The sequence below is a fragment of the Pelodiscus sinensis genome, chromosome 5 (genome assembly GCF_049634645.1).
Source record: "Pelodiscus sinensis isolate JC-2024 chromosome 5, ASM4963464v1, whole genome shotgun sequence".
NCBI classification, from domain to species: Eukaryota; Metazoa; Chordata; order Testudines; family Trionychidae; genus Pelodiscus; species Pelodiscus sinensis.
In genome coordinates, this window is record NC_134715.1 from 22,518,250 (window position 1) to 22,657,481 (window position 139,232).

At 45.2% G+C, this 139,232-nt stretch overlaps 1 protein-coding gene across 5 annotated transcripts; it reads right to left on the reverse strand.

The window, feature by feature from the left end:
• Positions 1 to 54,573: 54,573 nt before the first annotated feature.
• On the reverse strand, positions 54,574 to 106,836 carry EIF4E (eukaryotic translation initiation factor 4E). Of its 5 annotated transcripts, none has more exons than XM_075929648.1 (8): positions 102,851 to 103,004; positions 83,542 to 83,648; positions 81,185 to 81,280; positions 73,781 to 73,844; positions 62,738 to 62,851; positions 59,000 to 59,106; positions 58,717 to 58,856; positions 54,574 to 55,617 (listed from the first exon to the last, which is right to left on the reverse strand). In XM_075929648.1, the coding sequence occupies exons 1-7, from the start codon at positions 102,929 to 102,931 to the stop codon at positions 58,766 to 58,768; spliced, it is 660 nt and encodes a 219-aa protein (XP_075785763.1). In that variant the 5' UTR covers positions 102,932 to 103,004; the 3' UTR covers positions 54,574 to 55,617; positions 58,717 to 58,765. The 5 variants fall into 5 exon arrangements, with proteins under 5 accessions (XP_075785763.1, XP_025044016.1, XP_014432543.1 ...); XM_025188231.2 differs by lacking the exons at positions 59,000 to 59,106; positions 102,851 to 103,004 and adding exons at positions 106,282 to 106,354; positions 106,814 to 106,836 and having other exon boundaries at positions 54,872 to 55,617; XM_014577057.3 differs by lacking the exons at positions 59,000 to 59,106; positions 102,851 to 103,004 and adding exons at positions 101,402 to 101,449; positions 103,316 to 103,454 and having other exon boundaries at positions 54,872 to 55,617.
• Positions 106,837 to 139,232: the final 32,396 nt, after the last annotated feature.

The window sequence follows — 139,232 nt, forward strand, 5'->3', positions numbered from 1 at the left end:
TTCTTCACTTCCCTAATATGAATTTGATAATAGAAATTTAAACTTAAACTCCATATCAAGTAATAAATAGCACAGGGACCTGATTTTTCTCTAGAAATAGTGTGACATGCAAAGCCCATGTGGCCAAGTTGTCTAAAATTCCCTACTACTGCTTGTCTGCTGCCTCTCCCGGAAAGATTATTTATATCACAGAAGTAAATTGGTAAAAAACATCAGAACATGTTGGATGCTCACTTTTGAGTGTTTGTATGTGTGTCACTTGAAGGAATCTTATTAAGAAGTTAGGTGATAGGCATTTGTGAAAGAGTTGGTTAGATATTTTGGAGACAAAAATGTGACATGTTCATTGCACTTTTTGTTGTTAGTAAAACCCCAAAAAGTTAAAGGTGAATAATCTGGAAGTGTTTACATGTTAAATCAGTATATGGAAAGGCGTAAATCCAACTTGTTCATTTCAGAATCATACTGACACATCCAGATTAGATACACCCTCTCATTTCTTAGCTGGAGATCATTAAGAAGAGATTAAGAGAATATCCAAAGCAACAGAAGGAAGTGTCTAAATCTCTCAAACTGACTAACTCTCTTGGGTTCCACCTCCAGTAAGAAAATTCTGACCTGTTAATCACCCATGCAGCTCCATTAGTGGCAACAATGAAAACAAAATCTCATGTTTTTACCACCGTGTCATCTAACCCTGCTCAAATTAGAAGTTACCTAGTAAATTAATTATCCTGTTCTGACTCTTCTGGGAGCTATGACTTCCTAAATGGAAATTCTGCCAACCTGAAATTCATGTTCACAGATACAGATCAGGTTTCCTATGAAGTAGGATGAATATCTTTATGGGTGTGGATCCCTGAATATTATTGATATTTATTTTAAACAACGCTTCCTTCCTGTATTCAACCTCTACTATCAATTTGAAGGCATTTAAAGTACTGTAGTTAGGAATGACTCTTTTCCGTACAAGATAGTCATTGCCTCAGCCTCTTGTAATCCGGGCAGCAACCACCACCTTGTATGAGTTAAGAAAATTAGAACCCATAATTTTCCATCAGTGGTAGCAATGGTGAAGGCTGTAATCTATAGAAATTAAGCCTTTTCATCATGGTATCTTGTACCCTCCTCAGGGAGCGTGGAGTCTTCAGTAAAGAGGTCCTTTTCTCCAAAAACATTTGTAAGTCATTGAAGTTAAAGTAGGCAGTAGAGTGGAATCTCCATCCCTAGAGGTTTTTAAGTCTTGGCTTGACAAAGCCTTGGCTGGGTTGATTTAGTTGGGATTGGTCCTGCCGTGGGCAGGGGGCTGGACTTGATGATCTCCTGGGGTCTCTTCCAGCCCTATGATTCCATGATGAAACAAACAAAAAGAGTACTAAATGGCCTTTTTAAAAATCCCTTTCCACGTTCGCTGTTCAATTCTCTCTCTCGAACTCTTGTGTTGTCAGTCTCTCTAGCTATCTAGTTGCTACAGTGAAGGGTAGACAAAACCTGATTTTCTAATAAAAACAAGCAGAAAAATAAGTTAAAAACCAAAATTGCTAGCACCTTTTCTTATACATGATAAAAACCCAAAAAATGGATCCAGCCCAATTTAGTTATTCCTTTTCAGGTCATATTTAAAGGAAAGAAGTCATCCATATGTGCCTTATATCGTTGTAAAGTGTTTTTATGGGAGCAGTTGAACTTAGGAGAAAAGCACGGCTAAAAGTAAGGATGAATACACCCACAAATGTATTTCATCCAGCTTCAAAGGAAACCTGACCTACATCGGAGCATGGCATTTGGGTTGGTAGAGTTTCCAGATTGAGAAGCCAAAAGAATAGAGCTGTACCTGAGGCTTGCTGGAAGGAGCAGAGCAGCACAACTAGTTTACAAGATAATTTCTGTCTCATTTAATATTTTCTTCTGAGTTTGGTAAGAAAGGTAAAGCTGGTGAGCATTAATTTTTCAGAGCTCTATGCATGGCTTGCTCTTCTTTCATGGCTTGACTCACTTAACTTGTCTTGATGCCACCAGATCAATTCTCCCAATGTCAGAGCAAAAATGCCAGAGGAGAGGCAGAGACAATTGTTGGAGCAGGCCATACACAGGACTGATAGAGAAAGAGGTGGGGCAAACTGAAGCATTTGCACTAACTAAAAATTTCATTACACCTACAAAGTAATAAACCCCCTTCCAAACAAATAAAAAAGATCTGAAGCGAGGATCCAGTTTTTCACCTCTTTCTACAAAGTTCCATGTCAACACACTAGAACTGCAGTGCTTTGGGTGATCCTGCCCCTGCTGCATGATATTATCTCCTTTTTGTGGAGTCTAATATCATGGGAGGATGATGTTCTACAATACCTCATGCATGGGCACAGAACATCTATGGGTGACCCAGAAATAGAACACAGATGTCCTGAGTCCCAGTTCTGTACCTGATCCATGAGGGTCCTCTCCTTAATATTTCGTGTACTAAATATTGTTTTTCTAGAAATATGAGCGATGTAACAGCAGTAGCTGGTTATTTTTAAAAGAACTTTGTCCACTCAGTAGGCATTATAGAGACTTTTGGGGAAGGGGTGAAAGCGCAGGTTCATAATTCTCAGAAATGCCATTGTAGAATCTAAGGTTGTGAGACTGTAGACTATAGGCCGAGGGGGAGAAAATACCAGTCACGAGGGTCCACTGGCAGGGTATATTTAAATACATTGTATTAGCTTAGGTGGACTTCAGCCAATAGCATTTGTTAATAATTAGTGACATGACCAAAGTGATTTCATTTTGTCTTCCTACCACCATAGAATTATATGATCATCATGACAACCATGTCTTCAAGCTATGGCATGCCTCCCCTGGCTTGGATGTTTACTTTGACAATAAAAGAGAATAGGAACATTTTCCAGGTTGTAGATAATTATGTTTCTTTTGAGCTGTATTACACACCCCATGAGAACAAAGAAGAGAAGACTGTTTGCAGACAATTTTCAGAAAGGGCCCCTTTTCTTGGTAATGTATTTGTTCTTGGGGCACGCTGCAAAATCCACCTAGTTGAGTGAGATGGAGAGAGGATTTGTCTAATGGAGAAGTGTGATGGAGTTTTTAAATTGTGCTGGCCACATAGCTAGTGAGCAAATTATGTATGAGCAGGTGGGAAGAAAAAGTATTAGTTGGTTTTTACTTTGTATCTCCAATGTTCTTCTCATTTACAATCTACTGTGCAGACTCTGTCATACTGAAATCTAAATAATTAATATTGCCTTTTACTGTAGAATTTCATCCTGTAACTTTAAACTTCTTAAAAACATTTTAGCTACAATGAAAGTACCTATATGCAAATGGTGTCTAGAGGCCAGTAATAGTAAAATGTGCTCCCATGCTATTCTTTCTATTAGAATCTGTATATTTAGGTCAGGAAGTGCCTGGGAACTAGGTCCAGCTGTTAAGTCTTTTCAAAATATATCCAGAAGTGTTATGTGCACCTGGTAAAGTTCTCAAATACGCCTTAAACATGTGGTCCCAGGCACACTGCATGGAAATTTGGGCCAGATTTTCTCTCCTACATTTCAGAGCTGCTTAGCACATGGAAGGAAGGCTTTCTGATCCTAGCATCAGACAGTGCCAACCTAATTGCAGCTGCATTAGGGCTGCTCTAACTCCTGCCAGTTTCACTAGGTCTGTAATGGATGCAGTACCAGTAGGTAAGGGCTGCTTCCCCCGCTGCCACACCAGCATATATTTCTGGCTTCTGCCAGCTTGACACCAGCAAGGAATTCCCTTATTCAAGGGAAATTCCCTACTTTCTGCTAAAGGCCAGAATCCAGGTCTTTTGCCTTCCTTGAACAGCACAAAAAGTCTGGCTGTCAGGGGAGATCCAACCCATATTGTTTAATAAGGCTATAGCACTATTGAACAGCATGAGGGACTCCTCCTCAGCTGTGTTTTGATCAGCAGCCAAATGGATTAGGTGAGTTCTGACCACAGTAGGAAGACTGGGTAGAGGTTGAACAGCTTCACCGTATGGATGGTGCCTAGGAAAAGCTTAATAATAATTCCCAAGATGAAAGAAAAATATCAATCTACCATATGTCAGCAGAGAGGGGAGCGGGTACAGATGCAGTGTACTTAAGCCACTAGATGGAAATGGTTGATTGGCAGAAGACACCAATATTTTCAGTTCTAATACTGAAGTCTTACTATTGATATTTGCAATGAGAAAATTTGTGTTTTGCCGCTCTAGTGAGGCCTATTATGTACCCAAGAAGAAACTTGGCCTGATTTGTTTCAATTCTGTGCAACCATGGGTGGCAGATACACTAAGCAGGGGTAGGCACAGGTTTCCTATACTGCCATCCTGGCCCCACCTATATTCCACCCCAGAATGGTACTGGAGGCATACTAGGGACACAGTGTTTCTGCCCAAGTGCCCGCCCCCCCTATGCTCCAGGATCAGGGAGGCTGGGGCCACATACCGCTCCACCTCCCCATGATGCTGGGGCAGGAGTAGTTTGACTCCTGTGGGTGGTGGGGCCTAGTCAGAAGGTACAGGGCTGAGGACGGTGGCCTTCATCCACCGCCCATGTGCACAACACAATCATAAAAACCCTACTAGAATTCTTTCACTACAACTCCCACTAGGAAAGAGATCAGAGTAGGGGAAGGAACCAGTGGGACGTGTCTCTGGCTACTCTGCTGCCAAAGCAGAACGTGAGGGGCTTGACCACTCTCTGAGGGAGAAGAGCTTTACAGTTTGGGACTGGGACTTTTCAGTTTGGAAAAGAGGAGATATGAGGGGGGATATGATGGAGGTCTATAAAATCATGAGTGGTATGGAGAGGGTGAATAAAGAAAAGTTATTCATTAGTTCCCATAATATAAGGACTAGAGGACACCAAATGAAATTAATGGGTTTAAAACTAATAAGCGAAAATTCTTCTTCACACAGCACATAGTCAACCTGTAGAACTTCTTGCCAGAGGAGGCTGTGAAGGCTAGAACTATAACAGAGTTTAAAGAGAAGCTAGATAAATTCATGGAGGTTAGGTCCATAAAAGGCTATTAGCCAGGGGTAGGAATGGTGCCCCTGGCCTCTGTTTGTCAGAGGCTGGAGGTGGATGGCATGAGACAAATCGCTTGATCATTGACTTCGGTCCACCCCCTCCGGGGCACCTGGTGCTGGCCCCTGTCAGCAGACAGGCTACTGGGCTAGATGGACCTTTGGTCTGACCCAGTATGGCCGTTCTTATGTTTCTTGCCTTCCCTCCATCTCATCTGAGATCCCTGTGACAATCTCTGATGAGCAGATCATAATGCTAGGACTGCTGTGTAGCTTGTGACTGGCAATGGGAGACCAGATGGAGCACTGCCCCTGCTGTGTTCTGGCTCTGTGTTGGCGTTCCTCAGTACAGCAGGCTGCAGAAAGGGCATCCTTCTGTTGCACTACCTGATTCATGCACTGTTCATCTTAGACATGCAAGTCCTTTTCAGTTTCCCCTTAATGTTCAGTAACTGTGGGAAATCACATGATACATAAATTTCCTCTGACAAAGGAAGAGCTTAGACTGCTGATTATAAAAACCATCAACTGAGACTGCAGCGTGAGGAAAAAATGAGTGCTATGTTGAAAGGGGAGTAAGCAGATGTTATCTGAGCCAGTTCTATAATAAAAATCTTCTCCACTTTTGAATCTTCATCGTTCTTGGGTTCAGGGTCAGCATCTCCACCATACTCCGGGATACACTGTGGCGTGACTGTCTTTATCACCCCATTAACAATGGGTTCCTCATGAGGCATAATGTTAGGCTTATATGAGCTTTCATAGCTGTGCCCACAAAAGCTCATGATACCATCTACATGTTTTGTTAGTCTTTAAAGTGCTACCAGCCTGTTTGTTGTTTAAGTTTATCCTGTACAGACTAACTTGGCTACCCCTCTGAAGCTATTAGGTTTACAGTCTTTTTCTGAATGCCTTGCCACCAAATCATTCTATGAGTCAGACCCTAATGCCTTTACAAGGTCTAGAACAGTTACAGCACTGATATGCCTATGAACCATCTTGAAATTTTACTCCCCGTAAAGAACTACCTAGCAACCATAAATTAACTATCTACAGAGCCATGCTCTCTACCTGCAGAGACCAGACACATTGGGATTGCAGGGAAAGAGCTGTTTTCTGTGAGCTCTCTGTGGAGAAGTTGGTGCCAATGCAGGAGTTGGCATTAATGCATGTTTCATGCAGAATTCCCTTCTTGTGTAAGAGGACACTTCAGTGGTAGAATCATAGAATCCTAGAGCTAGAAGAGACCTCGGGTCTCTGGCAAATATCAACCAGCTGTTTCTCAGCCCCCACTTTGCTAAAGCAGTCACAAAAGCACAGCAAGTACTGTGACAGAAGTGCACAGTGCAAGCCTGGAGCAAGAGATTAGACAGTGCAAGATACTGCTATAAGTCTCTGATAGTTAGGGAGAGGCAACAGGAGGCAGAATTATATTTGAAATTGTGCTGCAAGTTAGGGATCATTTTACTTTCACTATTAACCTTTGGGTATGAATTAATAAATCATGGAGGAGATGTTCCGCCATTCAGGCTGTTTGCTTAGTGCTGAGTCACAGTTTCGTATTGCTTTGGCATGTTCCTGCCTGCTTCTGCAATAGCTGCTGCCTTTGTCACCCCTAGGCTTTGCTCAAGCCCGCACATAGTTTAAAAAAAAGAAAAAGAAAAAGAGAAGAAAAGAAAATGTGCCATTGTTTCATGACATGGTGATTTAAAGCAACTACTTTACTGCTCCCAATGTTACCTTCACAGAGAGTGAGACCAAAGTTGGGGTGGGGTATGAAAATGTTTGCAAAATTCCCTTAATGAAATCAAGAGAGAAACACCTCTTTCTTTAGATTAAAGGGAGCTATAAGAGATGGAAAGAAGGGTGATGCTGTGTGATTGAGATACATGATTTGGACACGGAAGACCTAGTGCAGGCATGTCCAAAGTCCGGCCCGCGGGCCAATTGCGGCCCGTGTTCCGGTTTAATATGGCCCCCCAGGTAATTTGGCAATATCTATCTTTTATGGCCCCCAACGAATCCATATGTATTGAGATGAATACATTGTAAAATCTCAGTTAATGTCAGTTGGTCTAAATCAGTTATAAATATATTTGGACACAACATGTATACTTGGTGTTATGTTCCTGTTCATATTTTTTGAACTTAAAAGTTGACAGACAACCTTTATTACCAATAATATGTAATGTACTTTACAATGTTCCTGACATATACTTCAGCTTCCTGGATTTTTTTTTTTCATCTGGCCTTCAGATATGAAAGGCAGAGTGATTTAACACCTGTTTAGATTTGTCATCCATGTGACGAAATGAAAAGTATGCCGTTTGCAATAAACTTTGCATAAAATAGTTAATTTGCATTTAATTTTAATGGTTCAAAGAATGTCAGGCAAAATGGTCGGCCCTCGCGCATGTTCACTTCATCAAATCTGGGCCTCTTTGAAAAAAGTTTGGACACCCCTGACCTAGTGAGTTCAGAATAATATTACTAGCAGACTCACCCAGCGTGGCCCGGGTCCTTTAGGGCAGGGAGCTGGTGGTGCAGGACCCAGGGCAGGGCTTTGGAAATGTGTGGGGGTGTGTGCAGGAGGCTGAGCATGAGGGGTGGGGTTTAGAAGGAGCTCAGATCGGGGGTCCCATCCCGCATGGGCCTTTTCTCCCCTGCTCCCCCAGATCCTCTATGGCTGATAGAGACCTTTTTCTCCCCCCTACCTTCTGGCACAGCAGCCAAGCAGGGAAAGAGGGAGAAAGGGTTTGAGGCAGGGTGTCTACTTATTTGGTGTCCTGGCAAGCAAGATGGTAGAGCCTCAGCCCTGCTGGCCACTCTCTTGGCAGTATGGCTGCCCCCAGTGGACACTCTCATTGTGTCCCTCAGAACAGCAGCCCTTCCCGTTGTATGTTATAGAAAACAGTCCTTTTCCCAGGACTGCTGGTTGTCCTGGCACAACCGAACCCTGACCTTGCTTTAAGTTAGAAGAGGAAGCTGCCTACCAAATGTGGTGGCCTTAGCTTTTACCATTTAGGAGAAGTTCTTGAATAAACGTACTTTCAGACAGACAGACTCAAATAGATATATAGATTTTTATACCTTGACCCTGCAAAAGATTTACCTGTGTGTGTAATTTCACTTAGTTAAGTCTTTGTAGAATCAGGGCCCACTGCTGTAAGGAACTTCATGCAGCCAATAACTCAAGCAACCAATAAGCACACAAGTAGCAATAAGTACTCACATTGGCTGCCAGAGCTTTTCAATCCTTCCTGACACATTAATTCTGCTGCAGACTTGGGGGCAAGAGGGGGACTGATCTTCCCCTCTGAACAGAAAAGGACTGGAGAACACTCCCTGTGGACACAGAACACAACCTAAGCCATAGTTAGGTTTCAACTACTTGTAATCTGGACCAGTGTTTCTTAAATTGTTCGCAGCACACTACTGTCGGAGGTGTGCCACGGAGAACAGACTTCAAATTGGCCATCCTTAAAGGGGCAGGCAACATTTTTTTGTCAATAACTTTTCCTCGGTCCCTCCCCCCACTTTTTTTTTGTGCAACAAAAATATCCTTGGTGTTCCTCAAAAAAAAAAAAAAAAAATTGTTTGGTGTTCCTCGGTCTTAAAAAGTTTAAGAAACACTGATCTAGACAGTGATGTTTTATTTCCTTCAAGAAAAACAAATTATAGTGGGGCCCTCAGTGTGAAGAAGCTGAAGGGATTTACTGTTATTACACAAAGTGGAAGAATTGACACCTGAAGTTTGTCCAAAATACATCTGTGCTGAGGTGAATGTGCACTTTGTTTTAATAAATCCTATCATACAAGTGAACTTAACCACAGTCTTGCAAGTATGGAAGAGGTAGGCGAGATCACAGGCTTGTTTTCACAGAATACGGTTAATAATGAATTTAACAGGTAATGTCCTACAAACCAGAAGGCACATGTTGGGCAAGATTCTAAAAACCTGACAAGGAATTGAGTACATTTACTAATGTACACAATACCTGAACAATAGGTAGGTGTTACCGTACAATACTAATACAGCTGAAGGGTTTTTATTTTTTGGTAGTAGCCAAAAAACCCTTACCTTTCAATCCTGAAAGCTTAATGTAAGAGGGCACAGCAGTGCACAGCATCCATAAGAGGAGCTTACAAAAATGACTTCAGCTCACAGCTGCAGCCAGATGATGTCTTAATCAGAGCAATCCCTCTGCTATCATCAGGGAATGAGTCACACGACACACTGCTGCAGAACAGCTGAACAAAAGTGAGCATAGTGCTACAACATTTCTATTCAAGAACATATGCAGACAAAACCCCCAAACGCCAATAAAACACCCTGTTCCTACTTCTTCTGCCAGATTCTCTCACTATTCACATATAAATGGCAAAGCATTTTAAATCTGCTGCCTAGAACATTTCCCAGTTTTAAAAAAAAAAGTCACTTGATATTATCTGATGTCTTAGTGCGTGCTGTGCTTTATAACAAGTTACTACTTCTTTTTTACAATTAAATCCCAGTAGGTACAATACATATCTAGTGGTCATCTGTAGGCTATAGAGGCGGGCATAAACCCCACACCCTGGCCAATTATATTACACCAATATCTTCCCAGCCCTGGGCAGTTAATATGCATGGGCTTAATAGGGGCCAAATTCTCTCAGTGAAGCCAATGTAGCCATATAGATTCCAGCTCTTTGAGGTCAAATCAGGTGGCACTTGGGCCATTGCCTTGTTTTTATGATTGTTTTGAACAATAACATCATGGCACAATTAACATTTCTCTTCCACAGAATGTGATATGACTCATTTTTTCCCAGCCAGCTGTGCAGCAAAATAAGAGGCTGACCCTGATTAACAAGCCAGCTGCAAATAGTGTGAACTGATCATATTTTTTGCAAGCACACCTGGTCCTTGTCTATAAGTGACTTCCTTTTGCCAAAGATTTCTCTATTGTTGTCACCGGTGCAACTTTGCCAGTGATAGCAATAGTTACAGCACTAGGGTAAAAATAGATCAGCAGCCACTGGCCTTTCATATGTTGTGTAGACCTTGTTCTCAGTAGGGCTAGATGGAGTGGTGGTAAGCATTGCCAGTCACATTTCACCTCAGATATTAGAATCTGCTTTATTTAGAGTATGTTGACCAGGGCATTGGGTGTCCCTTATTCTTTTGGAAAAGGGCCAGGAGATCTTTAAATATCAACAGGCCATCTCAGATTAGCAGAAGTGACCACAGAGGAAAAGAGAGCAGCTCAAATCCTTAAGGGTAATTAGAGCTCTAACCTCGAAACTTAGGTGCCAAAGTCCTGTTCTGTGACACTACAGAATCCCTGCTCTGCTGCTGCCTAACCTCGTAGGTGCCTAACCTCACTCAGCACCTACGTAGTTGCTGTAAAAGTTCCCTAGAAGCACAGACACTGACTTCTGAATTTGCCAGTGGATGCTTTTGAAAAGGTGTGCATTGAGAGAGGGAGGGGCTCTGTCAGGTATGTGGGAGTCTCTTTTCAGCATATTTATATACCTCTTTCATATACTAGGTATTGGATAGGGGCATATCGTATCATCATAACAATTTAATCATCATTATATTTTTACCAAATACACAATTACATAATGAGGAATTCCAGTATTAAAATCATTGCACTCACTTACAAGCTGAACTGGGACATTAGTGAAGACAAAGACATTGCATCTCATTGTAGCTTTCCAGATGAAAGCATCAGTAACACTGTGGCTTGGGGGTTTACAATGACAATACATGTAGAAGGGGCCTTGTCCCCTGAACTGTAGCTCTGTCCCCCAGATGCCCTAGCTGTGTTCCAGCCCAGGGCCCTAGTCCCCCATGGCCACTTCCTCCTCTCTGACCCCTCCCCCTGCGCAAATGGTGGGCAAAGCCTTAGGGTGGGGGTAATGTGAGGGGCGGGGCAATGCTCTGGGCCCAGAAAAGATTAATCCAGCCCTGTGGGTGCTAAGCACTCATTTTTTTTCAGCACCCACAGGATGCTTCCAAGTAGCACCACAGCACCTATTTCACTGCAGCACTTATGCAGTCAGCGCCTATGCCTAGAAGCCTATGTTTCTGCCTCTGGGCACATGCAGTACTGCTGCACTCTAAGCATGCAGGGCCTGAGGCAGGTCCCAGTCAAAATCTGGCTGGGAGAGGAGATGCGGTGCTCCCACCCACCTTATACAGGCCGTCCTCGCTATAAGTCCAAGATACGTTCCAAAAAACTTTTGGAACCCTGTAACTTTACGCCAAATGGTTAGAGCACTCTGAAGTGATGTGGCAGACCTATGTTCACTTCCCTCCCCGTGCCTGAAAGTGAGAGAGGATTTGAAAAGGGGGATCCTCCCACACCTCTCAAGTGAATGTGGTCATCACTGAGCTGTAAGTTGAAGAGAACACTTTCATTTTCTCCTGTTGAAGTTGTTCCAGTTTGGACTACACAATTAAAGTCATCTGGGGATTGGAGAGAGACACATTGTAGCTGGTGGCTAAGTGGGAAACATATCAGACATCCTGCCCTAATGGCGCTTTGATTATACATAGAGTGGAACAACTGTCGTCATAGAATCCTAGGGCTGGAAGAAACCTCAGGAGGTCATCAAGTCCAGCCCCTTGCCCAAGGCAGGACCAATCCCAACTAAATCATCCCAACCAGGGCTTTGTCAAGCCGAGACAAAATCCTCTAGGGATGGAGATTCCACCACATCCCTAGGTAACCCATTCCAGTGCTTCACCACCCTCCTAGTGAAATAGTTTTTCCTAATATCCAACCTAGATCTCCCCCACTGTAATGTGAGACCATTGCTCCTTGTTCTGCCATCTGTCACTACTGAGAACAGCCTCTCTCCATCCTCTTTGGAACGTCCCTTCAGGAAGTTGAAGGCTGCTATCAAATCCCCCCTCACTCTTCTCTTCTGCAGACTAAACAAACCCAAATCCCTCACCCTCTCCTCGTATGTCATATGCTCCAGCCCCCTAATAATTTTGGTTGCCCTCCGCTGGACCCTCTCCAATGCGCCTACATCCTTTCTGTAGTGTGGGGGGGAGGGGAGGCATAATGGGACGCAATACTCCAGATGTGACCTCACTAGTGCTGAATAAAGGGGAATAATCACTTCTCTAGATCTGCTGGCAATGCTCCCCCTAATATTCCAGTAGCCTTCTTGGCTACAAGGGTACACTATTGACTCATATCCAGCTTCTCATTCACTGTAATCCCCAGGTCCTTTTCTGCAGAACTGCCACCTAGCCAGTAACAATGCTTTGGATTCTTCTGTCCCAAGTGCAGGACTGTCCACTTGTCCTTGTTGAACCTCATCAGATTTCTTTTGGCCCAATCTTCAAATCTGTCTAGGTCCCTGCCCTCCAGCATATCTACCTCTCTCCCTAGGTAAGTGTCAGCCGCAAACTTGCTGAGGGTGCAATCCATCCCCTCATTCAGGTCATTAATGAAGATGCTGAATAAAACCATCCCTAGAACCAGTCTTTGGAGCACTGCACTTGAAACCAGCCACCAATCAGACATCGAGCCATTGGATCACTACCCAGTGGTCCCAACAATCTAGCCAGCTTTCTATCCACCTTACAGTCCATTTATCCAATCCATATTTCCTTAACTTGCTGGCAAGAATATTGTGGGAGGCCGTATCAAAAGCTTTGCTAAAGTCAAGGTATATCACATCCACTGACTTCCCCATGTCCACAGAGCCAGTTCCCTCATCATAGAAGCTAATCAGATTGGTCAGGCATGACATGCCTTTGGTGAACCCATGTTGATTATTCCTGATCACATTCCCCTCTTCCAAGTGCTTCAAAATGGATTCCTGTTGTACAACTGTGACGTAGTGGGGGTACCTGGCTGGTTTCTATGCTGCTGGCTCTGGGGTAACCCCCACTGGCTGCCGTGGGTACCAGGACCCAGCAAAACAGGATGAGTCACTATGCAAACCAGTATGGCCAGACACCCCCCATGTAGAGGAACAAAGGAAGGTGGAATGCTGCCCTGGCTGGGGGGCAGGGCTGGAAGAGAGTTAGTTAGTTGCTGTCTGAGAGCATGGAGGAGACAGCCTAGGGAAAGGGGCTGGAGTTTAGGGGCCCAGTCTCCCCCATCTCAGGGGGGCCTGAGGCATCCTGGCCCAGCTCTGTGACCGGATTGCGTCTGTGCTGTGCTGTGTCCTGGAGAGGCAATAAACTTCCTCTATTCCACCGGCTGGTGCAGTCTGTTTGTGCCATTTCGGGGTGCAGGAGACGGGGGACCCCCAACCCGCCGTCATAACGTAGGGAGAAGAAAAGGGCCAACAATGTTAACCCAGTCCAATCACAGAAAAAGTCTGGAGTTCGTCACAGAAACTTCAGCCTACTCAGTTCCAAAGCAAACACATTATAATTATTTTCACTTTTTATTAAAGATAAGAAGAAAAAACAAAGCATTTGAAATGGGAAGTATTAATTGAGATATTTGTTTTAATAAATGAACTCCAAGGAAAGGAAATAAGGGACAAGAGAGATTTTAGAAGGAAACCCCCTTTGCTGACTGTGTTAGATGGTATTAAAGACAGTAGTAACGGTCCTTTTCTAGCAAAGAGAAGATGATGGCAGGGATGAGCTGGAAATGCTGCTGTGGACTTCCAATCCTGTTCCATCTCAGGGGGTGGCTGGAATTTAGCTGGAGTGCTGAAAGGGTGATACCATCTGGATTCCTTCCTCTTGTGTGGTCTGGACATCCCTTAGGATCAGGAGGATGAAGGCCTAGAATACCTAAATACATGGGGATGCCAAGCTTGAGGGCACAGTAGCCTCTGTTCCTCTTTAAAGCTCCCCTCCCCTGGTTTCTTTAAGGATCACAAAGGGAATGGTGATTGGAATAACCTGTCCCCTCCATTAGGCCTAATATCCAACACACCAGTTTTAGTTAGTTAATTTCCGGTTCCACATCTTCGGTTGTTAAATCAAGCATGACTTCAACCTAGTCCTGGAATTACAGCAGTGTAGCTTTTTTGTTTGGTCTCTGCCTGGTTGTCTTGCACCTGTTTATAACCAATAGCACTTTAAAGACTAACAAAAGATGTAGATGGTACCATGAGCTTTCAGGGGCAAAACCCACTTCTTATGGTACCATCTACATATTTTGTAAGTCTTTGAAGTGCTACTAGACTATTTGTTGTTTTTAAAAGTTTTTCCTGTTACAGACTAACTCGGCTACCCCTCTGAAGCTGTTGATAACAGTTATTGAAAACAATGACCTATTTTCTCAAACATCTGTTATGATAGGTTATTATATTATCATTTATATTTTGCATACAGCAGAGGGAACTCGAGCAAGGTCTCCTCCCAGGTGAGTGCCCTAAGTATGGAACTAAAAAGTTAAGTGAACATCACCACCTTCCCCTTTTTGATTTATGTAAATGAGGCAGGTGCCTACCCCTCCTGAACTCCAGCAGTATACCACTAGAGGACACAGGCCCCTTCCTATAGCCAGTTTTAAGAACTTAACTCCATGAGCAGGGCTAGACTTAGTCCATTGAGATTGTGTCCTATCTTGTTGGCTACGTTAAGCTGCTTGCCCCATTTGTTTTATATGGAACCCAGCCCACTAACACTGTTCTTGCCATTTTCTAGGCATTACCCTGCTGAGTACTGCAATGCCTAAGTCTCTTTGCAGATCTAGGCCAACACTACTAATCATGCAGCATCCTCCTACACTTGTTTCACTGCAGTGTCAATACTGAATATATATGAATTCCTAACTTCCCAACCCATAGACAAGCGTTTTATCCAGTTAGTTACACTGATGAACTCTTCTGCCCTGAAGAGAAAAATGGAATAACGTAACTGCTCCAATGCAACATCTTCTACTGCTTTGGATTAATAACAAGGACAGGAAATTGCTCTAGTTCCTATCAAGAGCTACAGACACTGGCATCAATGGAGTGATACTAATTTCCATCAGCTGAGCGAATCTGGCCTTATGCTTTGTAGCTCCAAAGCAATAGTTTAAAATCTATTTGAAATCATTTTCTTGCTTTTGGTTTCATTATGGTTTGCCTGCCTTCACGTCTGGATTGGTGACTGGGGCTTTTGGTATAAAGAAAATATGCCTGAAAGATAAAAGAAATTCAGATAAACAATATTTTTTGCTACAGCATTTCATACCACACGCCATCTAACTAGACATCAAAAGTAATATACCCTGCAGTAAGCCCTAAGGGTTCATTTAGAAGTTTATTGGAATCTAGCCACTGCGAACTTGATAAATTGCAGGCACTAGTGACTCCTGTTGAAAACAAAGTGGAAAACATGAATTAACATCAAAGCAGCTAAAATCTGTGTTAGTACGCAAAGCAGACTGAAAACTACCTGGATTTAAATGAAGCTTAAAGTGCAGTAATGTCATTTAGTCCCAAAAAATGCAGGAGGGACTTAAATCATTGGTTAAATATTGTCCGGATTTAGTGCTTAAAGTGGTCTGAAAAAAAGCAGCAGGTCCATCATAATCTGGGATCAGCAGTTTTGGTAAAACAATACTTAGAGCAGCACAGCTCATTTTTTCCTGGGTCTGTGAACCACAGTGACATTACCCTCCCATAGGTTGTCAGGCATTTGGTTTTAATCAGAAATCCCAGTCTAAAAGGGACCCAGTTGGCTCTGTTTAGCATTTTGACCGGGGCATTAAAAGTCTGGTCAGGAGCAGAGTGGGGATATTGAAGGCTCCCTGCCTCTCCTGGCTCCCCAGAAGTGACCAGCAAATCCAGCTCCTAGGCACAGGGATAGCCAGGAGGCTCCGTGTGTTGCTTCTGCCCCAAACACTGGCTCTGCAGCTCCCATTGAACAGGAACCACAGCCAATGGGGCCTGCAGGCATGGGCAATGTACAGAGCCCCTAGCCGCTTTGCCTAGGAACCAGATGCTTCCCAGAGCCATCTGAGGTAAATGCTGTCCGAGGCCACACCACTGTCCCCTGCCCCTTCCTTCACCCCAAACGCCTCATTCCTGGCCCCAGCCCAAATTCCTCATTTCTGAATGCATTCTATAGCCTGCACTCCTAGCCAGATCTTTTGCCTCACCCCACACCCTAGTCTGGTAAAGATGAACAAGTGAGCAATGGTGGGAGACAGTGAGTGACAGAGACAAATGGGAGAGAGTGATGGGGGTGGGTGGGAAGAGAGAGCCTCCAAGAAGGGGTGGACCAGAGGGCAGTACAAGGGTATTCAGTTTTCCGCAATCAAACAGTTGGTAATCCCAATACACACATACAGACACAAACACCATCCCAACAGCAGATTAAAATTTCTTAAAATCCAGGGAAGGTCACAAACTACATGAGAGCCGTTAGGCTTCTCAAAGAGAGAACCATGTCAATTTACTTGGTGAAATGCAAATTGCTTTTGTGTTCAGTAATAGGAGGATAGTTGAATTGCAAATCAAGAGAGCTGAGTTCTAGCCTCAGTTCTGCCACAAACTACCGCTAAATGTAAAGTTTCCAGAATGGAGCCCATTGTCTTCTACAGGGAATGGCAATATGTTTTCTGAGCTAAAGCTTTCCATACTGATATGACACACTCAAATGAAGCAGATGCGCAGTAGAAGTAGATGCCCCAGGGACAGAATATTAAGCATTGTGTAGCCTGAATTCCTGGGGTTTATAACATTTGTGAGATTGTTATGTGATCTCTGCTGTTGTATTTATCTCCCTTTCTCCTTCCTCATGGGTGATAACGTTCCAACATTTATGTAGTGATGTATATGCTCCCTGAAGCTGCTTGTATATATGTTTGAGAGCAGGAATGCGTTCCTACGATGTTCTGTTGCTGTTTTTTTATTTTGTGGCATTTTAAACATTTACACTAAGTAGAGATTTAAATGCTATCACATTTTTACTGTATTTTATTTTGCTCAGGCTTATTAAAACAAGACAGCACTATATTTCACACCGGATCATTTGAATGTATTTAAATAGCACTTCCAAACAATAAATGCATTTAATACTTTTAATTAAGGCTGACTGAGGAATTCAGAAGCAATTTTAAATTTAAGAAGTGTTTTACAACTTTTCTCCTTTCTCTGCTGGGATGCTGGAGCAGCCCTCTGCCTGCGAGTTGTTCAGGCCTGCTGCAGGCAGGGACTGCTACAGCCCAGCCAGAGCAGCCCCTGTCCGTGGCAGTCCCTGTGTAGGGCTGGAGCAGCCCCCTTCCTGTGGCAGGCAGGTAACTGCTCCAGCCCCCACGGGTTAACCAGTTAAACATTCACATCCCTAGTCCAGGCAACATACTTAAGTTCTAGCTCTGAATTTTCCTAAAGTCCAGAGATGTTCATTGTGACAAACTGACTATCTTGAGCAAACTTTATTGAATTAAATTAAAAATAGCTTTAGGGCACATTGTATTAAAATCCAATTGTGTGTTATGCCATTGTGTGCACCTTCTTTAGTAGGGAACGGATGCTACCGTATTTTCTCTGTTATCAGCCCTTTGATGTCGACCCCAGAAGAGGTATGTAGGTATTAAAGTGAATTCTCCAAGGACCAACAGATAATTTTTTTTTAAAAGAAATAGCCTCATTTTAAATTCACTCAGGGCCTTCTACTGATCTGGTAAACAGACCTAGCCTCTAGTTTGTAGAAGGCCCAGCTCCTTTCTGAAGGGTCGGAACAAGTAGGCCTAGCGAGGCCTCATAAAATTGTGGTTGCTTTGAGATGAAGCTGTGATGAACTTGCTCCTGCTATAGTTGGGATGACATTAGGTAGGCTTATTAACCATGCATGTAGGGGTCTATTGCTAATTAATATATTTTTTCCAGTGCTTCTTACCTTAAGAATAAAATAAGCTTCCAGAGAAAGAATTCTGTGAAACTTAACTGTTGACAACCATCTGTTATCAGTCTCTAAAGAAAAAAGCAGGCATGCTTAAGCTCTTTGCGAGGAGTAACAGTGAGGCAGGGAACAGTGCAGCCTAGAACTACCATCAGCAGAAGGAAATGAAACATCTCCACCCAAGAAAGACAATGGTTGGGTAGCCAAAAGTCTAAGTGTCTTAGACCACCAACAGGAAATACAGGTGCCGTTGTCCTGTACTGTGACATTTAGCACCAGGATTTTGGATCAAGCCCTTGTAGAGAGAAACCTAACACTAATCTAGCTGCACCACTGTAATCTCTCTCGTGTAACCGCTCTAAACCAACAGGAGAGCCATAATAAATCCACCCCCAAAAAGCTGGGATAGCTATGTCAGTGTGTGAAGCTCATCAACAAGGTGCTGTCTACCCCAGCACTTCCACCCGTGTAACTTATGTCGCTCGGGGTGATTTATTCACACCCCTGAGCAACATAATTTGCAACTTAAACCCCTTCAATGCATTAACAACAATCTACAACCTGTTCTAGAAAATGACCTGTCACTCTCAGGCCTTGGGGGACAGGCCAATCCTCGCCTACAGACAAGCCCTGAACCTCAAATAAATTCTTTCCAGTAACCATACAGCACACCTCCATTATACTCATCCAGGAACCTGCCCCTGCAATCAACACCAATGCCAACTCTGTCCACACATCTATACCAGCGATATCATCACAGGACCTAATCACAAACCACTACCTCAGAAGCTCATATAACTGAGCATCCACTAATGTGATCTGTGCCATCAAATGCCAGGAATGTCCTTCTGCCTTGTATATTGGCCAAACTACACATTCTCTCTGAGAAAGAATAGACACAAATCAGATATCCAAAAAGACAATACACAGAAACCTGTTGGGGAACATTTTAACTTGCCCAGGCACTCAATGGATCTCAAAGTCACTGTATTGTTTCAGGCCAATTTCACAAGCCAACTCTACCAGGAGGCCTCAGAGCTCAACTTCATTTACAAGTCTGATTCCTTCAACAGCGGTATGAACAAAAACATTGGATGGATAGCTCGCTACATCCTAATGACAGAAAAAACCCAAACAATGGGTACTTAAGTACACTTAGTACTTTTGCTATCCACTTCATGTAGCATGGACACTCTAATTGACTATTCCTTTCCTTTTTTTCCTATCCTTTTTCCTTCTCTCTTCCCCTCCCCCAGCCATCCACTATTTACAGTAGACTTCCGATAATTTGGCAACTTTGGGATCTAGGTGGTGCCGGATTATCAGCTATGCCAGACTATCAGGAGGTACTACTTTATATACACACTTCAACACTAATACAGTCACTTAAACAAAACACAAACTTAAATCTATAATTTTGTTTATTTGCCATGCTGCACAACTACTCATCTGATGAAACCCGTGCTTCATCATCCGTGTTATCAAGATCTTCCTCTGCTTCCATGGGGGTGTCAACAACAATAGGCTCTGGTGGTGGTGGTGAAGGCAAAGGCCGAAATATCTTCCATGCCCTTGCAAACATATCCCTGAGATCGGCTTGCTTAGAGAACTGACTTCTTGGTATAAAAGTTATTCAGAATAATATGAAAGTTCATCACTTCAGTTGCATTATATTGGCTGAAACTCTGCAAATTCAAAGAACTTGGAAATAAAATCAGTTGCCTCTCGCCAGGTATATTTTGCTCTCTCCGTCACTTCCTCCTCTTCTTCTTGAGGTTTTTGTGGATTCACAATACTTTCAATGATAGCAACATCACTCAAAATTTCCACAGCTGGTTCGTCTTTGTCCATATCAAGCCATTGTTCAATCTTATTTTCTGTGAGCTTTGCAACAGCATTCTTCTCAGGGACATTTTCAATTGTTTCTTGTATGTCAGTAATGCATTTAGGCCTAACATTAAAGCCATAAAATTGCTCTTCATCGGAAGAATCATCACAAAACATGATGCTAGGCCAAAGTTTCCTCCAACATTTTCATACAGTAGCCTTCTTTACGTCTTTCCAAGCCAATGCAGCCACATACACAGGGTCCTTAAGGTTGAAATCGGATTGAAATTCAGAAACACTGCAGTCAGTATTTACCAGCTTTTGGACAAAAGACCCCCTGTAGAAACACTTAAAGTTCTGTATCACGCCTTGATACATAGGTTGGATCAAAGGCATCACATGCGCTGGCAAATACATAGCGAAAATATTTCCACTAACAAGCTCCAAAGTGGGCGGATGCGCTCGACAGTTATTGAGCAAAATAACAGCTTTACTATCCTCCTTAACTGCGGACACAAAATAATTAAAAAACCAGTCCTTAAAGATTTCTGCCATCATCCAAGCATTCCCCTGTGCCTCGTAAATCACTGGCAAACTCGTAAGATTTTTAAATGCCCTAGGCTTTTTGTACTTCCCTACAACAAAACGCTTAAGTTTGTGTGTGCCTGATGCATTTGCGCATACCAGAACTGTAATGCGGTCTTTGTTCATTTAGAAGTCATAAGCAGCTTTTTCGCCACCACCAACCAGAGTAGAGATCAGCAAACAACGCTATAAGAGCCCAGTTTCATCGGCATTGTATATTTGGGAAGGCGACAAACCGTGTTTCTCCACCAACTGCTCAAAAATAGCGCGATACTCCTCAGAGGCTACATGATTGGCAGACTTTTGCTCATGACCAGGTCTCGACAAATCCGTTTATTTACTCGCCTGTGGCAAGTAGATTTCAGCCGGTCGCCCCGTTCACCGGCGGTGCGCAGATGCGCAGTGTGGGTCTGGCGCATGTGTGGTACGGGGCTGGCAAGTGGATTTTGCCGCAGTTTGTCAAGCCCTGCTCATCACCGATATCTAACTTACAGATCCCATGCCGATACTTAAAATTATGCAACCAACCTTCTGAAAACACAATTCACTAATGTTCATTTCACTGTGAAACTATTTTGCTTTCTCTATGAGCACTGGCCCAGTAATGGGCCTACCGTCAGAATGCTTTGCACTAAACCACTTAAAGCCACATCCAACTGCGCCATCTTAGGTCTTTTCAGAGTTTGCCGTACCTCGATACGTTTAGTAGGCACTTCACTTTCAGCAACAAATACTCACAGCATATCTTCCTGTTTCTTTATGTCATAGATTGTCGAAGATCCAATGTTAAATTAACTCATGATAATGTGCTGATTTATGCCTCTTTCTAGCATCTTTATAATCTCTAATTTCTGGATCAATGTCAGTATTACATGCTTCCTTTTTACACTTTTCTTACCACTACCACTAACACCTTCATTCACCTTTGACTCCATTACTACTGTACACACAGATGGGCGAAAATATTCAAATGTCAAAACAGCACTGTCCAGCACCATACAATGCCAGTGGCAGACTGACTTAATCCCTTCTGGTTTCACTCAGTTCAGCTGCTGCCTTGTGACTTGTTTTTAGCAGAAGCTCACTCACTTGCCATTTTGATGCCAGACTATTGGGAGTGCCGTACTATTGGAGTTTTACTGTATTTAAGCTATGTCTACACTGCAAAGCTTTTCCGGGATACCAGAATGTGTCCGCTTTTTTGGAAGTTTCCGAAAAAGCAGATGCATTCTTTTGGCATCTCTGTATTCTACATTGTATGAGGAATAAGGGATGTTCCAAAAGAGGAGGTTTTTCCGAAATTTGGCACCATGTAGATGGGCCAAATTTCAGAAAAGCCTCTTCCAAAAAAAAAAGCAGAAAAAGATACGCAAATTGCGGATTGCAATTTGTGTATCTTTTCCCGATATAACCCTACAGTCTAGACATAGCCTTAGAAACTAGACTTTTAATAATTTCATTTATCTAAAGAAGTGGGTTATGCCCATGAAAACTCATGATACCATCTATGTTTTGTTAGTCTTGAAGGTGATGCTACACTATTCATTTTTTAAAAGTTTTATAGTGATGTATGGCTTACTAGTTCTTGCTACCATTTGTTTGCCAGGTATCTGTTTCAAGTTACAGAACAGCTAGGTACTATCATAATAGAAGACATTTTCTATAATCATGTCATTGCTTTTTCTTTTGTATGTTACTTAAGATTTTTAGTTGAGTGACCCATCTATAGAATTAACGTTTTATTGCAAGTTTCCCCTCACTTAGCCTTCTGCAAATGACAATCATTTATAGCTGTGCTGCTTTGCTAAAGCTTTTACAATGATGCCACTGCTGATGTTTACTTTCCTATTTTAAAATAATTTACTATGCATGGTCTCAATGAGTTGGCTTAGACTTAGGGCTGACTTTAGCAACTGCGGGGCCCGATTCCGGAGGCGGGGCAATGCATGTGCCCTGCGCCTGGGGCGGTACGTACCTGGGGCGGCACTGCGCGTGCGCCATGCATCCAGAGCCCCGCACATGCGTTGTGTCCCCCAGATGGCATTGCGCATGCTCCGCACGCCTGGGGCCCAGCGCATGTTCTAGTTAGACTACTTTTAGAGTCAAGTACTACTCAATGTGAGTAAAAGTGGCAGAATTTGGACTGTAATGATAAGCCAATTTGGGCACTACAGGTCAAATCTCTAAAATCAGGGACTCTCTGGCCTGGCAATATCCATGGTCCGGTAGGACCATGAGTATTATTGGACCAAAGCGCCCTGGTTGGCCAGGTTCAGAAGCACAGTCCGGGGTGCTCTGATAGTGGGGATCCCAGCCCCAGCAGGGCCAGCACAGTGGAGAGTATAGCCCTGACCAGGGCTGGAGTCAGCTGGGTGTGCAGCCCAGGCCGGTGCTGTGAAGGTGGGGGCGCAGCCCCAGCCAGGACTGGAGGCAACGGGGCCAGCTCCTAACTGGAGCTGGCACAGTGGGGGACACAGCCCCAGCCAAGCCTGGCACAATGGAGGGCTGGAGGCAGCAGCAGGGAGCGCAGCCGCACTCGGAAGCGGAGCCTACAGTCAGGTGAGGGAGCACTGCTCTCTCCTTGTCTGGCTAAGTCCATCGTTCAGGATAACTCATGACTCAGGTCCCAAGGGTGCCAGGTAAGGGAGGTCTGACTTGTACTAGCTTTTATACTACTATAGTAGCTATTATTATTAACTACTATAACTCTATTACTTCCTTCAGAATTTGGGGAGTTCTAATGGAGTTGAGACCTCGGAATTAGAATCTTGCACAGATGGTAACCTTACTAAATAAATATTTTCAGATTTAAATTTGATAAATAATTTTACAGTATTATTGAACTAACAGAGCTGCAGGATGGAAACAATAAGAAATATACAAGGGAATGAAACATGAGAGCAGTTTAAACCTTGGAGATTAGTTAGTTATCTTCATGTAGCTATGATAAGAACATTCAGTAAAACTGATGGTATCAAATGGTACTTATACAGCTTTAATCAGCAGCATCTGCCCTGTGCATCACCTTCCTGTTTGAACAATTCCTTTGCTTCAAAACCACTTACAGAATTTCTACTGCAGGAGCAAGTGCCAGATGGATGCAGTATTATTAGCAAAGCAGATTAGTGTGGGGGAGGGAAATCAACACTACAGATATGTATAGAAAGTGTTAAATGACATAGAAGCTATCCCATACATACAACAGCACTTAGTGTGCAGTCTTTTGAAATAAGATTTCATAAACAGCTACCTCATCCTATCAAGGTGGGTATTCAAACTGTATAATTAAATTAGTGAGCTGCAGACTACACCTAGCAAGGCAGAATTATGAAAAAATTTCAAAGGGAGGGTGAGATTTAAGGGTTTGCAATGTAAGGCTTCACTTTTGCAAACCCTCTACACATCAAGCTTACTAGGAGTTTGATGCAGGGAAGCTTGCAGAATAAGGGTTTATTAAAAGGCCATTCTTTCTGAACTACGTCCAAAATATTCCAATAGAATACTTTCCCATCTACTCTCCCTCTTCCCATCCCTGATTCCCCAATAAATTGTTAGCTAAAACCCATATCGAATTAAAAGTGAAAGGGGTAGAGAACAATGGGGGAATGAAAATATTGGTTCTAAAAAAAAGCTTTAACAACATTAAGCATGGGTGATAATGTGTCCTCAAAGGATTTTTGAAATTCCCCACTGTTTACTATCTGAATCATAAGTGCACTGAAAATGTGAATTATTGACTTTCTGGATGAACAATAATGGAATGTTACCAGCCAGCAAGAAACCAGATTTGATTACACTGGGGAAATTTTTCTAACATTTTTTCATTCAGGTTTAACTTTAATTTTGAAATGTGCAGCTACACAGCAGGGCTTAATTTGAAATACATTATGCAAATTGAGCTACGTCAATTGCATAGCTTATTTCAAAATAGCTTATTTTGAAATTGGGAGCATCTACACAGCACTTATTTTGAAATTGAGCGCTCTTCCTGTGACTTCCCTTAGTCCTTGTACAATGAGGGTTACAGGAATCAGAGTAAGAAGTCCTCCAGCTTGACAGTATTTCGACATTATGTAACTGCCGGCCATGTCGACACAGACTAAGTTATTTCAAAAGAGGAAGTCACTCACTTTGTGCAGTAACGATGGCTCTTCGAGGTGTGTCCCCGTGGGTGCTCCACGTCTGGTGTCAGGCTGGTCCCGGCGCCGCAAATCGGAGCTTGCCAGAGCTGTGTGTGTGTGTGTGTGTGTGTGTGTGTGTGTGTGTGTGTGTGTGTGGCCGGACTGCACGTGCGCGAACCGGTTTCGCGCCTTTCATCTGCTGCGCGCGGTCCGGCGCCCGCCAGTTTGTCTCACCGCCTATCTGAAAGACAGAAAAACAAGATTCCGAAGCGGGGAGGAGGGCAGGTCATGGAGCACCCACGGGGGGACACCTCGAAGAACCATCGTTACTGCAGGAAGTGAGTAACTTCCTCTTCTTCTTCAGGTAGTCCCCGTGGGTGCTCCACGTCTGGTGACTCCGAAGCAGTAATCTCAGTTAGACGTGGGCATCAGAATCGGGATTCTGAACACTAGGCAGCACTGCCAAGGCTACCGCTGAGTCAGAGGAGAAGTGCTGAACAATTGCATAATGCCTTGAAAAGGTGGAAGTAGAAGACCAAGTCGCCGCTCGGCAGATGTCCCACAGGGGGACTCCTTTCACGAAAGCTGCCGACGCAGCAACTGCTCGTGTCGAGTGGGCCCTAGGCTGCGACGTGAGCGGCTTCTTACAAGTGGTATAGCAAGTCATAATACAAGAGACAACCAGTTTAGAAATACGCTGGGCCGATAAAGACTTGCCCTTAGAAGGCCCTGATGTCGAAATGAAGAGACGATCCGTCTTACGCAGAGTACAGGTTCTATCTATATAGAATGCCAAGGCTCTACGAACATCAAGGGTATGCAAAAGGGCATCACGCTGAGCGGTATGAGGTTTTGGATAGAAACATGGCAAAACGATTGGCTCATTTATATGAAAATCTGTGCAGACTTTAGGTAGAAAGGCTGGATGAGTCCTCAGTATCACTGATTCCGCATTAAACACTGTATAGGGAGGTGTTGACATCAAAGCAGCTAATTCGCTCACCCTCCGTGCCGATGTAATGGCAAGAAGAGTACCTTCATTGTAAGTATTGACATGGGTACCGTGGCCGACGGTTCAAACGTTGGTCGTGTTAGGACATCAAGCACCAGGTCAAGACTCCATGCTGGTGGTGGAGGCCTACGTGGTGGGTTAAGGTTAGCCAGTCCTTTGAGAAATCTAGTCATCATGGGATGGGAAAAAAACCGACTTGCCTTCAACGGGATAGTGAAAAGCAGCTATCGCCGCCACATGAACTTTAAGTGATGAGATGGAGAGTCCAGTCCACTGTAGCTGGAGGACATAGTCCAGTAAAACATGTAGTTGTGAAACAAGAGGGTCTAGAAGCTTAGGAGCATACCAGCGCACGAACCTAGACCACTTGGACCGGTAAGTTTTCCTAGTGGAATCCTTCCTGCTGTGTAAGAGAACACGCTTCACCTGGTCCGAACAAAGGTTCTCGGACGCGCTGAACCATGTATCATCCACGCAGTCAGGTGCAGAGTATCCAGCTTCGGATGAAGCAGGGAGCCATTCTGTTGTATGAGCAAGTCCGGTAGGTAAGGCAATCGGTGCGGTACTCGTACGGAGAGCTGCAGAAGAGTTGAGTACCATGGCTGTCTGGGCCACGCTGGGGCTATGAGTATTACTCATGCCCTGTCCATCATGATCTTCTCGAGTACTCTGGGAATGAGTACAACAGGGGGGAATGCATACAAAAGTGATGTGCCCCAATGAAGGAGAAATGCATCTCTCAGAGAGTGGTTGCCCAGTCCTCCTCTGCAACAGTAAGCTCTGCATTTCGCATTGGCACGCGTGGCAAACAGATCTATCACCGGAAAGCCCCACGGATGGGAGAGAGGTAAGAGGACATCCGTGAGGATCACCCACTTGTGGTCTTGAGGGAAATGTCTGCTCAGCGCATCCGCAGTGGTATTGTTCGCACCCGGTAAGTATGACGTGACTATAAAAATGTTGTTTTGAATGCACCAGTTCCAGAGGCGGATCGCTTCTGTACAAAGTGAACGGGATTGGGCACCCCCCTGTCTGTTCACATAATACATTGCCACTACATTGTCTGAGAATTCTCACGACAGTGCCTCTTATGTGTAACTTGAAGTGTTTGCAGGCATGAAACACCGCTCGGAGTTCGAGAAAGTGGATATGGAGCATCATCTCCGCTGTGGACCAGCAGCCTTGAGCTGTTTTTGCGCTCATGTGGGCACCCCAGCCGATGAGAGAAGCATCTGTGGTTATCTCCACTGACGGCTGCGGTGCGTGGAAGGGGACTCCTGACAGCATGTTGTTGCGACCGGTCCACCATAAGAGGGAGTCTTTGACACGTGCAGGTAGCACCACGGTCTTGCGGATGCTGTGCCTGGTCGGATTGTATACCGTGCTTAGCCAGTGCTGTAGACACCTGATGTGTAGCCTTGCGTGGCGGACTATGATTGTAGTCGATGCCATATGACCCAGAAGCTGGAGGCATACACGTACTGGGAGCGTTGGAGCTTGCAAGACTGTTTTTATCAGGTCTTGCATAAGTTGAAAACGCTCGACTGGCAGATGAACTCTTTCTGAGTCGAGACGCGCTCCTATGAAGTTTAGAATTTGTGTAGGTTGCAGACGTGATTTTTGAATGTTCACAATAAGGCCGAGGGAGTTGAACAGATCCCGAGTTGCGACCACCGTGTGATGTGCCTCTGACTGGGTGTGTCCCTTGATGAGGCAGTCGTCGATGTAGGGGAAAATGGAGACTCCTGTTCTGCGTAGATGGGCAGCCACTACCGCCAGTGTTTTGGAGAACACCCTCGGGGCTGAGATGAGGCCGAAAGGTAGTACCCTGTACTGGAAATGGTCGTCGCCCACTACGAATCTCAGAAAACGTCTGTGCGCTATGTGTATTGTCACATGGAAGTATGCGTCCTGCAAATCTAGAACTGCGAACCAGTCTCCTTTGTTTAGTGCTGGCATAATCTTGGCCAGCGTGGTCATTTTGAAGCGCTGCTTTCGGATGAAACGATTTAGACTTCTCAGGTCGAGGATGGGTCTCCACCCCCCAGATTTCTTGGGTACTAGGAAATACCTGGAGTAAAACCCTTTCCCCCGGAATTCGGCGGGTACTCGCTCTATGGCTCCGATCTCGAGCAGGTGAAAAACTTCTTCTCGAAGAGCTGCCCCGTGATATTGGTCCCTGAGAAGGGAGGGGGTGGGAGGGGTAGTAGGGGGGACTGAGGCAAATGGGATTGTAAGGCCTGATGATATGACCTCTAGGACCCATCGGTCCGAGGTAATGCTGGCCCATTGATGAAGAAATGGCCTCAGGCGGTGGTGGAATAAAGTGGTGGCAGGCTTTAGTGTGTTGACCAGTGGAGATGTGTTCGAGTCCCCCGCACAGGAGTCAAACCTGTTGCTTCTGAGGAGGCCGAGCTGAAGAGCGATTCTGCTGCTAATGTTTGCGCTGAGGGCACTGTCTAAATCTAGGTTGGTCAGATCCACGCTGCTGTTGCTGCTTATAAGGGAAGTAATCATATCTCCTTTGAAAGGGGTAGTATCTCCTGCGTTTGCAAGGTGGCGTGTACATCCCTAGAGACCGAAGGGTAGTACGAGAATCCTTGCCAGAATGGAGAACCTCACCGGTAGTGGAGGCAAACAGATTTTGACGATCAAAGGGTAAATCTTCCACTTCGGACTGCAACTCCTTAGGGACTCCCGCCAACAATAACCAGGAAGCTCTTCGCATCACAATACCTGTTGCCATTGCTCGAGCGGCTGTGTCGGCAACGTCCCCGGTGATCTGAAGCGATGTTCTACATGCAGTGAACCCTTCTTGGACAACTGCTTTAAGGAGAGACCTCTTATTGTCAGGAAGATGTTGCCTAAGTTCTGGGAGCTTGAAGTAGTTGTCAAAGTTATGGTTTGACAAAAGAGCAGCATAATTGGCAACCCGCAGGAGCAAGGTTGAGGAGGAGTAAACTTTTTGGCCAAAATAGTCCAATTTCTTTGTATCCCTATCCGGTAGGGAAGTTTTAAATTGGGGCATCTTACTCTTATGGCAAACAGCATCCACTATCAGGGAATTTGGCTGTGGGTGATTAAAACAGAAAATCCAAACCTTTGGATGGGACAAACTACTTTTTATCCACTTTTTTATTGGTGGGAGGTATTGATGTTGGCATCTGCCAGATGTCCTGTGCTACTTCCATGATAGCATCATCTATCGGGAGGGCAATCTTTCGTTGTTGTTTAGGATGTAAATTCTTGAATAACTTATGCTGTTTAACCTGGGACTTAGTAAGTTGTACTTCTTGGGATTGCGTGACACGTTTAAAGAGGTCTTGGAATTCTTTAAGATCGTCCGGAGGTGACGTTTCGCCCAGAGACACCGGTTCATCCATGGAAGGCACAGATGAGCAGGCTTTAGGAGACATGTCCGGGTCAGTTTCTGAGAGTTGCCCTTCCTCTACATCTGACATTTGTGATCGGGGTACCAGAGAACGAGAAGGTATCGTACGTCGTAGCGGGGAGTGTTTGAGAATCTCTGAATGAACGGAATGTGGGCTAGTAGAACAACAGGGACATGGAGACCTGCGATGAGATCAAGAATGACTGCGATGAGATGATTCAATATAGTAAGGTCTATGATTGTGGGTATAACGTCGGTCAGACCCTGCAGGTGACGAACGTCTAGAAGACCTAGTACTGCTATACCTGACATAATAGGTACTTCGTGGTGAACGAATCGGTGAGCGAGAGCGTCTTGTAGGAGAACGAGATCTAGAGCATCCCTGGTGTGAGCAGCTATGCTCTCTATAATAATGGCCATGAGGGGAAAGACTTCGCTGATGATATTTCCTCTGATCTCTTGCATGGCGTGTAGAAACACAAGGGTCAGGAGATGGGTCCCGAGAAAACCCTGGAGAGGTACGCAGGGAGATTTCCTGGGTATTTGATTTTGATGCTGCAAGCTGTCCAGAGCCTGGGGACTGAAGGGTTAAAGGCTCAGAAGGAGGAATCTGGGCAGGAGTTTGCTGCGACAGGTGCCGGTGCTGGGGACAGCTCCGTGTGAGGAGCAGTGATTGAAGGCATTTCAGCACCCGGTGCGGACAGGTCCGGTGCCGCTGTAGCTGTCCCTTTAAGAAGCCCTTGTGCAGATTGCGGTGCTGGCGGCTGCCGCTATCGGGGAATGCCTGCCGGTTTCTTTGCAATAGGAGCACGGGTTACCCTCGAGCCCGAGGTACCCGGCTTATCACCTGCGCTCACCTGCGATTGTGGAGCAGCTGGCAGGGAATGAGCGGGGGAGGCTCTCTTCCTTTTTGGTGAAGGCACAGCCTCGGAAGGAGCACTCCGCTTTTCAGCTGTGGGGTCTGAGGCAGAGGATCCTGAAGCAGTAGAAGGCAGGAGAGCCTTATTGAACAGGATCTCTTTTAAACGATGCTCCCGCTCCTCGCGGGCTCTGGTCGTCAAGCTGGCACAGTGGGTGCACTTCTGGGGGATATGTGCCTCCCCAAGGCAACGGACACAAGCCGAGTGTCCGTCTGATACCGGCATTGGCTCAGTGCACCTGGCGCATTTTTTAAAACCAGGGGAGCCTGGCATTTTGCACTGTGAAAGGGCTGAATGTTCGCGCCTCCTAAATGCCGCCGCTTTTGTCACTGGCTTTCTTTCCGCTTGTACTTCTTTATCACAAAGGTTATTATTTCTCTTTTTTTTACACTGTTAGTTTAAAACATTAAGAGTAACAGGGAGAAACGGTGAATGAGGGAAACGTCTTTCTCGCAGTTTGTTCAGGGTTTTGTTTTTGTTTGTTTTCTTCTTTTAAACAACAAGTCCACAACCCGGGCTAAACAAGGAACGGTTTTATTCTTTTCAAATTTCCCCTCAGGTAGCTGCCTGAAGGAGAAGGAGAACCTCTGTTTGAGGAGAAAGGGGGAGCTCAGTCTGCGACCCAAGGCGGATGAGAAGAACTGGCGGGCGCCGGACCACGCGCAGCAGATGAAAGGTGCTTAACCAGCTCGCGCACGCACGGTCCGGCCACACACACACACACACACACACACACACACACACACACACACAGCTCTGGCAAGCTCCGATCTGCGGCGCTGGGACCAGCCTGACACCAGACGTGGAGCACCCACGGGGACTACCCGAAGAAGAATAACGAGTTATTTTGAAATAATGTTGCTGTGTAGACGTACTCTTAAGAAAAGGATAGAAATCTGGGTTTTCAGGTTTGATCATAAAACTAGACCCCTTAGCTTCAGAACTAGTTTCCTCCTCATAAAATACATAAGATTATTGCACTTATTGTGAAGGTTTATCTACTTTAATATTTTTTAAAGTATTCATTTACTCACCAGAGGGAAAACAATTACTTAGTAATGCAGTTGAAGAAAATCATGTCATTATGTTCACAGCAAGTGCAATATGATCTGAGCTCCTTATAAATATGTGAATATAAAGAGACTAGGATATCCTGCAAGAAATAATTATTCCAACAGAAGCAAGTGAATAACCAGCTCCCCATGGAACTTAACTGCTCTTGAGATAAGTCAGAAATTCATCCCTTCATCTGTTTTAAGTCAAACCTTTAAATGTAGCTGTCCTCTCTTTTCCAGGAAAAGGATCCAAAATATTACACACATGCGCGCGCGCACACACACACACACACACACACACACACACACACACTATTTGTCTTCTTTCCTCCCACTACCTTTCCCTTTCTATTAGATATCTAATGCCAGCTGCTTGAGTCCACCATCATCACTGCTTTAAGCCTGTGCAGTGAGACCTTAGTTCACCTCTATTTTGCATAATGCAAGTAAGCACAGTATCCTGGGTGCTCCGACACAAAGCAAATAAAGAAGCACAGTAGAAAAGGGGTCAGACAAGACGCAGTGGACTAAAAACAGTGTCATCTCTTTCTCTGCTCACTAAAATCTCCATTGTAAGGTCATAAAATAAACCCAACACATCCTCTGTGGGGGATAAACTAAAATAGACCATTTCCATAAGGGAAATGATGAGTCCTTCATTATACCCTACAGATGGGCTTCTGGTTTTGTGTGGCAAATGGGGGAAAGAAAATCTGAGTAGAGAGCTCTCCTCCAAGACCACTGTTCCCCAAACATTTAGAGTACTAGGCTCACATGCTGTAAAAGATCTCAACTAACATGGCTGTTCAGATTATCTGGTAGCCAGAACCCAAACCGCATAGGCCTTGATAGAGCAATTTTACTGATCTGAATAGAAGAAAGGGGTTTCAATCTTGTCAGCAAAGGCATAACGAGATCCAACTAGTCGACAGTGAAGTTAAGAAATTCGGCCTTAAAATGAAAATCAGTTTCTAGTAGCAATGACAATTAAACATTTAAATAATTTGTCAGGAGAGGTAGTAGACTCACCATCACTTGGGAGTCTTTAAAATGAGACTAGATAGTTTTCCATCCAGCTTCAAGGAGAAATGCTCCAGTCTGTGAAAGCAAAGGTCAGGCAGAATAGTCATGGTGGTGTCTTCCGGCCTTGGAATCTGTGAAGGAAGCAAGGGATTCATGGGGAGAACAGGTTTGCTTGGATTGCCCTCGACACAATAATAAATACTTACATCTCTGCACTGAAACATTTACTACAATCCTAGCGCGTGCGTCAGAGTTTTAGCTAGTTACCTGCAGGAGTCAAGAAGGAATCCACCTGCCTCCACCCTCCCACAGTGACAATTGACAAAATGTATTGTGGATTAAGTTGGGTTTTTTCACCTTCTTCTGAAGCATCAGATAGTGCCCACAGCTGGAGATGGGATACTGGACTGAGTGGATCGGAGAGGCACAGATCTTTCTGACTTGCTCAGCTAGGGTCAAACGGACAGCCAGATTTGGGGATTGGGAAGGAATTTTCTTTAAGCCACAGTGTTTTTTTTCTTCATCTTCCTCTGTAGTGTAAGGCATGAATTGCTTAAGACAGTCTGGACATATTTTACCTAATCAGTTCCCAGTTATTGCAGTGAACAATGGCACTTTGGTCTCTCCTATTCTCTGCCTATGGCCAACAGTGGTTTATCGTCTCCTAGGGGCTGAAGTGCTTTAACCACATCAGTCATTGGGCTTGCCAGAGGGATGACTGGATGACCTGCAGTAGTCTGTGAGATACAGGAAGACAGAATAAATGATCTAATGCTGTGGTGTCCAACAAGTTAGCCATGTGGCTATTTGGCCAGTTGAATGCAACTAGTGAGTTGGTTGGATGCCATGGATCTAATGGGTCCTTCCAGCCTTCAAGGCTATGAAACTGTGCATTGCACTTGTGCTCCATGCAGCTGGATTATTGTGACAGCGTGTTGGGGTTCTCCTGCCTCCTGCACCCCAGTAGTGGCATGAACAGACTCCACCAGCCAGTAGAATAGAGGGAGTTTATTGCTTTTCCAGGATACAGCACAGCATAGATATAATCTGGTTACAGGGATAGGCCTGTGATGCCTAAGTTCCCCTTGAGATGGGGGAGACTGGGTCCTTAAATCCCAGCCCCCTTGCTCAAGCTGTTTCCTCCATGATTCCAGACAGAAACTACCCAACTCTCTTCAGCCGTGCCCCCCAGACAGGTGTTGGTCTCCGCCCTCCTTTCTTTGTCTCCCTCCCTGGGAGGCTGAGCCTGGGTGTCTGGGTTAATACACATTTGGGAGAGTCAGTGAGAATCTCACATCACAGCACAGGGGGACCCCGGGTCACAGAGCATACAGCACCCCCACTACTCCACAATTATACACAAACTAATTTCCAAGTGGACTCAAAAAGGGTTACCCACTCCTGCCAGGCAAAGCTCATTTCAGGAACTCAATTTAGAGATGTCTCTTACATACCTCCACCCCTCTTGGGCAAGGTCAGATCTGAAGTGAGGTTGTAGTTGTCTGCTAGGGTCTTAAAAGGGGTGAAGGAAAGGCAGTGTTTTTAGTAACTAATATCACCTGAGAGTCCAGGAACAAGTCACAGCTTCAGAGGCCTTCCCCCACATGGCAGACGTCACTGCACTGGAGGCCATGTATCTGCTCTGCATCTCTCAGACACTTGGAATCTTTTGGAGTAACACAGTGGATGTTGCTTGTGATCTGGAAAAGTGCTACAAGTTGGACCTCCTTGGTCTGGCACCTTTGGGACCTAACTGGTCCCAGGTAAGGGATTTTGCCAGATCAGGGAAGGTAATTTCTGAGCGCTCTTTGCCACAGGCTCCCACCTCCCCCCAGCCATGGCCCAATTGCCAGTCTTCCAGCCAGCTTTCCCCCTGCCGCCAGCCCCTCCATGTGCAAGGTTCCTGGCCTCTCTGTGGTCAGACCCAGCCTTAGGACAAGGTGAGTGAGGCTGTTGCCTTCAGGGCCCCATGCTTCCCGGAGCCTGCCCATGCGCCTGCTCGCTTGCTGCTCTGGCTGGGAGCCACCTGGCCATGTGGCACAGCCAACCACAGCCTGACACTTTGGGCCCCACAAACTCTTTAGCTGGGTCTGACCATGGCAGCCCTGCCACTGTTCGCACAGCCCTACTCCTGGGCTCCCGGCCCCATGGGGCAGCTACCCCAGTAAGGTCCAGTTGCACCACTGAGCTTCAGCCTTGTTGGGGCATCTCTGCTGCCTCCCACTTCATTGGGAAGCTCCACTAGATAGCAGTGGGGCTGCTGGGCTCTTTGCTGCACCACCAGGCAGCCCTACTCCCAGCTTCCTGGCCCCGCCACCAGGCAGTCCCACAATTGGGTTTCTGGCCCTGCGGGGCAGCCCCGCTGCCTCCTAGTTGCACTAGGCAGCTGTGCCATTAGGGGGAGTGGGATTACCAGGCTCTTTGCCCCACTGATGGGCAATCCCACTGCCTCCTAGTCTTGCTGGGTGGTTTTGCCTCCGGGTGGCAACCTTACTGGGAAGGTCCCCCCGTTATCCCTGTAGTGTTGCGCCCTGGTGGCAGCCCTGCTGCTGGGCTACCAGTTTCACTGCTACAGGGCAATCCCACTAGGGGACCCCAGCCCCACTGTAGGGGTCCCAGCCACCAATCTTCCATGGGACTCTCTGGGCCTGAGCATCTCTGGTCCTTCCAGACCAGGGATGTTGCCAGACCAGAGTGTTCTGATTAAGAGAAGTTCAACCAGTATAATCCTTTGGGGGAAGCAAGGCACCTGTTGCCTCAAACAAGCAGTAACACCCAGCAAGCTATCCCAGCTACCTCTGTCAAGACTGTAAATCCCTTCCATCCTTCTGTGATGGATGCTTGGTCCCATCCACACAGAAGCTCGATACCAGCCACATATCTAACAAAAGGGAAGTTCCCCACTAAGATGTGTATGGTTTACAAAAATACTAGTGGCTGAACAGACTGGTTAAGATGGAAATCTAATAGCATCTTTGATAAAAACTTTGGGTGTGATCATAGGCAGACCTTGTCTTGGAAATATATTGTAAGTAGAAGGTGTGCCATCAATACTCTGATTTCTAATAGAGATAGCTATTAGAAAGGACATGTTCATAGGTTAGTGAAGCAAGGAGCAGATCACCATAGCTCCAGAAGGAAGTTCCATAAGGACCAGGTTGAAATGCCATGCAGCAGCAGGATTCTTTACCTCCAAGTTAAAATTCCCCGGACACTTAAAAAAAAAAATCTTGAAGGCATAAGGCGTACAAAACAGACAGCCCCTCGAATAGGGAATGAAAAGCTGACATCTCAAGATGAACCTTAACTTAATGAATAGCCCCCTTTTCTAAATATAATCCAGCAAATTATTAAAGATGACTGACAGCATAAAAGATTCAGGCACAAGGTACTGCTGATGACACCAGTGGTTGAACCTTTTCAGTTTCTGAAGGTAAGATATGAATAGACTCCTTAGTACTGTGTAAGAATATCTGTGCTCCTGTCAAGCAAGTGGATTCTAATTCTGTGAATGATCTAAGAACCATGATTAGAAATGGAGGTCTTCTAGGTTTGGGTGAGGAGCACTACTTGCATCCTAGGAGAGGAAATGAGGGATGGGTAGAAGCTTGCGCATTGGTTGGAAACAAAGGTAAAGTAGGTAAAAAACACAGTACACAGGTGAAGTAAACAGCTTACCTTGGCCAGGATGGTAGTACAAGGATAACCCTGGCTTTGCTGGTATGATCTTCTTCACTGCTCTTCAAATCTGTGGTGTTAGAGGGAGTGAATAAAACAGGCCCTTTGTCCAAGGGAGAAGACAGACATCTCCCACGAAAAGGTGACGTAGGCCTCCTCTTGAATAGAATCAGAGGCACTTCCTGTTGCTGGGTGTAGTGAATAGTTCTCTCTGTGAAAGTCCTCAGCTTTAGAATATCCCATGAAGGGTTTGAGATTCCAATTCTCATTCACTGTCCTGTGAGAAGTGCCTGCTGAGCGTATCGACTGTAACATTCTGGACCTGAGACAGAGGCAGAAATCTGAACGTGATAAGCTATATACCAGGTCTACAATTTTACAGCTTTGGCACACAGTGTGTGTGGGGGGAGTGGTGGTAGAATTCTTGCTCCTCTTTCTCTGTTGATATGGAACATGCAGACCACTTTGTCCATCATGATTCTGATTGATTTGCCCTTGATGAGGGGTAAGAACTGAAAGTAGGCCTTCCTGAGTGCCCTGAATGCCAACAAATTGATATGAAGACTGGTTTCCTAGCTAAACAGGAGTGGGAGATTTTTTGCTGCAGAATTTGTCTTTTTCTAGCAGGTTTAGTGGTTCAGTGATAGAGAACTGAACCAGATGAGATGTCTAGGTAGTCAGAGATTTGTTAAATCTCATGTTTGGAGGACTGTGTTATACCCAGAGACTCCAACATGGCCCTGGAATCATTCAGCATGTGCAAATTTGTTCAGAGCTCCAGAGAAAGAGGTCTTGACCTTCAAATGGGATGTCCTTACTTGTATTCTGAACATCACTCAGGGATCCTGACAACTGAAGACACAATGCTCTGAGGATAACTGTTATGGAGATTGATCTAGTAGTGGTGTTTGTGTCATCCAAAGATGCTTGGAAAGAGGTTCTGACTGATAATTGACCTTCAACAGTGGCTGGGAAGTGTTGTTTATGATCCCGTGGAAGATGTTCAATAAAATATGCCAATTTGTAAATCCTATGGTCATACTTGACCATGATCACCTGATAGTTTACAAATCTGAATTTGGGAGGGTCACAGATGAGAGGCCCTTTTTTCCTAAAAGGTCAAACCTTGTCCTAAGGAACAGACCTGTAGGAATGCTGTCTACCCTACTCCTTTGTGACATCTACCAACCGAGAATTAGGTTGGGTGATCAATTGTGTAACAGACAAAAAATTATTCATAACACTTGATATTTGTGGCCATTGTCACTTAAATTTAAAAACAAATAAAAAAATTGTATGCCAGCTCTTCCATCAAGAACTGTAAAACTACACACGTTTCCCAAATACCTTGGACTGCCATCTAAAACTGTGCTGTCTTTGAACCCTAATAAATGATCAAAGCAAACAATACTTTAGTCAGATCTGACTGGTTTTTAACTCCATGTAACATGGTGCAGGAACCCCATCCAGGACAGGGGTGTAAGTCATCTTCTAGCTCAATGTTTCTCAATATTATCTGGCCACAGAACCCTTTTAAGTGCAAAAGAATTTTGCGGAACCCCTAACAGTCTAATATATGGTACACCACAAATAAGGAAGGATAATAAACAAATGCTAAACAAGGTAATGAGAGCAACATTTAGTTTAATTGCACGTATTTAAAAACAAAAAAGTCACAATATTTTTTAAATCACAAAATGTTATTGTAATGGAATTTTCTCATGGAACCCTTATTTTCACTTCACAGAACCCCGGGGTTCCACGGAACACCATTTGGGAAACACTGTTCCAGCTCATGGTGGCAAGGCCAAATGTCTGGAGCCGATGTAATTGCCTTCACCTCTAGGATGATATGGTCTAATGGGGAGAATTGACATGGATACCCTCTCCCTCAGGGCTGGATGGCTCAACCAGAGGCAACAGAACTGTTCTGCTTTTTTGAGCCAGAAGAATTGCCCTATCCATAGGGAGGAAAGGTCTTGCAGCCAGAGCCAATGGGCTGTTATCTGGAGTGAGGGGTGGCAGCCAGGGTAGGGATCCCAAGCCCACCCTGCTCTATGGGGTCACATTCTGCCACTGAGTCAGTAGGCCTTCAACCAAAACAAGCAGACTACCAGCAGACTATAGCTAGTTCCCACAGGCCACTTCCTGCCACGTCTCTCGGAGCAGTAGTCAGAATGTTGTCTGGGTCTCTATGGGCTTCTTGGTGCAAGTGGTTCCGGTGATGCTAATCCTTCTTATGAGTCAGTAGGTATCCAAGTGTTCTGTCAGTCTTGGTGCCTTGAACTTCTGTGGTGAAATGTTCCAGCTGCTCCCAGGCTGGAGCCTGTGAGGTGCATCCTTCCTCCTTGGCAGACTGAAGAGTTAACTTTTCCTGTACATCACACTCCATCAATAAAAGTTCTCAAAGCTAGTTAATTACATCAGAAAATTGTTTAAGCTTTTTGACTCAAGGGAGAAAAAAAGTCTTCATTCTACAACTGACAGCAAATAAGCACAGTGCATAGACACCTTATCAGGCTGAGAAAAATAGGTAATATTTTATGGATAATGCTTGTCAGTGTACTTAAATTAATAACTCAAAGTTACACATTCAGATGATAGTAACGTAATAAAACTATGTCGTTTCTAAAACATTCAGGTGAACTACTGACAGCAAAGGGAGCGATTGAACAATATCCATAACTTTTCAAAATTGTTGCTTCTTTGTTTTTAAATTCCAAGTTCATGAAAATACCTGAAGATGAGACGTATATACAGTAAAACTCCAGTTGTCTGGCATCCAGTGGTCCAGCACTCCTGATAGTCCGGCACCACCTGGAACCTGGAAGTGCTCCAGGCAGCCGGACAATTGGAGCTGCTCTGCCCCAGGCTTCCCCAAGTCAGTCGCTGGTCAGTTTCAGCAGCGGCTGACTTGGGAATGCCTGGGGCAGAGCAGCTAGGGTGGTCCCGTAGCGCTGCCTCTCAGCGCTGTGGGATCAATCCGGCAGCACCCCAGCTGCTCTGCCCCAGACTTCCCCAAGTCAGCTGCTGCTGAAACTGGGTTGCTGCTGGGTTGGTCCCGCAGTGCTGAGAGGCGGCGCTACAGGACCAACCCAGCACCCCAGCTGCTCTGCCCCAGGTGCCCCAAGTCAGCCGCTGCTGAAACTGACCAGTGGCTGACTCGGAAGCCTGGAGCAGAGCAGCTGGGGTGCTGCCGGGTTGGTCCCATAGCACCACCCCATTCATCCCTGCCACCCCACCTCAAACCCCTCATAGCCCCCACTTCCGATAGTCCAGCATATTTGATAATCCAGCACCCCCTGTGTCCTAAAGGTGCCGGATTATTGGAAGTTTACTGTAACACTATTTCAAAACATATAATTGAGTTCTGCATCAGGATGCTATAGGCACATGCAAATCATGAGCTGGCAACCTGGAAGAAAGCCAGTATATTCAAAAGGTTAAAGTTCATTTTTAAAAAAAGGCTCAAACATATGCTGCACAATGCATCATACACTGTCCAACATGAAGATGCTGTTCTAGTCAACAACAGATGCAGCAGCCCACACTCAAGATTTTATCAAGCACCTTGTGTAATCTTTTTTCCTTAACTCCAGACAGAAAGTAAGATTAACCCATATTAAGTTCTATGTCCTATATTGGGTAGGTGGAATAGCCAGTCTGCTTTAAGATCAGGAACTACATTTAGGTAAGAGTCAGATGGGTTCAAGTGGCAGAAACTACCTACAACAGAAATCTCAGTAAAAAGACTCTTTGCTTATTTACAGGAGCATCTCAGGCCAGCTCTTAATTCAAATTATAGTAAAGTTAAACTGCTGATACTTTTCCCCTCTGATGGTATTGGGGATGCCACATTGTTTCCAAGTATGTTCTCGCTTGTCTTGCTGAACAAGTGGCAAGTACACTACAGAAAGTTTTTCCACATCCTTATTTTTTAGCAGAGGTTTCCAGATAGCACATTTTGGGCCTTTGAAAATCCTTCAGCTTTGAGAGACACTTTTTCCTGGCTAAATCAATCATGTACCTAGTAGCAGAGTTATGATTTTGTTGCTGGTGTACCATTCTATTTCCTTCAGTCCTTCAGGAAGGCATGAAAGATTCTTCAGAGGTTGTAGTACCTTATAGACTAACAGATATATTGGAGCATAAGCTTTCGAGGGCAAAGACCCACTTCGTCAGATGCAAAGTGGGTCTTTGCTCACAAAAGCTTATGCTCCAACACTTCTGTTAGTCTATAAGGTGCCACAGGACTCCTCGCCGTTTTTGCAGATCCAGACTAACACAGCTACCCCTCTAATACTTCAGAGGTCGTGTTATAGCCCAATATTAATGCATTAGTTTAGGAACAATAACTCTGTGGAAAGGAACGGAATCTCCTGTCCTGCTTTGTTCTAAATTTGAAGTTTCACTTTTCCATCATTGATCTCCACAGTCTTAATCAAAATCTTCAGAAGGGTACCTGAGTTAGTCTTTAAGGTGCTACTAGACTATTCATTGTGTTTTAAGTTTTTCTTGTTACAGGCTAACAAAACATGTATCATGAGCTTTCGTGGGCACAACCCACTTCTTCAGATTGTCAGATGGGCATCTGAAGAAGTGGGTTGTGCCCACGAAAGCTCATTATCATCTACATGTTTTGTTAAGTCTTTAAGGTGCTACTAGACTATTTATTGTTTTTTACATCTTAATCAAAGTCAACCTCAATAGTGATTCTGATCTGATGGGAAAAGTGCAAGTGAACTGTCAGACTAAGCAGGGTTTTCCCCATGCTAGTGTTGCCAATTATTATGATTTTCTATTCAAAATTGTTTTCTTCCATACTCATTCACAAAGCTGAATTTAAGAGTTTTTTATGCCATGTATACACTTTTGTTTTGAAGACTGTCAACAGTTTTAATACAAAAAGCCAATCAATATAGTCAAATACATTATACTGAGCTAAATGACAATCAACATGGCCACAGAATTAACATCTCTAGGAAAACAAACAGAGTTCCTGGACTAGAACATTGTATTTTGAATTCCCTTGTTTACAGGTTGGCCATATGATGGCAGGAGTTTGCCAGCAAGTCTTTGTGGGATCCAAAAACACATCATTAATAGGTAACATTACCCTGGTGGGCGTCACCAACTGCAAGATATTCAGGAGTTTGTGATGTGAATTTTTAACCTCCCCAAGTAGTAGTTGGAAAGCACCTGCCACCTTCTTCATAAGGTCCTGGAATTGACAAAAATCAGCAGCCATAAATAGTGGTAGAGACATGTTTGCCTCATTGAAGGCTAAAATGAAATAGGTGTTGCGAGGGTAGCCTCTTAGTCTACCTCATCCTCCAGTTCTTCAAAGGTCTCTGAGTTGGGTATTTTGGTGGAGGAGACCATGACACCCATTTCTTAGTGCAGTGAAATTGGAGGTCTAACAAAGTTGCTGACACTACATAAGGATCCCAGAATGGCCACTGGAAATACCCATACGCAACGGACTGGCACTGAGGACTGACCCTACCAACCCAGACGCAGGCAAGGATCTCTGTCAAAGTATGGTTTTGTGTAATATGAAGGAGAACTGATAAGGAGACCAAGGAGAAGGATGAAAGAGAATGCCCTTCAATGAAGCAGCCCCAGCAGAAAAGGGTGGAAGATCCTGTTGTACCAAAAAGCAATAGTAATCTGGAAACTATGGTCTCAAGTACTGAGAATTGTATGGTACCTATAAACAGTGGAGACTTTGGCTCATTAACACTGACAAGTAGCTGGAATAATGGAATTCCAGTGGTACAAAGGAGGATAGTATTAATGCAGCAAGTGATTTGTGTAGTACCACTGGGATAGGGGGCAGACACCAAGGCCAAACGTGTGTTCTTTGATTTTGTTAGTACTGGTGGAGTCAAGTGGGAAGGGACCGCTGGTTACTCTGAAGTAGATTGTGTCCATCTAGATGGACATAGTACTGCAGCCCTCCTGGCTCCTTGGTTCCCCACAGTGCTCCAAGATCTCCCCGCTCAGTACTGAAAGAAAAGTCTGTCATCTCAAAGCTATTGAGTGACTAGGTTGAAGTCTCAGACACTGTAGAACTAGCAGGAAATTAGCTTTGTGGTTGGAGACTGAGCTTCCCTTCAGAGCCTTTCCTTTCTTAGGTGAGACTTTACCCAAAGCTGAAGGGATGTGGGCTCTGCCTGGAGACAGATGTAGTGTCAGAGGGCATTTCTTGATATGACTTGGAAGTGAATCAAAGGGAGAACTCCATCATTAGCAGCTTCAGCTTAGTCTCCAGAATCTTCCAAGCTCCAAATTACAAAGCCAGGCAAAAGACACTTCTGGGAGACATGGGGCCCTTTCAAGTAAAGGATAAAACTTACACTAGCCATCACTCATCAGGATAGCTTCCTGACAAGGGTGTCAGCATTTGGAAACTGGCCAGCCAGACAACATGACCAGTCATGCCAAATGAGCTCTCCAGAAAACACAGGGCAGAAAACAGAGTAAAAACACCATTTCTCCCAACTATATAATTCTATATCAATATCTCAACACTAAAATGAACAACTACAAAACACACTGATGCATGCATGAGGTAGACATACTAGAGCCCCGTCCCAGGCTGAAGTAGTAGAGAAGAAACTGAGGGGAAGTTCGCCTGTACAGCTGTATACATCTTCAGAGCATGGCACGAGGCTATGTGGAGTCCATGCATAGGCCAAACTGACACTGCTAATGAAAAACCTCCAATCAAGGGAGAGAGAGGAGCTGAAGTGGAACATCCATAGGGAAATTACTCAAAGAACTGGACTGCACAGATGATAGACAAAAGTTCATGGCTTAGAATTTTAGAATCTGCAGCTAAGGCCATGTCTACACTATGAGATGAGGTCGAATTAAGGTTGATTTCTTACCATCCAATTTTGTGAAGTCCAAGGTCCATGTCTCCACTGTGAGCAAAAATTCAACGTAGTTTGAAGTAGCGCATCTTCAGTAAGGAGGATTGCTGTCGACTTTGAGAGCAATGCATTGTGGGTAACTACCCACAGTGCCTGTGCTGCTTTGCATTCTGGGTTATGCTCCCAGTGCACTCTAGTAACAAAACTATGCACCAGGTAGTTCTGGGTTCATTTCATCAGCATCACAATACACTCCTCTACTCCCTTTCCCCTTGCTTGAGATCAATGGGAAAGTCTTTTTGCACACTTTTTGGCCCTGGTTACCTGCATAGATGCCATAACAGCGCAAGCATGGCTCCCCTGTGGATCCTGTTTTGCATCAAACCATGGTGATGTTGATGTCTACCTTGGTGCACCTACTGGTACAGTATTTCAAGAGCTTATTCACATGGAAATGCTGTACAGGCAAGCCTTTGCACTAACTGAACCACAGCCAGCAATCGATCCACTGGAAGCAGTGGAATACCAGTTCTGGTGCCATAAGAAAAGCACAGACTGGTGGGAACACACAGTGCTGCAGGTATGGGATGATCAACTGTGGCTGCAAAACTTCCAAATACATGCCACTTTCTTGGAACATTGTGAATAGCTCTCTCATGCCCTGAAGTGCAGGGACACCCGAATGAGACCCACTCCAACAGTGGAGAAATGCGTGGCAATTGCCCTGTGGAAGCTTGCAATGCCAGACAGCTACCATTAAGTTGGGAATCACTTTGGTGTGGGGAAATCCACAGTGGGGATCGCTGTTATACCAGTAGCCAAAAAATACCATTCTGCTATGGAGAGTAGTAACTCCAGGAAACATGGGATGCCACAGTGGAGGACTGTACAATGACGGGGGTTCCTTAACTGCAGTGGAGTGATACACAGAATGCACATCCCCATCTTGACCCTCAACCACCTTGCTAAGGAGTACATAAATCATAATGAGGTGCTCCTTGATGGCACTGCAGGCGCTGGTGGATCACAAGGGCCATTTCACAGACATCAGTGTAGGATGGTCAGGAAAGGTGCATGATGTGCACATCTTTAGCAACTCCAGCCTCTTCAGAAAGCCGAGAGCTGGAACTCCCCCCCCCCCCCCCCCGACAAGAAAATTAGAATTGGAGGGGTGGAAATACCTATTGTGGTCCTTGGCAACCTAGCCTACTCCTTGCTTCCATGACTCATTAAACACTACACTGGCAGTCTGGACCACAATAAGGAGCCGTTCAATTACAGGCTGAGCAAGTGCAGAATGGTGGTTAAACATACTTTTGGGAGTTTAAAGGGAAGGTTTAGGAATCTACTGACTCGATTAGACCTCAGCAAATACAACATTCCCTTTGTGGTGACAGCCTGCTGTGTACTCTATATTTGTGAGAGGAAGGAGGAAAGTTATTTCACTGGGCGGGGGGTGGAGGTGGGGGTCTGAGGCAGAGGAGCTACACAGAGATTTTTAACAGCCAGACACCAAGGCGGTAAGGAGAGCACAGCACAGTACAAATCAGGGAGGCTTTGAAAGAAAGTTTTAGAAATAGCCAATTTTGAGAGTCATACACGTTGCTGGCAATGAGGTACCCCTGCATTCAGTGTGTTTGCCTGTAATCCCCTACTACACACATTAAAGAGACTGTTCACAGATCGTGCATTTTATTTATGTAAGACAAAAAAGGAATCCATGGTGGGACCTGAAAGGGCGAGGGGGAAAGGAGAGGGATGAGAAGTGTGAGGACAACCTTTTGCTTCCTGTGGCAGTGGAGATTGAGTGTGAGGCTACCCTTGAGTCCCCCTTGTCACCCCGTCTTGGAGACACTGGGGATGGAGACTACATAACTGGCTGAGGTGGGAAAGCTGTTCTGCAAGGGGTGGGGAAAGTCCTGGGGGGTGGTTCTTCTCCAAGCACACTGCCAGGTACTCCATCATAGCTGTCAGGGAGGCAAAGAGACTCTCCTGTTGATTGGTTTGCAGTTCTCTGCATGCGCTACTCTCCTGCCACTCCACTATCCAGACCTGCTGCTCTGCTTGCATCTCCTCCAGAAGCATATTGCTCCACTCCATTTGCTCCTTAAACATGTCTTCTCTTGTTTGTTTCCCCCTGCAGATTTGTGAGAGCCAGACACCTGCTGGATCCAGGGAAGTAAGCAGCAAGCTCCCTGCTGTTCTTGTTGTAATGAAGTTACAAGGGCACACAGTATAGGAGATACACTGTGGAGCCTAAAATCTAATTCTGTTAACATACAGTGAAGTCATCTAAAGACAATGGAGATGTGTTCTGTGCAAGGACAAAATTATGCTTTAAAGTGACCACTGTACAGCAGGTACAAAACAGTTCTCAAGAGAACATCTACACATATGCAGTTTGCAGGCAGACATGGTAGGAGGCCTGCTAGGGCACAATCCTGGGGGTGTGAGTGGGAGCAGGGATGGCATGGACACAGCAGCAGCTCACAGGGCTTCCCTACTCTGTCTTCCACAGCCTGCTTCCCGGGAGAGTGCTACTTTTCCATCCCACAGAAGCTTGTAGGGGGAAGGGAGGATGGGGTCCAATAATTCTGGCAGGGCAGGTGGTGGCTCATGTGGGTTTTTCTTCTCTGCATCCACCACACCACACTTCCCAGGAGAGTGCTACTTTTTCATCCCACAGAAGCCTATGGGTGGGAGAGAGGCAAGTCATGCTAGCAACAGAGGCAACAGCTAATAGCTTTCCCCCCTCCTTCATTCCGGGTGTCATGAGAGATATCAGTCTTCTCCAGATCATACACTGATAGAAAGCTGAGGCTGACAATGTGACCAGAACCTGGGCCTTATGCTGCAGTGCTTTGTGCTGCAATGACACCTGAACACTTACTACTGGCTTGGTGTGGGAAGATGTCCTACTGTGGAGGACAGAATAAGGCTGGTCTCCCCAGAAACCTTGTGAGAAGAACCTAAGAGTTTCTCTGCGAAAGCTTCATGGAGGTATGCAGGGAGGATTCCTGCTCCATCTCTAGACATATTAACAAGCTGTTCAGGCCTCTCCCCCCCCCCGCCGCATGTAGGTAGAGTATAGCACACTTCACACCCAATTGTCTCAAGCCGCTAGTAGCAACGGAAAAAAGTGAACTCACTAGAAGTGCCCTCCCCAGGATCAATGTCCAAGTGTGAGATATCCTAGGATCGAATTCTCTCAAGTGATTAGAAGTTCTTGGACTAGTCACTTGCTGGCCCTTCTCCTCATCCTCTCCCCCTCCACCACCACGCTGTTGCCCTGAGCATTTTAGGCAGATTCCACGGTCTGGCCTGGACAGCTGGTTGGGTCCCCCCCCCACCCAGGACTGTATGCAGCTGGTCATAGAAGCGTCATGTTTGCAGCCATGTACCAGATCGTCTGTTCGCCTCCTTTGTTTTGTGATAGGGACTCCCAGCAGTGCAGTGTTAAAATAAAAGGAGCTGAGGCAGTCCTGAAGTATCCTTTCTCCACCATGTGCTTTGCAATCTTCACATAGATATCAGTGTTTCTTTTGATGTTCCGGAGCTCTGAGAGAATGTAGCCCTCTCCCCATTCCTCCATGAGGTCCAAGATCTCCTGTATATTCCATGTTGGTGCTCTTTTGTGCCCCTGGGAACTGGAGCTCACAGAATTTATTGCCATACATGCTGCTCAGGTGTGCTGCCTGATCTGAGGTGTTCGTGCAATGTTGTCCACATGGGAAATGAAATTCAAACTTTTCCACGGTTTTTCCTGTTTACCTGGAGAACAGTAGATGAGCAAGTTCTGTAGGTTGCCTCCCAGAGGACAAGAGCATCAACTTTCTCCATGCTGGGTCTACATGACCGTAAATTCAACATGCAATGTCGAAATTTGTGTTACTTCCTCTTAAAAGTAGGAGTACCGCAATAGACTTCAGCAGCCCTTAAAGTCAAAGGAACAGGCTTGGTACTGTGGACACATTTTTCTAAACAATCAACCGTAAGTAGCTAAATTCAACAAACTCAGTGTAGGCTAGGCCTCAGTGGTATCCATTAGACACACATCTTTCCCCAGATATTTCCTTTGTCACAGGTCCTCTATACAGCAAAGATGCTCTAGGAGACAGGAATACTGGGTGCCTGTAACTCAGATCATAGCTGCACTACTCAGCTCTCTCAGCTGTTAATTTGACTGCTGAATTGGCATATAGCTCGGTTCTATATATAGGAAGGATGCAAAAAATCTGCTAAGAATGCCTCTTTCCCTTGACAAGTCAGAAGACCACCTTCCTTCCCCTTCCTGAAATGGAGATCCATAACCTGCAAATCTCACCCTCTCATCATACCCATCATCCTCAGTCCCCATTGTCACAACATGAAGAAAATCTTAAGATTCCAGAGTTTCTGAACAGTTTTCCTTATCCATACAGGGAGGTTCAACCATGTTAAATGATCTTTTAAAACAACTCTTTTTGGGTACGTCTAGAGTACAGGGTTTTGTCGACAGATACTGTCAACAAAGCTTCTGTCAACAAACAGCGTCTAGACTACATTCACTTCTGTCGACAAAGCAAGCTGCTTTGTCAACAAAACCCTGTAGTCTAGACACAACCCTACATGCAACAACACCTTCTGTCGACAGAAGGCGTTATGCCTCGTAAAATGAGGTTTACCAGCGTCGACAAAACTGCTGAGTTCTGTCGACATTATGTCGACAGAACTCAGCGGTAGTGTAGACGCAGGTAGAGTTTTGTCGACAAAAGTCCACTTTTGTCGACAAAACTCTGTAGTCTAGACACACCCCTAAATAGACAAGCAGAAATGCCTAAACAAGTGTAAGCTAGATTTAATAATTCACAAAAGCAAATACATGCTGCAGGGACACTCCAAAGAATACCATATATCAATGGTGAGTCAAAGATCAGAGAATCTCTTTTTGCAGCACACATTAAGGGTTAGCTGTCAAATGCTGACATTTGCAAACACCCTCTTTGGAAGAGACAAAGCTCTTCTCCCATGAGGAAGAAGAGTTGTAGAATCTTTTCCAACCTAACAATTTCAGACATAGTTCCTAAAACAAACCTGACATTTGGTAACTAGGGACAATTTTATTTACTTTAAGCAAGCTGCTTTAAATGAGTTGAGTGTTTTTAACGCTTTCATGTATTAAATGTTATTCCAGCATCATTAAAATGTACATTCTAGACAAAACACAAGTCATGCCATACAGGTAAAGCAGAATCCAAGTTATAGATTTTTCTCTTCACATAGAATAGGATAGACACTTGTTTTAAAGGAGAAGGTAATGAAAATGTAACAGTCTTATTATGTACCTTTCTCTTTTAAATGAGACCACCAAGCACCACCATATGTCTCCTCCAGAAGATTACCCTGGTTCTCTGCAGCCCCTCCATCCCTCTTTTTAGGTCATCTTAATCTCCCTCCAATGAAATCTTTTATAGAGGCACGCAATTTATGTTGTGATTAGTTTTCCAAGGTAAAAGTTGCAATCCCCAAATGTATTTTCTCAAAATTTTCAGTAACGGGAGATGGAAGACCAAACGTGGCGCTTTTTAAATTTGACATTCTGCAGGAAATCTATAAAGGACATAATGTTTAGATACTTAAAAAAAATAAATTCAAAAGCACATTATTACTCTTTAAAAAATTATTTCAGACTAACAATGCCTACTGTTCTAACTTTGCACCATTTTTTTAAGTAAATATGACAGCCACATTTTTCGTTTAGTAGTTTAAAAATATTTTTTTCAAATATAAGTTGAAATCAGATTTACTTTACAATGAAAACTGACCAAGTAATTACTCTCACCTTTGGTTCTTAAAACATTAACACCTCTAGGATATGACAAACTTTACACGTTATAGAAACATTCAAAAATTGTTATTTCAAAATGGCTCAGTTCAAGTATCAGAGGGATAGCTGTGTTAGTCTATAACTGGAAAAACTTAAATAGTTTTGCAGCACCTTAGAGACTAACAAAAATGTAGATGTGGTATGAGTTTGTGGGCACAACACACTTCTTCAGATGAATGGCGTTTCAAACCAATTTCAAAAGCCAGCTCGGCAGGAAACTATATAACTTACATTCATTTACAAGTTTGATACCTACAACATAAGTCTAAATAAAGATGGCTGGATGGCCCCCTACTTTCCACATCTTAATGACATAAGAAACCAAAGGGTACTTAGATTGGGTACTAAGTTGTCTTAGCTTCATTTAGCATGGACACCCTAATTGACCATTTCTTTCCCCCTTTTTCCCTTCTCTCTTCCCCCTCCCCCAGGGTTATTTGAAAACTGGACTCCTTAAACTCCATTCATCTGAAGTGGGTTGTGACCACAAAAGCTCATTATACCATCTACATGTTTGTTAGTCTCTAAGGGTACGTCTACACTAGCTCATTAGTTCGAGCTAGGTAGGTTAATTAGGGCAAGCGGAGTTGCAAATGAAGCCCGGGATTTAAATATTCCGGGCTTCATTTGCATGTTCTCAGGCACTGCCATTTTAAAATCCCCCTAGTCCGAACTCCATGCCTGCGGCTACACACGGCACTGAGTAGGCAGTTCGAATTAAAGATCCTAATTTGAACTACTGTTACTCCTCATTCCACGAGGAATGGATTTAAATAGACTAATTATCCTACCGAGCTCAAACTAATGAGCTAGTGTAGACGTACCCTAAGATGCTGAAAGACTATTCTTTGTTTTTTTAATTTTTTTCAGTTAAAAATAGTCAAAGTAAATTCCTTGGGGACATAAACTGCTCCCTTCTGGTTAGAAAGTACATACCATATCAAAAGGTACTAACAGGAATAAAAGAAATAATTTTACATTCCGAAATGGAGATACTTGTTTCTTCTAGCAACAAGTTCAATTTATGGAAAATTTAATTACCATCCTGGTCTTCAAAACCCTCAATCTTGACTACTTACACTGCTAGAACAATGCTGAAGGTATGGAACATAAGAAGTGCCGGTAAAATTTAAAGTAAGGACTAAAAATTAAATTTAGAGCCTAAAATAGCTCATTTATTGACTAATCCTAGCCAACTAAGGATTTATGAGATACCTATTGCTTAATTATTGCAGAAAAAACATTTATGCATTTACAAAAGAATGATTTACTCATTCTTTAAAGAATCCCACAGTAACAGTACATTACTATAGTGACAGTCTTCCAGCACTATTCCATCCCCTTCTCCATCCAACATACAAATCCAAAACAAAATTAAAAATGTGTAGTCTACTTAGAATAAAAAACAGTAAATTGTCACACTGTCCTGGGTTACACACTATACCATCACAAGTTCTAGTTTAGAAGCTTTTAAAACAAACACTACTTTTCTCTTGTACAGCACTTGTCACCAGTCCTCAAAAGCACTACACAAAAAGCAGAACAGATTATCTACACTCTCGCTTTTGCCATCTCATTTTAATAAACCTGGTTCTGAAACCCCACACAATCATATATTTAAAAAAATAAAATCCAATGTATTTCTACCTAGAGAAGAGTGCAATAGAGTGGAAAGCTTTCAAGTTAAAACTATTCCCCAAGTATATGATTTACTAAATACAGGCTACATAATGACAAAGAACATTTGAACTATCAACAACAATTTATGGTCAAACTAGCAACAAACAGCATGCACCTTGAATGATATAGACAATGGAAACAAAGGTTCAGCAAAATAATCAGCAGACCTGAACAACCGAGCAAAGAAATTGAATAGGAAGTGGCATAAACTATATAAACAAAGCTTTGCTGAGGAAAAGCATGAACATAATTTAAATGCAAATAGTTCCACAGAAGCGGGTTAGTACTAGCTCCCCCTTTAATATTGTACTATAAAATCAAATTACAAATGTTACACTGCATTCCTTATATAATCCTGCACTAATGTGAGTGCAAAGTTCTTCCCATTGAAGACATCTCACCTATGACATTGCAGGTAGAATGTCACTAAACTGACAGTTCAGGATTTCGTTGAGACATGCCTGCTCTGCTAAAGGTATTAGTTTTTAGCACCGTAACACTAAAATAAATCCATCTGTTTATAGTAATAATTAATTTTAATATAAGTAGTGATTCTATCATTTTCAGGGCACATATGGCCCAGATTATAAAAAACACAACCTCATTTCTTGAAAATTATGCAGCGTTTATTTTATCCTAACTTTCTATAATGGTGAAATGTAAATGTGGCTAAGCATTGTTCCCCATTCTGATAGCATTTTAAACAGGAGGCAGATTTCAGTCTTAATGTAAGAAGTTTCACAATGAGATACAAATGCAGAGTCTCTTAGAATATGTGAGACTGGCAAACTGCAGAAAAAATTATTTCTGCAGGATCTTCAAAAATTCTTAACATTTAAAAAATGTAAGGGACTAGTCTAACAGCACAGCATTCTTAACCTTGAAGTCTCTAGGTAAAGATTAGAGGGGCAAAAAACAGGGTGATGTCATGGTAGGGGGTCTACTACAGACCAGCTAATCAGGAAGAAGAGGTGGATGAAGCTTTTTTTTTTATTATTAATAAACAAAATTGTCCAAAGCACAGGATTTGGTGGTGACGGGACTTCAACTATCCAGACATTTGTTGGGAAGACCGCACAGTAGGGTACAGATTATCCAACAAGTTCTTGGAATGCATTGGAGACAATTTTTTATTTCAGAAAGTGGAGAAAGTCACTGAGGTGAGTGGGAGACTGCTCTAGATTGGATTTTAACAAATCGGGAGAAACTGGTTGAGAATTCAAAAGTAGAAGGCATCTTGGGTGAAAGTGATCATTTAATGGGCTCGTAATTCTAAGGACTGGCAGAAAAGAGAACAGAAAAATAAAGACAATAGATTTCAAGAAGGCAGACTAACAAATTCAGAGAGTTGCTAGGCAAAGTCCCATGAGAAGCAAGTCTAAGAGGAAAAACAATTGAAAAAGTTGGTTGGCTTTTCCAAAGACATCTAATTAAGAGCAAGGGCAAACTATTTCACTGTGAAGGAAAGACTGGAAAGTTTGGCAACAGACCACCCTTGTTTAACCAGGAATTTCAAATGACCTAAAAATCAAAAAGGAGTCCTACTAAAAAAGTGCCAACTAGATCAAATCATGAAGGAGGAATACAAACAACAAAAGCATTCTGGGGTAAACTCAAAGGCCAATGCACAAAATGAGCTCAAATTAGCTAGACACATGAAGGGTAACAAGAAAACATTCAACAAATATATTAGAAGCAAGATGATGACCACGGACAGGTAGACTCGATAGTCAAAGAGAAAAACCCAACAGCAAATGTGGAAATAGCAGAAGTGCTTAATGACTTGCTTCAGTTTTCACCAAGAAGGTTGGTGGTGACTGTATGCCCAGCATAGTGAATGCTAGAGAAAATAAGGTAGGTTCAGAGGTTAAAATAGGAAAAGTAAATTATTTAAATTCATGTCACCAGGAGCTGATTACATGCACCCTAGAATACTCGACAGAGGAGATATTAGCCATTAGTTATTATCTTTGAAAAGTCACTAAGAAGAACTTAAGAACAGCCATGCTGGGTCAGACCAAAGGTCCATCTAGCCCAGTATCCTGTCTGCCGACAGCGGCCAATAGCAGATGCCACAAAGGGAGGGATCATAACAGGTAAACCTCATGTGATCCCTCCCATCACCCACCTCCAGAGAAAGAGAGGCTCGGGATACCATTCCTACCCATCCTAGCTAATAGCCATTGATGGACCTAACCTCCATGAATCTATCTAGCTCGTTTTTGAACGCTGTTAAAAGTTCTAGCCTTCACCACATCCTCTGGCAATGTGTTCCACAGGTTCACTGTACATTGAGAGAAGAAAAACTTTTTTGTTTTAAACCTGCGGCCTATTAATTTCATTTGGTGACTCCTTTTATTGTGGGAATAAGTAAATAACTTTTCCTTATTCACTTTTTCCATACCAGTCATGATTTTATAGACCTTTATCATATCCTCCTTTAGTGTCCTCTTTTCTAAGCTGTAAAGTTCCATTCTTCTCAATCTCTCTTCATATGGCACCCATTCCAATCCCCTAATCATTTTTGTCACCCTTTCTGAACTTTTTCCAATGCCAATATATCTTTGAGAGGAGGCGATCACATTTGTTCATAGTATTCAAGATGTGGGTGTACCATGGTTTTATATAGAGACAATAATATATTCATTGTCTTATTCTCTAGCCCCTTTTAAATGACTCCTAACATTCTATTTCCTTTTTTTGACTGCCACTGCACACTGAGTAGATGTTTTCAGAGAACTATCCACAATGACTCCAAGATCTTTCTCTTGAGTAGTTGTAGCCAAATTAGTCCCCATCATATAGTATATATAGTTGGGATTGTTTTTTTCCCCAATGTGCATTACTTTACATTTATCAACGTTAAATTTCATTTGCCATTTTGTTGCCCAATCACTTAAGTTTGGTGAGAATTTTTAGTCATGCTTGCATAACGAATAGAGTTTCACTAGGATCAGTTTTGGGTCCGGTTTTGTCCTATACTTTCATCGGCAATTTAAATAAAGACAGACAGTACACTTGAAGTTTGCAGATGATACCAAGCTGAAAGAGAGGCTGAAAGTGTTTTGGAGGTTGGAACTGCATTTTCAAAATGATCTTGATCTATTGTAGAAATGGCCTGTGGTAACAGGATGAAATTCAGTAAGGACAAATGCAAAGTATTCTACTTAGGAAGGAACAATAAGTTTCAGACATACAAAATGGGAAATTACTATCTAGGAAGAAGTATTGTAGAAAGGGATTTAAGGGTCATAGTGGACCACTGCTAAATATGAGTCAACAGTGGGACATTGTTGCAAAAAAACAACAACAAAACCCCCATCATTCTGGGATACATTAACAGGAGTGTTGGAAGCAAGACATGAGAAGTAATTCTTCAGCTCCATTCTGTGCCAATTGGCCCTCAACCTGTCCAGTTCTAGGTGCCATATTTGACAAAAGATTGTGGAGAAACTAGAGGGGGTCTAGAAAATGTGATCTATAAGGAAAGATTGAAAGAACTGGGTTTGTTTGGTCTGGAAAATTGAAGACAGAGGACAGGAACACAGTTTTCAAGAATCTAAAAGGCTGTTAAACAAGGAAAAGGGAGAAAAATTATTCTCTAATTTCTGATGATAGGACAAAAGCAATGTGCTCAAATTGCAGCAATGGAGGCTTAGATTGGACATTAGGAAAAATTTCCTGTCAGGGTGGTTAAGCACCGGAATAAACTGCCTAGAAAGGTTTTGTAATCTCCATCATTGGAGATTTTGAAGAGGTTAGACAAAAACCTATCAGGGATGGTCTAGATGCTTGGTCCTGCTATGATTGCAGGGCACTGGACTTGATGACTTCTCAAGGTTCGCTGCAGTTCTATGATTCCATATTAGGTTTTATTTTGAGAATGATAACAGAAGTTTGTTAGGATTTACTCCTTTAAATAGTTGTAAAACTTTATATAGTAGGCTCCTCTCAGACAACTGCCCGAACCAAATGGAAATTTTCCATTGATATAGAAGCCATGCTAGCAGATTGTATAGTTCTTAATACATTTTACTTCCTTATAATACTTTTCTTTAGTGGGTTTTATTGGTACTTCACAGAGTAGCTACATGATTTTAAGTAGAATCATTCACTTCACTGATCGAGATGCACATCGTGGCCTAACAGAACACCAGAGTGGGACTCTAGAGACCCGGGATCTATTCTTAGCTCTGCCACTGACCTGCTGAGTGACCCTGGACATGTCACTCTCCCCATCTATTTTGCCCTCCATTTGTAAAATGTGGAAAACATCAATGTGCTTTGGCAACATGCTCTGAGATCTACTGATGAAAAGTGCTATTCCAGATAGGTATTTTGCTGTAGCTGCCACCTGAATCGAGAAAGATTTTGCCCTCTATCCCTTCTGACATCTCTTGAATTCTGTGTACACTGTCAAAGAATCTGCACAACACACTATGATCAGACTGACCATTTTAAGAAAAATAGCCAAATCAATGTAGTTTCACTTTGGAATATGGTGCTATTAGATTTATTAAAATTTTTAATAACCATAGTAATAAACTATAGTGCCAAACTTAATCTCTCTTGGAAGATCCACTACAATAGAAGCTACAGTAGAGACTGCCTTGTCACAAGTAGTACAAATATTTGCTGTAAAGATGGAGGAAATAAAAGGACAAATCTAGTTGTCTAAAAGACAATTCACTGTACACATTTTATTTACAGTTTTGTACACTGTCTTAATATGAATGGGACTGCTTGTCTACTTGAGCCATTTTTAACCAAAGAATATAACCTAATACAAAGTGTTAAAATACAGCATAAGATACAAAAACAGACATACTATTTCTAGTAAGGAATGTAAATTATGGTGTTACATTTAAAAAAATCCACAATTATGTTTAGGAAATCACACAAACATAGATCACTGATTTGACTGAAATGCATAAATCTGTAGCAAAGCTTTGATGTTACAAAAAACAAAAAGTTACCAAAGAATGCACAAAATTAATGTTTATTCCACCTTTGTCATATTCCCAGACCCTTCACCAATGTTACATGAGCAAAAACAAGTGAAATCAGAGTATCACTAATGTTATCAATTAGGGAAACAAATAAATTAAGTCTAGCAGCCATCAGCATAGGTTACAGCAAAGACAATGCTGTATTAAGAAAATTGCTAGAAAATTCTATTCACCGTACTCTTTCTCCAAACCAGCAAAATATGTTACGGCATACAATGCAAATGTAAAAACATAAGTAATTTTTCTTCTGTAAGGTATAGAGATGCAGTTTCTTTTCTGAATACTGTGGATAAACAAATGTTTTTGTAATAGTAATGTCCTACTAAGCTATTAAGAGAGTGGGCCAGGAAAACGCTTATGGATTTTGGGGCAATGTATACTGAAATCCTTTGATTGAATAATGGTTACTTCAGCCAAAATAGAAAAAAAATTGAACACAGAAGTACAAGACAAAGGCGAATGAGACTTCACAAATCTTAGCAACATTTAGATGGAAATCAAATTTAAATGCAGTCCACTCTGCTTTTGAAGAGGCTTTGGTTCAGCTCCCAATTCTCGATTGCTTGACGCAGTCTCCTATGAAAGAATACGTAGAAGGTGTCTTCTTAAACAACAAACCTATTTTTAGTGGTGGAGCCGCTCTTGGTAGCTGTGTCTGCATGGGACTGATAACCAATCACTATCTTTGGAGGAAGTCCTAATCTTTCCTTGTATACTCTCCTGAAGAAACAGAAAAACACCAAGAGTTTTTAAGTAACACTCTTTTAAAAAGGGGACAGTATGTCAAGTTATTTCCTTGAGACCTGCAGACATCTTAAATGCACAAAAAATAATTTTCTACTTAGAAACAATTCTGCTTAGAAATTTCTCTACTTATTCTTCTAAAAAATATCCTGGCTTTGTACATCAAAGTTCAATTGCTCCTGTTACTGATATTTCTCACTTTAAGTCAAATGTAAATTATTTCATTTATTGGAAAAATAAGCAGCAGGCTCAGATACATTTCAGAGACTAAAGATCCACCCTGTCATGCTGATATACAGCAGAAAATGTCAAAGTGTAAAGGCGTACACAATTAACCGATAAGCCTGGGCTCATTGGTTAACCTTTGTGGTTACATGCAGTCTGCCAACTCCCATGCTGTGGCCTCTGTTTAAGAGTGAGGGGGCAGGCAGGAGCCAATACATGCAGAAAACCAGCTTTTAAGCTGGCTCCCCACCAGACCAGGTCCCAAGGAACCACTTCCCCCTCACAGCAGCCCTGCACAGAGCCACAGTTAACCGTATAACCTACAGAATTTCTATCATTACAGGGTTAATTTGTAAAAAATGTTTGCATTGCTGTCAGAAACAATATAAAATTACATTGGTACAAATTGCAACTGGAACAGATATTCAGAGTGATTATTGGCAGGGCTCGACAAATCGTTGTTTCTATTCGCTTGTGGTGAGTAGATTTCAGCCATTCAGCCCATTCACTGGCGCTGCACGCATGCACAGTGCCGGTCTGGCGCATGCATGGTGTGGGGCTGGTGAGTAGATCTCGCTGTCGTTTGTCAAGCCCTGATTATTGGAATCATGACTAGCCAATTTTATTTTGACTTCTTTATCCTTGAAGAACTAAATACATTTTCAATGGCAGGAATGACGGCATACTGTTACTGGAGGCGAAATATAGGCAATATCAGTGAGGTTATGTAAAATCATTAGGGTACTTTGTGTCATCCTCACTGCTTCCTTGTGGTTAGTGTTCCATTTTGGTGATCATTTTCAAAATTTAGCTTAGTATTTTTTATACCATTCTGAGGCATCCTTGGGATGATGTCCTGGACTATTATCTCATCTGCACCAAAGTTCAGTAACTCACTGTGCCTATCACTGAAGACAACACCCCCCTCCCTCCAACATTAGTGAAAGAGATGGCATAATAATGAAGTGACTACTACATTCAAGGCAGATTTTACTGGAGTTAGTATGGTAAACTGCTCTGAATGTCAGAACAGGCAGTCAGAATGCAACTGACTAGAACTCAACATGCAACCAGGCACCATTTGTAGTTAGAAAATTCTATCAGAAAAGAAGAAAGTTTGTCCATCCAGGTAACAAATGTAAACCACTGAAATATTCAAGTAGCCACAATTATTTTGACTTTAACAACAAGAGAGTGAATTCTATTATTCTAAGATCATCACTCAATTTGAATTTTCTTGAATCTTCTAAAAAAAAGTTCCCTGTGTCTAACCAGACTTTGAAAAATCTGCAATTGCACTTTCTGAAAATACTGCAATTAGTTTTCTTTCAGAAGAGAAAATCTTTATCAAGTCAGATTTTTTTAAAGCTAACCAGCGAGAAAATCTGTATTTTAAATGTAAACTGCTAGTTATAAGACTGTCACCTACTTCAACAATATTTGCTAATAAGTCGATGTAACATTCAGCATATATCCTAGAATCAATTTTTTGAGCTCCAGGACATTTATTCCTGCCATGACTTTAGCTCCCAATCTGCTGTTATGTCCCCTTGTTCAGAATGATACATGGTAGATGACGTTTCATCTACTACTGAACCCTATTTGAACACATAGCTAGTTCTCTCTTTTGAGGTGTATGTAAAAGGGAGAGAGAGGATAGGAAACACCTTGAAAATAAACTAATATATAGTTTTCCACAGTGTGTGTGTTTTCTTAAAAGCCCCCCTCTCTTCAGTGGTCATCAGATGTCTACACATTTTTTAATTTTATTGAAAGTGACCCTTAAGCCTCCACTTCAGCCTACTGCATGCTGGTATACTAACTAAAATGCCCCTACTTGGAAAAGCTAATGAAATTTTCACCATCAATCTGCTTCCCATTTATTACTATGTTTTTATCTCCAAAAGGTCCAAGAAGGGACACTCAAATAGTTCGGACAATGTATCAAGGATCTATTTTTCTAGCTTACCAAACCACTGAATCCAGCCCACCGGCATCCTTGCAAGCTGCACTCCTACACACCACTCAAAGAAGCAAGTTACAGGTGCAACATGCACCTCTGCATGCCCGGTGGGGGAAGGGGGGCAGGGGGAGCATGTGCTGTCCTCACCCCCAGAACAATCTCACCAATGGGAGCTGCCTGGGCTGGTGTACAGCGTGCAAAGATGCACATGGCCTCCGCAGTCAGCTGCTGAGTCATGTGTGGGTATGAGGTTGACAGTGAGCCTCCCAACCAGTGCCTGCACCTGGCACCCTATCTGCACCCCCAAATCCACTGCCCCCCCCCCCGGCACCCTTGCCCCAGGTTTGAGCTGAAGCTGCTGCAACCCCATTCCTGCACCCAAGTTTCCTCCCATCCCTGCACCCTAGTCCTATGCCTCAGGCCACAACACCCCTTCCTTTACCCAAACTCATTCCTAAATCCCATACCCTCTCCTGCATCCCAATCCGCTACCCCGAGCTCCCTTCGGCATCCAACCTCCACCCCAGACCCTGCAGCTCTCCCATTAGTATCATGGAAGAGTATAGTCCTTGTCCACTTCCCAAATTCTTGGGAGTGAACCCTCCAACAAAAAAATATTGCCTAGCCCTGCTTTACGGGCAGGCGACAATGTATTCACAACTTTTTTTGTACTGAGTTTTATTAACTTGTTCAGATCATTTATCAGTAGGCCATTTCACAGAAGATCTCCTTCCCCCCCCCCCCCCCCCCCAAAAAATCTATGTTCCAGATTGTACCCATTGATCTCAAAATGATCAGCTTTAACATGACATCTCCTACTGAAATATCTGAATTTAAAAGATGTTTGGTATTAGACTTGATACACATGACTGTGTCCTATCACTTACCCTATATGCGTAACAGCATCCTTGTTTTCACATTCAGTTGTCCATATTGCTATTTTATCACCTTTAGCTCTAACATTAACAACAGCGCCACATACATCATCACTGTAGTCATCAAAGGACTCTCCGATAAGGCACAGCAGCTATAAAATAAAGATTGACTATTAAAGGGAGGTAAACAGTATGAAATAAAATTCTGTTTCGTAGTAGAATCTTCTATTAACGAGATAGAGACTATGTCAGAAAATAAATTTACTGTCTCTATATAAATCCATGGTATGCTCACATCTTGAATACTGTGTGCAGATGTGGTCGCCTCATCTCAACATATCTTGGCATTGGAAAAAGTTCAGAAAAAGGCAACAAAGTGATTAGGGGTATGGATCCGTTGCCCTATAAAGAGAGATTAATAAAACCGGGACTTTTCAGTTTAAAAAAAAGAGAAGATAAGGAAGGATAATGATTGAGGTATATAAAATGATTGGTGTGGAGACACTAAATAAAGAAAAATTATGTACTTATTCTCACAACACAAGAACTAAGGGTCAACAAATTAAATTATTAGCAAGTTTAAAAGAAAATGAAGAATTTCTTCACACAATGCACAATCAACTTGTGGAACTCTTTGCCAGAGTATGATGTAAAGTCTAAGACTAAAACAGGGTTCAAAAAAAAAAAAAAAGCTAGATAAATTCATGGAGACTCGGTCCATCAATGGCTGTTAGCCAGAAAAGGCAGGAAGGTGCCCCTAACATCTGTGGCTACATCTACACTGGGTCCTTTTTCGGAAGGGGCATGCTAATTTTCAAAGTGGGAATAGGGAAATCCGTGGGGGATTTAAATATCCCCCGCGGATTTAAATAAACAAGTCCACCGCTTTTTTTCCGGCTTGGGGAAAAGCCGGAAAAAAAGCGTCTAGACTGGCCCGGTCCTTCTAAGTAGGAATAAGAGATCCTCCGGAATAGGGCTTTATTCCAGAGGACCGGGCCAGTCTAGACGCTTTTTTTCCGGCTTTTCCCCAAGCCGGAAAAAAAGTGGCGGACATGTTTATTTAAATCCGCGGGGGATATTTAAATCCCCCGCGGATTTCCCTATTCCCACTTTCAAAATTAGCATGCCCCTTCCGAAAAAGGGGCCAGTGTAGACGTAGCCTGCTTGTCGGAAGCTAGAAATGTTATTTCCATTGAAGGAAAAAGATAAACACTCATCTCTCTATCTTTAGAGAAAGTTTATACTTGGAAAGTTTCCAATTTTTTTATTCAACATTTGTGAAAAATGACTGAAATGATTAATGGAGCTGCTGCCTATGTGTGAGTGCACAACCATCTATACCTGCATATGTGATTAGGATATGTGCTATAAATTACTACATGTTGGACCTCCCTGGTCTAGCACCCTCAGGATATGACCTGTTCGAGATGAGGAATTTTACTGGACCAGGAAAGGTCATTTCTGGCCTCCCTGCCACCAGCCTTCCACAGCTCTGGCCTAGCCACTGGGTAGCTCAGTACTCTGCTGGTCTACAGGGCTCCCAGCTGCCAGCCCTTCATCGGGGCTCTCTGGTCCTGGAATATCCATGGTCCTGCCAGACTACAGATGTTGCCAGACCAGAGTTTCAGTTTAAGAACTGTTTTTATGTTGAAATAGGGAAGTTAAATGGCCTATATTTTCTCTTTATAAAATGTTAGACAGCAATGCCATGTTTCTTTAACTTTTCATAATATTTAGGTAACAAGTAAACTAAGTATAGTTTCAGCTGATCAGGATGGTGTTATTTACATTATACTGCCTCTCTGTAGTTTTTAAATTACAACTTTCGGGACTGGAAAATGTTCTCTGCTGCAATATTTATTAGTAAAAAGATTTACCAGGCATTGGTTGGGTCCTTCATGGCAAGGGGCTGGGAGTATGCAGGAGTTGGAGAGGGAGGGTGAAGAGCTGGAAGAGTCAGACCACAGGACTGGGAAGTGTGGGGGGGGGGGGCTCAGAGGTGCGAGTAGCCAGTGACTGCTCCCTGGGGCCAGGCTGGGGTAGCGGAGGTCACGCTGCCCAGCCAGCAGCTGCTTTCTAGAGATTGGGTACTCGCTGCCCCACTGTGGTCCCTCGGGAGTATAACTGTCCCTGCTATCACAGCTCTCCTTTTCTGTTAGTTGAGAAACAACTGCAGCAGTTCCCAACCTTATCCAGATGGGGACACATTTTGATAATTCAGGAAGACTTGGTGATCCAAGGTAATTCAAAAACTGGGGGGAAGAGGGAAGCAGAGCCACCTGAGGAGAGGAGACACTTGGCAACCCTTTTGAAATGTAATGGTGACCCATATTTGGGGAGCAACCCATAGGCTGGGAAACCCTGAACAACCACATTCCAGGCACTTCCCATTTAGCTGGCACAACTAAACCCTCATCACCTTCTTTTAAAGTTATAAGAGGAAGTGGCATACCAAATTTGGTAGTCCTAGCTCTCACTGTTTAGGAGGAGATCTTGAACAGACTGACAAGAGATGGATACACAAAAATGCACAAACGCTCTCAAATATGTAATAGATACTGTATCAGAAATAGCAATTAGCTTGAAGATACTCATATACAAGCTTTTGTGGTGTTCATGGATTTGATATATTGGACACCTCCTCACCTCCATGAGTTTCACTCAAAGCTATATGCAAAACAGTATTTGCAACAAAGCCACTTTGACCTCTTCTGATCCTTCTAAGCAGCAGGATGGTAGATACACAGGACATGACAGCAACAGATTGTGGGTGGTAATGAGGCTGTCTGGGGTGAGCAGCCACATCACATCCAAAAGTAGAGGTAGTCAATAGGTGGACTGAGACAAACCTAGATCTCCAGAGACTTTTAAACGAACCGTGAATTTATTGTCATCATATTATTTTCTCTGGAGTCTGGACTTTGATCAAGAAATTTGGACCTTAACAAAAAATAAATGGATTGCCCCTGCTCTAAAGCCAAAGTTTGTCAACAGATCCCCACATAGTGCAGTCCAGCAGAAGAGCTGGTGTAACAATTCTGCTCTGCTACTGGGGTTGGAATATGGGCAAGATTCCTATTTGCTCCTTCTGCTGCTAAGCAGCCATATCATCCCCTGAGCCACAGGCAATCGGCATAATTTAGCCATTAGACTGCCCTAAATTATACCGAGCACTGGCTTCTCACTAAGTTGTGCTGTGTATTCCTCAGCCGTCATAGATAACATGGGTCAATATTGTACTGTCAATCACAAAACAATTCCGACAATTTTATGTTGTATTAAGATTTACTGTCATATTATTACTCATTCAGGGTAACAGTTTTGCAATGCATTAACCATAATGTAATGCTAGGACATTCTATCAAGCATCTGACTCCACTAGATTCTGAATCTATTTAGTTCTTGGGAGACAGATACATCATGTTGACACACAACTTTCTAGGAGAACCAGGAGAAAGGAAAATGGAATATTTTATGTAATTCACTAGACAACTATATTATCCCAGAACCATTTCTGAACACATAATATCCCCACACGAAGTGAAAAGTTAATAGAGGGATCTTATTGAAAATGCTTAAGCCAATTCCCTTACATGTGTTAACTTTTAGGAATATAAAATGTAAGTAAAACAGATACATTTGTTAAGTTTAATAATAAACATTGGAGACAAGATGAAAATAATTAAACTTAATCAGTAACTGAAAACTATGACAAATACTCTAAATCACGAGTTAGAGGGATAATCAGTTGTGTGCAGAATTACCTCTATGATTGTCATTGAGCACATCCTAACAGTTCCCTTTTTTAAAAGCATTTGCAAGTCACCTTTAAACGTAATATGTAGCCTTTTATTCTTGCCTTAATTCAAATGACATGTTCGAGCATCATTAGTGTATCTCGTGTTTCACAACAATATTTTTGTAAGAATAGAAAGCCATGAAAGATTTTAGCATTGCCAAAGAGGAAAACCCTTGTAATTAGCCATTAAACATAAGAATCTTAAATTTTAAAATGCAGTGCCATAGAGCTTACTGTCTCTAGCCAGAAACGATCAAGGTCATTTCGTCTCTGCTGCTTAGTTAGTGTAATAAGCCATCGTCCTCCTCGTTTATTTTTTTCATCTTCCCACATTGGTTCAATCCCATCCTATGAACATACAATAAGTCAATGAATAGCAAAATACCTCCTTTGTCTTTTTACACCACATAAAAGAGGAAGTAACATTTAAATCACAACACACAGGACACAATTTACAGTTTGAAAATAATGAGATTTCTACCCACCAAAGTACCTTATTGTAGGGCAGAAATGCTTATGACTAAAAGCAAGACCAGTTTCATGGTAAGTAGTGATGGAAAAATTTAGTAACTGATATATTAACAACACTGAGTAGCCTTGTGCCACCTTAGACATTAACAAGGCCTTCCTCTGATTAGGTATGTTAAATTTCAATTAATCAGCCAATTGGAATAGTCAATGGAATTTCCATCAGCTACTCAATTAGTCAATAAGGGGAGGCGCTCGCTACCCCACTGTGCCTCTCTTTGGAACATATAGGAACCACTCAGTGATCTTGTATATTTCAAAGGGAGCGACACAGTGGGTTCCTTCTGCCTCTCTCTCTCTCTCTCTCTGTAATGTATATGAGCCTCCCACAGCTTTTATATATTTCAAAGGGAGAGAGGCAGTAGGAACCTGTGCCAGTGGGAAACACAGCAGTCCCCGCTGGCATGGGTTCCCCTCTGTGTCTCTTCCTTTGAAATGCCTGTGGCTCTTGTACATTCCAAAGGGAGAGGAGCAGCAGTGGGAACAGCGCTAGCAGGACTGTTTCAATCCCTGCTCGCGCCGTTTCCCCACTGTCCCCCCTCACAGAGCTGGTGCTGGGGGTGGGTGGGGGAAAACCAACTTTTAAGTTGGCTCCTCCCAGACCAGCTCATGCTCCCCCCCTTGCTGTTTCTCTGATACAGACAGCATGAGGGGGGCAGGAGGGGGCAACAGAAGAGCACGCGGGCCAGATAATGCTAATGAAGCACGGGATATTTAAATCCCCGCTTTATAAGCAATTTCCATCGCCTACATTTGCATCCCTAGTTCGAACTAGGGTGCAAATGTAGACGTACCCTAAGTTGCCACAGGACAAGGGAGTTACTCACCTCGTGCAGTAACGAGTGTTCTTCGAGATGCGTGTCCCCGTGGGTGCTCCACTCTAGGTGAAGGGTCGCCCTGAGCTGCAGATCGGAGCTTTGTAAAGCAGTTTCCCCCCTGTTGAGCCACGCATGCTCAGAAGGCGTCTCGAGCCCTTCCTGCCCTCTGCAGCGCGCGGCTCAACCCCCTCCCTTTCAGTTCCTCATCTCCGCCCGAGTAATTTAGACTCCGTGCAGAGGGGAGGAAGGGAGGGTCGTGGAGCACCCACGGGGACACACATCTCAAAGAACACTCGTTACTGCACGAGGTAACTCCCTTTTCTTCTTTGAGCAGTGTCCCCGTGGGTGCTCCACTCTAGGTGACTACCAAGCAGTATTCAATATATGGCTGGAGGGAGCAGGAGTCAATGTTTAGCGGTAGTAGAGAGCACCGCTGTAGCTACTGCTGAGTCATGTCTAAGTTGCGGTAGGATTGCATAATGTTTGGCAAAAGTGTGGTCTGAAGACCAAGTTGCTGCTCGGTAAATATCCCTTAAGGGGACATTGTTCAGAAAGGCTGTAGAAGCAGCCGTGGCTCGAGTGGAATGTGCTCTTGGTGGGCACTGTAGTGGTTTATTGCCCAAGGTATGACACTTGACTATGCATGTCGAGATCCATTTTGAGATTCGTTGTGATGATAGAGGTGTTCCTTTTGAACGTTCAGCGATGGATATAAAAAGCCTTTCGGATTTACGAAATGGTTTTGTTCTTTCCAGGAAGAAGGCGAGAGCCCTCCGAATGTCCAGGGTATGCAGAGTGGCGTCCTTCTGTGATGCATGCGGTTTTGGGAAAAAGGTAGGTAGTACGATCGGTTCATTGACATGGAATTCTGTACAGACCTTTGGCAGGAATGTTGGGTGAGGTCTAAGTATGACCCTATCCTTCGTAAAAACTGTGTAGGGGGGTTCTGCCATTAATGCTCCAATTTCACTCACCCGTCTGACGGACGTGATAGCTAATAAGAAGCAGACTTTCATAACGAGAAAGGGGAGTGGTACTGTAGCCAGAGGCTCGAAAGGAGGTCTGGTGAGTTGGTGGAGAACAAGATTTAGGTCCCACAAGGGGGGTGGTGTCTTATAGGGTGGGTATACGTTGTGGAGCCCTTTAAGGAATCTTTTAGTGATAGGATGGACAAATATGGAGAAGCCATCAATGAAGGTATGGAACGCTGTTATTGCAGAAAGATGGACCCTTAAAGAAGAGATTGACAGTCCTGACACTTTAAGGTCTAGAATGTAGTCCAAAATCGTATTTAGTGGGGCGACACGGGGTTCTACCTTGGTTCGCTGGCACCAGTGAGAGAATCGTGTCCATTTTTGCAGGTAAGTTTTTCGAGTGGACTGTCTCCTACTGTGGAGGAGGATGTCCTTCACTTGCTGAGAACAAGGATTTTCTATCTCCGAGAACCAGAGAGTAGCCAAGCCTGAAGGTGTAGGGTGTGGAGCTGTGGGTGCAGTATTGTTCCATTGCTTTGAGATATTAGGTCTACACGGTGAGGTAGCAGGTAAAGAGGGTGAACCGCTAGCCTGTGCAGGTACGGGTACCAAGTCTGGCGGGGCCACGACGGGGCTATTAGGATGACTAGGGCTCCGTCTCTGCGGATCTTGCGTAAGGTTTTTGGGATTAGCAGTATGGGGGGGAAGGCATAGTGTAGGGGGGCTGTCTATTTGATTAGAAAGGCATCCCCCAGGGAATGTTTGCCAAGTCCTGCGCGTGAGCAGAACTGGGGGCATTTGGCGTTCTGGGTAGATGCAAAAAGGTCTATGGATGGCCATCCCCATTGGTTGAAGATTGAGTTTGCAACCTCCATGTGTAACTCCCACTCGTGATCCGAGGTGAAGTTGCGGCTGAGTGAATCTGCTCTGGTGTTGTTCACCCCGGGCAGGTAGGATGCTATCAGAGTGACATGGTTGCGGATGCATGAGTTCCACAGGCGGATAGCTTCCGCACAGAGGGAGCGGGAGCGGGCTCCGCCTTGCCTGTTTATATAGAACATTGTGCAAACGTTGTCCGTCAGGATGCAGACCGTCTGATTGGCAATGTTGGAGGCGAAGTGTGCGCAGGCATTCCTTACTGCCCGTAGTTCGAGGAGGTTGATGTGTAGTCGTGCCTCGGATGGGGACCACCTTCCCTGAACCCCTTGATTGTTCATATGTGCTCCCCATCCAAGGAGGGAAGCATCTGTGGTAATCTGTACAGTGGGTTCGATCTGTTGGAATGGAACACCTGTGAGGAGGTTGTTCGGTATCGTCCACCATCGTAAGGATGCAAGAACGTTTGGTGGACTAGTCACTGTCTTGTTGAGGGAGTGTCATGACGGTATGTACACACTTGCTATTCAGAGTTGGAAGCATCGGAAATGCAGACGAGCATGGTGGATGATGTAGGTGGTGGAAGCCATGTGACCCATTAGTCGGAGACAAGTAAGAGCTGTAGTGGTAGGAGTTGTAAACATTACGCTTATAATTTCTTGTATAGTTATGAAACGTTGTCGAGGTAGGTATGCTCGGGCTGTGATTGAGTCCAGACGTGCCCCAATGAACTCCATATTTTGAACTGGGTGCAGTGTTGATTTGTTTTTGTTGAGTAGAAGGCCTAGACGATTGAGGAGGGATGTGGTCGTACTTATCATGGAGGCGGTTTCATCCTGTGTTGAGCCCTTTAAAAGGCAGTCGTCTAGGTAGGGGAATATGATGACATTTTGGCGTCTGAGGTACGCAGCGACAACTGCTAGCACCTTTGAAAATACCCTCGGAGACGACGAGAGGCCGAAGGGGAGGACATTGTATTGGAAATGATCCGGGCCGAGAGTAAAGCGTAGATAGCGTCTGTGGGCAGGATGGATAGTTACATGAAGTATGCATCTTGTAGGTCGAGGGCTGCGAACCAGTCCCCTTGATTTAGCGCAGGAATGATTGTTGTAAGTGTGACCATTTTGAAGCGTTGTTTCCTGAGAAACCTGTTCAGTTTGCAGAGGTCTAATATGGGCCTCCAACCCCCCGTTTTTTTCTCGATCAAGAAATAGTTCGAGTAAAACCCTTTCCCGTGAAAGTCTACTGGTACTCTTTCTATGGCTCCGATTGAAAGGAGTCGATCGATCTCTTGTCTTAGTAGAGTCTCGTGAGAGGGGTCCCTGAAAAGGGACGGGGTAGGGTAGGTGGGGTAGTGGTAAATGGGATAGTGTATCCTACTCGAATTATGTCTAGAACCCAGCGGTCCGATGTTATAGATTCCCATTGTGGGAGGAACGGCCGCAAACGGTGGGTAAACAGATGGCCATGTTGCATTATTGCTAGATCGTGAGGGAGGTATTGCAGACCCTCGACCACCACTTCAAATTTGCTGCTTGGAGGACTGGGCAGTTGGTGGGCGGCCTTGATTAGGTCGCCTTCTCTGAGGTCGTTGCCTTGGCCTAGCGTCCTCATATGGTCTCTGTGGTCGGTTGTATTGCCCATATCTGTAGCGATTGTATGTGTTATATGGGGTGTATCGTCTGCGTTTGAAAGGCGGTGTGTACATGCCCAGTGTGCGAAGTGTGGTTTTCGAGTTCTTACTGTTGTGTAGTATTTTGTCTGTAGAAGTTGCAAATAATTTTTGTTTATCGAATGGTAAGTCTTCTACTTTGGGCTGAAGTTCTCGGGGAACTCCAGATGACTGTAGCCAGGAAGTTCTGCGCATGACTATCGCCGTAGCTGTAGTCCTAGCTGCTGTGTCAGCAACATCCATTGCCGTTTGGAGGGCAGTGCGAGCGATGGTATGGCCTTCGTGGACTATTGCTTTCAAGACAGCTCTTTTGGACTCAGGGAGATGTGGTATCAGTTCTCCCAACTTCGAATAATTATCAAAGTCGTGATTCACTAAGAGGGCAGAATAGTTTGATATTCTTAGTTGTAGGGTAGAAGAGGAATATATCTTTTTGCCAAAGAAGTCTAGCTTTCTATGGTCTTTGTCCATATTGCCATTCTTGTATTGCAGTACCTTCGCTCTTTGTTGTGCAGATTCAACCACTAAGGAGTTTGCTTGTGGATGTGTAAAAAGGAAATCGTTGTCTTTTGGTGGAACGAAATATTTTCTGTCAATCTTTTTGTTAGTCGGTTGGATGGATGCGGGTGTCTTCCACAGATCCTCAGATGTTTCCATGATTGCCTCGTCAATTGGCAGGGCAATCTTACTGTGCAATGTAGGATGCAGGTTCTTTAACAAGTGATGTTGTTTCTTTTGCACTTCTTGTAGGGAGACATGCTGACTTGTTGCTACTCGCTTGAATAGTTCTTGAAACTGTTTGAGGTCGTCAATCGCTACCGTATCTCATGGTATAACTGCATCGTCCTGTTGGGCACTCAGGTCATCTGGGTGTGTGATGTTTATCGATTGAATATCAGATTCATTGTCCGAAATTCGATCCACCTCCTCCTCCTACTCTGTGTGTGATGCAGGAGATAGGGGCTGTGGATGAGGCAGACCCCTTCGAGATGGTGTGGAGTGGACTGAGGACTGGCGTCTGTACGGGTCCCAATGGTCCCAGGGCCCCCATTGGGTTGGGTAAGGTGGGGACGGGTAAGACCAATAAGGGTGCCACGGGTTTTGTTGTGGTCCAGCCCTATGATAGTAGGAGCGAGACCGCCTTGGCGACGTTTGTCGCGAGGATTATGTCGTGTGGCGGTCATCATCTGGTAAGGGAGCGTCTTGCAGGGACACTGGGGACATAGATCTGGCAGGGGAATGCCTTGCAAAGGATGTCCCAGGTGAGCAGTCAATGGGAGGGAGGCATGAATGTTGCTGCCTGCTGTGAGTGTCAGACACTGGCTTAGAGAGCTCTGTAGCAGACTCATGAAGATGCCTCTCGCTGTCTGCTGCCGGTGCCGAGCTCTGGTTTACGGTCGCAACCAGTGCCGGCTGTGTATGGGGTCTGCTCTGCTGCGGTGCGGAGGGTTTGAGCGGCGCCGGAGTTTTTCGCGGTGCCGGGGCTTGAAGCGGCGCCGGCTTTTTTCGCCCGGGGTTTTCAGCGCGTTGCCGGGACGGCTCAGAAGCAGCGCGTACCGGTCTCGGTGCTGAACATGAGGACTTTCCCTCTGCTTTTTTAGCAGGAGTCCTCGGACTTCTTTGCCCCTCTCCCTGGGTCTTAGGGGAGGAAGAAGGCGGGAGAAAGCGCGATGGTGAGGCTCTCTGCCTTGTAGCTTTCGGTGGCGGGGGGGGGCTTCATGCTGCGGTTCCCCCTGCTCTGTAGGCTGCAGAGCCTTTTCAAACAAAATCATCCTCAGGCGGAGCTCTCTGTCCTTTCTAGCTCTCGCCGTGAGGGAAGCACAATGCGTGCAGCTGTGGGGTGAGTGAGTTTCCCCCAAACAGCGAATACATTTCGTATGGCCGTCAGAAGCCGGCATAGGCTCGCGGCACTGCTCGCATTTTTTAAAGCCTGAGGAGGCAGACATATTTCGGGAGCTTCCTGTTTCTTTAAACTGTTGGTATTTCCAGTGTTTTATTTATTTGTGACTCTTGTTATAGTCCTTTCCTTTCCTTTTTATGTGGTTTATGTGCTTTTCTGGCTGAGGAGCCAAGAGAGAGAGCGCTCCGGTTCACCCGGAAATCCGGTCTGAAGGGAGTTTTAGTCCCCAAGGGGGGATTTTTGTTGTCAATTTTGTTCTTCTTATAAAATATTTTATTGTTATTATTTTAAAGAGAAAAATAAGGGAAACTAACTTGGAGTAACAGGGGGAAAACTATGGTAACCTAACTAATGGAAATTACAGTCTGAGAGACTGTGAGGGAGCTCCAGCTTGCTCCGTCCGCTGACGAGGGTGGTTAAAGAGGAACTGAAAGGGAGGGGGTTGAGCCGCGCACTGCAGAGGGCGGGAAGGGCTCGAGACGCCTTCTGAGCATGCGTGGCTCAACAGGGGGGAAACTGCTTTGCAAAGCTCCGATCTGCGGCTCAGGGCGACCCTTCACCAGAGTGGAGCACCCACGGGGACACTACTCGAAGAAGAATACTCATTTTTAACGTTACAAACACAGCTACCCCTTCGAGATATTTTAAAATATTAGTATTTCTCAGACAGTTAAATTGTTATTTGTAGAGCAGTTGTGAATACATAAACTGAAGTATGCTACAAAGCACAGTGCTATCAATATCAGTGTTTGATTTAAAAAATGATTAAGAACATATGACTGAATTCACACGAGTAGATAGAAAAATATTGTAATAGTTTTCAGAAACAGAGCTACAATGCAGTATCTATGTTTGATAGAATTATAGATGAAAGAGGAAAGGCAGTCAATGTCAGGTCACTTTCCTATATTTGGCATTCTTATTGACATCCACAGAGATCAAACTACTTGATCACCCTGAGAGGCAATTCCTCTAGGTCAAGATTGAAAGCCATTGGCAGGATCACAAAGGAAAAGCTTACAAAGCCGTTACACCAGTGATGTTCCTGTTGCCAACAAGCATGAAATCTTCTAGAATATGTTCTTTGGCAACTTTCATAAACACTATGTTCACTTAAAATAACATAGGAAAGCACATTAGAAGTGTCTAGTAGTTTTTTGGGCTGTCAATTTCAGTTAACTCATGACAACAGAAATAGTATTTTTCAATTCACCACAAAGCAGCACCATAAAACAAATGCTTTATTGCGGCAATGCAACTTAGAGATGTATTTTTTGTTATATAACTGCACTCAAACACACCACAATGCAAAACTTTAGAGCCTACAAGTCCACTCAGTCCTAATTCTTGTTCATCCAATCAATAAAACCAAGTTTAATATTAATGGGAAATAATGCTGCCCACTTCTTATTTACAATGTCACTAGAAAGTGAGAACAGGAGTTTGCATGGGACTTTTGTAGCTGGCACTGCAAGTATTTATGTGCTAAATAAGCTAAACATTTCTATGTTGCTTCACGCTTTAGCTAGAATTCCAGAGTATAGGCTTCTAAGCTAACAACACTAAAAAAATGTGTTACCTGCATTCAGCCATGTATTTCATATTATAGCTAGTAATGTGAAAGCGTTAACTTTGTATACGTGTAACATTCACCTTTACATATAGGCTCCTGATATGCACAGGGAGCTGGCTCCCCCCACCCTCCAGTGTAACCACTGAAATTTTCAGCAATTACATGGTTAAACGCATTTTGAGATCCCTCGGGTGACAGGGACAGGCCAGAGGGCTACAGGAGGGTACTTCAAGGGAGGTATATTAGCCCTAGATTAAATAGGATCTCTGTTCCCTGGGTAAACTAGTAGGGGCTGGCCTAGAACCAACAGGAACTTTTCATAATCAGTCTGGACAGTCAGGCCAGTTGGAACACTTGGGGCCAATCAATCAGTTCAGACTAGTTTAAAAGGGCTCCTTTTTCTGTTAGCTCAGAAGCACATGAGGAGGAGGGAAGGAGCCAAAGATCTGAGTGTGAAAGGTATCTGAGCGAGAGCTGGGAAATGGAAGGAAAGAAGAGTGCCATGGAGAAACAGAATTAGGGAGGTTAAATATTGGTTAATTGAATAGTCGAATAACCTCATGAATTCTTAATCATTAGTCTACTATTCAATAGTCCCCAGGGGCTGCCCCACTCCAGAGGAGTCCTCTGCCACCCTGCGCTGCTGCCTCTATCAGAAGCAGCAGCGCAGGGTGCCAGGCAGGAGCTGGTCTGCTAGGTCAGCCAATTTAAAAACCAGCCCCCCTTGAGGACCAGCTAAAGATAAAGCAGCAGCAGCACAGGGTGGCAGTAGCCCCATCCAGAGTGGGGGTTGGGGGGTGGGAGAGGGAGAGAAATGCATACAGTCTATAAGTTAATGCTATAAGCTTTTGCAAAGGTACAGGGAGGGATCATTTGGGCAAGTGGCCCAAGGAAGTAGTTGCCAGATGGGGTCTGTTCTATTCCCAATCTGTTGCCACTGCCTTAGGGTCCCTGGGCTGGAACCCAGGTTAGTGGGTGGGCCTGAGTCCCCCCCCCAACACTTCCCATGCCATTACAGAGTCTGTCCCTGGATAAGACAACCAGGACTATCAAGAGGTTTCACCCCATACCACGGATTAGCCTGTGATGAGTATGGCTCAATAGGCTGTGATCCTTGCCACTAAAAAAGGAAGAGGCTATGTGAAGGTCACAACAAGCCCTTGAGGCTAAACACTATCTGCAAGAAGTACAGGACCCATGGACACAGCCAGAGCTCTGCCACAATTGTTATAGCTGTCTCAGATGATGACCCACACATGACGTTCATTTTGAGAACACTTCTACTGTATATTTGATGAAACAAGGATGTGAGATTTTTTTTTTTAAAGGCAACTATAGCATTCAATCCAAGGTTTAAGAATCTCAAATGCCTTCCAAAATCTGTGGGGGCTTAGGTGTGGTGCATGTTTTCAGAAGTCTTAAAAGAGCAGCACTCAGAAATCACAAAACTGTAACCACCAAAAAAAGAAAAATCAACCTCCTACTGGTGGCATCTTACTCAGGTGACAAAAACGAACGTGCATCAGTCCACACTGCTTTGGATTGTTATGAAGCAGAACCAGATATCACTATGGATGCATATCCTTTGGAATGATGGTTGAAGCATGAAGGGACATATGAATCTTATCACATTTGGCATGCAAATCTCTTATGAAACTGGATACAAGACTGTCACGTAAACACCTGTTCTCACTTTCAGGAGACACTGTGACAAGAAGCTGGCAGCACTGTCTCCTGCAAATATAAAACTTGTTTGTTCTTCAGCCATTTGTTCAGACAAACAGGACTGAACCTGTAGGTGTTAAAGTTTATTCAACTTTCATCATAAGAGAGATTGCCACTGCAGCAATTGTATTGGGTGAATTAAAAAATTCTATTTCTTCATTTTTTATTTTTTTTTAAACAGTACAAACATCTGTAATAAAAGTAAATATAAAGCTCTGAATTGTGTAGGTTGTACCTCCCTGGTCCTCACACCCTCGGGATCTGACCAGCCCCTAACCAGGGAATTCGCCAGACCACAGGAGACTGCACTCAGGTGACAATGCAGGGTGGCTACCAAGCTCCGCCCCACAAGAGTGCACTGAGCCCAGGGCAGCCGGCTGTGCTCCAGGCCCCTGCTTGCAGGGCTCTACAGCTAGCCTGCCTCTTTCCCTCAGCATCCCCTTGTCCCCACTTCTCTTCCTCATTCTCTCATTCCTGAGCATGCACCGCTCCGGAAGCTTTGAGAGGGTGGAGGAGAAGTTACTGAGCAGCAGGATGGCTTTTTCCCCATGAGTGCTCCAGCCTAAGAACACCTATGGGGATATCAGACCACAGATAGTACTGGACTGTAGAAGTCCGGACCATAAAGATTGAACCTGTAATTGTAATCAATATATTTAAAATAGAGTAAACATCCAATAAAAGGGCTCTATTATTAACAATGCAATTAATTTTTAATCTCTTGACTGTTTTTAGCTGTATTATGCCCAAAGTATTAAACAGCCGTGACAACCCACTTGTTGCAGAGAGAGAAAGAGAGTGTGTGTAAAATAAATAAAGTAATGAACCGAAAACTCTTTCACTATTAAAAACAACCTTGAAACTTAATCTTATCACATATTTGAGCACATCTCTTGTAAATTTCTTACAGTGCTGGCACAAACAAGATACAAGGTGATGAAAATCAATGTATCAGTAGGGTTATGGGCCTCCTCAATTTTCAAAGCCACCAGTAATTACTTAAATTGGAGACTCAATCTGATTTTCAGAGAGCAGACACTTAGCATTTTCTGAAAGTTAGGCCCCCTCAACACATCTCTATCAGCTGGACTGCCAGTATCATTAATCATTTCAAAAATTTTGATCATGGTATTTTTACTTTTTCAAGAAAACATTCCTGTAAGATTGTGGTTTACATTAAAACTTTCTTTACAAAAGCTTACTGGGCATACCTTAAAAAGTGAGTAGTCACAGCCAGGCATTAAATTACTAGAGAGCTGGATATGGTTGTATAAACTATTTGAAAACAAAGAAAACACATAATTATAAAAAATACATTTACAAAATTTATCAGCATGTAAAGGTACAAATATTATTTTAAAAAGTTTTAAGAAAACTGAATCCATAAGCTCAGCGTTTGACTGACAAAATATACCTAAAAGCAAAGTAACCTATGCCTTAACATCAAATTATTAAAACTGATTGCTGAAGCTACCCCAACTTCAGCAGTATAGGAAATACTATATAAAAATGCATACTGTTTTATATTCCCATGTCAAACCAGTTTTTAGTAGAATATTCTTCTCTTGGAAAAAAGGATTGGGTTCTATCAAGTAGGACAGAAACTGATTTACATTCTCTCATTGTGCTCCATGCTACCAACTATTGTTGTTAAAAATACTGATCACTTAAACCCAAGTTTTGACTTAAGTTAAAACACAAGTTAACATTTCACACAAGTCACATTAACGTTTGGGACAACCCAGTGAATAAAGTTAGTTTTTGTATATTATTGCAATAGAAAGAGAAAGACTTAGGCTTCTGTGGTTCTTCTATCCAGAAAATCTATTTTAAGATGCATATTCTAAGCTATTAACAAGGAATGTAAAAAGTTACCTGGTTACCCAGTAAGCATTAGGTTTACCAGAATGCTTACCCGGTAACCAGCGGACCTCTTCAAATTCCACTGGATGGATCCCTGCAGCAGGTCAGGCTGAAACAGGCACCAACAGGCACCAACCTCAGTCCTGGCTGCTCTGCACCAGCTTTTCAACGGTTAACCGATTAAGCTATCCAATTTTAATAATTTAAAACAGTTAACCAGTTATTGGGTATTTAATCCCTACCATGAACATCTACAACATTACTCTCAGACAGAGACTGTAAACAGCGTATTTGAAATCCAAATAAGGATGGAAAAGAGACAAGCATACAAGACTCAGAGAAGTGAAGTGTATATTGTGTCATACAACTGCTCACCACCAAGCAATGCACAAGGAAAAAAAATCTGAAAACAGAGTGACACTTAATGCACTAAATTGGAGGAGTGTAGAGAGGAAACAACACGTTTGTAACAAGTCTTGCAATCACATGCAATATCTTTGGGGATCATAAATCTATAAATTATTTATCTATGACTGATTTAGTCCATGGGGAAGAATTACCACAATTCCTACAGGAACTAAAATGAGTCCCAGGTGATTCAGGCAAATCACTCTAGACAGGTACCATATTCTGGAGTAGTTTGCATATACTGATTCAGCTAGGTTTTCCGGAGACCAGGAGACAAAGAAAGGACTTTGGATATTAAAGGATAAGCTTAACTGACACAGGGTCCTTTTTTGATATATCAAATGTGCATGGTTTTCTGTCCAATGGGGGCCTCCAAACCTTGCAGAAGGGTTTGAAAGACTTTGGCCTATTAGGGCCATAATAGACAGATGACCTCTTGCAAGCTTTAGAATACATGTAGGGAAAAAATGGTTATTAACCTTTCCTAAATCTTGTTCTTCCATGTGTGTTACTCATGTCCATTCCATTGTGTAGACTCACCACATAAACCAATGCCAGAAGCTTTTCCTTCAGTGGTATCTATAAGGAATGAGCTCTTGAGCCCTCTGGAGTGGCACATGTGTGCGGCAGTAAAAAGGGCAAAAAGTAAAAACTGGCTCTCCAATCCCTCAGTTGCTCCTTGCCAAAACTCAACAAAAGCAAAAATGAGTGGGTCAGGAAATGGACATGATGAACATATCTTGGAGAACAACTGTTACAAAAGGTCAGTAACTTTTTTTTCTTCCAGTGCTTGTTCATGTCCTTTCCACTGTAGGTGCCTTCCAAGCATTACCTCAAGAGGTAGACAGAAGTTTGTGGACATGTTGATTGCAGCACAGCTCTGCCAAAACCTGTGTCATGTCTGGCCTGCCAAGTGATGACATAATAAACTGTGAACATATATACTGAAGACCACACAGATATGGGACATGCGCCTTTGGCTGCTCTCCTGGTGCCCCAGCCCTTGTAGAACAAACCTTCGCTATCTCCTAACGAAAATAAAGGACATGATCCAAGTAAAAATCCTCCAAGAAAACGAAGGGAGGCTTTTCATCCCATCAGCTACAGCAACAAAGAACTGTGTAGATCTGCAGACGGGCTGTGTGTACTCCACATATAAAGCCCGAATATGCCCAACATCTAAAATATGCAAATGCCGCTCCTTGGTCACGTGAATGATTGGGCAGAATACGGGGAGAAAAACATCCCAGTTGACACTGAATGTGACACTGCCTTTATCAGGAAAGCCACATGGGAATGAAGCTGAACCATGTTCTTGTAGAACACAGTACGGGAGCTCCAAAGTAAAAGATTTAATCTCAGAGACTTGTTTCACCAAGGTAATAGCCACAAGGAATGTGAGAAAGGGAATAAAAAGCCATGTGCTCAAAAGGAGGGCCTGTGAGCCTGGTTGAAGACCAGATTGAGGTTCTATTTGGGGGCTAAGTCCTGGATCAGCAGAAACAAGTTTTTCAAGGCCTTTCAGGAGCTTGATTGTCAACTCATGTGAGAATACGGATTTACCTTTTCATGTGAGGATGGAAGGTGGATATGGCTGCCAGGCATACCTTGACTAAAAAGAAGGTGAGGCCTTGATCCTTTAAATGAAACAGATAATCCAGAATGGACTAAAGAGATAACTGGGTCAGGAAGGTATTCCATTTCACAACCTAGCAGAAACACTACCACTTTGACAGGCAAGTTACTCTCATGGAGGGCTTTATGCTCTCCAAGGGAGCTGTTGTACCTGACTCAAACAGACTTGTTCCTCTGGATTAAGTTATGGAAGATCCAAGCTGTGAGGGAGAAAGCGAGGTTCAGGTGCCACACCTGACTACCATCCTCAGATGATAGATGGCTGGGAAGCATCAATGGGACTATTATAATATGCCCCTGAGCATGCCGAACCAATGTTGGCAAGGCCACACTGAGACAATCACAATTACTTGTGCCTTGTCCCTCTTAATTTTTAGGAGCACCTTGCTGATGAGTGGAGGTGGTGTACATCAGGTCTCCCGATCACGACGGGAGAAAAGCATAAAAAATGAGCCTGTGCTGAGACCCTGCAGAGAACAGAATGAATGGCAGATTCTGCTGTAAGTGCACAGACGTCCATTTGAGGAGCTCCCCATTTCTTGAAGAGCATCCTAACTACCTCTGAGCGAAGGGACCACCACTCCTGGTGAGCGAAGGACCTGCTAAGCAATCCACTAGCTTTTCCAAAGGCTTCCAGGTGGACTCGCAGATGAAGGGCTTCCTGGCACAGAGATGATGAATTAATTCCCCCTTCCTTATTGGCATAGTACACAAACACGGGGCTGTTCATCAACACCTGCACCACTGGACCAGACAGGTAGGGAAATAACACTATGCAAGCCAGACAAATGACTGAGAGTTCCCTGGCATTTATAGGAAGAGCAAACTTTTCTGATAAACGGAACACAAGTTCACAGTATACCAAGTTGCTTGGAGCGAAGTCCAGTCAAGCCAGCCCCAAGGCAACTGAGGGCTGATTGCAAAAAGAGTGCTCTAAACCAAATGTCATGCTCCTTTTTGGTTTTCAGCTTGAAACTCTTATAAATGGGATGTGTCACTCACATGGGTTACCCCTCCCCCAAGTAATTCTATGATGGGGCATCACTGACTACATAGTTTTGCAGCACTCACATGGCTTGAAGCCCAGGGACCAGGGCATGCCTTGTCCCTAGGCAAAGTCCTGTAGACAATTATTACTATCTTATGTGCCAAGGGAAAATCAAACTACACAAAGTTTCTAAGAACTATATAGAAGAGATTCACAGCTAGAAACAGTTGAAAGGTAAGCTTGCCAAGTCAAGGAGACATTCCACCACCACCATTGGTGGCACGAACTGAGGAGCCAGTGGTGCCCTTATACCAGGGCAAACACATGCCATTCAATAGTGCACCAGAGCCACAACCTTAGAGAGATGTTAAATTTCGATTAGTTGATAACAGGAGGTGGGTGGAGCACTCGTTATCCTGTGCTTCTGTCTTTTAAATGTAGTAAGAGCTCCGTGGGCAGAGGTGCAGCAGCTGGGTCTCAGCACAAGCAGGGACTGCTTAAATCCTCTCTTATGCCATTTCCCTTGCTGCACCTCTGCCTTCCTGTGGAAACGGTGCTGGGGGAAACCGGCTTTTAAGACAGCTCCCCCCAGCACCAGCTCCTGCTCCTCCACCCTTGCTGCCTCTGATACAGAGGCAGCAAGTGGGTGGGTGAGTGGATGGGGAAGGGGGAAGTGACATGGGATGCAAGTGATTCAACTAACCAATAAGCAGCAGCTTATCGGTTAGCACTATTGACTAGTTGCAGCCTCTCCCTCCGCTGCCGCTGCCGCAGGGGAGCTGATACATGAAGTCTTGAGACTCATGGGAACTGGGACTCAGCCAGCATCTTCATACCCCAGCTTCCCTGTTCCTTTCAACGAGGAGCGGCAGATGGGGAAGTTATGCTGGGACAGGCACAAGCCAGATTGCATGCTAGAACTGCCTACCCTTATCGACTAAGTAGTCGATAAAAAGATCCAACTACTCGATTGGAAAATGACTGCATTTAACATCCTTAGTAGTGACTTAGTCAACTAGTCACTTACATCCCTACTCCCTTGTGGATACCACTGAGTGAAAAACTTCCAACACCAATGCAGGTGGCAAGCTCATGAACCTACAAAGCAACTGACATCTGCAAGCACTTGTAGGACTTGTATCGTTTTGAACATATTTGTATGTAAGGCTTTTACCTTAATAAAGGTGCTTGCTTAGAAAGAGTTGTGGGATAACTTATGCTTACCTTATGCTATTCATAGCCCTCACAGAAGGCAAAGCACAGGAACTGGCCTTTTGGCAATCTGGCTTACTAAAAATATCACAGGATCACACAGGCTGAGAGTTGGCAGCCTAGCACATGGGGGGGGGGGGGGGAGAGGTGTGCTGGACTGCTGGCTTCTAGCCCAAGTGGGCTTCCTCCTCTCCCCCCCCCCCAATCCCCTGCTGCCACTACCACCCCACACAAGCTTGCAGACTCTCAGCCCACGCAGGCTGGGAGCCAGGAGCCCCCTCGCCCCCGCACGAGGTTAACCGGTTACTCATTCATATCCCTACTTAAAACCTGCTGGTGAGAAGGGAGTGGGACAAGAGTTCCTATCCAGTGGCAGGTGGTGGCTGGAGACTTGACTGGGAACAGCTGCGTACACCTTTGACTAGGGGAAAAGGTGGAGAAATCTCAAACTGACAGCTGTCTCCACATTTTCTACCGTTGAGACCAGTGCAGAGTTTAGGACAGGGCAGACTTCATGAACTTGAGGTCCTTTACAACCCATGCTCAGTCCTTGTCTAGCACCAAAGAGCAAAGCTTGATTGAGTTACTATCTGAAATGTTGATATCCTCTTAACAGTTGAGGGCTACAAACTAATCCTTTCTTCCATCAGAAACTGAATTCCTAGTGGGAGCCTTGGCAGGTGTTAGACTTATTACCATTTCCATCCTCCCGCACTGCTTCAACCAGACTTATTTTAGTAGCTCCTCTCAGAAACTACCATTGAGTTGGAGTAGATTCATCCACTGGGTGAAGAGATCAAAATGACTTCAATACTGTGTAACTGATGCTTTACACTCAACTCCTTACTGGAGACATCTGCGTTAGTAAGTGTTCTGCTAGTTTATGCAACCAGATTTCGGGAATGCGAATGCCCAAACTGATCCACCATCAAATTTATTAGCACATGACTACACAACAACATGAATCAGGGCAAAGTTAACATCTGCCAAAAGCTGTTTCCCCAGAAATGGTGAGGCTAGCGTGACTATCATCTTTCTTTGTCCACCACAACAGTGAATGAGAAGCCAAAGCTCACACAACTAACCCACAGACCTCATCCATGACCTCCAGGTTCCAAACTTGTTCACTCAATCATGACAGCTAACTTATGATGCAACTGCCAAAGCTGACTGCCTGAACAAAACCTTCAAAGCCGATCACATGGACACACTGATTTTTCCTCACGCTATCCACACCAAATTTCTCCTGTTCAACAATCATGTTGTAACACAATCCTTCTAGCATCCCAGCAACTATTATTTCCACTTGTTATCCCCACACCAACATGAAGAACGTTTTCCACCTAATGTTGTCACTTCCTAGTTTTCCCAGCTCTCACAACCAGAAGGCAGAAACTAATGAAAATCGTCAGTAACCCTGCTTCTAAGAAGGTGAAGAGTCAGTGTTTTAAAAAGGTTAAGCACCAATAGGTCTTTCCTTCCTCAAACACACCCCATCCTCAGAGCAAAGCACATACTATTCTCTCCATTCTTCCAATGCACTGTCCTCATTTACATTAAAACATGCAAAATGCTTAAAGATGGTCACTTGAATGTCAGTAAAAAGAAACCACAGGAATCAAAACCATTAAAGAGCTCAACCTATGACTCATGAACTGCTGTTGGAACCTTCTCACTAACAGATTTTGGGGACTCATGATACTAGTCATGTGACAGAATATATATCTTTGGATTGCCTATTTCATAAGGGAGTTTTCCCCGGTATCATTGAGATCTATGGTACCCTGCCCAGTATCAGGTACACAAATAAGATCTTTAACATGTATGTTCAAAGTAACCAAACAAGTTGTATGAATAGTATTCTCTACTCCATCTGCTTGATAAACAGGAAAGAAGTTCTCAAAACATGCCTAACAAGGCCAAGGTGTTCAGAAGTGACTAGCAATTTTTAGGTAACCAATCAAAAGTACCTTAAAGAAGACTAATTTTTTAAGAAAGCAATAAGCACCTGCCTTTAGTTGAGCATCAAAAGACACTAATTAAATCTGGGCAAAGTTTTCAGGTACAGGATATTGGGTCAATCTTGAGCATTTTACACCAAAAAAGAGTTCAGACATCAGTTGAATTCTGTTTATGACTACCATGCTGACACTGAAAATCTAATATACATGCAATAAGCTAATGTTTGAGCCTTATGGCCCATATACATTGCAATATCTGCTTACTATCCAATACCATTCTACCCATGCAAATAATACAATAGATTTAAACCATCAAAAAATTTCCACAAAACAGTTTACTTACACATTTGTTTTTTTTAAAAAAAGGCTTCTCATTCTAAAAGATGAGGACATCTGATCAAATAGTTGAGACGAATTCCAATTTGCACTCCAGAAAATGGCATTTACTTAGTAGTTAATGAGTAACTTTTTGCTAATATAGAGAAGAACTTCAAGCTACTTCCCCAATATTATGCAGGATTAGTATATAGGTAAAAAATTTTACTTACGCCCAAAAATCTTCAACAGTATCAAACTTTGAGATCAGACGAAGATTTGCTTGCCAGGTTTTGCTTTTGTCATTTTTAAAGAACCAGAGTGCCCACCTAAAGACAAAATGATATACTACACATGAAAAATAAGTCAGTACTGAAGAGGTCACGTATATTTATTGGATAACAAGCCCAAGATGAGAGACTGCCACTGAGATGACAGCATGAAACTCCATACTAGTCCCTAGGCTGCAAGAGAAATTCAGACGAGAAACAGGCTAGAATTCTAATTCTGGATCTTGAGCATGTGTGTTAGAAGACTAAACCAAACATTTATGCACCGCTACTTAAAAACCTCTGTGAAAGGTTTTAAATGATCAATGGTTTACTGAATGACCGCAACAAAGATTTGAGTTGTGCCTATTGGTAAGCTTCAGCCTGTTACATCATAGTGGACTCTGTTGTAGTCTGCTAATGTTAGGAGTATGCTACTTCAGTGGTTCACAAACTCTGCATGTTCACTTATCACCTTCTTTCAAAAAGTGCCATATAATGATGGAATACATATCAAGGTCAGATACAGTTTGGGTACATGTGTAAAAAAAACCCTTTATTCTTTTCAATATGCATCTCTTTCAGACAGTTTCTAACATTCCATCAGAAGAAAACAAATGATTTCATCTCAGAACACATGCCAAGAAGCACTTTCCCCATCAAGTATATATACTGCAATGATTAGAGAGTAAAAACAATTAAGCTGACATTCAAGCTTACTGAAGATAAAATTTCCCATTAAAGGTTAACAGTAACCTGTAAACATCTGCCATACTGTATCATACTTGAAATTCTCATTAGTTGGTTCTTTTTGCACTCTCCAGAGTTTACTTTAACAGCACGCTAACATGAAACAATCACAGCTCTACTCTGGTGAGTGTAATTTCACAACCAGAAAAAAGCAACACTGGTATCTAAGCAGGACCCTGTGGAAAGGAGACAGAATATTTCTCAGAAGCCTCTAGTGTTGATATCAACACCCAGAATCTGAAGGGGGAAAAGCTGCCATGGCTCCCGGTTATAAAAAAAAGACCATATTCAGGAATATTTTTAAGTAACTCCTGTATTTTTGGGGGAAAAAAATAACATGCGTAAAAAGTGCAACAAAGATGCAATGGCTAGTTATCAGACTGAAACATGAGATGTGTTCCACAGAAGGTAATAATTTTTAACAGGATGCAAGGATGGCTGAAAAATCTGCATCAACTGGTTAGCACATTTATTTCTTCATCATACTGATGGAGTTCCTATTATATCTTAGGAAATTACAAGTTAGGTTTTGGGTAGACTACTTATGAATTTCAAAATGTTTGTTTTCAAAATGTATGTATTCAAAATATAATTGGTATGTTTGTTGGGAGAGTAATTTATAAATTAAATGTGTACTGTTACTACTGATTTTTTTTATTGCTCACTCTAATCAAACATTCTAGGTGAAGACTTCCTGTTTAATTAGGCATATATGAATTAAACTTTTTCTCAAGTTCACTAGTATATGACTAGAGATCAGGGTTTAAATAGATTTAGATAATCTTTACAATTTGTTAATTACTTCTCCTATAAAACTATGTTTAGAATAAGTTAAACAATTTAAACAGTGGCACAAAGAGTTACAAGATAAGGATTCCTTCATCTACAACCTCATTTTTTCAAAGCAGAAAACTAATACCCACTGAAAAGTTTACCATTTTGTATCAGTGTCCAAGCAGGACAGAAGAGGTTTTTTCAATGTCTATCTGAAGTATCTACCACTTCAGAGTGTCCTACTGGTACCACCAGCAGAGCACAGTCAGTTAAACATACATCAGACAGTAAATAATCTATATCAAACCCCACCTCCACAAGATCCATCAATGTGTTCATAATCAGGACCAGCCAATTCCAGCAAGACCTCACAGATGAAAAAGATTACTTGGCTTATTTATGCAACAATTCTCCCTTTTGTCTTGTTCGGAACACAAATTTCATTGACATGGGTCAATCATTATGTTTGAGCTACATTTCACCCAGCAGAACAGATTAACTAGGAACGTTAGAAAGTGGTTATTTTAATAATCATGTAACTGCTAAATTTCTTGGCAGTTACATGGTTACTTGACGTCCCCAGGGGTGGAGCAAACAGCCAGTGCACTCCTGGTTCCACTCCCAGGGAGTCCTCTGCAATCCTGCCTCTCTAAGAGGCAACAATGCAGGGTAGCAGGCGGAAGCCGGTTCACAAGGGGAGTTGGTTTAAAAACTGGCTTAAAAAATATCAACAATTTTGCGAAGGAATATTTACCTGGAGAATCACAAAGTCTGGTGGTAGGGAAAACACGGCTTACCTGTTTTGTAGTGGATGTTTAATGTACTGTTCCGGACTGGCAACCTCCTGAGTTGGTGCTGTTTCAGTTTTCTCTTCTTCTGAAGTCTGAGGATTGGGAGTGGTTTCCTGTATAAAGAAAAACAACATTATTAATGTGCATTTTCAACTGTATTCTGCACCACTTAGCTTTCATCCTCTTAAGTTTGTTTCAGAGAATTAGCTTTCCGTACCTTCCCTCCCCCCGCAATTAGCAGTCCACGATCACAGCATAAAAAACACATGACAAAGTATTTGTACTCATCTTTTCAACATGTTTGTAAACCCTAGTGGTTGCAAGTTATTGGACTATAAGAATTCATGTAATTTTGCTTGCTGTTTTGCTTCCCCTAGCTCCAACTGTGGTTTAGGCAGCTTATTTACAAACTATCAGAGAAAGACACCAAAGCCTTGTCGTCTTTAAGAATGAGGAATTACAGCAATGAGCTCTGTGCTCCGTTTTAGAGCCACTAGCACACAAAAAGGATTAGACAATGCTTCTTGAGGAAGCAGCCACTAAATGTCAGAATTGCCAAGAAAAAGACAGTAAGTAGAATGAATTGATTTTAACAACTAGTATTTTAACAACTAGTATCTCACTGGAAAGTAAAGATTTCCAGGCTTCCACTGCATTTGTATAACTTGTTTCTAGCCCTAAGGGTTGGTAAGTTACAGTACTTAACTTTAAATTACTGCAGCTGAGACTAAACACTACAAGTATTAAACTTCAAACAGTATTTTCTAATGTCGGTACTCCCAATATAAGAATCAGTGAAACATGTAGCCTAAATGGCAGTGTAGTGTAAGGATGCTAATGGTTAATGCGTGAGGCTTATCAGTTACAGTTAACTGATGGGGGCTGGAGCAGCCCCTGTCTACTTCACTCCTATAACTGATGAACCAATTAAATGGGATTTTACATCTGAGGTGGTGTTAACTGAAAGTAATTCTTATATCTGAAGTTGATCTTTCCCAATGAGTTTACATTGCCCATTCCCTCACACTAGGGTATTACAGCTTTGAGGCACGTCCTCAGGGTAGTGGATTGAGGAAGCCCTCCATGGAGTGATCTCGAGGAGTTGCATTGAATAATACAGAATAAAGTGCCGTGGACCAACAGTACCTAGAAGAAGGAAAACTCTGATTCCAAACCAGGGCAGACTGAGCTTGCTAAGCCTTTTTAGGCGCATCAATCTAGGAGAAGGCAACTCTGATCTCAAACTGTACTCTCTCCCTCCAGTGTAGTTCTTGTGTCTGTGCACGATGGTCCGTGTGAGAAAAGAAAGTGGGGTTGGAACTCACAAGACAGCCTCACTTAAATCCACTCATATGTGATGGAATCTCTCTTGACGCTAAAGATTTACCTCTTGATGCAAGTCCTACGGTGATGGGCAAGTGTCGACGGATGCAGGTGGAGGATACCACTGGAAGCTTTTAGTCACAAACCTGCACGTAGGCGGCCCAAGTGTGATGGTCATCTGTCTGCTGAACTGGAACAACAGCAGCTCCCGTATCCTGCCTAGGTGTCAAAGCAGCCCTATTTAGGGACAGCACTGCTTTCTTCGAAAGAAGAGGGGGAGAGAAAACAATCCCTAAACAAGCTTGTGTCAACTGCACCGTCGGTTAACCGCGACCAACTGGATATCCAATTTTTGAGGTCACAAGGGAAAAATCAATGACTAAACAGAAACTTTGCATCCTGGAACATACGCACACTTCTTGATCGTGATGATCCCCATGAACGCAGGACAGCAATTTATTGGTAGAGAACTAGCACGTTATAAAATTGATGTTGCAGCTTTAAGCAAAACACATTTCTGGTACCAGCCGATTCACAGAGGTTGGAGCAGGTTATTCATACTACTGCGTGGGCTACCCTGAGAGTCATTCAAGGTAAGCAGGAGTTGGCTTTGCCATCAGGACACCACTAGTCCACCAGCTTTGAATCCGAGGCACATGCCATTAAGCCTCGCCTTATCACCGCAAAGCTTAGACTGAGACAGGGACATGGCCTTGTACTTGTTAGTGCCTATGCACCCACTTTGACTGCTGCAGATGAAGAAAGGCAGACTTTCTATGCTAGCCTGAATTCAGTGATCTCCTCAGTACCTTTTAAATCTAAGCTATATATACACACACTCAGTGATTTTAATGCTAGAGTTCGTCAGGACTACACCACATGGCCAAAGGTCCTTGGATATCATGGTACTGGAAGTGAGAACTCAAATGGTACTACTACTACTTCAAACGTGTGCACAGCATGAGCTTGCTATAGCAAGCACATTCTTCCAACAGGAGAACAAATGCAAAACAACTTGGATGCACCCTCAGTCCAAGCATTGGCATACGATTGACTGTCATCATGAAACAGAGATCTTTCTGATGTCAAGTTGATTCGTGCAACACATGGCACTGGCTCCTGGTCTGACCACTACATGGTACGCAGTGTTGTCTCCTTGAACCTTTGTCCACCAAAACGCCATCTTTCTGCTGCATGCCGAAAAAAGTTGGATGTAGGTAAACTTGAAATACCCGAGACACAAGTGTTGTTTCAACGCAGTCTTGACCCTTCCTTAGCCATCACAGCAATGAAGGTCCAGAATGGTCACTCACTATTGAGGATGACTGGATTAACATCAAAGAAACAACCTACAGAACTGCTGTTGAGATCCGCGATTTCCAAAAACGCAGCGTAAGGACTGGTTTGATGACAAGGACAGAGATGCCCAAGCTCTTCTTGGTAAGATGTATGACACACACCTGGCTTGGATCAACGATAAACAGAATGCCTCCAGGAAATCGGCATGTAAAACAGGGGGCAGAAGTCAAACTACGGCAAATAAAAGAGGACTGGTGGAAATATCAAGCAGTTAACTCCAAGATGCGGCTGACAGACATGACTTCAAAGCATTCTAACAGGCTGAAGACAGTCTATGGGCCACACATTGCTGGCTGTACACCAGTGCACTCTGCTGATGGCCTCACTTTGATCATAGATAGTTCTAAAATCCTTGACTGCTGGGCTGAACATTTTCACAAAGCTGAACCAGACCTCAACTTTTGACAACAGCTTTCTTGAAGAGATTCCTCAGAGGGCTAAAGATTTACAGCTGGACATACCACCAATTTTTGATGAGGTACAAAAAGCTGTCAATCAGATGAAATCTGGAAAGGCACTTGGCAGTGATGCAATTCCATCAGAAATGTATAAAGCTGCTGGTGGCCAGCTGATATATTGTCTCACGCATTTATTTAGCGCCATTTGGGAGAGGGAGCTAGTTTTTCTGCTCCCTATAGCTGGTAAGATCCTGGCCCACACCCTTTACAACCAACTTTCACTACATGTGTTCAAAAATGGTATTATTCCTGAAAGCCAGTGAGGATTTCGTGCCGACAGAGGCACTGTCGATATGATATTTACAGCCAGACAGATACAAGAGAAATGTAGAGAGCAACATCACGACCTATATGTGATTTTCATCAATTTGACCAAGACGTTCGAGTAGTTACTACAACTATCCCTGACCTTCTGTTTGCTGATGACTGTGCACTGTTGGCTCATTCAGTGAAGGATGCACAGGAGCTTTTTGATTGCTTGTTATTTCTGCTCACCGCTTTGGACTCTCAGTGAACCTCAAGACAACAGAAGTTATGTCTCAGCCTGTTTGAAAAGAGCCCAGCACTCCAGTGATCACTGCTGCTGGTACAGTCCTTAAGGCTGATGACAAGTTCTGCTACCTGGGAAGCATACTCAGGAGCAATCCAAGGTGGGCTAAGGCAGCTGGCACCCCAGGCGGAACGCGCGATCGGCACCCCCGCCTGCACAGCCGTCAATGGGCTGACATCATCGGGTGCCCCGTGACATCATCAGGCACCGCTGAAGACGGCACCCGAGACGGCCAAAAGTCACGGGCCGCCCCTGAGAATACTGTCTTCTGGCATAAACGTGGATCATGATGTATCTGCTCAATTAACCAAAGCCATTGCTGCCTTTGGAAAATTGACCAAATGCCTATGGAATGATGCCTACGGTATCAAACTCTATACCAAGATAGTGGTATATCAGGCAGTTGTCCTGAATATCCTGCTGTATGGCTCAGTGACTAACTATATATAATGGCCATGTTTTGAAGCTCGAGCAGTTACATATGAGTTGTCTGAGGAAGACCGAACACGTGAATTGGTGAGAGAAAATTCCTAACAGGGAGGTTCTTACGCTGCGTGGTGTAATGGGCATGGAGGCAATGCTTATGACCAAATAGTTTCGCTGGATTGGTCATGTTATGAGGACTGATGATTCACGGGTACCAAAGATGGTCTTCTATGGCTGATACTGACCAGCAATAAAGTGCTTTCCACAAGCAAGCTGGCCACAGAAGCGCTATAAAAACATCGTAAAGGCCAATGTGAAGTCATGCAGCATCTCTCTCAATGATCTGAAAACTCTAGTTCAGGAAAGATTGTCCTGGCAGCAAATCAATGTACAGGCTCTGAATTGTTTTGAGAATCAGCATATCCAGGCATTACAAGAAAGAAGTAGGATCCAAAAAGAACGTACAATGCCTGCAGTTGGCGGGTTTTTATGTGATATCTAATCGGCTCTGCTGATCAAGGATTGGTTTAGTCACTCATCAACAGCATCACAGAAGATGAGAGCCGTCAATCGACGGCTCAGTTCAAGACAACGACATGCCCATTAGCACCTGCTACTACAATAGGCACCTTGATCCAAATCATCCTCCTACGCTGGCTTCAGAGAAAGTGTTACAGACCTCAAGTATACATTGAATTTATTAAATTTAAAATACAACAAAGAAAAAGCCTGAGTATACAAAAAAGGTTTCAGGATGTGTATTGCTCTTCAAGCTTGTCATTGAACTCTACAATTTCAAAACCAGGGATGTAAAGGACTAGTCGACTATCCAAATAAGCAAATGCTTATCGGATAGACGACAGGATAGTCAACTAGTCACTTTCTTCCCCCTTGCTACCTCTATCAAATAGAGGCAGCAATGGGGGGGGGGGGGGGGGGGCGAGGAGGGAAGACCTGGGATCTGTGCTGTGCTGCCCCTTTGAAACATCACCGCAGAATTTCTAAGGGGCAGAGCCGCCCTTTCGACTAATTGAGGCAAAAATGCATCAACTACAGGCAGTACCCGGGTTACGTACAAGATAGGGACTGTAGGTTTGTTCTTAAGTTGAATCTGTATGTAAGTCGGAACTGGCGTCCAGATTCAGCCGCTGCTGAAACTGACCGCCAGTTCTGACTTACATACAGATTCAACTTAAGAACCCCAAGCTTCCCCAAGTCAGCTGCTGCTGAAACTGATCAGCGCTGATTCCAGGAAGCCTGGGGCAGAGCAACTGTGCCTCGGGCTTCCTGTAGTCAGCGCTGGTCAGTTTCAGCAGCGGCTGACTTGGGGACGCCTGGGGCAGAGCAGCTGGGGTGCTGCTGGGTTGCTCCAGTAGCACCGCTCCTCGGCGCTACTGGACCAACCCAGCAGCACCCCAGCTGCTCTTCCCCAGGTGTCCTGATTCAGCGGCTGCTGAAACTGACCAGCAGCGGCTGAATCAGGACCTGGGACAGAACAGCTGGGGTGCTGCCGGGTTGGTCCAGTAGTGCCCAGAGCGGCGCTGCAGGACCAATCGGCAGCGCCCCAGCTGCTCTGCTCCAGGGTCCAAAACAAAAGCCTGGTCTGCTGGGGGGGGGGGGGGGGCGCCACACTAGCCGCGCTCCCTCCCCCCCCAGCAGACCAGGGGCACCAGAGCAGCTTACGAACGGGGCTCTCTCGCCCCGGAGCTCGCAGGTAGCAATCCGCTACCTCGACCTCCAGGCAAGAAAGCCCTGTTCGTAAGTGCGGATCCGACATAAGTCGGATCCGCGTAAGTCGGGGACTGCCTGTACTCAATTACATGACACTTAACATCCTTATTTCAAACTAGGGATATGGTTCAAACAATTAACTATTTGTTCAAACAGTTAACTGATGAGCCTAAGCTCATTAGTTAACCATCATGGTTACATGACAAGTCTCCCCTGAGCTGGGGGAGGGCGGCAGGCGGCAAAAGGAAGCTCCTTCTGTAACCTGCCCCACTGCACTGCTGTGTGTGTGAGGAGGCAGCACCACAAGAGCTGGTGCTCATAGGGCACCCACTTAAAATCTAGCTCCCCACAAGCATTGACTCCCATATGCCCCACCACTACCTCTGTATTTCAGCGGTTACACACTTATAGCAGTTACACATTAAAAAAAAAACTATTTATATCATCCCTATTTCAAACAACACGGTGTGGCTTTTTAAGTAATTCCTTCAGAACTTTAGGAAGCATAATACTTGGCCATGTAAAGCTTTACTAGCCGCATTTCACCTCAATTTGCAAATCTTGCTGTATCATTGGATAGGGGGTGAAGTACAGCTCATGTTCTATATTTAGGACGAAGCTATGTATAGCTGATTCTGTACTAACTAGCACATTAGTTATACTTCACACACACACACCCCAAACCCTCCCAATAATGTGAAAATATTGTAGACATTCCTAAATCCAGTGGCACAAAAAAGGGATTTAAAAACTAGGTAAAAATTTAGACAGTAGTTTTGATCGAAGATGGGCAGATCAGAAGTACATTCAGTTCAGTGATGACAAGTCCTAAAGGACTTCAGCAACTGAAATGGGAGGTATTGACCATAGAGATCCTCCAAATTCCTGATAAGTATAACCCTAGAGGCACCTATAATCTTGAGGTGCCTAAATTATAACTCATAGTCCCTGAGATCCCTAAATTTCTGCCTCTGGGCACATACACAATGCATAAGCCTTAGTATAATTCTCGATTAAAGTGACAGATCCAGCATACCTTCTCAAATCATGCCTAGCACCACACAAAACACTGGGGGGGGTGAGGGGGGAAGAGGCGCGTATAGGGAGAAGAGGCGCGCGTAGGGAGAAGAGGAGACAGCAGCCACCATTATAACCTTTAGCCTGATGGTTAAGGTACTCACTCAGGGTGAGATACACCCTGGTTCACTCCTCCAACTCCCCCCCCCCCGCCCATCTTGTTTGCAGGGAAGTAATGTGAACATAAATTTTCCACCTCTCCAAGTTACTCATAGCTCAGCAGCTTCTGAGCTACTGGAATCCTGAGAACTTAAGTGATCTGAAAGGATAAAGATGAAGAGGCAGCATTTTGCAATGTTTAAGGCATTAAGACTATGATGGTACAACATTTTTTACCTAGAATGTTCTTTGAATAACATGGATTACATAATCGCTATTGAAGTATGATAATTAGGACTTTACTGTTGATTCAGCTAACATTTAAAGTATATATCTTCCAATAATGTTATTAATTGCTGTCCAAACTAAGACTGCCCAAAATTCTCCAAACACAACGGAGGTCTTTATCAAGACTGGTTTTAGTACTTACTGTACTAATGGGAAGTTTTGAAAACTTGCTATCTTTCCTGTAGCTATTTTTACTGAGCATTCTGCTCATATCCACTAAACAATCAGCTCCTTAAATAGCAGAAGAATAAGATCTAAGAATTTCTTTTGAAGTCACTGGACTAATCACCTGCTTTTCTAGTTACACCAGCAAAACCTTGGCTAGAAGGAAGAAGAGAAGATTTAACTAAGGAAGGAAGAGGGAAGTTTTACATAGCTTTAGAAAACTATTATGCATGAATGTGCCAGATATGTGACTTGCTTCTTGTATTTCTTGTTAAAACATGTATGAACCACAACTGAATCGAAGACATACCATTCTACCAAACAGTCCATAAAATTACATATTTCTAGTGAGAACAAGTGAGATACCAAATAACTTACATGAACACTTTAAAAAGATAATTTTAATAATAATGCAAGCCAGCCCACCTGAAGATGTCTTCCACAAATATGACTGGCTCACTTCAAAAGCCCTGCAATAGCCAACTATGATCCTTTTGTCACAGGACTACGCAACTCCCTCAAAAACTAATCAAGTTATGTGATAGTAATTCAATACACAACATGCCATCAGGTCTAAGCAGCACTGTATATACTATCATGATTACATGAAATTGGAAGCAGAGTTTTCTACTTCAAAGCAGAATTTAAGATAAGTTTCAGGTTCAAAGTAGTTTAACGCTCAAATTAGAACAGTTTAAACTCAATACAAATGCTATCAAATTGGGCAAAACAGGATGAGCTACACATGGAGTAAAACGATTTCAGTTGTTGCTTTGCCAATATTATTGGTTAAGGTTTCTTTTGATCTTCCACGTAACACCCACACCTGGCCCAGTGTCTGGCATACCATCTGGCTCTACTCTACCATCTTCACCAGGCTTCCTAGCCATGCCAGACACCCTGCTACTGTGTGCTGGGCTTCCCTGCCACCAGCCCTCCACTGGATCATCAGAGTGAAGCATTTCTCATTATTAACCATATGTGCAATGCATTAAATAGGGATGTGAAGGACTAGTCTCCTCCCCTTACCCCCCATGCTGCCTCTATCAGAAAGAGGCAGCAAGCGGAGAAGGGGGGGAGCAGACAAGGAGGGGAGGGTGCTTCCAAGCGACAGTGCCACTTTAAGCCTGGGGACAGACCCCAGGCTCCACATGGCACTGCTGCTTTGAAATGCCACAGGGAGCCTGGCTGAAGGCTCCTCCCAGCCTTTCAAAACAGCAGCATCGCAGAGCCCAGGATCAGCTGGGGACTCCCCCACTGACCCCGGGCTCCATGTGGCGCAGCTGCTTTGGCACTTTTGACTTTCGCCTTTGAAGTGTAGCAACATCGACTATTCCAGCGTTTCCCAAACTATGGGCTGCGGCCTAGTACTGGGCTACAGGAAAAAAAATACCAAGCCTCAGCGTGGCTGTCGGGAGCGGAGTGGGGCAGGCTGGGGGGGGAGAACAGCCACTGGGAAGCAGGGTTGGGGACAGTGGGGCTGTCCGGCAGAGATCAGGGCAGCCAGCTGTCCAGCGGAAGCAGGATTGGGGGCTGCGGGGCTGTCAGGAGGAGATTGGGGTGGGCGGTGGAAGCAGGGTTCCAACTAAAAAACGGGTTCCAACTAAAGTAAAAAGTTTGGGAAACCCTGGTCTAGCCAGCTTTCTATGCATCTTACTATTTATCCAATCCATATTCCCTTAACTTGCTGGCAAGAATATTGTGGGTGACCGTATCAAAAGCTTTGCTAAAGCAGGCACTGGGGGCTTTGGGAGGACCAGAAATAACTTATTTGAATATTCATCATTTGCAAATATATGTTACTAGTCCTCCAAAAGCTTGTGAATTGATTTACTGGTCTCGTGTCAAAAAGTTTGGGAACCCCTGGATTATTCGATTAGTCAATATTTAACATTCTTAGTATTAAATCCAAATATAACTGGCATTCCAAGTCTATGTCTCGTGGCAGATATCTTTCAAAAACTGGACTTCTATGGCAAATTGCTCATCTGCTTTAATACAGATTTTAAAGTCTAATAAAAAGTTGCTTAAAGCTTTTGGCTAGATTGTTAAATCTAGTTGTTAATTAGTATACATTCTTATTATCCCCTCTTTTAGTGTCCTAAAAAATTGTTTTCAGTAAAATTTCCATTAGCAGTAACATTTTTTAAAACACCAAATTTAAAATGAGGTATTTCTAAACATCTTAATGTTATCAATTACTAAATGCATTTCTCTCACCAGAATTTCTTTTACGAACAGCAAGTTGGGTATAACCTTATTTGAAAAGATCTACCTTGTCTAGTTTGTTTGGTTAAAAAAAAAAAAAGGTAGAATACAGGGATGTTAGAATTAAGGATGTTAAGTATCGATTAATTTACTAGTCACGTAGTCGATGGAATTTCCATCGCCTAGTCATCAGGAAAGGGCGCTTCAAGCACTTACTTCCACCTCAGGCTGTGTCTGGCTTCCACTCTGCACTCTTAGATAGGATTATTCTCAGGTCCCCCAACAGTCTCACAACAACCCTCACGCTGTCCCTCTGCATTATTAAAAGGGAAGCAGCAGCAGCAGCTGACTTATGCGGAGACAGACAAGCAGACAGGCTGCCATTGCTGTGTCCCTTTAAAAAAGCAGAAGGACAGCACGACAGTTGTCTTGAGACCCAGTGGATGACCAGAGAATAAGCCAGCGTCTTTGCACGCCGGCTCCTCTCTGTCCCTTTAAGAGTGCGGGGAGGGGGAGTGATGAAATAGTCAATAGTGCTACCCAATAAGCTCCTGCTTATCAGGTAGTTGACTACTCCTTCACATCCCTAGTTAGAATGTAGCATGTTTTCATGATTCACCAATAAGTCTGGGGCTCGTTGGTTAATCCTAACGACTCTAAGAGGCAGAAGGGGAGCCAGTACCTGTGGAAAGCAGGCTCCTGAAAAGCTGCCTGCCCCCCCACCCCCGCCGCTGACTCCTACAGAGGTGCAAGGGGTGGGGGTAGGCAAGAGCCAACACTTGTGGTAGCCAGCCTTTAAGCTGTCTTTCTATGCATGCCAGCTCCCATGGAGCTGCCTCGCTTCCGTACTGCTGCCTCTGATATAGAAACAACAGTGTGGTGAGTGGGAACAGGTGGCAGACGGTACACATGGGAAGCACCAGCACCATGACTATACTGGCTGTCTGGAGCCACCTGTACCTCCACCACCCCCCTGTGCTGTCACCTCTGTATCAGAGGCAGCGAACAGGCAGGCCTCCTGTCTCCCCTCCTCCATGTAAATGTGTAACCATTGAAAAATTCAGCAGTTACACATTTACAAACACACATGTTTGCTAACATCCCTAGGCGGATAGCAAATCCAAACCTGATTTCCTGCTTCACTGGAAAATTTTGTAAGGTCAACCTTGCTTATATGTACAATAGTATATATGATGTACTCACTACATAAATAAAAGTTTCTGAAGAGACAAATATACTCACATCTCCTGGAAAACATGACAGGATGGTCCTGTTCAGGGTTTCAGAAAAAAATCAAGTACATATTCATGATAATTGGATTCTGTATCTTGAGACCTTCTTCTGCACTGACTACTCTTTGTAGTACAGCTGTCAAAGATGTGCAGGGATCTCACATTGCCAATTAAGAGCTCCATCACAGAAGACATGGAAATGCACTGGATACTCAGCAGTAACTTATATCCCCACAAGCCACAATTACAGTCAGTGTTCCCTCTTAAGATCTTCCAATCAGGAGCAGAGTGAGTTTTGGCTTGTGCACCAATATTGAGGTCATGTGCGCTGATTTGGATGTGTGTCACCATGGTACCAAATTTATTAACACACACACACACACCCCCCCCCCAGCGCCAGAGCAGAACCCTGCGCCATGCAGCAGGTCCCATTACCAATTGCCGGAGCAGACCCTCCCCCCCCAGCCCTATGCTGCAGGCCCCATTCCTGGCCCCAGCCCCGCTGCCATGTGACAGTCCCAGCCACTGGAGCAGGCCACCTCCCCCCTCTTCCCCCTGCCCAGCCACTGCAGCAGGTCCCAGCACCCCACACCAGTGGCTCCCTCACCACACCGTGTCAGACAGCCTCGCCTGCCAGAGCAGCCATCAGCCACAGAGCTCTCCAGCGGAGGTGGGCAGGGAAGAATTTTTTGAGTGCAGCCATGAACCTTAGCAGAAACATTGATTACAGTCCCTATTACACATGTCTAGGAATAAACATGTAGCTAGGAATTTCCCACATTCAGTGGACTTTCTAGTTAAGTGTACAGAATCTGATCATTAAAACTAGGGATCTCAGTGTGTAGACAACTACACCATTAACCAGTAAGCCTGAGCTTATTAATTAATCATGTCAACTACATGCATTTCCCACCCCCAACCCCCGCTTCGGCTACCATGGAGCAGCCTCGGTCCATGGTGGGAGTTTGGGCCCCCCACAGACAGGGGGGCTATTGTCGCCCCATACAGAGGAGGCAGCACCACAGGGTGGTGGTAGACTCCCTGAAAGCAGGGCCAGGAGGTCAGTGGGGGCTGGCCCTGCCCCCAGGGACTATCAAATAGGCATGTAACCGCTAAAAAATGATGTAGTTACACAACTACTCAATTACATGCTACCCAACATCCCTAACTGAAACAGGCTTTGCTTAGCTTCCAATGTAATAAAATAGAAGATGGACACCAGCAAAAGCTTTTAGCATAACAAAATGGGAAGACAAATGAGATTTGCAAACAAATAATTTTACCAGAGTCAGAATTACTATTGCCACAATTAGTAATTTTCCGAAATAGTTAAAATTTCTTAGCTCTAAACATCAAAAACTCTGAATTAAAACAATGTAATATTCCTACACAGAGCAAATGTTATTATGCTGAGGTTAAAAGAACTAAGATTCAACTATCTATTTGTTGGATGAGACCAGATGCCTGAACTAGAGCTGAGGTATGACTAAGACAATGCAACATATTTAATTTTCCATTGCACTTAATTACTTAAGTTTCCACTTTAATTACTTGGGGCCTCATTCCCGGAAGAAAACCAAAAACAACATACCAAGACTGGCAGACAAAAGGTATAGCCAATATTTTAGAATGTTGTATTTAGAATCAGTGTTAGAAAACTTTCAGAAATTGAATTATTCTGTATGTAAGCTAGGTATTCACTAGAATAACTGATTCTGATCCAATTATATGATACAATCATTAAGCTTCATTCCACAGCTATTCATTTAGACACTATAGCTTGAACCAATGCCATCACATACAAAAATATTACAATGTTCTAATTAACTGAATAGTCAAGGACTTTAATGGGGATATGATGAAATTTAATGAAGAAAAGTAGTGCAATTATTCAAGGATTAAGAAAAGAGAGCGACTTGAGGCTACCGGTTGCACTTTCCTAAACTGGGTCTCTGGTCCAGCAACATCCATGTTTCTGCACCAGGACCGGAGACTCCTGATAGACAGGAAGCTGAGCGCAGAAGGGCAGCAGGGCTGCCGGGTGGGGTCAGCAACTGAGCCAGGGCTGGGAGAAGCCTGGAGCAGCAGTACTAGAAGTGACCTCCCCTGGTCCAGCAAAATCCTTCATCCAGGACCAGCCAGGTACCAAGGATGTCAGACAAGGGAGGTCCAACCTGTACTAAATTGTGTGTATAAGAAAATAGCTGTCCTAAGTATACATTTTCTTAATCCATAGATATTTGAAAACAGTTAGTAGTAACAACAGGATTATGAGTCATTACCTCAGGGTTGGGCAATAATTTCTGGCTGCCCCGGAAGGGGTGGGGTCAGGATGCTTCTGGGCTTCCCCATCCCCATGATTGGTCTGGGGGTGGGGGACCCCTTTTACCCCCCTCCCACTAGGCCTCCATGCCCCTGGAAGGGCAGGAAGAGGCTTTGCACTCTCCCCCACCACCAGGCCAATCAGGGTTTGGGGGCGGGGGAGCGTGTGACATCTCCTCCCGCCCCGCGAGCAGCACATGGTGCTTCAAAGCTTGGCCAACTCCCGAACTGGCCTGGGAACAGGTGAACGGCAGGGCCTCCGCAGGCTGAATCAACCCACAGAGGCCCTTTGGCCCACCCCTGTATTACCTGAAGCCCAAGTTACATGTTACACGAGATTACGTAGCAAGGATGAACATTAAGGATACGTCTAGACTACAGGGTTTTGTCGACAGAAGTTTTGTCGACAGATACTGTCGACAAAACTTCTGTCGACAAAGAGCGTCTACACTACATCCAATTCTGTCAACAAAGCAAGCCGCTTTGTCCACATAACAGTGTGGACACAAAGGACAGTGTACATGCAATAATGCCTTCTATCGACAGAACTCTGTCAACAAAAGGTGTTATTCCTCGTAGAATGAGGTTTACATATGTCAACAAAACTGCTGAGTTTTGTCGATGTTATGTCGACATAACTCAAAGGCAGTGTGGACGCAGGTATAGTTTTGTCGACAAAAGTCCACTTTTGTCGACAAAACCCTGTAGTCTAGAAACACCTTAACAGAAAAAGAAGTATACTAAGGGGTTTATAGGAAGATTAACAGATTTCCCTAAGGAAGTTTTAAGAAAAAACACAAAACTATTTGTGGTATCCATCCAGCAACAAATTTAACAGCTTTTAGGTTTTGTTTTGTTTTTTATAAGGGAATTTTGTCTATGAAAGCAAGCAGCACCATTTCCAATACTTAACTTTAAAACAATGTTAAATACTCTGTGACTTGTATCTTTTACCCCTATGAAGTTTGCAATTTAATACCTTTGTGGATGTTTCTAGTTGCACAAAGTGGTTGCCCTATGATACCAAACTTCCTGCTTATCCATGTGATGTGCTATGCCTTTAAAACTCCAACATGGAATCTGCATATGGGGATAAGGCAAGTTTCTTCAATAGTCAATAAGTAAGAGGGTTCCAAAGTGATCTTGACTACTAGTGCCAACATCTCCATTGGTGTTTGTTTCCTGAAAGTCTCTTGAGTTGGTGGACCAGGAATACAGAGGGCTCACTTTCGATATTACCTGTACAAGTCACTGCCATCATAACGGCATTTCACATTGTGAACTTCTGATGAGTTTCCAAATGGATGTAAATCCAATAATGTTTAAATTATTAACGATGGCAATTAAAGAATCAGAGAGTGTAATATTCTAACCAATCCCAATAATTTCATCAAGTATTAATCTCTTCTCTGAAGCACTAATTTAAAATTACCAAGAACAGTTACAACATGAAACTCAGTAACAAAGCTAGGTTCTTGAAACAGGAATTTTCAAATTAATTCTAATAATAAAAATATATCAAATCTCAAAATTAAAGCCAACCATCTGAGCAAACATGATCACCAGAAAATTTAGGATCTCCAAGGAATAAAGTATTATAGTTAAGGCACAGGATAGTCTTTGTCACCTAGTTCATTCACTCCACATCTAAGCAGCATAATTATCTCTAATTCATATAAGCCAGAAAAATAAAATTCTATCATGAGCAGAGATGCAAGCGACATCGGATGGATGACACACTAGTCGACTAGTTGCTTCCTCCCGATCAGAAAGACGCAGCAAGGGGGCTGGGGAGAGTAGGGAGTGCTGGGGGTAGCCATCTTAAAAGCCAGTTTCCCCCAGCTCCGTGGGAGGGGGCTAGGGAGCAGTTGCGGCGTTCCACCTTTGAAATGAACAAGAGTCCCCACTGGGTCTCTTGTACATTTCAAAGCAGAAGCATGGCATGGAGCCCAGGGCCAGTGAGGAGCTCAGAGTCCCCTGCTGGCTCCAAGCTCCATGCAGCACTTTGGTCTTTGAAAGGTAGCAAGAGCCCACCCAGCTGTTGCTACATTTCAAAGTGGAAGTGCCCTTATCGAAAATACATTGACTATTTGATTAGTTAATTTATTTTAACATCCTTAATCCTGAGATGGAAATATTTAAATAAAACTGATAAACGAAAGTAGATACTAAAGTTTCACCACATAAAAATGAAGTCAACACACTGTTTATTAACTAATATCTCAGTACAGTAGTATTAAAGTTAAAAACAAGCTCCATGTTTTATAATTAAAAAACAAACAGTTTCCGGGTTGCATTTTTAAACCTACATATAAAAGTGACCTATAAGGTGCCAAGCCAAATTTGTCTTCGATATGTAATTTCCACAATGCATACAATTTCTGCAAACTACATTATGAACACAATTATATACAAGTTGGGCTCTAACAAACAGTGATTAAATAGTGTGACAAAGTACATTTTAATCATTACATCATGTCCATGTAATAAACAATTTGTTCAAATGTTAAGCATTTAAAAAAAATCTACCTTCTTTGCCTTTATATAATTTTGCACTATACAGTCTATATAAAATCTAAGTTTGCAGCCATTTGAAAGCCCCTTAGAATCAGGACTATTCAATGGCTTCTAAATTCTGTAAGACCTAAAGAACTTTATCAAGTGTGCAGAGATCATATAGAACCTCAAGTTCTTACAAGCATCTCCAAAGGTAGGAACACAAACTTAAAAATAAATAGATCCTTACAAAAGCTGACTTACAGCATGCAATGAGCTAACTTAAAAAAAGGCAGAAACTTTCATCTGTTCATATACGTTCATTAATCCGAAAATAAATTACAAGCACAGCACTCTAAGTAAATATACTCATTTTCCTTACAAAATGTAACTTGCATGGATGCATGCAGCTTTAAAATTAAAGTTAGCAAAAAAAGCATTTTAAGTAGGGATGTTAGATAGCATGTAATTGAATAGCTGTGTAACTGCGTCAAAATTTAGCGGTTACACCACTATCTGATAGTCCCTGGTGACAAGGCCAGCAGCCAGTGCACTCCCAGCCGCACTACCTGGGAGCCCCTTGCTACCGCACACTGCTGCTTCTCTACCAGGTGCAGCAGCATGGGGTGGCAGCAGCCCCTGTCCGCGGAAGGTAGGACGCAGTAAGGGCGGCGGGGAGGAAGGGAGGGAAAGAGGGCAGGCAGGTCTGTGGGGCTGGCACACATGGGGAGCTAACTTAAAAGCATATTGGTTCCACCCTGCCATCCTCACTCTCTGTGCTGCTGCCTCTATCAGAGCCAGCAGCGTGACAGCAAAGGGGACAGGGACAACTGGCTCTCTACAGGCACCAGTTCCCACCTCCCACCCCTTGCTGCCTCTAATACAGTCATGTAGTCGACATGATTAACAGATAAGACCAGGTCTATTGATTAATCATGTAGTAGTCCACATGTTGACGTCCCGAATTTTAGGCATTGTATTAAGCTCTGAAAATTACTTTCAGAGAAATAGGTAAAAAAACAAAGTATTTGTTTTAGCTATTAGAGCTGGCTGAAAATTTTCAAACAAGAGGCCTAAATTAAAGTTGCATGAAAAAAAAAATCTTGCTTTTTAACTCATTGTTTCCCCTTTTTCTTCCCTTTTCAATAGCAAATATGGAAAGGATGGGGGAGAAATCTCTACTGAAAATTCAGTTCCTGGAAGTGTGAAAATTTATAAATAAAATGTTTTGGGAATCTGTGGGGTTTTTGTTTCAATACTAATCTTTCAGATGTTTATTCAAAGAATTATTACTTGCATTTGTGACATGTTTTCACTGAATAAACTTTAACGTTTTGCTTTGCATTTCAAAAGCTTTCAGCCTCAAAAAAGGTCTGCAAAGAATGTTTTTTAAAACAAATTCCAGAAAGTAAGGTGGTACCATCAGCTCCGTAAAACGTTCATGTTACACAGAGAAAAGGAGATGCAGGAACAACAGAAAAAGGATTTATGTGCATGTAGTTCCAGATTTTGAAATCCCAGTGCAGAAGTGCCTTCTACTGCTCTACCTGTACCTACCTGTAAAACAAAGTGTTTTAGCTCTGTAGAACTAGTTTCTAGCTCTGTAGAATCGGCCAAATATCACCTAGAAAGACAAGGCGGATGAAGGAATATCTTATGGGCCAACATCTGTTGATGAAAGACAAGCTTCCAAGCTGACAACTCTTTAGGTTTGTGGCTGGGTGAGTTCAAAAGCTTGTCTCTCCCCAACAGACCTTGGTCCTATAGAAGATATTACTCCATTCACATTGATTCTAATGACCTTGTACCAATATGGCTACAACACGTACATACAAATTACACTAGTAGTTTTATACATTTTATGTATTATGTACTGAAATATGCTGGTCAGGGTAGCAAACAGGATAAATGGGAGGACAGGCAGGGGATGGATGATGGCGCATGGAATATTTAATCTTAAATTACCTTCAAGTTCAGTTGTAAACTTTGATAGCTATTAGGATCTTTCAGCAAAGCATGCTTTTAGTGTCAGTTCAGTCACTACCGGACAGCTGCCCACATCACTGCAACTAGTGATCTTGGTGACTGCCTTCACAAAAATTCAATGAACATGGAGATACTGATTCTCTCACCATAGAAATGTGGTTCCTCCCAAACTCAAGTCATCATGAGGAAACTGTCTGGATGACAAGGGGAAACTTATGTTGTTGCTGCTTAGACTGTTCGCAAGCTGTGAAAAAGTCAATGACCTCTTTCTAGGGTGATTAGACTCATCTTTTGCATATGAACAAAAATTCACTCTTTTGCTTATATTTAAAGTAATTAGCTGTTATCTTAACTAGAAACGGACAGCATTTATTTCACCATAAAAGAGTATGATAGCTTCAATGAATATGCAGTTGTGTTTCTGTATGAAAATCAGTTAAGTATATTTGCAATTAGGTCAAATTAGACAGTAAACTGATTCCTTGTACATTTTCTGAAACATGTATTTGATTTTTAAGAAGTGATGGGTAAATTTAGCAACTTCAAAATTATATTTTCAATACTTCGAGAATAAATCACAACTTGCAAAAAAAAAATTTTACCTCCTTCCCCACCTTCTTTTCCAGACCCAAATACCCAATCTTGCAGATACCCATCCCCTAAGATAAATCAGTATATATACCAAAGATGACATCACATGAACCATGGAGAACAGTTTAAGATGGCGAATAAAAAAAGAAAAAAGGGCAGGTTGAAAGAAATAATGCTCCATAGAGTTACGTTAAATTCAAAACAGGAACATCAAAAGTACTTAATAACTATGTGCAAAGCCACATGATGTTGCAAGGGGAGGCATGAGTTCACCCCAGTGATGTGGCATCAGCGTGGTAAATTAAATGTAGTTGCCTACTGCCTGGATTAGACAGGGAACAAGCCCGGTTAAGTTTGGATGCTTCAAATGCGAAAGGGAACAGTGATCACCCTACAGGAGTAACTTCAAGGCGGCAGATGGCTCAGCACTCTTTCCCTACCAGGAATTTGAATGTAGGCTGCCATGCTGTCAGTCCAGGGCTTTAGTAAAGCTCAATTCCCAGGTTTCAAGGCACTTTGGTAAACAGAGAAATCGATGGAGTGAGAGAGGAGGGAACACGTAAGGCCCTCACCTCAGCGGGCAGGCACTATGTTTCCTACCTCGCCGCATCAGGGTGGTAAGCGATATGGGTGGGCATCCCACCAGGTAGAAACCCCCACCCCAGGGGTCAGTCCGGGCACGCTACTGCACTCGGGGCAGTCACAGTCATGGTGGGTCATCTTCCCGCGCCGCGGCCTCTGCCTGCGCCACTCGGGTCCGCGGGGCCCCACCCAGCCCCCTACGCGAGCGCGAGAGGGTCGCCACGGTCACCCGCAAGGGGCGCGCTCAAAGCGTCCGGCCCACGCGCATCGCAGACCCCGCCGGGCGGCAGCGAGATCGGCTCCCCTCGGGGCGCGGCGGTGGCCAAGCGCGTGCGCTGCGGGAGGGTCTCTCTCGGCTTCTCCTGTCAGGCGCGGCGGAAGCGCACGTGCGAGACGCACCCGGCCTCTCCCGTAGCACGCACCGTGCAACTGACGCAATGGGAGCCGCAGCCGCCCGGTGTCCGGCCCCGCACCGAGCCGGGCCGCGTGCGCCCCCTCTTCATCACGTGCCGACTTCCCCCTCTTCACTCCCATCTCACGCACGCGCCGCCCCTCGCGCTCGCCCCCTCCCCCTCCCTTTCTAGGCCTAGCGCCGGGCGGGCCCCAGGCGGTGACGGCACAATCTCCACCACGCGCCTAACTCACGGGCAAGGAATCCACCCTCCCCCCCTCCTCAGGCCGGCACGTCCCCCTCCCCCTCCACGCGCGTGCGCTTCTCACACAGCTTCGCCGACCACTCTCACCCCCTGCCCCGCCGCAAGTGGGGATCGCCCCTCTCCAGACCCGCCACTTAGGGAGCGCTCCCGCCTTCCCCGCCGCCTTCTCCACTGCCCGGGCTCAGGGCAGCAGAGATCTGGGCGTACGGGCAGAGGGAATGAAACACTCACCGGTTCCACAGTCGCCATCTTAGATCGATCTGATCGCACACAAGCGCAGCGGGGAGGGGAGAGGGCGGATAAAAAATCAGATTCAAACCCGATTGGTTGCCAGTGGGTCACGTGAGGCCCACGGCCGTTTGAAGGGAGCTCGGCGCCTGCGCAGGGCGGGGAAAGGAGGGGGAGCGGCGCCTTCTGGGAACTGTAGTCGCGGGGCGGGGGGGGGGATGAGAGCGAAGGAGGCCGGTGCCCCTCCCCCTCCCTGCCTCCCGCCCACAGGAGAGAGACAGTCACGTGGCGGAGGGGGAGGCAGACAGGGGCGTGCCAGGCTGTGTCTGAAGGGAAGGGACCCCCTAGCGGCCAGACGCGGTCACTGCAGGAGCGTGCGCGTCACCTCTGCATCCCTGTTAGGTACGGCCTGGCCTGACGTTGCCCCTCCCGGGGGGGGGCGGCCGGGGGTGTCTGCACTCACAATGCATGATGCAGTCCTGCCCCCCTGCACCAGGGCACCCTCAGTCCAGAGGAGACTGAGACGCCCTCCTCAATGGGAAGATAATCACAATCTACATTACATCTTATTTAGAAAATACCGGACAGTTCTAGTTTCTCATGTAGATTTTCTCAATTTGTTTCCGGAACAGAAAGCTCAAATACTGGACTGTCTGGGTCAAAACTGAACACCTGGCAACCCTAATGCCAGATTAGGCTGGTCGGTATTAAAAAAAAATTAACAACAAATAGTCTAGTAGCACTTTAAAGACTAACAGAACATGTAGATGGTATCATGAGCTTTCCTGGGCACAACCCACTTCTTCAGACTGTGCCCATGAAAGCTCATGATACCATCTACATGTTTTGTTAGTCTTTTAAGTGCAACTAAACTGTTTTTTAAGTTTTTCCTGTTACAGACTAACTCGGCTACCCCTCTGTGTTAGAAAATTAAGTTGGCTTACTTGTTTCGCTCTGAGGTGTGAAAAATCTCTGGGAAGTGGATTATCTATGCTGGTGGCAACCTTTCCACTTGGGAGGGTTGTGTCTGCACTCAAGCTCTACAGTGCTGCTGCTGTAGCATTTTAAGTGTAGACATATGCTTAGAAAGACAAAGTGGCGAGGCAATATCTCTTACTGCAGAAACTCCTGCTCATACAAGAGACAAGCTTTTGAGCCAGACAGAGCTCTTATTCAGGTCTGGCGAGGGTACTACCAGCATCACAGCAAAATGTAAGTGCAACAGATTGTTTAGCATAAGTAGTTAGCAGAGATAGTAAGGGACCATTCCTACACCTATCTCTCTTTATAAACAGAAGTTGGTTCAATAAAAGATATTACCTTACCCACCATGTCTCTCTATAGGGATGTAAAAATTCATTTAAAACGATAACCCCGTTACTGCTAAAATCCTAGCGGTTACACAGTTACATGCTGCAGGTTACAAAACCTCCCGGGAGCAGAGCTGGCAGACAGCATCTCTACAGTTGCAGAGTATTTGGGTCATAACTTCCTCTGTCATTGTACCAACGTATACAGTTGTAATTATTTTTCCTTTTTCCTAAAAAACAGGTACTTCCAATCTCTTCTTGATGACAAAGAAAGCTTCCCACTTCCTCAGCACCAGCTTAAGAATTGATACTCTTAATTTATTATTAACAGCAAGAAAATCAAATGCAACTGCCTTGCTCAAAATAAGGAAATAAAAACTAAAAACTGCAGCTTTATAAATGTCACTTGATTGTTTTGAGAAGAAAACTCTTAATCAGCAAGTTACATGAAATAAATAAAATGCTTATTATTCATGGAAACCAGAAAAAACAAGCCCACTTTTGACATCTATCATGCACTTGAGACTGGCCATGAACAAATCACTTCAGTAAGAACAAGATTTTTCAGTCGAGTATTGGACAAATAAGAATTTTATTATGAAGATTTTTTATTCACCAGGAAGTTTTCAGATATTAGTCAATTATTTATGAAGAAATATGGCAACAAGTTACATGGCAGCCTAAAAAGTGCATGACGTTTAGATTAAATATACAATGGCCTCAGATCACCAGAAACATCCTTCTTTGTACTACTACACTCATATGCTATTCTGTGTCTAGAATACTATACACAATTCTGAGTACCAGTAAGATGTTGACAAATTGGAGGCAATATAGGAGTTAAAGCGTAGAAGCACTGACTTTTTATGGAAACATTTAAAAACAAGTAAATCTGTATATGCTGGCGTGATGACAAAGGAAGTTGTGACAAATGTTATAGAAGGTTCATACAGATCCAGATGAATTATGCTACCAGTATATAACTCCTATATTATTTTTATCAGTTCTCAGGCCTAAGATTTGTCTCTCTGATCCATACATAATGGGGACAGTAGCATGTTTTGAGGGAAGTGACATTAAGTGTCCACTCTCTCAGGCTGGTTTATATAAAATATAATCCCTGATTTATGTAAATCAGTGCTGTCTTCTGGGCATAGACATGTAGTTTGGACTGTTTGTCTATTTCAATTTTGTTTAAGTTGATTTCTTATTGTTTTGAAAATGTTTTAGTTAACTTGATGCTCAAACCTTACATAGTCAAGAATTATATTCAGCAGGTCCAAGGTGAGGGGAAAATTAGAAACATGTTTCTCCTTAAATCTAACATAAAAGCAACAGGGGGAAGCTGAGTTAGTCTGTACAAGATAAACTTAAAAAACAACAAATTGTCTGGTAGCACTTTGAAGACTAACAAAACATTGACATGTTTTGTTACTCTTTCAAGTGCTACCAGACTATATGTTGTTTTTCAAGTTTATACAAGCAACAGTCTAGGAGTGTACAAGAAAGACAGAGAATTGTAAACTGAAGTTGGACTAACAATAAAACACGGGGAAATATTTTTATTTACAGGAAAACTACTTTACTCCAAAAGCAGCTTTCATAAATATAAAATTATCATTGGTCTTTATGTGTTCCTATTGTTACAAGAAGTCTTACCAACAGTCTCTTTCTGATATTCACTGTGCCCAGGAGACAATCTCTACAGCATTCCACTGGTAACTCTTTTAGCCTGCGAGGAAGAAAAGAAATGTGGTTATGACTCTATCCCTGAATAAAGTTGTTCAGGATGTTCTTACTTCCTTTTTTTCTGCCTTTATTTCAGTGAGAGAGGGTAACCAAATACCTTTCAGTTTTACATTTAGCTCTGGATTCCCAACACACCCATTAACCTGTCACGCCGGCTAGATCTACACTACACCTTTTTCTGATTTTTGGTTTACACTGGGCCAAATTTTGGAAAATCCCCCTCTTTCAGAAGATCCCTTCTTCCTCGTACAACGAGGAAGTCAGGGCTTCTGAAAGAGCACGTTTGCTCTTCCACAGAAAAAAGCAGAAGAGCAAATGCATTCCCTGGATGCGGTGGAGTTTTTCCAGAGTTTCTCCAGTATCCTGGAAAACCCCCGCAGTCTAGACATACCCTCAGACTTTTAGTTGTAAACTCCTAACTAGCAAGTGAGTAAATACATACCTGTCCATTGTAGTTTTCACCTTCAGTATAACTTTCGAAGCATTATGATTCCAAACAAAAGTTCTTTAGAATGTACAGATAGCACCTGGGTTGCCTTGGAGATGTCATGTTTTCATCTTACCAAGTTCTAATGGATCTGGCAGAGTACTTTTATATCACAGGAAACACCTATAAACACCAATGAATAATGGAGTTCTTTAGTGTGGTCCCAACAGTATAATAATTAGTAATGAGATAAAATCCAGCAAAGGAAAATTTAGGCCAAATATGAGATTTTAAAAAATTCTTAACAATGAAGTCTATTGGGTATTGAAATAATCTATTAAAGGAAGTGCTGAAAACCCTATCTAAAGTTATAGTAAAGCAAAACACTTGATTGCACTTTTGGAACAATCCAAAAACTGCTAGTTGATGGACTAATTGGTTTAATAGATGTTTTTCTCCTATAATTTCTGTGATTCTATGAACAGTCATTGACAGTGGAAAACAAAACAATTTTTTAAATCAAAATCATGATCACCTAAGCAATGCCATGCTCTAAATGTGATCCATAATCACATTTTGCATGACTCATTTTATTTGATCAACAGTTTAATAAATTAAAGTGAAAGTCTTGAAGTCCTGGGCTGGGAATAACAGAGAGCTGGAGCCCAATCATAATACTGTTGGTACAACACACAAAAAGCACACCAATCTACTCACAATAAATGTAGCCATTCCTTAAAGGGTCATATGATACCCTCTCACCCTTGTAAAAAAATTCAGCTGAGATTCTAGACACATGAGGAGAAGGGAGCGCACAGCATCCATTTGTAGCTTCCTGATCCTGGGGCTGATTCTGCACCACAGGGCTGCTATAAACTATTCCAACTGCCAATGGCCCCACAAAGGCCACTCTTGTAGTTCAAGTTTGCTAAAGGGCGCAAGTTCTTGGCTATGCCCCCTTTCCATTGGTCATGTCCCTTTGTCTTGGCCAAATCATCTATACCTGGAGCTGAGAAAGCAGTGGTGCAGAGTTGATTATGTTGGTTCAATATCCCTGTTTACAAAGTTGAAGGTGCATGTCTTCACTGGACACATGAGTTGGATGTAGTGTGTCCTCACTAAGGTAAAACAAAAGACAGGACTATGCAACACTTTAAAGACTAACAAGATGGTTTATTAGGTGATGAGCTTTCGTGGGCCAGATCCACTCCCTTAGATAAATTTGTGGAAGAAAATTGGCATGACCATATATACCAAAGTGATACAATCAAAAAAAGTGAACACATATAAAATCGACGAATCAGATTTTAGAACAGAGGCAGGGTGAGGGGGAAGGTTAGTGTCTGTAAGGTAATGATATTAGGGGTGATAATTGGGGAAGCTATCTTTGTAATGGGTGAGATAATTAGCATCTTTGTTAAGGTATATATATATATATGGTGTATATGGTCATGCCAATTTTCTTCCACAAATTGATCTGAGGAAGTGGGTCTGGCCCACGAAAGCTCATCACCTAATAAACCATCTTGTTAGTCTTTAAAGTGCTGCATAATCCTGTCTTTTGTTTCAGCTAGACCAGACTAACACGGCTGCATCTCTATCACTCAATAAAGTAGCTACAGGCAATCCCCGGGTTACGTACACGATAGAGACTGTAGGTTTGTTCTTAAGTTGAATTTGTATGTAAGTCGGAACTGGTACATATTGTAGGGGAAACTCTAGCCAAACATTTCTCCAGAGCTCAGTTTTATTCTCTCCCACCTCACTTCCCTCAGTCATTTATTCTCAAGCTGAGGTGTCTGCTGAGAAAAGCCGCTCCGCGTCTCCCTGGTCTGCTGGGGGGAAGCAGCTAGTGCGGGGTTGCCTCACCCCGTTTGTAAGTAGGGATCTGATGTAAGTCGGATCCATGTAACCTGGGGACTGCCTGTACCTTTGACTTTGACAAAGATGCTCCGAGGGTATCCATTGCACAATTCCTGCTGCTTCTTTGCATCCCAGTACCTGATGGGACAAAAACATTGCAGCAGGTGGCTCTGCGTACATGTCATCAGCCTCTTATAAAGCACTTATCACACACACACCCCTGCTTGAAAGCAATGGCAAACAATTTTTTGCACCCTTATTTCCCTGGTTATCCATGCAGATGCCATAGTATGGCAAGACTGGACCCTGGTCAGCCTCAGACTGCTGTGGCAAGCATTGCAAACTCCCTGCACATTATACTGTGGTTTGTCCAGTGCCTAACCAGGAGCCACCAGAGTGAGGAAGAATGTGGGGAGGCCACGAAAACAGATATTCATGAAACCATTGAGTGGAGCATATGCTGGTGGCAGTCAATCCTGTTGACACAGTAGAACGCCAATTCTGGCCCTATTTGACAAGCACAGATTGGCGGAACCACATAGGGTATGTCTACACTACCCCCCTAGTTCGAACTAGGGGGGTAATGTAGTCATTCGGAGTTGCAAATGAAGCCCGGGATTTGAATTTCCCGGGCTTCATTTGCATGATGCCGGCCGGCGCCATTTTTAAATGCCGGCTAGTTCGGACCCCGTGCCGTGCAGCTACACACAGCACGGACTAGCTAGTTCGTATTAGGCTTCCTATTCCGAACTAGCTGTACGCCTCGTGGAACGCCGTGTGCCCCTTACGGCTACCATCAGGCACCCCCCCGTGGGTTGGCACCCTGGGCAGCTGCCCAGCTCGCCCATGCCTCCGTCCGGCCCTGGCTGTCAGTCCCATGCAACAAAAACCCCACGCTGCGTGCTCCCCATCACCCACCCTGCCCCGTATCTGGCAGGGGTGGTCCTCTCCTACAGTCCTCTCCTCTGGTGCGTCGGCGGGCCGGTGAGGTGAGGTAGTGGGACTCAGGCCCGCCCCCACTCCAAGCCCCGACCCAGGGTCCTAAGGACTGGGGACTGCGCCCCAGCTCCAGTTGGTGAGGGGAAGAATCCGCCCCGAAACACACCAACCTCTCGGGATTAATACCCTGCCCTGGGTCACTTCCTACCTCCGCCACTGAGCCACTGTGGCAGTTTTGTCCAGTGGCCCCCAGAGGGGTGGCTCTTGCAGCCTCCGCAAGTCCTCCTATTGGGCATCTCCCTCTGTCACTCTCCTTTCCTCTGGGCTCCATGCCTCCGTGCACCTCGGCCCTCCTTGGCCCTCTGTACTTCGGCTCTCCTCCCCTAGCTTCTGGCGGCGGCGCTCCTTTTAGGCGTCCTGCTGCTGCGACGTCCGGTGCACCAGGGGCAGGGCCTGCGTCCGCTCCTCCCAACGCTCTCCCTCCCTGGCTGTCCGCTACCTCCGGCCGTGCTGGAGCTGCCCTGAACCTCAAGCATGCGCTGCCTCTGGCAGCGCTGGCCCGCCAGCCCCGCGGCTTCCCTGCTCTCGTCGGGGCTATGCAAGCTCGGGCGCTCCCTGCCCGTCCGCACCCCTAGTACCTCCTTTGAGCACAGCGGAGCAAGCTGCACAGGGCCAGAGCCAGCGAAGGGCCACCACTTCTTCCCAGCATGCCGGGGATGGCACCGCAATTGTGCGGGGCATGGCAGCCACCCTGTCACAGGGATGATGACTTGTGGCTGCAGAACTTTCGCATGCATAAGGCCACTTTCATTGAACTTTGCCAATTGCTTTCCCCCACACTGAAACTCAGCAATATCAGAAAGATACCCACTCAGGGAAGTGAGTGGCAATAGCCTTCTGGAAGCTTGCAATGCCAGACTGCTAGTGGTCATCTGGGAATCAATTCAGAGTGGGTAAATCTACCATAGAGGCTACTGTGATGTAAGTAGTCAGTGCAATCAATACCTTCATGCTAGGATGAATAGTGACCCTGGGAAATGTGCAGGACATTGTGGACAGCTTTGCTGCAGTGGGGTTCTGTAACTGTGGTGGGACGATAGATGGAACTCACATCTCTATCTTGGCACCAGATCACCTTGCCAAAGAGTACATAAACCACTAGACATACTTCTCAATGGTGTTGAAAACACTGGTGGATCACAAGGGCCATTTCACTTATATCAACATGGGATGATAGGAAAAAGTGCATGACATGCGCATCTTTAGGAATTTTGGTCTCTTCAGAAAGCTGCAAGTTGAAACTTTCTTCCCACACTGGAAAATTACCATTAAAGACATTGAAATGCCAATAGCTATCCTTGGAGACCCAGCCACCCCTTGCTCCTATGGCTCATGAAATTGTACATAGGCAGCCTGGACATCAGTAAAGAACAGTTCAACTAAAGGCTGAGCAAGTGCCGAATCGTGGTGGAATGTGCTTTGGGCAGTTTAAAGGACACTTTCACAGTTTATTGACTAGGTTAGCGCTTAGTGAAAGCAACATTCCCATTGTTATGGCCTTTTATTGTGTGCTTCATAATATCTGTGAAAGTAAGGGGGGAAAGTTTCTGGCAGATATGGGGTTGAGGCAGATCATCTAGCCGCTAATTCTGAGCAGCCAGATACCAAGGCAATAAGGAGAGCATATCAAGGAGCACCGAAAATCAGAGAAGCTTTAAAAACTAGTTTCATGAATGACCAGACAGTGACGTGACAGTCATGTATGTTCTTAACCAGGTGCCCCCTGCATTACACATATTGGCCTGAAAATCCCCCCTCACACACACACACACATGCAGTTGACCTAAGTGTGAGGCAAAGATCCTGTTGTTCAGAAATCTTGAATTTTTATTTAGGAAACTCAGGGTATGTCTACACTACAAAGTTAGTTGGAACTAACGGACGTTAGTTCGAACTAACTTTCATAGGCGCTATACTAGCGCTCCGTCAGTTCGAACTTAATTCGAACTAACGGAGCACTTAGTTCGAACGAGGTAAACTTCATTTTACGAGGATTAAGCCTAGTTCGAACTAGCTAGTTTGAATTTAGGGCTGTGTAGACCCTTAATTCGAACTGGTGGGAGGCTAATGCTTCCCAGGTTTCCCTGGTGGCCACTCTGGCCAACACCAGGGAAACTCTATTGCCCCCCTCCCGGCCCCGGAGCCCTTAAAGGGCCACGGGCTGGCTACACAGTTTGTGCCAGTTGCAAGGCTGCAAGCACCCGTGCCAGCAGACCCTGCACCTGCCATACCATGAGCCAGCCACCCGAGGACACCCAACCCTCCACTGCTCCCCAGGACCAGCCTGGCGGCTCCCAGGAGCCTGCCCGGGGGCGCAAAAGGCGGGCGCCCGCTTGGTCAAGTGCGGAGATCGTGGACCTCATCGAGGTTTGGGGGAAAGCCTCCAATGTCCACAATCTCCGCACTAGCCACAGGAACGCGGCCGTCTACAGCCGCATGGCTGCCAGCCTGGCCGCCAGGGGCCACCAGCGCAGCCGGGACCAGGTGCGCTTCAAGGTCAAAGACCTGCGGCAGTCCTACTCCCGGGCCTGCCAGCCAGGGGCCGACCCGGAGGCCTGCCCCCACTTCCACGCCCTGGACCGCCTCCTGGGGGCTCATGCCATCCCTGCCCCCCAGGACGTGATAGACCCCGGAGCAGAGGGACCGCTCCAGGAGACGGAGGAGGAGGAGGAGGGCTCTGAGAGCCAGGAGCCTGCCGCCAGCCTGCCCGGGACCCGGGACCCCCGAGGCACCCCACAGAGCCGCTCGCCTGTGTCGTCCGAGGCTGGGGAGGCATCCACATATGAGTACCATCGTGTTCCCCTTATGTGTACGGAGGGCTGGGGCGAGAGGGAGCCCTGGGACCGTGTGCCTGGGCCTTGCCCACCAAGGAGCAGCAGCTGGGGATCCTGCAGGGGCCCTGGCCTTGCAGAGGGGAGCTGGGTTTCACACACCTGGGCCCCTGGGGTAATCAACCGCTGGTCTTGTTGCACCACAGCTGCAGCACCTGGGCCTGCAGGGCGCACCACCCCACCTGCAGCAGCTGCCCGTGCCCGGGCAAGCAGGAGAGCCAGGAATGAGGAGGAGTACCAAAGGCGGCACCTCCGGTTCATGGATCACCAGCTCCGCACCCAGGACCACTGGGTCCAGGAGGACCTGAGGCTGCGCCGGAGGAGTCTGGAGGCCCTGGAGGAGCAGGGCTGTGTCCTGCGAGGCTACCTCCAGAGCCTGCTCGACCGCTTCCCATTTCCTCCTCCTGCTGCTCCCTCTGCTCCCCCTGCTCCCCCTGCTCCTCCTGCTCCCCCTGCTCCTCCTCCTGCTCCTGCTCCTGCTTCCGCTCCTGCTTCCTCCACACCCCTGTCCCTCCTGCCCCCTCCTCCATAACCATTTCCCACCGACGCCCCCGTACCTGCAGTGTGGCGAGACGGGAGAGGCAGCCGGACTCCCACCCCTGAGCTTTCCTTTCCCTTCCTCCCTTCCCTCCCCTTCCAGCTCCCTCGTCCCAGGTTTCCGCCTCCCGTCTCCCACCCTCCCTCCCCCCACCCCAGTTATGTGAAATAAACATACGTTTTTGTTTGAAAAACAGGTGTCTTTATTTTACAGTAGGTAGGGAGGGGAAGGGGAAGGGGGGTAGGGTGGAAGAAGGCCCCAGTGGAGCATTCAGGGAGAGGTCAGTCCTCCTCCTCCACCAGGAAGCTCTCCCGCAGGGCTTCCCAGATCCGGACAGCCCCCCGCTGGGCTTCCCGGATGGCGGCGGTGCGGGGCTGACCGTAGTGTCCAGCCATGCGGTCAGCTTCAACCATCCAGGCTGGCAGGAAAGCCTCCCCCTTTCGCTCACACAAATTGTGGAGCACACAACATGCTGCCACCACAGGAGGGATGTTGTGCTCGGCCAGGTCCAGATGGGTGAGGAGGCATCGAAAGCGAGCTTTCAGTCGCCCGAAGGCCCCCTCCACCACGATGCGGGCCCTGGTCAGCCTGGCATTGAAGGCCTGGCGGGAGGGATTGAGGTGCCCCGTGTAGGGCTTCATCAGCCACGGCTGCAGTGGGTAGGCGGCATCCCCCACCAGGCACACGGGCACGTCCACGTCCCCAACTCTGATGTGGCGGTCGGGGAAGAAGGTCCCGGCCTGCAGCCGCTGGCACACGGAGGAGTTGCGGTACACCTGGGCGTCGTGTGCTTTGCCGGTCCAGCCCACATTAATGTCCGTGAACTGGCCCCGGTGGTCACACACGGCCTGCAGGATCATGGAGAAGTACCCCTTGCGGTTGACGTACCGGGACACCTGGTGTTCCGCAGCACGGATGGGGATGTGCGTCCCGTCGATGGCCCCCCGCAGTTGGGGAAGCCGAGGGCGCCGAAGCCCCGGATGACAGCGTCCGGGTCGGCGAGGCGGACCACCCTGCGGAGCAGCACCCGGTTGATGGCCTTGACTACCTGCGGAGAGAGACACAGCAAAGCGCCAATCAGTGGGCGCCCAGGTGGCTGGGAGCATTCGTGCCCTGGCAGTGCCCCGCGCCCCACTCCCGGTAGCAACCCCCCTGGCGGCGTGTAGTACGGCCGGGACGGACCGACCCCTCCGGTGCGGGGAGATTTCGCCTCCTCCCGCCCCCCCTTTGTCCCTGGGGCAGCCCATCCCCTCCTCGCAGTCCCCCTCCCCCCCGGCTCGGTGGCCGACGAGTGCCATACCTGCATGAGCACTGCTCCAACGGTGGATCTCCCCATGCCGAACTGGTTCCCGACGGATCGGAAGCTGTCCGGCGTGGAGAGCTTCCAGAGGGCGATGGCCACCCGCTTCTGGAGGGGGATGGCGGGCCTCATGCGAGTGTCCCTTCTGCGCAGGGTAGGGGCGAGCCACTCGCAGAGCACCAGGAAGGTGTCCCTCCTCATCCTGAAGTTCTGGGTCCACTGTCAGTCCTCCCAGCGCTCCAGGACGATGCGGTCCCACCAGTCGGTGCTGGTGTCCAGACGCCAGACGCGGCGGGGCACGCCGGTGCCGGGGCGCCGCCGCGGCTCCTCCATGGCCCCCAGGGCGGCCAGGCGGAGAGGCAGGGGGCTGACGTTCACCAGGAGGTGCCAGGCAGCCTCGAGCCATTGGTGGCAGGCTTGCAGCAGCAAGTCCAGAAAATGCACCAGAAGGTGCAGGGCGAGCTGTGACTCCATGTTGCCACCTGCGGCGGCCCCCCCGAAGGGAAGAACCGACACAGACGGGCACAGAGACCAACGCTTTGCTGTCCCTCTGCGAGGTTGGCAAGCAAGCAGGAAAAGCTGAGAACCGGCTGTCCAGGGGGGTCCCTTTAAGCTCGAGCCTCAGATAGCCTCAGACAGCAGCCACACAACGCAACTACTGACCTGATGCCCTGCCAGAACCAGTTTCAGCTGCCCTTAAATGCCCCCCTGCGTCCAATCAGTGTGGATGCGCTAGTTCGAATTAGCAAAACGCTAATTCGAACTAGTTTTTAGTTCTAGATACGCTAGTTCGAATTAGCTTAGTTCGAATTAGCGCTGTAGTGTAGACGTACCCCCTGAGACTAGAGACATAAAAGGAGTTCAGGATGAGCTCTTCAGGGCAGAATCAGCAGAATGGACTTGGTGGTGTAGACTCATTGTTTAGAAAATCGAAATAACGTGGTTAACTTTGACCTAAACTTGTTTTTAGACCAGGCCCTATTCACCTGAATTTATTAATTCCTAGGATGATAATTGTATCTTTCATAATAGGTGAGTTTCCTTGATATTTAGCCTATTTTGTACATATCTAAAAGTGTTCTAGCACTCTTAGATGTTGTACATAGGTTCTCACAGGATGCATGAATGGTTTATTTCCCTTTGGGGCTTTTCATACAAATCTCTGTTTTTGTGATTCAGGAGTGTTACTTGTTTAGTGAATAACACTTTTTTTTAAATAGTTTTCGTAATGATAATAAAAAAAGATGTGCATAACACATAGACAAGCAAAAATGACAGGGCCCAACCCTAAGGAGCCAAGTCTTTCACAAATAATTTGAGTGATCTTTAATCACATGAGCAGTCCCATGAAGTACAAGACTTGAAGAATTAGGCCCTAAATTATGGAAATCTGTATTTGCAAAGGTGTAGCAAAAGCTCTGCAAGTGCTTAGTCATACATTTTTGTTCCCTTGGAACTGTCTGTGAAAGATTTTTTTTGCTGGTTCTTGTATTCAGTGTTTATGCACTAGGGCTACGTCTACACTGGCCCCTTCTTCGGAAGGGGCATGCTAATTTTGAACTTGGGAATAGGGAAATCTGCGGGGGATTTAAATATCCCCCGTGGATTTAAATAAACATGGCCGCCGCTTTTTTTCCGGCTTGGGGAAAAGCCGGAAAAAAGCGTCTAGACTGGCGCGATCCTCCGGAATAAAGCCCTTTTCCGGAGGATCTCTTATTCCTCATTTCATGAGGAGTAACGGTAGTTCGAACTAGGAAGCCTAGTTCGAACTACCTAGTTCATGCCCCGTGTAGCCGCGCTGCATGGGGTTCGAACCAGTGGGGTTTTAAAAATGGCGGCTCCCCACTTATGCAAATGAAGTCCGGGAAATTCAAATCCCAGGCTTCATTTGCAAGTGTGGTTTGCCTACATTACCCCGCTAGTTCGAAATAGCGGGGTAGTGTGGACATACCTTACTATAATTGGGTCCAGGTACAGACAGGATTGCGAGCCTTCCAGGACTGGCCTGGAGTCTCCAAGAATTAAAGTTTATCCTGTGGTGAAACTTCCTGGAAGATGTCCACCCAAAATTGGCAACCCTTAGTTACAGGCCAAAGATTGAAGCTAGGTAGTCAGGGTCTGAAGAGGGTCAGGAAGTGAGGCAAGACTGGAGTGAGTCAGGAACAAAGCTGGAGTAAGCTGGCCCAATAGCACTGTTGCACAGACTGACCTGCAGCTCTGGGAGGGTGGGAAAATACCTGTCCCTGAGGATCATCTGGCCCAGGCTCTTCTCTAGGATAGACTGCTCATGAATGTCTGAAGCCCTACACCCCCTCTGAATTCCCCCATTCCTCCTCCTAACAATCAACTAGTTCCATCATAGAATTTAGTTATCTATGATGGAACTAGAGTGAATCTGAACACACTCTCTAATTTCAATTCTTGGGGAAAACATTACCTGAAGGCTGACTTACTGTGGGGTCTGTGGAAAGAGTATGTTAGTGCACCTGAGTTGCTGCTCCATGCCTGACTCATGTCAACTCTGTTTGCCCAGGACTTTATTTTGAAATAACCCCCACAGTTGAATTTATTAGTGGAGCATCCACACTACGAAGCCCATTATTTCAAAATAACGGGCCACGGAATTTGAAATCTGTACTCCTGCTTTTCATCAGGAATAACGCTAATTCTGAAATTGTTATTTCGAAGTAACAATAGTGTGGATGCTCCAGTGCTGCTATTTTGAAATAATTGCTCCTCATAGTAATTCAAACTAATTACTCCCCAGTGCTTCCTGGGGCTGTAAGTCCGAGGTAGAGCATCCACATTAATGGAGCCTATTTCAGATTAATTTTGAGGCCTCCCCATAGTGTGGGCATGCTAGTTCAAAATTATTAAATTGGGAGGTATTAAGTTGAATTTAGTAATTTCAAAATACTTTCCTACTGTAGAAATGGCCTTGGAGGGGCAGCGGAGTGAGCAACCCTGGTTTAGCTGTGGATTTGCCTCACACTCTCTTATTCCACTTTATTCACTGCTTTGGAGATTACATAAACTGGTATTCAGGTTTATGAATGGTTGTAAAATGTTTCAAATATTCATGCTCAGAGTGATCTGCAGTATAATTATTTCTGTATGCAGCATGAAGGACATATTAGCTAATCGTATAATAAAGAGTGTTACCTACAAAAGAAGTACCATACTTTACCCAACAATCAAAATGATGATTTTATTCAGACTATATTTTATAAAATTGTATTTCTTAAATTAATTGTTTGTGGTTGGCAACCCAGAATAATTAAATTGTGTAAATATATCCACAGAACAGCAGCATCAGAGTGTTTAAGTCCTGACCTCTAGGGACCCTGGGTTATGAGGTTATTTTATAAGGGGAGGATAATTAATGTTATATCCTCAGTCATTTGTTAACCTATCTGTTGAGACCGACAACAAAGATAGTGGGTTTTCTATTGTGTGCACCTTATTAGCAGCTAGACTATGGTAGCCATCTATTATATTTAAATATAGGCCACTAAATAATTAACTTTTTATTCCTATCAGACTAGTGAGGGAACCTCAAAGTGAAAGGTTTTACAGTGCTTCTTCCTTCCTTCACTATCACAAACAGTATTTAGACTATTATTTTTATGAGTCAATATTCATTTTATGAAAAGGATGCTACTCAGTGCACTAACATTTTCTCTATCCTTCCTTAATTTAAAAAGATAATTCACTAACACTTGACTTTAAGACTCTAAAGGGCTTGTCTACATTGGCCCCTTTTCCGGAAGGGGCATGTTAATTTCAGCCATCGTAGTAGGGAAATGCGCGGGGGATTTAAATATCCCCCGCGGCATTTAAATAAAAATGTCCGCCGCTTTTTTCCGGCTTTTAGAAAAGCCGGAAAAGAGCGTCTAGACTGGCCCCGATCCTCCGGAAAAAGCGCCCTTTTCCGGAGGGTCTTATTCCTACTTCAAAGGAATAAGATCCTCCGGAAAAGGGCGCTTTTTCCGGAGGATCGGGGCCAGTCTAGACGCTCTTTTCCGGCTTTTCTAAAAGCCGGAAAAAAGCGGCGGACATTTTTATTTAAATGCCGCGGGGGATATTTAAATCCCCCGCGCATTTCCCTACTACGATGGCTGAAATTAACATGCCCCTTCCGGAAAAGGGGCCAGTGTAGACGTAGCCTAAGGGTATGTCTACACTACCCCGCTAGTTCGAACTAGCGGGGTAATGTATGCATACCGAACGTGCAAATGAAGCCCGAGATTTGAATTTCCCGGGCTTTATTTGCATAAGTCGGCCGGCGCCATTTTTAAATGCCGGCTTGTTTGAACCCCGTGCCGCGCGGCTACACGCGGCATGGGCTAGATAGTTCGGACTAGCAAGCCATTCCGAACTATCTGTACGCCTCGTGGAACTATCCGAACTATCTAGCCCGTGCCGCGTGTAGCCGCGCGGCACGGGGTTCGAACAAGCCGGCATTTAAAAATGGCGCCGGCAGGCTTATGCAAATAAAGCCCGGGAAATTCAAATTCCGGGCTTCATTTGCACGTTCGGTATGCATACATTACCCCGCTAGTTCGAACTAGCGGGGTAGTGTAGACATACCCTAAGATTGTTTTCCAGACAGCATGCCTTACAAACAGGAAAAACATTTTTAAAATAAAAATAATTCAGATACATTTTCCCAATTATATAACAAAAATAAAGTATTGAGTTTAATTAATGAACTCCTTTTCCCTTTCTGTGTCATGTAACTTAAAAGCCATAAAATAATATTCTATTAATTTTGCACAGCTAGTGAGCTAGTAATTTTAAAAGTATCATAATTTATCTTGTGACACTTTTTTCATTAATTACTGTTATCTTTTATTTACTTAATAAAATCTTATATCTAGTTTTGTAGATGTTTTATTATAGATTTTGGTTGATATGAAGTCCTAAGCAATATTATATTCTTACATTTTAAATTACAAGGTGGGTGTGATATTCCATTACATTGGCTTGGCAAGCATGAATATTCTTTTATGGGCTTTGTTTTAATCCTATCTTTAAATCCCTTAAGCTAAATAAAGATCATCCATTCAAAATCCTCTTCTTCAGTTTGTTTCCTCCTGAGCTTCTTTTTGTGTTTCACTTTGTATTTTAATACTCTCCGAATTTGATGGTTTCCTAGATTCCAAAACTTTAAACATAACACTAATGTACTCCTTTTATTGCAAATAGTTATTTATGTCTTGCTCCAATGTATTGAGTTAGAAATATACAAAAACTTTTAAGGGTGTTGCTCAAAAACATGTAATTAGCTATGGGCAGAGAAGTGAGTCTTAGTAATCTTTTCTCTGACTCTTGTAATGGAGACACATGTAGAGCCAGACCCTCTGAAACAGTGTAGCCACTTTGTACGCCATCATCGATCTGACTTAACACTGGTTTAAATGGCACAGCGATGACAATATAGGAATATTATACCATTCACATCCTGTTGGTGGTGTAGTGAAAGAAAGAGGGTGAGAAAAGAGGGAGTCTGAAGGAAAGATAACTTGGTGAAACACAGTTCTCTGCCGACTTTTGTGCTCTTCTCCCTTCAGTGTAAATTAGAGCAGCCATTAGCTAAAATTGAAAAGCACCAGAATCAGGGGCACATATAGGTGAGCCTCGCATTAATTTGTGCACTGCCAGATCTGGCTACTAACTATGGTAAGCATCACTAAATCATCACATCAGTGAGGGTACGTCTACCCAGCAGCATTATTTTGGAATAACGCCAGCTATTCCGAAATAACGTATTGCGCAAGTACACAGCAAGCCCATTATTTCAAAATAAATTCAAAATAATGAGCTTCTTACTCCAACCTCTGTAAATCTCATTGTATGAGGAGTAAGCGAAGTCAGAGGAAGAGTCCTCTTTTTCAAAATACATGCTGTGTAGATGTGCCCAAATTCAAAATAAGCTATTTTGACTTAAGCTACGCAATTACCATAGCACAGCTTATTTCAAGTTTAGCTCTGCTGTGTAGATAGACACAGGGTGAACAGATCCCATTTGGCTCTGAGTACTTTTATGTGTTCAACTTTACATAACTAAAATCTGGTAATATCAGGTCTATATAGTACCATCCTCTTTCAAAAACAAATTAAAAGAAAATAAACTGTTCAATTTTAAAATCTTAACCAACAGATTCCTACACAGCTTGCTTCGTGATTTCTAAGTTAGAGAAAAAAGTGACATAGTTAATATGGTACTATGGTTAAGACTATGTTTCTCATGGCTAAAACTTTAAAGACAAAAACTATGCCTGAAATCCTGGATCTACTTAAATCAATTGCAAAACTCCTCCTGGGTTTAAAGAGCCAGGATTTTTCACCCCATGACTTCTAGAGGGTGTCAATAAATAAAATCATGATCTTTCCCTCTCAGACCACCACACACAGGCTAATACTCATCCGTTAATGTTTACAAATGCATAATCCTGTGCAGGGAAGTTTGTATCTTTTAACATTTTTTACCTGTTAGTTAAATATTTATAAATAGTTGAAACCATTTTTATTATGAAATGGGGTTTCTATGAGGAGAAAACTGATGATGGAGTCAGATATTTTTTAGATGCAATCCCATCTGTTTGTAAAGAATGTTTCTCTGAACACAGCACTTTCTATCCTCACAGTTCCCAGCCTCTTTACAGCCAGTGCTCTACCCAAAAGCTCTTTTTCTTAGCTCTTTCTCAGGGTCATGCTATAAGTGTCCAGCTGTCTCTCTGGAGCCTCTTTGCTCCCTTCTGTCACTCAGAGTATTTCTGTGGTATTTCAGCTGCTCTTTTGTCTCACACACACAGCTCCCCCCTATGCATTAGTTATCAAACCTTTTTAAAAAAACCTTGGACAGCATAACCCACCCACTGCCCAGATTTCCCTGCAGTCCAGATCTTGGGCAGAAGTTTTCCGTTGTTTCATCTATCATTTAACAAAGGGGCATTTAATTGTTCCTTCATTTAGCCAGAAATGAAGGCAGCTGTCATGCCCAACAGTTTCAACAAGGTGATGTTTGTGCTTCCAAGCATAACAATACATAGCTGCGTAGGAGGACATGCACGTTTATGGAGCTCTCTTGATTAAGTATCATGATGTTTATAGTGGCCATTTTCATTGTCTCCAGAAGCTGTCTTGGCTGCCAGCTGCACTGGTCTTTCCCACAGCAGTGTACTGACCCTTGATACACAGATGACCTCTCCTTTAGGCCTTTTTTGCTAATCTTATTCCCATCTCCTGCATCACTTTAGAGAAACTGGGAGCAGAGCAAGAACGGAGCATTGACATAAATCAGGGACCATGAATGAATTATAACGTTTCTGATTAATATTTGCCTCTGTGCGTGTTTGTCTATGTGACAGGAGGCCAGCCAGTTAGAGAGTGACAAGAAAAGCATGATAGAGAACAAGAGCTCTGCTCAGCAGAGGTCACAAGAAAGGTCGGTGAACTTCCCCTGTGAGAATGAGTGTACCACCAGATAATGGGCAACAGCAGTAGAAGGACAATGAAGAGATTTAATTCATTTCACTTATCAAATAAGAACACACCAAAAAAAAACCCTTTTAAACTCACACGATCCTAATTTTTACTATAAGCATATTGCAGGTTTGCTCTAAATAGCCATCTGTCAAGCCTCAATTTATGGAGATCTGTTCTGCTACAAAACTCCTCTAAACATTACTATTTGCTTACTACCTTAATATGACTCAGACATGTAGATGGCTACATTTAATTTGGGAGCTTTTATTCATTGATTAGTTAATAGTTGTTCCTCTTGGCTTCACTTATAACAGAGAAATCTTCTGGGCTACGTCTAGACTGGCCCCTATTCCAAAATAGCCATGCTAATTTCCAACTTTGGAAAGTAGGAATAAGATATCCTCCGGAAAAGGGCTTTATTCCGGAGGATTGCACCAGTCTAGATGCTTTTTTCCGGCTTTTCCCCAAGCCGGAAAAAAAGCGGCGGACATGTTTATTTAAATCCCGCGGGGGATATTTAAATCCCCCGCGGATTTCCCTATTCCAAAATTGGAAATTAGCATGGCTATTTCAGAATAGGGGCCAGTCTAGACGTAGCCATGCTGTGTTTTGAACTTCAGAATGTAGCAGACAACAAATAAAATTAAGTAATATAGAAGGGAGAGCATAGTTCATTACAGAAGTTAGTACAGATTTCTAACTATTTCTTCTGTCCAGTCTCCTTTTCATCCTGTAAAGTAGGTATAATGTTCAGTGTTACTGCATTTCAGTGGGATGTTAAAAGATTTAATTAATTCCTGTCCATTCTTTGAAATTCTTGGATGGAAGATATTTAAGAACTGCAGAAAATTATTACATTGAAAGTTCTGCAAAAAGCAGCTAACGGCATTCAAAGCTGAGAACACTGGATGAGATTAACCAATGCATTTAGTCTTTTTGCACCACTCTAGTGACATAAAGAACTACCTTGTAAACCTAATTTAAACAGATGGGTACATTATATTTACAGATCCTTAGTGGTCCTTGTGGCGGGTTTTAAGGGTGCGAGCTCCGCACCCCGCTACTCCCCCGCGCCCCGTGGCGGGGCCGGCGGAGCGGGGGTGGGGCTCCGCGAACCCACCGCCTCCGCGAGTCTAGTTGGCCCTGTATTCGGGGTCCATAGGTGAGCAGGGGGCCGGGTGCGATCACCCCTTGCCCTGTATGGGGCCAAGGGGGCTCGGCGGACCCGATCCGGTGCCTTCCCGGGCGGCCCCTGGCCGGAGTGCAGCCGGGCTCTTGAGCCGTCCCTCTAGTCTCGGTCTCTCCCTCTCGTTCCCTCTCGGGGGGGGGAGGTAGTGCGTCAGGCTATTACAGCCTCGGGGACCTGCACCGAGGTAGGGGGGTGTGGGGAGTGGGGGACCCGGGCCCACCCTCACCACCGGGTTCCAGCCCGAGGCCCTAAGTGGGGTGGGTGCTTTAAAGCGATCCCCCCACGGCAGGCGGGGCAGCCGCCCGAAACTCGCCTGCCCACGGGTGCCAGAACGGTCCCGCCTTAGGCTCCTTCCACTCCCGCACTGCTGGCCCCCCTGGCAAGGTCGAATCACTCACCCCATCGCAGACGCCGTGCCCGTCCCAGGGCAAGTCGCCAGCTGCCTGCGTCATCTTTCTTTGTTGCCCGGAGGGCTGGGTGCTTGGGGTGCCGGGAAGCCAGGGTGGCTGCCCTCTCGCTCCCCCCCATCCTGAGCGTCTCCTCGCCCTGGTTATGGTCGCGGGCGGGTGACGTCGGGGCGTAAGCCCTGCCTCCTCCGGGGTTCTTGGATCTGGCCCCATCCGGGGCGCGCCCGTGGCTCCACCCCGGGACGCAAACCGCGGCGCCCTGACCGGGTGTCTTTCGGCGGCCCGGGGCTTCCCCCGCTTCCCCCAGCGTGCGCCCGCCCCCGCTTTCTGCCGCAGCGGGGCCGGCAGCGCAGCCCCGAGCGGCTTTCTGCCGCGTGCGGCGGTCGCTTCCTGCTCGGGGCGGGGCCTTCCCCCGCTCCTAGTGCGGACCCTGCTGGGTCCGTCACACACCTCCCCGCTTTGAACAGGTCAAAGCAAGGGTGGGGGGGGGTCTCCTATTCGTGTAAAAAAATCGGCGTTAAGGTGGGTGGCCCAGGGTCGGTGCACTATGTCGAAACAATAGGGCTGTAGGGCCAAGTACCACCGCATGATACGCACGTTGGTGTCTTTCATTGAGTTTAACCAGACCAACGGGGCATGGTCCGTCACCAGTTTAAATTTATTCCCCCATAAGTAATACCGCAAGGAGTCCACGGCCCATTTTACCGCCAATGCCTCCTTCTCGATGGTTGCGTAGGCCTGCTCCCGGGGCAGAAACTTGCAGCTAAGGTATAGGATGGGGTGGTCCCCATCTTGTCCCTCCTGAGTCAGTACGGCGCCGAGTCCCACCTCGGAGGCATCTGTATAAAGAATAAAGGGTTCGTCAAAGTCTGGTTGCCTTAACACTGGGGAGGAGGCCAGTTTTTCTTTTAAAGTATAAAAAGCCCGCTCGGCCTGCGGGTTCCAGCGTATTTTGGTGGGTTCCGAATTCCGTACCAGTTCAGTCAGGGGGGTCGCCACTGAAGCGAACTGAGGTACGAATTTTCTGTAATACCCGGCTAGCCCCAGGAACTGGCGGACCTGTTTTTTGGTTGTCGGGATGGGGTATTCCCTTAATGCCTGCACCTTACTGTAAATGGGCTTCAGTTTCCCCCGCCCCACAGTATACCCCAAGTAGGAGACCTCGTGCTGCGTGAAGCGGCGCTTTTTGGGGTTGGCGGTAAGGCCGGCCTTCCTTAAGGCTGACAGTACTGTTCGGAGGTCCTCCACGTGCTCTTCCCATGTCCGGCTATAGATGACAATATCATCAATGTAGGCGGCGGCGAACTCGGAGTAAGGGGCCAACACCCGGTCTATCACTCGTTGGAAGGTCGCCGCCGCCCCATGGAGCCCGAACGGCATGGTCCGGAAATGGAATAAGCCGAACGGAGTCGAGAAGGCGGTCTTCTCTTGGGCCTGCGGGTCGAGCGGTATTTGCCAATATCCCTTTGACAAGTCCAACGTTGTTATGTAGACCGCTTGCCCGAGCCGTTCCAATAGCTTGTCCACTCTTGGCATGGGGTACGCGTCGAACCGGGATATGGCATTTACCTTCCTGAAATCTATGCAGAATCGTGTCGAGCCGTCGGCCTTGGGGACTAGCACAATGGGGCTACGCCATTCGCTCGCCGATTCCTCTATAACCCCCCATTGCCACATTAACTGGATCTCCTGCCTCACGGTGTCCCAGGCTTTCCGGGGGAGGGGACGCAACGGTTCCCGCACGGTTCGGCCCTCCTCGGTGATGATCTGGTGCATTCCCATCGTGGTCCGGCCTGGTTGCGACGTGAGCGTCTCCTGGTATTGTTGGAGGAGGCCCCGCAGTTGCGCCTGCTGGGCTGGGGTCAGGTCGGGGTTTAGGCTGGCCTCTGTTGATCCTGTCTCCGTTCCGCCACAGGGCCCTAGGTCCTCCTCTTCGGACGGGGGTGCGATCAGCAAGGTGTCCCGGGGTATCCACTTCTTTAGTAAATTGACATGAAAGAGCTGGGTACCTTGGCGTTGGCCCGACAGCCTGATTTCATAGTCAACATCCCCCACCTTCTTGACGAATTCGAAGGGTCCCTGCCATTGCGCTAGGAGCTTTGACTCCTTTGTGGGCAGGAGTAGCATGACTCGGTCGCCCGGTTGGAACTCTCGGCGGCGTGCGTTAACGTCGTAGTACTTCGCCTGGCGGTGTTGGGCGTCCTCGAGGTTCAGACGAGCATACGCCCCCAGCCGGCTCAGCTTTTCCCGGAGCTGCGTGATATACTGTACCGTCCCCCGTCCAGTGGAGGGCTGACTCTCCCATCCCTCCTTAAGGAGGTCGAGGATCCCACGGGGCCAGCGTCCGTACAGCAGCTCGAAGGGAGAGAAACCCGTGGAGGCTTGCGGGACTTCTCTCACTGCAAACATAAGGCTGGGCAGCATTAAGTCCCACCCCCGGGGGTCCTCCTGCACGAACCGCCGCAGCATCCCTTTAAGCGTTTGGTTAAACCGTTCGACTAATCCGTCGGTTTGGGGGTGGTAAACCGAGGTTCGCAACCGCTGGATCTTTAGCATTTTACACAGCTCCTTGATGACCCTTGAGGTTACGTTCGGGCCCTGGTCTGTGAGGATCGCCTGTGGCAGCCCTGTTCTCGAGAAGATCCGGAGTAGCTCCCGCACTAGCGTCGGGGCTTTCGTGTTCCTTAACGGGACCTCCTCGGGGTACCGGGTGGCGTAATCTACAACCACCATGATGTAACGGTGCCCCCCGCCCCGAGGGTTCCAGGGGTCCTACCAGATCCATGGCTATCCGTTCGAACGGTACCGCTACTATTGGCAGGGGGACCATGGTGGCTTTTGGTACTCAGGCTGGGGCCATCTTTTGGCATTCCGGGCATGAGTCGCAAAAGTCTCGCACAGCCCTGAAAACCCCGGGCCAAAAAAACCGCTGCAGGACCCGGTTTAAGGTTTTCTCTCGCCCGAGGTGTCCCGACCAGGGGATGGCATGCCCCAACTCGAGGACCTCCCGACGGAAGCGGGTGGGGACCATGAGCTGTCTCCGCACCCCCCCCTTCCGCCTCCCTCGTGACCCTGTACAGGCGGTCGCCCCATACCTGGAACTGCGGCCCTTGGGGTGTCCTTGCCTCGTCCGGCCTTTCCTCGGCTGGGATGACCACTTGGTCCCAGGCATGTTGGAGGGTGGGGTCCATCCTTTGTTCCGTCAGGAAGTCCGGTTCCTTCTCAAGTTCCAGGCAGATCGTCCCCTCGTTTGAGGTTGCCGGTGCCGTGTCGCCGGCTACTTTCCCTCGGCCTTCTTCGGTCACGGGGGAATCCTGGCCCTTCAGGAATAGCTCAAATCCGGGCCAATCTCGGCCGATGAGTACGGGGTACGGCAGGGTCTTGGCTTTCCCTATTGGCCATACCCGGTCCTGCCCCCCTCCGGACCGGTGGAGTTGGACCGTGGGGTACGCCCTCACGTCCCTGTGGACGCACCTCATCCACACAGGTTCACCTTCGGGATGCCCGGGGGGGATGAAGTCGGCCCTCACGAGGGTGACCGTGGAGCCAGAATCCACTAATGCCTGAACGGGGCGGCCTTCTAGCCATACCTGATGGACCACGGGGCTTCCTCGGGTTCCCCTGTCCTCCCGGGGTCCGGTCGCTGCCCCTTGGTTTAGGGTGCAGTCCATTAAGGGGCATTCCCGCTTAAAATGCCCCTCCTGCCCACACTGGAAGCAGGGCCCCCTTCCTCCTGGTCGGGCCTCCCGCGGCCCCCCTTCTGGCCGTTGCTCGGTCTCTGCCTTCTCAGGCATGGGTCAGGGCCAGACCAGGGCCAGCCGGGGGGGGATGTCGCGCCCCCTGCGCCCCCCGGGTGGGGGTTCTCTCCCCGGGGGCTTCCCCTGGGGCCGGGGCCCCCCTACCTTTGGGGCGGGTGGGGTAGCCCTTCCGCCGCCGCTCTCCTCTCTCTCTGCGAGGAGGTGGGCCTCCATCAATGTCACGGCCTCGTTGAGCGTTGTGGGTTGGTTCCGGCGGACCCACCTTTGCCCGACCCTGGGCAGGATGTGGATGAATTGTTCCATCACCACCATTTCCAGCACTTGGCCGCCCGTCTTATGTTCTGGTTCTAGCCATCGGTTGGCCCATTCTTTCAGCCGTTGGGCCACCGCCCGGGGCCGGTCTCCCCCTTTAAACACCTCCTGCCGAAACCTCTGTCTGAACGTCTCCGGTGAGTGTCCTACTTGGTCTAGGATCGCCTAGCGGACCTTGTGGTAATTCAAGGCGTCCGCCACCGCGAGGCTGCGGTAGGCGAGTTGGGCTGGCCCGCTCAAATAGGGGGCCAGAAGGGTTGCCCATTGGTCCGGCGGCCAACGGGCTGCCGTCGCCACCCTTTCGAAGGTCGTCAAGAACGCTTCTGGGTCGTCCTGGGGTCCCAGCTTCGTCAGGCGCAGGGGTAGATTGGGCCCTTCCCCCGCTGCTCCCTGTCCTCCTGCTGTGGCCCCCCATCGCCTTTCTACTGTCTGTTGCCACTGATCCTGTTGGGCGGCTAGTTCTTGGGTCAGCACCCTCTGATGTTCCTGAAACTGCGTGGTCAGCTGCTGGACTAGTTGGGTCTGTTGCTCCTGCTGGACTTGGTGTTGCTGCCGCTGGGTCTTGCTGAACCACTGGAGGAACTGTCGGGGCTCCATCGGGTTGCCCGTCCCTCCTTCGCCCGCCGCGGGCTCTGCCGGCCGGTTGGCCTGTTCACGTTCGTCTGTGGGGAGGGGAAGTTTCCTCGATACCCACATTCTCCACCAGTGTGGCGGGTTTTAAGGGTGCAAGCTCTACACCCCGCTACTCCCCCGCACCCCGTGGCGGGGGCCGGCGGAGCGGGAGTGGGGCTACACGAACCCACTGCCTCCGCGAGTCTAGTTGGCCCTGTATTCGGGATCCGTAGGTGAGCAGGGGGCCGGGTGTGATCACCGTAGGTGAGCAGGGGGCTTGGCGGACCCGGTCCGGTGCCTTCCCGGGCAGCCCCCGGCTGGAGTGTGGCCGGGCTCTTGAGCCGTCCCTCTAGTCTCGGTCTCTCCCTCTCGTTCCCTCTCGGGGGGGAGGTAGTGCGTCAGGCTATTACAGCCTCGGGGACCTGCGCCGAGGTAGGGAGGTGTGGGGAGTGGGGGACCCGGGCCTGCCCTCACCACCGGGTTCCAGCCTGAGGTCCTAAGTGGGGTGGGTGCTTTAAAGCGATCCCCCCACAACAGGCGGGGCAGCCGCCCGAAACTCGCCTGCCCACGGGTGCCAGAACGGTCCCAACTTGGGCTCCTTCCACTCCCGCGCCGCTGGCTCCCCTGGCTGGCGCAAGGTCGAATCACTCACCCCATCGCAGACGCCGTGCCCGTCCCAGGGCGAGTCGCCAGCTGCCTGCATCGTCTTTCTTTGTTGCCCGGAGGGCTGGGTGCTTGGGGTGCCGGGAAGCCAGGGTGGCTGCCCTCTCGCTCCCCCCCTTCCTGTATCCCTTAAACTACTGTATGATGTGGATTAGTAGTCAAAGAAATGTTTGGATTTTAATACTATAAAAATACAAACTGGCTCAATAAACATATATTTTTATTTGATGAAGATACAGAAAGATAAGGCTCCTTACATTTTCAATAGTGATAGAAATGTAGCCGTGTTAGTCTGGTGTAGCTGAAACAAAATACAGGACTATGTAGCACTTTAAAGACTAACAAGATGGTTTATTACATGATGAGCTTTCGTGGGCCAGACCCACTTCCTCAGATCAAATAGTGGAAGAAAATAGTCACAACCATATATACCAAAGGATACAATTTAAAAAAAAGTGAACACACATGAAAAGGACAAATCACATTTCAGAACAGAAGGGGGAAGCGGGGGGGTGGGGGAAAGGAAGGTGAATGCCAGTGAGTTAATGATATTAGAGGTGGGGAAGGGTAGATGTCTGTGAGTTAATAGTATTAGAGGTGATAATTGGGGAAGCTATCTTTGTAATGGCTAAGATTGTTGGAGTCTTTGTTAAGTCCCCTGTGGAGAGTGTCGATTTTTAGCATGAATGCCAGTTCAGAGGATTCCCTTTCAAGTGCAGATTTGAATGTCTTCTGAAGTAGGATGCAGGTTAGCAGGTCATTGAGACAGTGTCCTTTCTGGTTGAAATGACAAGCAACTGTTTTTTCTTTGTGATCCTGTCTAATGTCTGTTTTGTGGGCATTGATTCTTTGGCGAAGTATCTGAGTCGTTTGTCCAATGTACATAGCAGATGGACACTTTTGGCACATGGTAGCATAGATTATATTTCTGGAGGTGCAGGAATATGTGTTCTTGATCTTATAACTCACTTGGTTAGGCCCAATAATGGTGTCAGCAGAGTGAATATGTGGACAAAGCTGGCAGCGGGGTTTGTTGCAAGGGAAAGTACCAGGGTTGGTATTAGTGTGGTATGTCCTGTGGTTGTTGGTAAGAATCATCTTGAGGTTAGGTGGTTGTCTATAGGAGACTATGGGTCTGTCTCCCAGAGCTTCTTGGAGTTTAGTGTCCTGTTCCAGTATAGGTTGTAATCTATTGATAATGTGTTGGACAGGTTTAAGTTGGGAGCTGTAGGTGATGACAAGTGGTGTTCTATTGTTGGTTTTCTTGGGTCTGTCTTGTAGTAGATGGTTTCTAGGTATTCGTTTGGCTCTTTCAACTAGCTGCACCCCGCCCCCCCCCCAGCAGACCAGGGACACGGGGAGGAAAGCCGCAGTGGCGGCGGGGTGCCGTGCCTCTGAGGCTTTGCTCTGGCAAAGCCTCAGAGGCGCGGGACCCCTCCACCTCCCCAGCTTTGCTCCAGGTGTCCCTGGTCTGCTGGAGACGGTCCCCAGCAGACCAGGGGCACCTGGAGCAGCTTTTCTCGCCCCGGAGGTCGAGGTGGCGGGACTGCTGCGCTCTGGGTGGTCCCACTGCCTGCGAGCTCCGGGGCGAGAAAGCCCCGTTCGTAAGTGCGAATCTGACATAAGTCAGATCCGCGTAACTCGGGGACTGCTTGTAGCACTATTTCGAAATAGCACCATAACGCGAATATGCAAATGAAGTGCGGGATATTTAAATCCCGGCTTCATTTGCAATTTTGCTCAGCTGCATTTGCATCCCTCTCTCGAAAGAGGGTGCAAGTGTAGACATACCCTCTGTGATGAAGAGACTGGGAGGAGGAGAGTTGGTGCACACAGCTAATCAGCATAAGCCAGGCCAATGTGTGTTTGTGGTGGGGGGGGAGGAGACACTGGAGGCAGTTGAACCAGAACCCAGAGATTCAAAGTGGTCCAGGGCTCCTGACTACCACTGCTACTACTATAGCAGCCTTGGCAGCTGGAGCCCCGGGCCCTTTATATTGTCATCTGAGTGCCGTGTCCCATGCTCTGTGCAGCTCTGAGGGCTGGGGACAAAATGGAGGGCTGGATGCAGCCAACCCTGCCCCTTCCACCAGAGCCCCCGTCCCTCCCAGGAGTGCAGAGTCAGCCCTCCCCCAGCTTGCCCTGGGCCCTGCACAAGTTGTCGGCTCCCCTGATCAGCATAGAGTACATGTGGAAAGAAGGCACAGTCAACGTGGTTTCTAGGCTCCCCCAAAAGTGAAAAGGTGTCCACGCTACAATTTTGGATCTGAAATAATGCTGGAGACTTGTTGTTGTTCCCAAAGAAACAGTGCACATCAGCTTGTTAGATTCAACTCAGGACTAATACTTTGCTTAACACCACAGCATTAAAGATTTATAGCGAAAACAAGAAAATGTTTATTATCAAATAATAGGGATTAAAGTAAAAAGGGGTACAAATATTAGAAACAAATGGTTATATAGAAAAACAATTTTCTAGAGACTAAACTTTAACAAGTTACTCTCTTGTCTGAAGAAGGCTATCACACCCAAAGTTCTCTCCATGAAAATGGGTCTCAATCACGGTTGGCTAAAATCACTGAAGTAAAATCGTTGTCCTGTTACTTCCTCGGAGAACGGTGCCTGGGTGTTTCTTTTCTGCTCTTCAAATATAACTAGCCAATAGCCTGTCATAAGACGGGATTTTCGGGTCTCTCCTCTATGTCTCTCTCTCTCTCTCTCTCTCCTCCTCCTACTGCATCCCCCCCCCCTCTGCTCTCCTCCGCCTCCTGCCTCTCTCTCCGTCTCTCTCTTTCTCTTCTCCTCCCCCTCCTGCCTCTCACTCGGGGGACCGCGGAACCCAAACGGCCACTTGGGCTCCGCGCTCCCCATTCTGCATGGGGAGCACAGAGCCCAAACGGTCGCTTGTGCTACTTGCTCCCGTGTGGTGGCCCGGCTGAGCGGCACAGAAGTCAGCTGAGCGCCACTGCGTGAGGCAAAGGATGGTGGAGCAGTGACGTTCACAGCCAGGGGGTGGGGCCTGGAGCTGCTGTCATGCCACATGTCACTGCCCGGTCCCCCTTCGCCTCCTGCCGTGGCACTCGGCTGACTTCTGCACCACTCAGCCGGGCCACCGCGGGGGACCAAGTGGAGCAAGTGGCCATTTGGGCTCCCCCGCTGCTGCCTGACTGAGCGGCACAGAAGTCAGCCGAACACCATGGCGGGAGGCGAAGGGGGGGGCGGAGGGAGGCGGGGCAGTAAAGTACACAGCCAGGCCCCGCCCCTTGGCTCTGTACGTCACTGCCCCACCCCTCTTTCCCTATCGTCATGGCACTCGGCTGACTTCTGCGCTGCTCAGCCAGGCTGCCGCATGGCCGCTTGCGCTGCTTGCTCCCCCATGGAAGCCCGGCTGAACGGCGCAGAAGTCAGCTGAGCACCACGGCGGGAAGTGAAGGACATGACTCAGGCAACAGCGCCACCCAGAGGCAACAGCCAGCATTTCAGCATTACAGAGTCACAGACATTGGGCTACCATATATATGATAAGCAAATCTTCGAAGTGCACCTCCATATCAGGTTTTCCCTGCTCGGTTTTTCTTGTGTTTTTTAAAAAAAAATTCTCACAATTCTTCATTTGCATTCAGTTCATGCCCATTGTGAACAAGACAAATACTCAATTTACATGGAAACATATAGATGGCTAGACATGTCTTGTCTGATAGAAACCTGATTTTTCTTCTTTGCTGGGGACCAACCACAAACACAGAGTTTAAGAACATAATATCTGTCTATATATTTCACTATTATATTGGGGAGCAGTATGGCACTAGACTTCACAAGACATGCAAATTCCAGGGGATCGCATTTGTGAAAGATCTTTTGAAAATGAAAGTAGTCTGGATGCTCTTCCTAAAAAAAGGAGGTTTACGTGGTTTTTTCGAAAAAGGGTTTTTTTCCAAAAAAAAACGCGTCCAGAATATTTTCATTTTTGAAAGATCCTCTTTTGAAAGCGTGATCAGAATCTTTGTAGTTTAGACGTGCCCTTTCTGATTCTTTTCCTTGCTATAAATGCAATCAGTTTGCCTGGTACTGACTTCAGGTTTACCAGCCTTTCATTGCCATGATCGCCGCTGGAGCCTTGCCTAAAAATCAATGTGTCCTTAGCTATCACCCCATCATCAGGTACAAAGACTGATTTAAGTGATAGGGTACATACCACAGTTAGTGATTCTGCATTTTCATACTGGAGTTCCTTCAGAGCTCTTGGATGAATGGGTCCTGGTGACTTATTACAGGTCAATATGCCTATTTCTTTCAAAGCCTTCTTTAAAACCTGTCTGGGACAGTTTCTCAGATTTGTCACCCAAAAAATGGCTCAGCTGCAGGAATCTCCCTCATATCCTCTGCGGTGAAGAGCAATGCAAAATAAAATTCATTTAGCTTCTCCACAATGACCTTGTTTTCCTTGAGTGCTCTTGATTGTTCAATGGCCCTATTGGTTGTTTGGAAGGATTCCTGCTTCTGACTCCCATGGAATGTCACCTGAGATTCTTAGATACCACTCAGCCTCCTTACTCTGCCAGCCTGAAAGCCCTGTCACCAGGTCTTGCTTAGTCAGGCTCTCCAACTAGGGATGTAAGTGACTAGTCACTTTGCCACCCTTGCTGCCTCTATCAGAGAGCGACAGCAAGGGGCGGGGAGCAGGAGCTGGTGCTGGGGGGACCTGGCTTTTGAAATGTACAAGCAGAAAAGCAGAAGCCCCAAAAGGAGTGCGGGGCCAGCAGGGGAGTCCCCCTCTGGTCCTGCGCTCCCTGCGGGGCTTCTGCTTTTGAAATGTACAAGACCCCCGCTGGGGCTCTTGTACATTTCAAAGGCTCAGGTGCCACAGAGAGCGTGGGATCAGTCCCCCTTTGGCCCTGCACTCCCTGCGGGGCTTTCACTTTTGAAATGTACCAAGAGTCTGGCAGGACTCTTGCTATAGTTCAAAGGCAGAGGTGGCCTTATCAACTAATTGAATAGTCGATGGAAATCCCACTGACTATTCAATTAGTTAATTCATTAATTTTTACATCCCTATCTCTAACCTCCACCAGCAAAACCCACAGGCAAAGCCACATCAAGCTGCAGATATACACACACTGAGATTAGCTCTAGGAGGACTCAGTTTAAGGGATTTACTCCAACACCCAGAGGTTTACATCACACCCTTGGTGTACAAATTCATAGTTATATGAAGTTCGCCTCTTTCTTCGTTGTGAAGGAAAGCATATACAACACAGTCTCTCCCTTCTCCGTTTTCATGAGGTAGACATGGACATTATGGCTGTGTCTACACTGGGCCACTTATTCCGGAAAATCAGCCGCTTTTCCGGAATAAGCTGCGAGCTGTCTACACTGGCCCTTGAATTTCCGGAAAAGCAACGATGCTCTACTGTACAAAATCAGCCGCTATTCCGGAAAAACTATTCTGCTCCCGCTCGGGCATAAGTTCTTACTCCGGAACACTGTTCCGGAAAAGGGCCAGTGTAGACAGCCCAGTAGTCTTTTCCGGAAAAAAGCCCTGATTGCGAAAATGGCGATCGGGGCTCTTTTCCGGAAAAGCGCGTCTACATTGGCCACAGACGCTTTTCCGGAAAAAGGGCTTTTCTGGAAAAGCAGCCTGCCAATGTAGACGCTCCTTTTCCAGAAAAACTGAAAACGGAATAGTATTCTGTTTTAAGCAGTTCCGGAAATTCATGCCAGTGTAGACACAGCTTATGTGCCCATACAGAACTACAGCTCTCTGCTGAGGTTTAAACGACCTGTAACATGTATTCCTATAGGTCAAGAAATGTATCCCAAAGAACCTGGGATCATGCGGTTCAACATACTCATAGGCTATGTCTAGACTGGCATGATTTTCCGGAAATGCTTTTAATGGAAAAGTTTTCCATTAAAAGCATTTGCGGAAAAAGAGCGTCTAGATTGGCACTGACACTTTTCTGCAAAAGCACTTTTTGCGGAAAAGCATCCGTGCCAATCTAGACGCGCTTTTGCGCAAAAAAGCCCCGATCGCCATTTTCACGATCGGGGCTTTTTAGCGGAAAACAAATCTCAGCTGTCTACACTGGCCCTTTTGCGCAAAAGTTTTGCGCAAAAGGGACTTTTGCCCGAACGGGAGCAGCATAGTATTTCCGCAAAAAGCATTGATTTCTTACAGTAGGAAGCCAGTGCTTTTGCGGAAATTCAAGCGGCCAGTGTAGACAGCTGGCAAGTTTTTCCGGAAAAGCGGCTGATTTTCCAGAAAAACTGGCCAGTCTAGACACAGCCATAGTGATCTGGAAAAGGGGGTAAAATAGTGAGGGGGAAAAGTTTGTAGATGATACTAAATTGCTCAAGATAGCTAAGTCCAAAACAAACTGCAAACAGCTTAGGAGTAAAGCTCCTAATGGCTTTTTCACTAGCTTACATAGAGAAAAACTTTAAAATCAAGGAGCAGTCCTGTGACACCTTAGGGTGCATCTGTGCAGCACCCTACACTCAAAATAAGATACACAATTTGCCTTACACAAATTACAAATCTTATCTTGAATCTATTTCAAAATGGCTTATTTTGAAACTTGGCACATCTACACAGCACTAAATTTTGAAATAACGGGCTATTTCGAGCCATCCTTTATCCTTTGTGCAATGAGGATGGCAAAATAGCACGCCTGTTATTTAAAAAATTTTTTTTTTGAAATAACAGGTGGCTTGTGGGATACCTCTGGTATCCCAAAATAGCTGTGCAGTGTAGACATACCCTTAGACTAATAAATATATCATGAATGGGATGGTTTCTCCTTCCCACAGGCTTTATGAAATTGACTTATAGATACAAATATGCATAACTTGAAGATGCTTTGGACAAAATACCTCATGTAACATATCAATGTTAATGTCACAGTTTGCTGGATCTGCATATCTTATTTTGGTGTATGTATCATTCTTGTATGTAGAGTTAGAAATATGGAGTATGGAATGGTTTATGGTTTTAAATGTGCAAATGAAAGCCATCAACGGTGTTTCCAATGCTGATGTCTGTGTAATCACCTGTAAACAGCCTCTTTTGTCCTTTAAGTCTAAGAAGTGGTTGGTCTTAGGAAGACATGTGTCCATCCCAAATGGTAGGGTCTGACCAGATAATTTTTCATGGAAGGGAAGAATGTGAAACAAAGAATTCCCGCCTAAAAGGAAGGCTAAGAAGCAAAGTTTTCAGGCTCTTTGTCTTTGGCTGGCATGACACTCCCAAGAGAATGAACCAGAGACACCAGGGGAAAAAAATCTTCCTTGGCTTGGAGGTTTAGCTGAGATAAGAACAGTTTTAGGATACGTTTGCACTGAGCTTTTAGTGTAAGAACTAGCTATGTTTTCTGTTATTTTAAATTTGTAATCTACTTTGCTCTGCCTGTTTTCACTTGCAACCACTTAAATCATACTGTTTGTACTCAATAAAGTCACTTTTATTTACTATCAAGCCCAGTGTAAATAACTGTTACTTGAGGGAGCAATCAGTGTGTACATTCCCCCTTTTGTTGTTAATGGAGGCTAACCTGAATGATTTATTTGGGGTTCTGATCTCATTTGGGGAGTGGAGTCCCTGGAAGCTGAGCCCAAAACTGCATTTACCTCAGTCCTGAAGAGCTTCAGTGTCTGTATTGCTCTTTGGCGGGGGAGCGGGAGAAGGGACGGACATGATCTCAGCCCTGTCTGTGCCTTGGCAGGGGAAGACCAGGAGATCTGGCCCAGCAGGACAGGTTGGTGTGATGGCCATGAGAGCAAGGAGGTGAGTGTCAGTGGTTTTGTCAGCTCTCTGGGAAGCTGCCCAGCGGGGTCTTCTGTGAGCTTTCATGGGTAAAACACACTTCTTCAGATGAACTGGAGTGGAAATTACAGAATCCAGAGTATATATAACAGCAAAAGCAGTTACCTGTAAATTGTGGGACCAGTGTTTATAACACTAATTGAAACAGGCTGGATGTGTATCATTCAGAGCTTTTAATGTATAAATGCTAATATCAAAGGCAGGGGAAATTGCTTTTGTAGTGTGTTAACCAGTTAATATCTTTATTCAAGCCCAAGTTGATAGTATAGAACGGAACTTGTAAATGAATTACAGTTCAGCAGTCTCCCTCTGTAATTAACATAAGAACAGCCGTACTGGGTCAGACCAAAGGTCCATCTAGCCCAGTATCCTGTCTGCCGACAGTGGCCAGCACCAAGTGCCCCAGAGAGGATGGACCGAAGACAATGATCAAGCGATTTGTCTCCTGCCATCCCTCTCCAGCCTCTGACAAACAGAGGCCAAAGACACCATTTTATCCCCGGCTAATAGCCTTTTATGGACCTAACCTCCATGAAATTATCTAGCTTCTCTTTAAAATCTATTATAGTCCTAGCTTTCACAGCCTCCTCTGGCAAGGAGTTCCACAGGTTGACTACACGCTGAATGAAGAAGAACTTTCTTTTATTAGTTTTAAACCTGCTACCCATTAATTTCATTTGGTGTCCTCTAGTTCTTCTATTTAGGGAACTAATAAATAACTTTTCTTTATCGGCCCTCTCCACACCACTCATGATTTTATATACCTCTATCATATCCCCCCTCAGTCTCCTATTTTCTAAACTGAAAAGTCCCAGTCGCTTTAATCTCTCCTCATATGGGACCCGTTCCAAACCCCTAATCATTTTAGTTGTCCTTTTCTGAACCCTTTCCAAGGCCAAAATATCTTTTTTGAGGTGAAGAGACCACATCTGTACACAGTATTCAAGATGTGGGCGAACCATAGTTTTATACAGGGCAGTAAGATATTCTGGGTCTTATTTTCTATCCCTTTCTTAATAATTCCTAGCATCCTATTTGCCTTTTTGACTGCCGCTGCACACTGCGTGGAAGTTTTCAGAGAACTGTCCATGATAACTCCAAGATCTCTTTCCTGATTTGTCGTAGCCAAATTAGCCCCCATCATACTGTACATATAGTTGGGGTTATTTTTCCCGATGTGCATTACTTTACACTTATCCACATTAAATTTCATTTGCCATTTTGTTGCCCAATCGCTCAGTTTGGTGAGATCTTCTTGGAGTCCCTCACAGTCTGTTTCTGTCTTGACTATCCTAAACAGTTTGGTATCATCTGCAAACTGTACTACCTCACTGCTTACCCCTTTCTCCAGATCATTTATGAATAAGTTGAAAAGGATTGGTCCCAGGACTGACCAATTGGGCAATAAAATTCCCTTGTAAAAGAATCACTACTTTTAAATACATTATTGAATGTCCAGGGAGGTTAAAGTGTTCCTGTATAGCAGTGGTGGGCAATAATTTTGGAAGGGGGGCCATTTCACAAATTTCAGAAGTGTCCGTGGGCCGACCTGGAAGAGGGTGGGGCATCAAGTGGAAGGGGGTTGGGTACGGTTACCTTATTTTCTGAACCAGCTGCAGCTAGTAAGAACAGTTTAATTTAAATTATGAAATAGATTAAGCATTTTAATTTTTTAATGATAGTTTATCAAACTTCATTTTAAATAAAGTAAAATATTATGTCCAACATAAAAGGCTTCAATGTTTTCTTTATTTATGGCAGGGGTGAGGAACCCTTTTTGGGTCGGGGGTCACTGACCCACAAAAAAATCAGCTGAATCTCACAAGTGAGAAGCAAAATCTCCTCCAAAACCCCCCAAAGCTCACTGATGTGGCTCCAAGAGATCTCACTCCTCTGGTGACCCAGCTTTACGGGTGAGGGGAAGGGAAGGTGGGGACTGACATTCAGCTAGTGGATTTTATGGAGCTCCTTAGGCTCTGGGGTACGGACAAAAATGAGGGGTACAGTGTGGGAGGCAGGCAGCAAGTAGGATAGGGATGGGGTGCAGGATCTGGGAGGGAGGTGGAGTGCAGAAGCAGGCTGGGAGTAGGGTGTCTGGCCAGGTGGAAGGAGCAGGAACAAGGAAGGGTACACTGTGTGGCCAGGAGAGAGGGTGCAAGAACAGGGAAAAGTGCTGGAGGAAGCTGAAGGTGCCGTGTCTTTGGGGGGGAGGGGGAAGGCGGAGGAGGAGAGAAGTGGCAGGACTGGAGTGGGGGGTAGATCTGAGGATGAAAGGGAACCTTACCTGGCTTCGTGCCCCCTTGCAGCAACGACTGCAGCCATGCTGTCCCGGCTACCCAGGAGGGAGGCCCTGCTGCCGCAGCGGCCATGAAGTCCAGGGCCGGCCCCGGGGGCACCTCTGGCCGCAGATCAGCCCCGAAGGCCAGAGGTACTGCTGCTGCGGCCACACAGCCCGGGACCAGCCCTGGAGGCACCACTGCCATGGCCACGTGGCCCTGGAGGCAGGAGATGCCGCTGCTGCGGCCATAGGCCAGCCCCAGAGGCAGGAGACACTGCTGCCGTGGCCACACACTCCAAAACAGGCCCCAAGGCACAGTAGCCACAGATCTCCCCGAAGGTTGTTGTGGCCAGGTGGCCTGGGGCCGGCTC

Bases quoted from the DNA above. Each gene is read 5' to 3' on its own strand.
- EIF4E (XM_025188231.2), bottom strand. The intron at 83,649-106,281 runs GTAAGACTTCTT...TTCTTTATACAG, and splicing joins ATATCAGAAAGAGACTGTTG to GAAACCACTCCCAATCCTCA. The intron at 81,281-83,541 runs GTAAGCCGTGTT...TTTTGTCTTTAG, and splicing joins AAACATCCACTACAAAACAG to GTGGGCACTCTGGTTCTTTA.